Source organism: Rhipicephalus microplus, chromosome X, assembly GCF_043290135.1.
Source record: "Rhipicephalus microplus isolate Deutch F79 chromosome X, USDA_Rmic, whole genome shotgun sequence".
Taxonomy (NCBI): Eukaryota; Metazoa; Arthropoda; class Arachnida; order Ixodida; family Ixodidae; genus Rhipicephalus; species Rhipicephalus microplus.
Genome location: NC_134710.1, coordinates 109419831 through 109564009, shown reverse-complemented (window position 1 = coordinate 109564009; position 144179 = coordinate 109419831). Strand labels below are relative to the sequence as shown.

Sequence of the window (144179 nt, the reverse complement as noted above, 5' to 3'; positions counted from 1 at the left end):
AAATATTTTATTGGCAGGAAATTTTAACTCCCATCATGTCACTGAAGATGTAAAAACTGATGCGTGTGGGAACCATTTGTGGAACTGGTCCCAAGATAACAATCTCACATGTTTAGATTCAGGAATACCAACGTATTATTGAGAAGCAACACATCTTCTCCATTGGATCTGACTTTCGCAAGCGCCCGCCTTAATATTTTGGGTTGATTTGTGGTTAACTGCGCAACGAACAGCGATCACATGCCGATTACTTATGAAACAAGAAGTCCTGTATTCTCAGTCACTTCTAATGCACGCACGTTTATAAATTATACTAAATTTAAAAAATGTTTGCTTTGTTCACCAACCTTTTTATCAGATACAACCACGAACTCCAAAGTTATGAGCATTGGCACAAAGAGTTCCCGCAAAAAATCTGAAATTACGGTCACATCTGTGAAGCAGAACGGCGATTAACCGTGGTGGAATGATGATTGTTACAGAGACTGCAGGCGTAGAAAGGCAGCCTGAAAAAAAACTGTTATTCAATCAGTGCCCTCAAAACTGGAAGGACTACCAGTTTTATGGTGGAATTTTTAAAAAGAACAGTTTCGTAAGCAAAAGAAAATTACGTCATTCGGACGTTCGAGTATCTATCTAAATCAAACAATAATCGCGCACTCTTAAGATTTGTTCATTTAAAAAAATGATACCACGAGCTATCAGCACACCGTCTATTATATTGTCTCCGGAGGAAATTGAAGATTCGTTAGATATTATTGGTATAAAGGTCAGAGCAGCGCTTTCTTACCCGTTATTCTCATTCTCAAAGCATGTTCTATGTGACAATGACTTTGTTGAAATTTCCAGTTCTGAATTCACCGATAGCAGATAGCGTTCCATCAGTGGCTCCGGGCCCTTATGGAGTCACGTCACTTGAGCTAAAAAGGTTAAATAAGAAATCCCAAGAGTTTTTATTTGATGTTCTCAACTACTCAATAAAAATGGCATGACTATTTTCGTCTTGGAAACTAGCTAAGAGGATACCTTTGCTTAAAATCTAGATAAAAGGTATGAACTGGACAACATTAGGCCCTTTGCGCTAACCTAAATTTTTGTAAAATTGATTGAACGATTGTTGACCATTTGTATAATAAAGTTCATTAACGTAGAAATTATTCTAAAACCGTCTCAATGTGGCTTCAGATCAGGGTGCTCGATATGGCAGGCACGTATAGATATTGAGAGTCGCATTCAATTAGCTCGGCGTGAAAGAAAGCATATATGCTGCATTAGTTGCGTTGGACATCGCGAAAGCGTATGAGAGCGTTGAACATGTACTTTTAGGTAATCATTTGCACAACATGAAGCTCCCAAAATACATTATTCATGCATTGAGGAGTTCTTACGAAATCGGACATTCTATTCTTCCCAGAGCGGCATTTTTTCGTCTACGTACGCGCAAACAAGATGCCTTCCACAAAGGGCATTCCTTTCTTCCGTTTTATTTAATATACTAGTGAGTTCTATACCACAACATCCCGATGTACACACATATGTTTATGGGGATGTAATCGCATATTTTGCTGCAGCCGGCAATATTCACAATTTATACCAGGTACTACAGTCATACCTGTCTGCTTTAGAAGGGCGGCTTGATGAAATTCACCTGCATTTGAATGTACAAAAATGCTCCCTAGTGTCATTTCCTTTGAAAGACCCCATTCATATTTCGCTTAGTAACTTATCGTCTAGAGTATATTCCGCAAGTAGAGCAAATAAAATACCTTGGTGTGTTATACGATCGCTCTATGTATTGAAAAGCACACATCAATTACATAGCACCAAAGGGTGTTTGGCCGGTCGGTTTGTTAAGCAAGATTAGTCATACTCGATTTGGGATGCGAAGGCGAACACCTTTGTCAATATACAGCACGTACGTTCGGTCAATCTTTGAATTTGGATGCATAATATACGCTGGGGCTTCTGTTTATAAGCTTCGCCCTCTTGTGTACCTTGAGAGGCAAGCCTTGCAACTGTGTTTAGGCCTTCCTAAATTTGTAGAAAGTCGAGCTTTTCAAACTTTTTTTATTTACCAGACAAAATCTGGAAGGTCGCCAAGGCTAAAAGCCAAGATAACGGCTTGACAAAAACCCTGGTGACCTGTACACACACATGGCAGTAGTGTGTAAATGATTAGAGTTACATAACTTGCAAGCGATATTATAAAACATGAACAATAAGTACTAACTCAAAAATGATTTCGCAATTGGTTATTTTAAAAAACTTGTTATAAATGTGCAATAAATAAAGTTTTTTTCATTCCATAAATGTGCAATAAAAAAGAGTTTCCAAGAATTTGGGTACATCGTGCACAGACCATCGTATACATTGACACTTATGCACTTTAAAGCACACATATATACATTACGTGAAACACAAAGTGCATACATATGCAAGATAACAAGATGTAGCATAATACAATGTATTTGATACAGGATTGAAACTATGAAAAACACGAGACTATGAGAAAAGATTATTGCGCATGTTCCTATGGTACCAGCAAACGGAAATGAGAGTGTGATCGTACTTTCGTGCGTATTAAGTGTTTTGGGAACGTTAGGCCAAGGCTTGGTATTTATACGTGGTGCGGAGATGCGGTACAGACCAAGTGTCTATATTTCTTGTGGGAACTGAAATGACACGACGCTCGAGACATGAAAGCGATTTAATGAAGTTAGAGAGCTCCCTGTTCAAGAAGTAAAGTGTGTGCAATAAGCGAAATGTATAAAGGTTGTCAGCTCGTATAATATTGAATTCTTGGAAAGCTTCACGCGTCGTTCCGAACGGGTCAATATTTCAAATTTGGCGGACTATCTTTTTCTGCTGAGTAATGACTTGATTTATGTTTGCGTTGCTTGTCGTGGCCCATACAAGAGTTCAATACATTAGATGTGAATTAAACAGCACGTATTATATCTGAAGTTTGACCTTGAGAGGAAAATGTTACGACAACGAGACCTCACTCCTCTTGCCGAAGAGAGCCTCTTACAAACAAAATTTACATACGTATCCCAGCCACGGTTGGAAGGAAAATGAACTCCAAGTATTTTGTGGGTATCAGCAAGATCCATCAGCACTGATTCAAGAACTAAAGGTTGATGGGTACTTTATTTTTGCACGAAAAACAATGGATTTGGTTTTATTTGTATTAATTTTAAGCCAGTTTATTCTGGCCCACGATGAAATACTTGATAGTATATGATTTGCTTTACTTATCATGTAAATTAACGCCATCAAGGATTATTGTTGAATCATCCGCATATATCATGTATTTAACTGTGGTGTCGAGTTGAACAATATCATGAATGTAAACATTGAACATCAGTGCACCAAGTACATTGCCTTGTGGTACACCACAAGTGACGGGCAAAAATGGCGAGCTAGTAAAATCAGGTTCTCTTCTCGATGTAGAAGAAACCACTTCTCCCCACTCGGTGCCCGAGGCGCACCACCCGCGGTGGTATAGCAAAGTGGGAGAAGAAACGTACGCCGCTATCCCAATAGCTGCTATTGGCCTGCTGGTCGCTTGACGATAAAGCAGAAGCAACGCTGAAGAAGTTCTAGATGGCTGAGAAAAACTTGTATTTACAGATTTTACAAAACAATGGACATCAATGTTACAAAAAAAAGAAAAGAAAAACAACTTGGAAATGAACCGACTTCTGTAGGGCGACCCTACGGGGTTCGGCGGAGCCGATGGTGCCTAACACCGCAAGCTCGGTTCAGAACACTTGGCGGAGCCCCGGGGCCTCTTCTAATCTCTTCCTGGCGCTCCGCCGTTACAACACTCTCGGCAAATAATCACCGGCTTGTCCTCTGATTGGACAGTACATTAGGTAGATAAAAAAAAACCCACGAGGACGCCGCCTTCGTGCACGTGGGACTCATGCACTCTCCCCAAACAACACAACAACCAAAACGTAAATAAAACAAAACTAGAAAAAGCATACAGGCCAGGGCCAGCTTCGCGGCGCACAATTATCTAGACAGAGCTAGCCGTACTCGGTATTGCGGCCGTAGGGCGACTACCCTCTACCACGTCACTTTCTTGACGACGGGGCTATAATCATCTTGCCTCTGTGCGCCGTAAGAGGAAGCGCTCGCTGACCGCGCATGTTTTCACTTACGAGCTCATTTGCCCGGATAAAAGGGGACGCAGTCGAAGACATGCCCGATTCAACAATAGGCAACCTAGTCGTCGGACTGGCGGCCGTTACCATTTCCCCTGTCGCGAGCCCGCTTCTGAGAGCTACTGGACCAAAGCTGGACCGGCACAAAAAAGGTCGTCGGCGACTTCAGAGTTTTCGCAACGCGCGCCGCCGATTCTGCAGATGCGCAAACAGTACGTGGTCGGGCCATAAGCCGAACCGATACGAGGAGTCGCCGCGCTGCGCGGGGTCTCAGAAGAGGCCCGTTGATCCTGCCGACTGCGCCGTGTAGGACCGCGGTAAGAATTGGTAGCGCGGCAATTTTTGTGAGGTTTTATTTGCTCCAGTAAAATCAGGTTCTCTTCTCGATGTAGAAGAAACCACTTCTCCCCACTCGGTGCCCGAGGCGCACCACCCGCGGTGGTATAGCAAAGTGGGAGAAGAAACGTACGCCGCTATCCCAATAGCGGCTATTGGCCTGCTGGTCACTTGACGAGGAAGCAGAAGCAACGCTGGCTGCCCGCGGCTGACATGCCTTCCCAAGCTTACGCCGCAAAGCAAATAAAAGCAAACAAAAATTGCCGCGCTACCAATTCTTACCGCGGTCCTACACCCCCCATCCAAGACTTCGCAACAACTCGCCTACAGTGTTGCCGTAGTAAACCCACACAAAAAAACGGGCCGCGCTCAACCAGTGGGTGTACGGCTGGTTAACAGCTGCAGCCAACGGCTGGGGTGTCCCACCCCCTACGCAGTGGTCGCGCTGCACCTGGCCGGCAGCAGCGTGCGCAAATTCTCCCCTGCAAAGGAAGCGCGCAAAGAGCCCCATTTGGTCTCGGTGCTCAAAAAAAAAACAATGAAACAAACCAGTCTCCAGCGCCAGCTGACATAACAAAGCTACTTAGTGAGCTGCCCTGCTCTCTTGATATAGCGAGCCTATTCAAAACATCGTGCGTCTGAAACGCGGTATCTAGTAGACCGGACCGAACGTGCTAGAGCTGCTCGCTCCGCACGCCTTTCCACCAAACACTTATGATGCATGCAACATCTGACATTCCCTGCCGTGGGCAATTCCTTGAACACTCTGCAAGAGTTTTCATTAACATGACACACACTCCAACACATGTCCCAGAACAATCCGGCGCTGTTGCCCCACCCAACAAATTAAAAAAACACAAAAAAATATTGGCACGTAAAAGCAAACAGACACCACACGCAGTTCACACGACTACACTTGGTAATTGCCATACACTGTTGTATGATGTTCAAAAGTTCCATCACCATTCTGAAGTGTTATTGCCATGTTTGCACCATACATCCATCACTTAGTCCCGTGGCACATAACACTCGTTCCCCCTCCTTCACTGATCGCCGCTGCGGGGCTCTCAGGCTACTGCACCTCCTCCCAGCATTGGTTTGTCAGCCGGGAAAGCGCGTCGGCGTTAGCATGTGCCGTACCCTTTCTGTGTTGCAGTACCACGTCGTAGCGCTGCAAAGCCAATGCCCAACGTATCAATTTGGCCCCTTGTGGCGAAGCTTGAGTGAGATACGCGAGTGGATTGTGGTCAGAGACGACAAGGATTTTGGCCCCGAATACCCCGGTGTCGAACTTTTTGAGTCTCCAAATGACACCAAACGCCTCGCGCTCTATCGTAGACCATTTCATCTGAGCCGGCGTGAAGCGATGACTGGCAAAAGCAATAGGGCACTCGGTACCGTCATCGGCCATTTGGGCCAAACAAGCTCCCACAGCGATAGCGGAAGCGTCCGTAAAAAGCCAAAACGGCTTGTGAATGTCTGGAGTGGTTAATTCAACAGCGCTGCACAGGGCACCCTTGAGTTTCGCAAATGCCTCGTCGGCCTCGGGCGTCCAAGGGATGTGGTTAGGAACATGTTTAGCCGTCAATTGGGTAAGGGGCTTGGCAATGCCAGCAAAATTGGGTCCGTAACCCCGGCAATACCCGCACAGACCTATAGAACACTCCTTAACTCTTTTTTATTCTGGAGTACTTGCAGCCCCTCAATAGCCGCGAGCTTGCTGGGGTCTGGACCGTGCTTTCCCGATCCCACAATATGTCCGAGGTAGTGGATAGACGCGCACGCCACCTGACATTTTTCCATGTTAGCTACTAGACCTACGGACGTTAGGGCGGAGAACACAGCGTGGAGGTGCCGGACGTGCTCCTGTAGGGACCTGCTGAAAACCGCAATGTCATCCAAGTAGGCACAGGCACACGCCTCATGGGGTGCTAACAGCTGGTTCATACTCCGCTGAAAGCTGGCTGCCGCGTTCTTGAGCCCAAACGGCATTACCCTCCAAGCAAACTGACCTAGGTGCGACACGAACGCGGTCATGCGCTGTGACCCCTCCGCTAAGGGAACTTGCCAGTAGCCTCGACAGAGATCAATGAGAGTTATATAACTAGCCTGACCTACATTCATGATCAATTCTGGCGGGAATCCCATCGGGAATGCGTCTGGTTCGGTTATGGCATTTAAGCTTCCGTAATCTACACACAGGCGCACCATGCCATCTTTCTTTGGGACGCACACAAGGGGGTGAGCAAATGGACTTTCACACCGGTATATTAAACCAAGCTCGAGCAGTTCCGCTATCTGTTTTGAAACCTCGTCCTTCAAGGCCACTGGCATGCGGTAAGGGCGGCTACGTTTCGGTGTGGCCCCTTGCATAAGCCTTATCTTATGTTCGCCGACTTGCGCGATCCCCACTTCTCTGCTAAATAAGGCCGCATGGCGTTCAAACACCTCCCGTACTAACACTCTCTCAGGGGGCTGCAAATGAGCCAAGCTACCCGCCGGTAGGATAGATGCTCTGTCGTGCGAGGTGACAGGACGCGGAACGTATTCCACCTCCCCGAATCGTGGTCGTCATGGAATATGACACCAATGCCAGCGACACGGCACGTGTACGGGCGCAGGTGGTTGGCATGCACTAGCATACGCTTACCCGCCGGCGTCTCTAAGTAATAGGAGTGTTGGCGGTACTTTCCTGTGATCCTGCACGGACCTACCCATTTCGGTTGCATCTTACCGGAACGGTTGCTATCAAAAACAAGCACCTGCTCCCCAAGGTGAAACTCCTTTTCTTTCGCACGAAGGTTGTATTGCGTCGCGTACGCCCTCTGCTGTTTAGTTGCGGTCACGTTAGCGGCTTCCGCGGCTATCTCCAACTGTTGCTTCAGTTTTCGCATATACTCCGCTGGCTTGTCTGCCACTGTCGCGGGCATTTCCTGCTCTCCCGACTAAGCCCTCTGTAGGATCGCGAGCGGACCGACGGGTTTTCTGCCGTACATCATATGGAACGGGGACACGCCCGTAGTGTCGTGAGGAACTTCTCTATATGCCCGCAGTAGAAGTGGCACGAACTTGTCCCATTGTCGCCCCTGTTCAGATATCACATGAAATAGCATGTTTTTGAATACTCTGTTCCACCGTTCAACCGCTCCGTTGCTTTCCGGGTGGTCCGGTGTCGAAAACCAAGGGGAACAGCCCAGGCGCGTCAGGAATTCGCGGGTCAGCGCGGTGGTGAAATTGGTCTCGCAATCTGAACATACTACCTCTGGTATCCCGCTGCGGCTGAAAATTTCCAACATTGCGTCGCAGGTAGCTTTAGCTGTCAATCATTTGAGACAGATGACCTCGGGCCAGCGGGTGCAGAGATCTATCATGCACAACGCGTAGCGGTGGCCGCGAGTTGTCGGCGGCTCAATTGGTCCTATGACGTCGATATTGACTTTCTGAAAGGGGTATCGGGGCCTTACGAGGGGCGCTATGGGAACTCTGTCTGTCTGCCTCCTGTCAGCCCTGATCTGGCACGCGTGACAATTGCAGTAGTCTCGGACGTCCTTTTCTATACCTGGCCAAAAAAAAACTAAGTGTAATTCTCGCTTTCGTCTTACGAAACCTCAGGTGTCCGCCCCAATACGACTCATGCGCCAGGCTGAGCACATCAGCCCACCGGGTGGTCGGCAAAACTAACTGCTTGATCGGTTGACCCAATACCTGTTCTCGATGATACATCAACCCGTCAATCACCAGCATTCCACCTCGCCCTTCCGCGGCGTCTCTCCATGCCCGGCCGAACGTTTCGTCACTCTTTTGTTCCTCACGCAACGCCTCGAAATTGCCCCTCTCGCCACTTGCGCCACCTTGCGACACGCAACTTGCCTCGTTCTCGGTGGTGTGTGGTGTTTCCTTTCTAGCGTTACGCTCTCCATTCGGCCCTAATTCTCTCTCCTCTACCTCCACGGCTGTAACCACTTCTTCCTCCCGGGTGCGTTCGACTTCACTGGGCTGTAGTACGCTTCCCTCCGCTGACCGCGGATAATCCGGAGTCGGTCTACTCTGCTCTACTACTCTCCCATCTAGTTTTGCGGCCACCTCTCGTTCGTCGGAGAAGTTTCGGGGGGATAGTGTCGTGTCCTGTTTGTTGTATTCACACTGGCTCTGCTGCAACGCATTCCAATCGCTCGCCGAGAGCAGGTATTCACTCACGCTTAGTTTATCTGTGACCGCACACAAGACCGGTGTGGCCTGTGAAACTTCGGCGAACACCGGTTGCCCCTGTTTAAGCGTTAGCGGGAGCTCTGCTAGTTTGGCCTCAACTCGTTCACCAAATGCTGCCCGGAGGCCTACGCGGCCACGGGCCTGGATAAATTCTTCAGGAACCACGCTTTCCTGCACTACCGTAATCTCGGCGCCCGTGTCTACTATTGCATTCAAAGTTTTATCTTTGCAATTCAGAGTTACCTTCCACAAGCGGTCGGCAGGCGTTACCTTATCTAGGCAGACTCGAGCAGTGAGTTTATCATTTCCCTCCGAAGCGCTATGATTCGGCGCCACCCTTTCAAGATAGTGCGGGTAGTTGAGTCTAATATGAGTGTTCGATCCACACTCAAAACATCTCGTTTTCCTCGGTTGCCTACCTGAATTATACGAACCCTTCGGTCTCGTGATCGAACCCTGACTCGGACCCGATGGGCTGCTACTCTGGTGGTCATCGTCTTTTCTACCCCTTTACTGCTGGCGTTACGCGGCTGTCCTTTCTGCGCTTCCGCACTGCCGTTCGCGTCTTCAAAGGTGTGCAAGAGCCTTGCAATTTCTGTACTTTTGTACCACACTGCCCCCTCACGTAACCTCAAGTATTTTAATGCCTCTTCAGACAACCCGGTTTTCAGTTGGTCCACTACCAGTAGTTCCAAAAGCTCCGCGAAGGTGGACACGTCTCTTGACGCCACATAAAAATTTAGGTAGCTGCCCAACCTTGTTGTAAAACTTTTCCACGTCTCTGTTTTTTGTTTACATGCCCCTGTGAATTTCTTTCGGTATTCTAAGAGAGACAGCTTCAGTTCATCAAGCACTACTTCCCGCACGATCTCATAGTCCCGATGTTGGGCGAGTGTGAGCCGAGTTGATAAATACTCTATGCGCTCAGCCACGAGTGGAAAGACTATTTGTCCCCAATAACTTCGAGGTACCTCATATGCCTCCAGAGTGTGCTCCACTGACTCGAACCAAACTGGGACCTCCGCGTCTGCGGGAAATTTCGGGAAAGCGCCCACTAACAATTTGGCGTATTTGCGCCACTCAGTGTTGGAGCAGCGCTCAAATGTTCTGCCAGCATCACTCACGCTACCTGATGGGCTTGCCGGACGTAATTTAGCGAGCTCTAACTCTAACTCCATTTGCCGGCTTCGTTCCCGAGCCATCTTAAAATTATGATCTACTTGGTCTCGTGCCGTCCAAGGGACGTCACCGCTCCCATCCTCACTCACCCCATCGCCACCCTCCATCCTGCTGAATGTGGTGCTAGCCTGTTTGCCCCGCAACAACAATACAGCAATGAGAAAGGGAACTCACGTTAGCTCTGTCCCGTTGTCGTGGCGTCGCTCGGGCTTGCTGCTGCAGGCTTCTGGTTCATGCCCAACCTCGTCGTGGACGCGCCTTTTGGGTGTCAAGAACTCGTTTGAGGACCGCTTTGACCCAGTCACTCCCTCGGTGTCGACCGGGAACACCAGGCTATCGGCAGCTTCCAGCTGCCGCAGCTACTTGCTGCAGTGTCTGTCTGTTGGTCTGGTGCCGATTGGCGTCTTCATCTGTACTTCGTCTTTCCTCTCAGCCAGCTTCTTCCTTTTTCCAACTCCGTCCACAGCAAGCCAATCCTGTCGACTGCGCCAGTAAAATCAGGTTCTCTTCTCGATGTAGAAGAAACCACTTCTCCCCACCCGGTGCCCGAGGCGCACCACCCGCGGTGGTATAGCAAAGTGGGAGAAGAAACGTACGCCGCTATCCCAATAGCGGCTATTGGCCTGCTGGTCACTTGACGAGGAAGCAGAAGCAACGCTGGCTGCCCGCGGCTGACATGCCTTCCCAAGCTTACGCCGCAAAGCAAATAAAAGCAAACAAAAATTGCCGCGCTACCAATTCTTACCGCGGTCCTACAGAGCTATTTCCATTAATGTAAATAGTTTGGCACCTATTGCTAAGATATCATTGAATTAAATATTTGCCAATATCACGAATGCCATATGATTCTAATTTCTCTAACAATGTATTACGATGAAGCGAGTCAAATGACTTGCTGAAATCAAGAAAGATGCCGAGAGTGAAATTATTTTGTTCAAAGTTATGAAGTATAGCTGCCTTTAATGTCACCAACGCAGTTTCAGTGATCTTACCGCATCTAAAGCCAAACTGCGCATCTGTTATCAGATCATGTTTATTAAAGAATTTCGTTACGCGGACATGAATAATTTTTTCTAAACATTTAGAGAAGACGGGAAGAACCGATATAGGCCTGTGTTGCGGTCACCATCTTTAAAATTACTCATACTCGAGCTTTTTTCATGGCTTTTGAAAAAACACCATGTTCAAGAGCTAAGTTATATATGTATATATAGGTTAGTACATCACTAAGTAAATATAAAACGTATTTTATTGGTGTAATCTGCAAGCCATCGGCATCGAGCGATTTATTATTACTTAGAGGCTTGGAGATTTCGCGTACTACCCTTTCGTTTGTTGGGTCGAGAAAGGCACTTTGGCTCACGTGACTGAAGCCGGCGAAACAATTCCGCGTTATCATCACGCAACGCAACTGCATTCATGAAGTATTCATTAAAATGATTCGCGAGTGTTGCGCCATTCAAATCTTCACCTCGAAAGTTTATAAACTGAGGCAAAGCACTTTTATTATCCCGACGGAGAATGGTAATTATTAGCTTCCACGTTGCACTTGACCGTTGCCGATTGTGTGTTCAAAAATACGCTGATAATAGGCTTCCTTGGCACGCTGAAGTTCAGCGGCGTTTAATCTATTTCGAAGTTTTTTTTTTAATTTTTTCAAAATTTCAGCAGAGCGCGTACGTAAGAAAGTGTGATAACAGATGTGCTTACGCTTTATCATTGTCAAATATTCGCGAATGATCCTGGGTTTTCTTGCCTTTCTTGCAGATTTTAATGTTTTTAAAAGAAAATGTTTTGCGTAAATTCGTTTAAATATGTGGATGAACGCATCATATGCGCTATAGGTATTTATCTCTTGGAGTAAAGATGACTGGAATTGATTAGATATATCGAAAGTAAAAGCTTCAAGACTTCGAGATGTAATGTGCTGTATGGTATGCAGCACTTGCCACGTCCCTTTATCGAGCGGTTTGCCAAAACACGGGACAGTGGTCACTAATGTCTGATGTTATTGTTCTAACATCAGACATTAGTGCTATAAATATCTAATGACAAGATCTAGTGCTGATGCAGTTGAGCACGTTATTCGTGTTCGAGTTCGCGTATTACTTAGATTTTAATATCCACTAGAGAGTAAAAAGTTATTTAGATCGCGGATGACACAGTTTTCTTCCAGTCTGTGTGTGTGTGTGTGTGTGTGTGTGCGCGCGCGCGCGCGCGCGCGTGTGTGTGTGTGTGTGTGTGTGTGTGTGTGTGTGTGTGTGTGTGTGTGTGTGTGTGTGTGTGTGTGTGTGTGTGTGTGTGTGTGTGTGTGTGTGTGTGTGTGTGTGTGTGTGTGTGTGTGTGTGTGTGTGTGTGTGTGTGTGTGTGTGTGTGTGTGTGTGTGTGTGTGTGTGTGTGTGTGTGTGTGTGTGTGTGTGTGTGTGTGTGTGTGTGTGTGTGTGTGTGTGTGTGTGTGTGTGTGTGTGTGTGTGTGTGTTAAAACCAGCGGTTATGGCATAACCAGTTCACAGCGAACGAGCGGAGACCATTCTTCCTCTTCCTCGTCAGGCACACACGTGCGTCCCCCCAAGAATCTCAATATGCATACATCTAGCAATGTTGTTAACGTGAGTGGGCAACCACAAAGCTTTATGTCCCGACATGTTGCTAACGGAGAGTTCTCCGTTATAGAAAAAACAACAATAAACAACGAAATTCTTGCTTTATTCAAAACATAACACAAATTGTTAAAACCAACGACCCTTCGGTCGCGGTAAGCAATGCATGACAAAAATGAAAACGTTCAGGAAAAGTGGTGGCACTGAGCTCCGCACATTTCTCCTGCAAATGGATGTTCTTGACGCCACATCGAATAAACAGGCCAGTGGCGATACTGCTGCAGCCCAAGCTCCGAAATTCGAAGACGCCACCGACGCTTCCCACTGCGCTGCTGCGTGCGATTCTCTTCAGCTGAGCAGCCACCGCAGTACCGCCCAGAATGCAGCACGCAGAGAGGTGGGGCCACTGAAACAGCGTGAAGCACATGTGTGAACCACAGGGTTCATATGCATTCGCGAAAAAGGACTCGAAAGACGTCTTTTTCTTTCCCCGCCGCGGTGGTCTAGTGGCTAAGGTACTCGGCTACTGACCCGCAGGTCGCGGGTTCGAATCCCGGCTGCGGCGGCTGCATTTCCGATGGAGGCGGAAATGTTGTAGGCCCGTGTGCTCAGATTTGGGTGCGCATTAAAGAACCCCAGGTGGTCGAAATTTCTGGAACCCTCCACTACGGCGTCTCTCATAATCATATGGTGGTTTTGGGACGTTAAACCCCACATATCAATCAATCCTCAGAGCGATAATCTCGAGCTTTGCTCGCCCACCTTTAAAGGTTTCCTGTACGTAATATCTATTTGCATGGCCGCAAGGGTCGGAGGCATTGTGCCCTTCCTCTGTGTTCATCCCACCTTTGACCAGGCAATGGTGGTGTGTCGTCATCATGTAGAATCACATTCAGTGACGTTATGTCGACGATTAAGAAATTTCTGATCAGCAACGTCATAGTGGTGAAATCATGAGATCATTTTTACACAACTCTTGCTAACACTAATGCTGCAACGGGTCGCTGACAGTGACTGTTAATCTTTGCATTAATGGGGCATCGAAGATTTCGGCCTAATAAGTATCCCGGGTTTCACGTGTTGCAGCCACGATATGAATACGCTGGAGGCAGGCCGTAGATGGGGCCACCAGAAATTTCTACCGGTGTTCTTTAGTAGCAGGGACGTCGCTAAGTACACGGACCTTAATCATGTTGCCTCCACCGGTACTCGACCGCAATCTAAACTGCAACCTTCGGGTCAGCAGACGAGAAGACCAGCCACTGTAACAGCATGGCCCACGTGGCGCATCGTTCAACGATTTGTGTCTATCGAATCAATCTTACACGACTGCTGTCACCACGGCGTCACTTGTAAGGAAACAGCCAACCTACCTGTCAACCTCCCAAGCCTTTGCCGTGGCAGGTCCCGAAGAGCGGTGGAAGGCAGGACGGAACCGTGACCCACGTCCAAGACCGGCATTCTCCCTGCCTCCAGTACAGTGCCGATAAATGCCACGCAGGTCTCTGAAGAGCGGTGGAAGGCAGGACGGAACCGTGACCCACGTCCAAGACCGGCATTCTCCCTGCCTCCAGTACAGTGTTAATAAATGCCACGCAGGTGCCGAAGAGCGGGGGAAGGCAGGACGGAGCTGTGACCCACTTCCAAGACCGGCATTCTTTCTGGCTCCAGTACAGTGCCAATAAATGCCACACGCTTCCTCTGTTGCTGATCGAAGAAAGGGGTGGGAGACGCCACTGAGCCGACACTTGCCTCGGAAAAGATGGCGATGCCAGCACCAGCCCTTGCAATGTCGAGGCGGGTGAGAGAACCGGCTGGTAGGTGGCGGATTGCGGAAGCAGTCGTCTTCGAGGTGGATGGTGAAGTGGTCTCGACGATGGCAGGAGAACAGTCGCTGGTCACTCATTCGGTAACGCTGCCCACTTGCTCTTCCAGGTGCGAAAAAGTTAACCGTGGACACGAGAGATGACGTCCGATCGGCGGCCGCACCTTGTGCGCGATGGAACGTGAAGCAACGCCTCTTCTTCTTCTTCGCCTTTTATATAAGTTACACTCCACTCGTGCCGGTGCAAAGTATCGGTTTTTGTCATTATCAATAATCAAACAATAATAATTTATTTAACGTGCTCAGAAACATCCAAAAGCTATTTGTGCAGGTGCAAGTAAAAATAAAACAGAAAAACTAAACAATGTAATAAAGTCTTCAAACAAAATCAAATAACAAGAGCGAAAACACGCAAAAAAATTAACGAATGCAAAATTAAGGACGATAAAATGCAAGATGAAAATTATGGAATGGCAGGAAAAATGAAGGGAAATATATGAAACTATGTGAAGGCCTTCGTGAAAACGGAAAAGTAAAGAATCTGTACATATAGAAAGACTGTTCTAAAACAGTGCAAAGCTGAGATAAAACAACGAATGTGGACTGTGAAAAACATCAATATCATGACAGTTAACAGTACATAGGCTTTGTAGTCTGTCAGCGGTAGAGTGCGTCAGCGGTAAAGAATAGGCAGGTACATTAAATGGTCAATTTTCTATGGCTAATTTGCTAAGAATCCGAAAACTTACACAACTAAGAAGCAAAGGGTAAGATATCATGCCGTGAACTAGTTTGTAACAAAATAGGAGGCCAGCATGATTTCGGCGGCAATGAAGTCGTTTCACCAAATTCTATAGGTAAGTCCTAAATCTCTAGACCCTTGCTGGGAGAAATCATCAGACCATATGCATCGTCAGAACTATTTCTGCCCGAAAAAAGTGGGTTTGTGCGCCACACATTATATTACCTTTATTAGTCATTAGGAAAATCCAAGCTGGTGATGCCATCGACCTTTTTAAGTGAACAAGACGCGAGAGCTGCGCGAGTGAGTTTTCACTTCAGGTACCACTACCGCGCCGACGGGTACATATTCCGCTTCCCACGAAAATGCTTGAAATGGCAGAATGCGGAATGCGGCCATGCAAAACAAATAGATTGCACGTAGTTAAAGAAATGATATGAAGTGTGGAAACGCGCAACCATGAGATAGCCATTTACCATACGTGCATGTATGGGGGTCGTGTACTCCATACCCTTATCCTGCAGAAAGTGAACATTGGCCAAACCGAACGATTCAATAATGATCAGTTAAGGGAACATGCCCAAAAATTAACAAAACGAGATGACAAGTATGCGCACCTGGTCGCGCATGTCATCTCGTGTGGTTCTGACGCACGATTCCCTGAGACGAAGATTTTAGGCAGAAACGCAATTAAATATGCACGTGAGTGTTAGAGGCATTTTTCATTGAAAAAAAACAACAACAAAACAAAGATGACTGTGTAAGCACCTCTTCGCTATCATTGTTACCGAGTGAATTCCAGCTTATCGCTTTGAGGGTCTGACATTGATTAACTGTATGTACTGATAATGTATGCTGTTGGCCTTCTATAGTGTTAGTGCGCACATGTGCCATGCATATATTCAAGCCTTCGAGCTATCAATAAATCAGTTGGAAGTGAGCGCTGTGCGGGTTTGATGCCTGGGTGTGTGCGTGTTTGAGTGATTGTTCGGTACGTTCGCGCTCTAAATAACTTATTGACATGAACGTATGTCTGTGAAGAGCTTTAAGGCGAGCCAGATTGCTGGAAGACGAGGTGAAGAAAAAGCTCGTTATTCAGACAGACAAAAAAGGGGGGTGGGTAGGGGGCTTGCGTGGGCGAGACAGTTTGGAACGCGGTCAGAACGGGTCAGACTGCTACCAAACCTGTATCGTACCACATCATCCGCTCTCCTAGTTATTGCTGTCTTCGAACCGACCGACATCGGCTCAGTTCTACTGGTCCCGTAGCTATAAACGTTCCTTGCTTCCTTGCTAGTTTGTTTGGCTAAATACCGGGTATAGCCTTCTTGTCTTAGGGGATCTTTCATTTAAAAAGTGGGCCAAGTTTTTTCTTCGTTATTTGAAAGGGCACTGATGTCCAGGAATCATCCTGCACAGGATCGTTCCACGTGGACGGCCTCCTTGCGCCATGATGACCTTCCTCTTTACTTGTTTCTCCGTGGTGGTGTGAGCAGCATTCTTGTCGCGCTGATACCTTTGGGTGGTCACTTCATTAAGTTGCATAACCCGAACGCCATTCAAGAAAACCTTCATGCAGTGTCTATAAACTACCAGACCATAACTGACGTGCGGCAGTTTGGTCGTGATGGGATAGTATGCAGATCGCCAGTCTAAAAATCTGTGAGAGACCTTGTCAAACGTTCGTTATTCGCATCAATTCGGGTGAGTGCATTTGTTCCCTCGTCTGGCTTGCACAAAAGGCATTGTACGAGGTGTAGACGCGCAGCTGAGCCCTGTTGAAACTCTAGAGAAGCTCTCTGTTGCAGGTGTGGTGAAAGTTTATCGATACAATTGAGTTGTAGACAACAAGCGCGTCCCAACAGAGTCCGCGATTGCAACTTTTGCTGACACATCATGTCCTTCTGGGATTAAAGCGTGGCCTCTGGTGTTTCGAGTAGATCAATCAGTGTATCGCCTGTTGCAATGCCGAAACTGCCGGAGGTTCAGTCATAGGGCCGATGGCTGTAAGACAGTTGGGCGAAGCAGCAAAAGCGGTGTAGACCACGCAAATTGAGAATGTAGGGCACAAGAGGACAAGTGTTGTTTGTGTGGTACGTGGACAACGCGCTGCTGACTACTCAGATTGTCCAACTAGACAACAAGAAATGTAAGTTCTCGAGGTCATTAATAAAAGGAGATGCTCTAGGGAAAGGCAATGACTATTATCAAGGAACGAGATTATGGTTATGTTGGCGTTACAGCACGTCAAGCGTTCACGGAAACGAGCATTGCACAAGCAGTCGAGGTAGCTGTAGGAAAAGCGATGGCTTGGGTGTTGAATCAACTAGTTGACAGCATCTCCAAGTGTATTGCTACAGTCGTAACCAATCCAATTGCTAAGCTTACAACCCCGCAACCAACCGGTCTTCTCGAGTGGTGTAAACTCCCTACCACCAATGAGATAAATCCGATACACTCTTAGAAAAAAGGTGGTAGTACTTGCTAACTTTGGGGTAGTAATGATTTGTCACATATGTTACAACCCTAGCAGTAAGCGCAGTTAGTAACGGCGAGGGAGGTAACGCTTACCACCTTTGCTGTTACTACCAGCATTTAGTAACTGATGCTACCCTAGCCGTTACCAGCAATGGATAGTAACTTTTAAAGGTTTCAAGGAAATAAAGTAATATGGATACTTGTTCGTTCATTTTGACATTATTCCTTTACTGGTAATGTTGGTCAATTATTGTCTCATTACTAGACAACTTCGGGTAAGAAAGAGTGGTGTGCATTAAATTCGAAGAAGGAATAGACCAAACAAGTTCGTTACATTTTACGTGTTCTTTTTCTTTATTGCCTTCTTGACTACAGGTCAAGGTAATATTACAATCACTATCACACGTTTTTTATGCGTGATAACGCGTCAAATAAAGATAATACATCTTCAACACAGCCGGTAGTCTTATACACATCTCGCACTTTTATAACAGCTTCCACGAAACACTCATTAACGGATAGAACTCTCACATCACATTGTCTGTACGATAGCATACTACGCCAAACCGAATGAAGACCAAGTAAAAATATAACATCCAAATTTTGCACAGAACTATCACAAGGCAAAAAACGAAATCCATATGGAGTAAGAGGTAAATCTTTTTTTAAAGTCCTCTGTAAAATGTTCCAAAATAAAATAGCGTTCTTACAATCAATAAACACATGTTCAATGGTCTCTACTTTTTTACGTGTACACGTAGTAAGAAGTAAGCATGGGGTATATATAGCCTCTACTTTGTAGGGGCATGTTTGGCACAGGGGAGCACGTGTGTTTCAGAATGAAATATAACTAATTTAAATCTATAGCACTATAATATACTACATGGTTACGTTTAATTGGTGACGTAGCACAAGAATTTTAATCAACATTCCTTATAAAAAATTATATGTTATATTTATTTATCATAAAAAGGCATTAAGTACAGTTGCCACAAAAAGGCATTAAGTACAGTTGCCACAAAAAGGCATTAAGTACAGTTGGCGGAACAAGGTACCGAATTCTATCTCGGTGCATTTGAATGCTTCACACGGCTAATATATCAGCGTTTAAAAGGTAAAAATCGTTTTTGGGGCTCGACGCGCCAAAACAATGATAATGTTTGGAGACACGCCACAGTTGAATAACTATGACTGTCCTCGGGGCTATTTGTGACCATCTGGTTATTTTGATCTGCCGGTCTTGTTAATTTGTGCAGTAATTTACTAAGTTATTTGTAATTGTCTATTACAACGCGTGTACTACTTGCTTATGGTTCGTTAACTTGTACTTCTCCGTTTCTACAATATCAGAATGACGTTTACATATCTAGGTTGCGTAATCTAGAACAAAAATTATTTTCTTAATCTATGGATACCTTCAGCGTCATTTTTCCGTTTATTTATAATACGTCGAGACAATTCCTCTCATAAATCATCAGAATCGCATTCACACACTATTTTTGAATATATAGTCAAAAGCCGGGTAGCAAAAGTTAGTAACGGGGCAAGAAAGGTAGTAATGACTGCAGTTGCTACCTCTTTCATCCCAGTTACTAACTGTTTTCCAAGGTAGGTAGTAAACAGGTCGCAAAAAGCTAGTAACGGTTGAAGGTAGTAACTGTTTACTAACGTAGGTAGTAAACAGGTAGCAAAAGTTTAGTAACGGCCAAAGAAAGCTAGTAAGCGCTACAGTTACTACCTATTTGCTTGCAGTCGCTACCTTTTTACTAACTTTTTTTTTAAGAGTGTAGGTGACAAAGTGCATACTTCTGATAGCGGCAATAGCTCCGGCCGCTGCACGCCCATTGCCAGTGCTGAGCTTGAACGCATCTACTGATGTGGAAATTTATACCCATGCCCATAAACGTAGCCAATCCCCGCTAAACCATGCAAACTTTGTGTCCCCACAAGCAAAAAAAAAAAAGATTCCGGCCAGTAAACTTTTGAAGGAAAGTATTTTGGAGAAAGTTCTCCGACGATTACTTCAACAAATTGCATCATTGAGCGTTTTGCAGTGGCATTGTCATTCAATATTTCCTGGAATTACTGATTTACACTGTCTCTGTTTTCAGCTAATTCCTATTCAATTTTGTTGCAAGAAACTTGGCCCAATCAAGACAACAGCCGTTATGTCAAGAGTTACCGTTCAGTTGGGCTATAGACCACTCTTCTAGAGGTGGTGGAATAATGACATTGTTTCCAAACAGTCGTTGCCAAACAGTCGTTGCCGTTACTTTAAAAGCTAAAGTAACGCTAAAGCTACTGTACCCAGAATACGAAATTTTAGTTATAAAGATAAGTCTGCTTTCTCGTCACACAATTTCAATAGCTAATGTTTTGTTTTCTGTCAAGCGTACATTATACCAGGTCATTGCACGCTAAAGTAAACATGTATGGAAGAAAACTTTATTCGCGGGAGATTTTAACCCCCATCATGTAACAGAAGATGTAAAAACTCATGCGTGTGGGAACCGTTTGTAGAACTGGTCCCAAGATAGCAATCTCAGATATTTAGATTCATGAAGCCCAACGTATTATTGAGAAGCAACACATCTTCTCCATGAGATCTGACTTTCGCAAGCGCCAGCCTTAATATTTTGGGTTGATTTGTGGTTAACTGCGCAACGAAATGCGATGACAAGCCGATTACTTATGAAACAAGACATCCTGTATTCTCAGTCCCTTCTAATACACGTATGTTTATAAATTAAACTAAATTTAAAAATGTTTGCTTTCTTCACTAACCTTTCTATCAGATACAATCACGAAGTCCAAAGTTATGAGCATTTGTACAGAGAGTTCCCGCAAAAAATCTGAAATTACGGTCTCATCTGTGAAGCAGAACGGTAATTCACCGTGGTGGAATGATGATTGTTCCAGAGACTGCAGCCGTAGAAAGGCAGCCTGAAAAAAAAAACTGTTATTCAATCAGTGCCCTCAAACCGGAAGGACTACCAGTTTTACGCTGGAGTTTTTAAAAGAACAGTTTTGTAAGCAAAAGAAAATTACGCCATTCGGACGTTCGAGTATCTACCTAAATCAAACAATAAGCGTGCACTCTTAAGATTTCTTCATTTAAAAATTATACCACGAGCTATCAGCACACCGTCTATTATTTTGTCTCCGGAGTAAATTGAAGATTCATTAGATATCATTGGTATAAAGGTCAGAGCAGCGCTTTTCTTCCCCGTTATCCTCATTGCCAAAGCATGTTCTATGCGACAACGACTTCATTGAAATTTCTAGTTCTGAATTAACAGATAGTAGATAGCGTTCCATCAGTGGCTCTGGGCCTTTATGGAGTCATGTACGCTGAGAAAAAAATGTTAAATAAAAATGTCAAGAGTTTTTTATATTATCAACTACTTATTAGGAATGGCATGACTTCCTCCGGCTTCGAAAATGGCTAAGGGGATAACACTGCTTAAAAATCTAGATAAAGGGTATGACCTGGACAACATTAGATCCATTGCGCTAACCTAAAATTTTGTAAAATTGATTGAACGAGTGTTACCATTTGTATAATAAAGTTCAATAACGAGAAAATTATTCTAAAGCCGTCTCAAACTGCCTTCAGATCAGGGTGCTCGATATGGCAGGCACATATAGATATTGAGAGTCGCATTCAATTAGCTCGGATTGAAAGAAAGCATATATGCTGCATTAGTTATGTTGGACATAGCGAAAGCGTATGACAGCGTTGAACATGTACTTTTAGGTAATCATTTGCACAACATGAAGCTCCCAAAATACATTATTCATGCATTGAGGAATTCTTACGAAATCGGACATTCTATTCTTCCCAGAGCGGCATTTTTTCGTCTACGTACGCGCAAACAAGATACCTTCCACAAGGGGCATTCCTTTCTTCCGTTTTACTTAATATAGTAGTGAGTTCTATACCACAACATCACGATGTACACACATATGTTTATAGGGATGGAATCCCATATTTTGCTGCAGCCAGCAATATTCACAATCTATACCAGGTACTACAGTCATACCTGTCAGCTCTAGAAGGGCGGCTTGATGAAATTCACCTGCATTTGAATGTACAAAAATGCTCCCTAGTGTCATTTCCTTTGAAAGACCCCATTCGTATTTCGCTTAGTAACTTATCGTCTAGAGTAGATTCCGCAAGTAGAGCAAATAAAATACTTTGGTGTGTTATACGATCGCTCTATGTATTGAAAAGCACACATCGATTACATAGCATCAAAGGGTGTTTGGCTGGTCGGTTTGTTACGCAAGATTAGTCATACTCGATTTGGCATGTGAAGGCAAACACCTCCTTTGTCAATATACGGCACGTACGTTCGGTCAATCCTTGAATTTGGATGCATAATATACGCTGGCGCTCCTGTTTATAAGCTTCGCCTTCTTGTATACTTTGAGAGGCAAGCCTTGCAACTGTGTTTAGGCCTTCCTAAATTTGTAGAAAGTCAAGCTTTTCAAATTTTTTTTATTTACCAGAAAAAATCTGGAAGGTCGCCAAGGCTAAAAGCCAAAATAACTGCTTGACAAAGACCCTGGTGACCTGTACATACACATGGTAGTAGTGTGTAAATGATTAGAGGTGCATAACTTGCAAGCGATATTATAAAACATGAACAATACATACTAACTCAAAATGATTTCGCAATTTATTATTTTAAAAAACATGTTATAAATGTGCAATAAAAAAGAGTTTCCAAGAATTAAGGTACATCGTGCACAGACCATCGTATACATTGACACTTATGCCCTTTAAAGCACACATATATACATTACGTGGAACACAAAGTGCATACATATGCAAGATAACAAGATGTAGCATAATACAATGTATTTGACACAGGATTGAAACTATGAAAAACACGAGATTATGAGAAAAAATTGTTGCGCATGTTCCTATGATACCAGCAAACAGAAATGAGAGTGTAATTGTTTATTGTTAAGGGTGATCGTACTTTCGTGCGTATTAAGTGTTTTGGGAACGTTGTCGGCCAAGGCTTGGTATTTATACGTGGTGCGGATACGCGGTACAAACCAAATGTCTGTATTTCTTGTGGGAACTGAAATGACACGACGCTCGAGACATGAAACTGATTTAATGAAGTTAGAGAGCTCCCTGTTCAAGAAGTAAAGTATGTGCAATAAGCGAAATGTATAAAGGTTGTCAGCTCGTATAATATTGAATTCTTGGAAAGCTTCACCCGTCGTTCCGAACGGCTCAATATTTCAAATTTGGCGGACTGTCTTTTTCTGCTGAGTAATGACTTGATTTATGTTTGCGTTGCTTGTCGTGGCCCATACAAGAGTTCAATACATTAGATGTGAATTAAACAGCACGTATTATATCTGAAGTTTGACCTTGAGAGGAAAATGTTACGACAACGAGACCTCACTCCTGTTGCCGAAGAAAGCCTCTTACAAACAAAATTTACATACGTATCCCAGCCAAGGTTGGAAGAAAAATGAACTCCGAGTATTTTGTGGGTATCATCAAGATCCATCAGCACTGATTCAAGAACTAAAGGTTGATGGTTAGTGAGTACTTTATTTTTGGCACGAAGAACAATGGATTTGGTTTTATTTGTATTAATTTTAAGCCGGTTCATTCTGGATCACGATGAAATGCTTGATAATATATGATTTGCTTTACTTATCATTTAAATTAACGCCATCAAGGATTATTCTTGAATCATCCGTATATATCATGTATTTAACTGTGGTGTCGAGTTGAACAATATCATGAATGTAAACATTGAACATCAGTGCACCAAGTACACTGCCTTGCGGTACACCACAAGCGAGGGGCAAAAATGGTGAGCTATTTTCATTAATGTAAATAGTTTGACACCTATTGCTCAGATATCATTGAATTAAATATTTGCCAATACCACGAATGCCATATGATTCTAATTTCTCTAACAATATAATATGATGAAGCGAGTCAAATTCCTTGCTGAAATCCAGAAAGATGCCGAGAGTGAAATTATTTTGTTCAATGTTATGAAGTATAGCTTCCTTTAATGTCACCAACGCAGTTTAGGTGGACTCACTGCATCTAAAGCCAAACTGCGCATCTGTTAACAGATCATGTTTATTAAAGAATTTCGTTACGCGGGCATACATAACTTTTTCTAAACATTTAGAGAAGACGAGAAGAACCGATAACAGCCTGTGTTGTGGTCACCATCTTTAAAATTACTGATACCTGAGCTTTTTTCTTGGCTTCTGAAAAAACACCATGTTCAAGAGCTAAGTTATATATGTATATATAGGTTAGTACATCACTAAGTAAATATAAAACGTATTTTATTGGTGTAATCAGCAAGCCATCGGCATCGAGCGATTTATTATTACTTAGAGGCTTGAAGATTTCGCGTACTACCCTTTAGTTTGTTGGGTCGAGAAAGGCACTTTGGCTCACGTGACTGAAGCCGGCGACACAATTCCGCGTTATCATCAAGCAACGCAACTGCATTCATGAAGTATTCATTAAAATGATTCGCGAGTGTTGCGCCATTCAAATCTTTACCTCGAAAGTTTATAAACTGAGGCAAAGCACTTTTATTATCCCGACGGAGAATGGTAATTATTAGCTTCCACGTTGCACCTGACCGTTGCCGATTGTGTGTTCAAAAATACGCTGATAATAGGCTTCCTTGCACGCTGAAGTTCAGCGGCGTTTAATCTATTTCGAAGTTTTTTCAAAATTCTTTCAGAATTCTTTCAAAATTTCAGCAGAGCGCGTACGTAAGAAAGTGTGATAACAGATGTGCTTACGCTTTATCATTGTCAAATGTTTGCGAGTGACCCTGGGTTTTCTTGCCTTTCTTGCAGATTTCAATGTTTTTAAAAGAAAATGTTTTGAGTAAATTCGTTTAAAGATGTGGATGAACGCATCATATGCGCTATCGGTATTTTTTTATTTGAGTAAAGATGACTGGGATTGATTACATAAATCGAGAGTAAGAGCTTCAGGACTTCGAGATGTAATGTGGTGCTGTATGGTATGCAGCACTTGCCACGTCCCTTTATCGAGAGGTTTGCAAAACCACGGGACAGTGGTCACTAATGTCAGATGTCAATGTACCTGCGCTATAAATATCTGTGTCAATACTGGTATTGACAAGATCTAGTGCTGATGCAGTGGAGCACGTTATTCGTGTTGGTGTAATAAATAGATTTTAATATCCACTAGAGAGTAAAAAGTTATTTAGATCGGGGATGACACAGTTTTCTTCCTCTGTGTGTGTGTATGTGTGTGTGTGTGTGTGTGTGTGTATGCGTGTGCGTGTGTGCGTGCGTGTGTGCGTGCGTGCGTGCGTGTGTGTGTGTGTGCGTGTGTGTGAGTGTGTGTGTGTGTGTGTGTGTGTGTGTGTGTGCATGTGTGAGTGTGCGTGCGTGCGTGCGCGCGTGTGTGTGTGTGTGTGTGTGTGTGTGTGTGTGTTTGTGTGTGTGTGTGTGTGCGGTGAAGGCGTTAAAACCAGCGGTTATGGCGTAACCAGTTCACCAGCGATCGAGTGGAGACCATTCTTCGTCTTCCTCGTAAGGCACACACGTGCGTCTCCCTCAAGAATTTCAATATGCATCCATGTAGCGATGTTGTTAACGTGAGTGGGCAACCGCAAAGCTTTATGTCCCGACATGGTGCTAACGGAGAGTTCGCCGTTATAGAAAAAACAACAATCAACAACGAAATTCTTGCTTTATTCACAATATAACACAAATTGTTAAAAGCAACGACCCTTCGGTCGCGGTAAGCAATGCATGACAAAAATTAAAATGTTCAGGAAAAGTGGTGGCACTGGGCTCAGCACATTCCTCCCGCAAATGAATGTTCTTGACGCAACATCGGATAAACACGCCAGTGGCGAAGCTGCTGCAGCCTAAGCTCCAAAATTCGAAGACGCCACTGACGCTTCGCACTGGGCTGCTGCGTGCGATTCTCTCCAGCTGAGCAGCCACCGCAGTACCGCCCAGAATGCAGCACGCAGAGAGGTGGGGCCACTGAAACAGCGTGAAGCACATGTGTGAACCACAGGGTTCATATGCATTCGCGAAAAACGACTCGAAAGACGTCATTTTTTTTTCTCTCAGAGTGATATTCTCGGGCTTTGCTCGCCCACCTCTAAAAGTTTCCTCCACGTAAGGTGGATTTGCATATCCGCAAGGGTCTGAGGCATTGTGCGCTTCCTCTGTGGTCTTCCCACCTTTAACCAAGCAGTGGTGGTGTGACGTCATCATATAGCGTCACATTCAGTGACGTCATGTCAACGATACAGAAATTTCTGATCAGCAACGTCATAGTGTTGAAATCATGAGATCGTTTTTGCATAAGTCTTGCTGACACTAATGCTGCAACGGGTCGCTGACAGCGACTGTTAACCTTTGCATTTGATGCGGCACCAAAGATTTCGGCCTAATAAGTATCCCGGGTTTTACGTGTAGGAGCCACGATATGAATACGCTGGAGGCAGGCCGTAGATGGGAGCTTCAGAAATTTCTACCGGTGTTCTTTAGTAGCAGGGACGTCGCTAAGTACACAAACCTTAATCTTGTCGCCTCCACCGATACTCGACCGCAATCTGAACTGTGACCTTCGAGTCAGCAGACGGAAAAAGCAGCCGCTGTAACAGCGTGGTCCACGTGACGCATCGTTTACAGATTTGTGTCTATCGAATCATTCTTACACCACTGCTGTCACCACGGCGTCACTTGTAAGAAAACAGCCAACCTACCTGTCAACCTCCCAAGCCTCTGCCGTGGCTGGTACCGAAGAGCGGTGGAAGGCAGGATGGAGCTGTGACCCACGTCCAAGACCGGCATTCTCCCTGCCTCCAGTAAAGTGCCGATAGATGCCACGCAGGTCCCGAAGAGCGGGGGAAGGCAGGACGTAGCTGTGACCCACGTGCAAGACCGGTATTCTCCCTGCCTCCAGTACAGTGCCGATGAATGCCACACGCTTCCTCTGTTGCCGATCGAAGAGAGGGGTGGGAGACGCCGCCGAGCCGACACTTGCGTCGGAAAACATGGCGATGCCCGCAGCAGCCCTTGCTATGGTGGCTAGAAGCCACCATACCCTTGCAATGTCGAGGCGGGTGAAAGAACCGGCTGGTAGGTGGCGGATAGTGGAAGCAGTCGTCTTCTAGAAGGACGGTCAAGTGGTCTCGACGATGGCAGGAGAACAGTCGCCGGTCAATCATTCGGTAACGCTGCCCACTTGCTCTTCCAGGGGCGAAAAGGTTAACCGTGGACACGAGAGGCATGACGGCCGATCGGCGGCAGCACCTTGTGCGCGATGCAACGTGAAGCGACGCCTTTTCTTCTTCTTCGCCTTTTATATCAGCTACACTCCACTCGTGCCGGCGCAAAGTATCGGTGTTTGTCATTATCAATAATCAAACAATAATAATTTATTTAACGTGCCAAGGAACATTAATAAAGTATTTGTGCAGGCGCAAGTAAAAATAAAACAGTAAAACTGAACAATCTTATACAGTCTTCAAAAAAATCAAATAAGAAGAGTGAAAACACCGAAAAAATTAAAAATTAACCAGTGCAAAATTAGGGACGATAAAATACAAGATGACAATTATGGAATGGCAGGGAAAATGAAGGGATATATATGCAACTATGTAAAGGGCTTCGTCAAAACGGAAAATAAAGAATCCGTACATAATGAAAGACTGTTCTAAAACAATGCAAAGCTGAGATAAAACAACGAAGGTGGACTGTGAAAAACATCAACATCATGAAAGTTAACATTGCATAGGCTTTGTAGTCTGTCAGCGGTAGAGTGCGTCAGCGGTAAAGAATAGGCAGGTACATTAAATGGTCAATTTTCTATGGCTAATTTACGTGGAATCCGAAAACTTACACAACTAAGAAGCAAAGGGTAAGATATCATGCCGTGAACTAGTTTGTAACAAAATAGGAGGCCAGCATGATTTCGGCGGCAGTGAAGTCGTTTCTCCAAATTGTATAGGTAAGTCCTAAATCTCGAGTCCCTTGCTGGCAGAAATCATCAGACCCTATGCATCGTCAGAATGATTTCTTCCCGAAGAAAGTGTATTTGCGCGCCACACATTATATTACCTTTATTAGTCATTAGGAAAATCCAAGCTGGTGATGCCATCGACCTTTTTAAGTGAACAAGACGCGAGAGCTGCGCGAGTGAGTTTTCACTTCAGGTACCACTACCGCGCCGACGGGTACATATTCCGCTTCCCACGAAAATGCTTGAAATGGCAGAATGCGGAATGCGGCCATGCAAAACAAATAGAATGCGCGAAGTGAAAGAAATGATATAAGTGTGGCAACGCGCAACCATGAGATAGCCATTTAACATACGTGCATGTATGGGGGTCGTGTACTCCATACCCTTATCCTGCGGAAAGTGAACATTGGCCAAACCGAACGATGTATTAATGATCGGTTAAGGGAACACGCCCAAAAATTAACAAAACGAGATGACAAGTATGCGCACCTGGTCGCGCATGTCATCTCGTGTTTTTGTGACGCACGATTCCCTGAGACGAAGATTTTTTAGCCAGAAGCGCAAGTAAAACTGCACGTGAAGTGTTAGAGCCATTTTTCATTGAAAAAAACAACAACAACAAAACAAAGATCGCTGTGTAAGCTCCCCTTCGCTATCATCGTTACCGAGTGAATTCCAGTTTATCGCTTTGATGGTCCGACATTGATTAACTGTATGTGCTGATAATGTATGCTGTTGGCCTTTTATAGTGTTAGTGCGCACATGTGTCATGCATATATTCAAGCATTCGAGCTATGAATAAATCAGCTGGAAGTGAGCGCTGTGTGTGTTTGATGCCTGGGTGTGTGCGTGTGTGAGTGATTGTGTGGTGCGTTCGCGCTCTAAATAACTTTTTGACATGAACGTATGTGTGCGAAGAGCGTTAAGGCGAGCCAGATTGCTGGAAGACGAGGACGAAGAAGAAGCTCGTTATTCAGACAAACAAAAAAGGGGTGTGGGTAGGGGGGCTCGCGCGGGCGAGACAGTTTGGAACGTGCTCAGAACAGGCCGGATGGCTACTGAACTCACATCGTACCACATCATACGCTCTCCTTGTTATCTTTGCTATCTTCAGCTTATTATCTTCTACAGCACGTTTACAATCCTCATTCCATGTGAAATTAAATTAAGTACCTTTATTCACGACGGGAGCAGACAGAATGCGTTGATCAAACAAGTGTGTGTAGTGCGGATGGTTGGCGTGACAAAACAGCTGAAAGAAAATATCCACGCTCCAGAGCTATCAAACGTGTTATTAGTGTCGTGAATCACTACAGCATAATGTTGGGGTGGCACAATAATGAATACTGCCCATATTACTGCAACGTTGGCTAATAGCGTCCGAAATGTCGGGCGCGTAGCAGACGCCCACCCCTTCGGCGCTGCTTTCATCGCGGAGAAAGACCACAGGTCCGGCATGGCAGCGCCGGGGCGCGGTAGTTCACCGTAAAAGGCCCTCACTACTTTTATGTATTGGCACTGCGCTTTGGACACTCACCCTATTCTAGGTCGCTCTAACCATGGTCGAAACTATAGTGTACTAGAATATACTGTACACTGGGTCGGAACTATAGTCGAAACCACCACGGCGAACTGATGATGATGATGATGATGATGACTTCATATGAGTGGCGCTCAGCCACAAAGGAAGATGGGCCAAGAACCAATCTTAAAAATTAGTTTAGAGATAAAACTGAACTAAGCGTCCGTGTGGCTCGAAATCTATTTACACGTTTAAAGGAATTGTTTACTGCTCGGAAAAAAAAAATTCTGATTGTGGCACAAATTAAAAGATAGTGCATCACATCGGCAGCAACGAGCAGGCTTCCATGCCAGAAGAAAGGAAATATAATTTCAACTGGACGTTGAAACTCGATAAAAAGTGACCACTAGCGTCACCCAACAATGAATGGGGTCAATCTTGACAACCTATAGAATATTGGTAGGACAAGAAATTTTCCCAGGTAGGTTGATTTTGCTTAAAAACAAACATGTTTACTTTAGAATTGTAATTTATGCACTTGAGGCAGCTTTAGACTATGGCAGAAACCAATTTTTGCTGTTTTTTTTTTCACGCGTTAAAATGGGCGCCTGGTGGTGACGCTGCCGGTGGTGTGTTCGCTTTCCTGCATGCCTGCCTGCAAACACCAAACGGCAAATTAACGCGACCACAGCATCCACCGCTGCTCACGAGAACCCCAAAAAAGTGTGTGCGTGTCTAAAAAGACCACTAAGGTATTTGTGTTATTAATAACCAAACTTGAAGCCTGCAAAAACCGCACGCACTGTACCTCTACACGCGGTTTCAGTTTTCGACTTTCACTGGTACCACGGAGGAAGGAAAAAGGTATTTTTCCTTCCTCCGTGACTGGTACCGACCAGTGTTGTGTGCATTCATCCCTCAGATAGAAGGAGACATAACTGAGACAGAAAAGTTCTATTTTGAAAATTTTTACGCACTTTACAGGGAAACCGCTGCAAGATTTGACACTTCACATGGTAAAAACAAGAGAGAAATGAAGGACGGTAGACAGTCCCTTTAAAGAAAGGTTTGAATGCCGCGCGCTATTTGACGGGTTTGTAATAATGTATTATGACTGCCTCTGTTTTTAAGCAAATAACTTTTTCTGGTAAGCCTAATAATAAACAATGGAATATTAATATGTGCATACATTGCATTAGTTTGCGTTTTGGCAGTGAATGTCGAACTGTACCACTCTACGTCTTGTTTCTATGACGACGCTAGGAAAGATGGCGGCGACAATCAGCGTGTGTAGGTCGCGCATGATTGAGGGACTGGTATGATTCAACTGATGTAGCTTAGTTTATACGAAATACCAAACTTGCGGCTCTTGCGGTAAGCATTGCTATGTGTAGTTTAATGTTAGATGATGAAATGCAGGAGTGTTGCTGTATGTTAGGATTTATCTTCACGTTGTAATGCTTGTGTAATGAGAGCTGCTCGTAGTCACGTTGAGTGCTTATGTCGCCGTTAACTCCTAAACTGGCTTTTTAATGTTGCAGTCTTGATTGTGCCTTAAATATGATGAATTCGCCATTACTTTATGTACACAAGCGTAACATGATTCTGATAACTCGCTCATTGCAAAGTTCGTCGATGACCCTACTAAGCGACATGCTCCCACTTTCAGGTGTTTCTTGATATCTGAAATGACTGGAAAAACACTGAAATTGTGTGGAACACACCTTACATGGCTGAGAATGAAGAATATGCGCTGGCTCTGCACCCGTCCAACAAAAAAATTCAGCGCTCGCGAAGCTCGCCAGGTCTTCGTTGACTTCTTCGTCGACGGTCATGGGCACCAATTCATCCCATCCAGCTCTGTGATGCCCCCATTCGCAGACAAATCTCTCCTCTTTACTAATTCCGGAATGAACCAGGCAAGCTTTCTATTCCCAAATGGAAGCTCATTGGGCATCTGTGTAAAAAAACTACAGCAGCTCTTTTGTTTACCGTGTCGTTAACCCCCCCTTTCTGCCGTTCTTTCCCCCCTATTTTCCTTCCTTTGTCTACACAGTGTTTACGCAAAGTGCATGTGCCGGCGTTCTCTAACAGATGTTTGCATTCGACGGGCACCTGTTGGAAAACGTAGGTGGTGCGTTGATCATTGCACTCCAATGTTACCAAAGCAGATGTCCTGAAACTGCCTGGCCGTCATAGGAGACCATAATTTTTGTAAGATAACTGATTTGAGACATGCAGCTCCTATATATTAAAAAGAATAATAAGAAAGGTGTCATTGTTTATAAAGTATTGGTAATTAGCTGTTGCTCTCAGGCACCTGTTTTACAAATATAGTCTGCACCTGCACTTATAGCATAAATATACCGAAAAATAGACAGAAGTAAAGTTGTATATATTCATAAAAACTTCAAGGCTATGCAGCAGGCTTTTTCATGCAATAGCACACTTTGGCTCTGTTTTATGCACAGTTTCTTGAAGAACAGCGAAGTCCTCTTATTTTTTAAAATCTGATGCCTGGTAAAATCAGCTTATGATGCATAGAGAAATAAAATGAGCACTTATTATGCTCCATCAGTGCTTTGTCTGCACATTGATTTGCTTCAACTATTTACCAACTTGTTCAATGTTGTATGCTATAACAAAATAGACCAGCAAACTGAGTACCCTTTCCCATTTGCAAGATATTGTCTCTCACGATATCTAGACTAATGAAACACTTAAGGCGAACTTTTGCACTGTGTGAAATAAAGAAAAGAGTAAACATAACCGCGGAGTATTCTGATGAGCACTCTAATCTATTTTCATACAGTTGCATAATGTACACATATTTTTCTCGCATATGGGATGGACAATGTACCAGCTGCTGAATGTATGTTTTGATGCTATTGTTTATTCTTAGATGTGCCCTATTTTTCAATATGGTGCTGCTTTATGCTAGTTTAAACGTATTTTTCATTGCTTTTCTTTCGTAGGATCTGTGGGGGCAAATCTAAAGTGAAACATTTATTGGCAAAATGAGAAGTGTGATTGAGTGTCCATCTCCAATTTCTTCACATTTTGACAATTTGAGTACTTATTGAATGTGCATAATTTTCATTTTTCAGTTTAAGGGGGTCTTCCTTGGAACTGTAGAACCATCCAGCCCCTTATACGGCTTGCAACGGGCTGCGAACTACCAAAAGTGCATAAGAGTTGGTGGCAAACACAATGACTTGGACGAAGTTGGGAAAGACTTGTCACACCACACATTTTTTGAAATGCTGGGAAACTGGTCATTTGGAGATTATTTCAAGGTACTGAAAATTTTGGGCAGTCGTTTGTTTTGCCGACATGGTGCTAGATCAGCTTGCCTAACCTGTTGGGATAGGAATCTCGAGGGAATCCCGGCGGCGGCGGCTGCCTTTTCAGTGGAGGTGGAAATGCTGTAGTCCCTGTGTGCTCAGATTTGGGGGCACGTTAAAGAACCACAGGCAGTCGAAATTTCCGGAGCCATTCAATACGGTGTCTCTCATAATCATATGGTAGTTTTGGGATGTTAAACCCCACATATTACAATAATAAATAATCTTAAAGGAGTGCAGATTTACACTGCAGTGAGCTCAGTGTCATGAAGTGCAGCTCGGAAAGTTTAGAAGGTATGCTCATGCACACAGCATGATCCTGTGCATCACCTTCTTGGCTATGCAACTCAGCTCAGCATAGCCCATGCTGTTTATATACTTTTGATGCAATCAAAAATGAACTTGCATGCTCTTGAGCTGGTGCCCTGCAACTTTCATCCACTGCATTTGACTGTTACCATCCAGTGTTTCTTACATGCACTTGATAGTTACAGCAAACCTGTAGCCAGAATTTTTTTTTTGGGGGTGGGGAGGAGTAGGGGGCAGGCTTGAATTCGCTGATAGCTTTCACAATTTGAGGAAAGCACCTATTCATTAGTAAATTTTACATGCCCCCCCCCCCTCCCTCACTCAGGTTGTGGGTTTGGGTTATAAAGTGATGGCAACTGTAAATTATTTAAGTGTTCAGTTGTGTGAATTCAAATGTAAAGCTTGAAGGTATGTGAAAATGTATGTTGGTAAGCAAGTTGAAGCATGAATTTGGTCACAGATAATTAAGAACAGTGTCTCATCTTCAGTCATACAATGGCTTTTTTTTTCAGCTTTCCAAAATTTTGTTTTGTATAGCTAAACAACAAGCATGTATGAGTTGTTTATTTTATGTATTTGGCATTTATGCTTGACATATTATCTAAAATCAAACAGCATTAGATGTATGATTTTTTTTTTTATTCTCTGCTATTGGTCACTGATTAGTCTCAATTGTTTTCAGGTCAAAGTTTGCACCCATTGTAGCAGATTGGCACAAAATATTTTATCCCTGCATTATGTTCTTGTAAACGATATTGTTCTTACTCAGTGGGAAATTTAAATCTCTAACAATCAGGTGTGTCACTCATATTTATTTATTCCATAATTACTTCCGAAATATTTGTTTCAGAATTAGATTGCCCTACCAGTGTAATGCGAAAACATTTGAAATTCTTGCATAATGAAACATCTACTATCAAAAACAATATAAGATGTAATGCTAGATCAGTGGCCAGACTAACGTTGCGAAGAAAAAAAAATGATTATGATTCACCACTGTGCAAAGGCGCATGGCCACTGCTTTCCATTGTACGTTCTCCACACTGGCCTGTCGAGCAGCCATCATGTGGACAAAAAATAGGAACAGTTTATTAAGGTGCGATGGACAAAGAATATTGTGCTATGAAACATTACCGTTCTTGCTGCTTGGCAGACCAGTGTGTTATCACTCCAATAAGAAAGCGTATGAGTATCGTTATTGCTGGAATGATGAGTCCTCCAGTTTTTTTTTTTTTTTTTTTCCCCTGAAAGTCGCAGCTCATGCACTACGCTTCATGCTGAACATGGCTGTAGTGTTGGCAGCATTAGAAAATACTTTTTTGAAATTTGTTCCTGGCTGTGTGCATTCTGACAGACAGGTCGTGCAAACACAGAAACAAAACTGAAGTCAGGGCACCACAAACGGTGACTAACTGCAAAGAATGTTGAATGTGCTAATGTCTGAAAGTTGGCATTCGGGGTGTTTGGACTTCTTTCTTGTGTCTGTGTTTTCACGCCCTGACTTTTAGACGGAATACTTACCAGCTAGCTGAGCTGTCTTTTACTCCGCCTGTGTGGTTCTATCTTAATTTTTTTATGACGCATTAAAGGTGTTTTTACCATTTCAGCTTGCATGAATGCGTTTGCTGTGTTCTTTTTTTTGTAGGCTGCTACATTTCCCTACAATTTTGGCATTTTATATGGGCAACACTGTAAGCACAAAGCAGTAAACATTAGGGATACTGAATTGCCAAGTGCCAAGAAATGCTCTCGCTTTAGGTTTTTTAGAAATTCAGCTGCTATGTTTTTTTCCTCTTGAGAACGGCTTCTGCGAGAACTTGCCATGGGACTTAAGTTCATACCTTTAACTGCCTTAGATCTTGCCTGAGTGCATGCTTAAAAAGTTTATTTTCGTAATTTTAACTTTTCTTACTTGCTTTACAGAAGGAAGCATGCACAATGGCCTGGGAACTACTTACAAATGTTTATCAGCTGCCGAAGGAAAGGCTTTATGTGACTTACTTTGCCGGAGACCCTTCCTCAGGTTTGCAACCCGATGAAGAGTGCCGTCATGTGTGGTTGGAAATTGGGTAAGGCGCTTTTATTGCCGCATTCAAAGTTAGCCATTAAGGTGTATTTAGTTAATCAACAGCTGCCTAAAACTGCTGCTGTGTAATAGCTTATACTGTGGGCTTACTGGAATTCTGTGGGTGTTGCTGTGTGTTGTATGCCATGTGGATACAAGGAAGTCTTCTAGAAGCTGGCACCTGTGTTCCTCTGAGTAACCAAAGCAGTCAAATTTTTGCTTACCCATCCCATGTAGTTGCAATGAATGTAAAAAGAATGCTAAGAATTCCTGAATATTCTTGAAAAAAAGCACAAGAAATATTGTAAACAGTTTGTGTTGTCAAATGGAGGCTGAGCTATACTCTGTTTCAGAAGTTCCCTTTAGCACTGTGGGGGCTACAGGCCCCTCATTCTATAGGAAAGGCGCTTAGCCTGTCCACATGTATTCGTTCGCGCCGTCTCATTTGCTCACCGTATTCATGGCATACACTCAACGAATTGTAGTGATCATGGCTAGTTTATTAACTTAAAATACAGTAAAGCTATTAAACAAGCTACTACACTGGGAACTTGAAAAAGCATGAATTTGTTGCTCTGCTGAAGTTCGGTAGAATCGCATGCCACCGGATAACTTGAGTTTGTGGCTGTTTCTCTTCGACGCTGTTTGGGGCTCTCGTATGTCTTATTGTCCGTCGATGGGTTCCTTCGCATCTCCCACTGCAAGGCTCCTTTTCTCTTTTTTTCCTTTCCACCGAAAGAGGATTTGACGGGCACGGAATGCTTTGCGACGTTGCATGTCCGATATTTGGAGATGCAACGTTCTTGGTCTGACGGCACAGTCCAGACACTGCCTCGGGGCATTAGTCTTAGCAGATGTGGCTAAGCAACTAGCATATCTCACTAATATCGACCAGACATACTTGATGCTTTAGTCGCAGAGTGGCATGAAACAAATTGATGGCTGATTTTACCGTTTGTTTACTGCTGTCAGCGCTGCGGCTGTGTAGCAAGAGCAAGTCCAGATCGAAGCGGGCAGTCACTTCTGCATGGGTGCTGCCATGTTGATTTGTAAACACAGTTATCGGCGGTAACCGACACAAATAATCAGATGTGTAAGAAATCAATGCGAAGAAGAATAAACATATCATGTATCGGCGTGGCATAAAACACCAATGAAACCACAGTTATAGCCACCCTTGTAAATTTTAAAGCACTTGTAAGTGGGACTACATTTCACTGCGCAAGCGTGGGGCTTTCTTACACCCCTTAGCTTTTGTAGTGCTGAACCAAAGTGGTGAAAAAGAGCATAGCTACCGCCTTTTCAGCCAGCTTTGCCGTGCTCATGTTGCTTGTGGACAAACTTTTGTGGACACAGTTAATTTAGAGTTGGGAAGCCGTGCCGCATTGAATGTGGTAATGTCTATAAGCTGTGGTGAGCAGTTTATAGAATTTAGGAATTCTCTTTACAAATTTTCATGACTGGTGGCTTGTACTCCGATTGAACGTACTGTGAGCATTTATTATCATTTAAAAGTATCGCATTGTCCATCTTCATGTGACAGCTTAACCTTGGCATCCTGTTTACTGTTACTGTAACCAGGCCTGCGCAATTTCATTATTGTACGTAGTACCTACTACCGTAAAATACAGAGCAACCCCCCCCCCCCCCCCCCTGCAGGTCGCGGGATCAAATCCCAGTTGCGGCGGCTGCATTTCCGATGAAGGTGGAAATGTTGTAGGCCCGTGTGCTCAGATTTAGGTGTACGTTAAAGAACCCCAGGGGGTCGAAATTTCCGGAGCCCTCCACTGCGGCGTCTGTCATAATCATATGGTGGTTTTGGGATGTTAAACCCCACATATCAACCAAATTAATTATCGAACCCCCCACCCCCCACGGTTAAAGTTAATACAATCATATTTGGAAGTGGAGCGTTTGCTCGGTACCAGACTGAAATTCAAGATGGTGGAGTGAGAGCTGATAAATATTAAGAATTATCATTCATGTTTCTAAAAAAATGCTTAATTAGATGTGCATTCAACATTAGATGTGCATTCAATGTATGGTACTCACAAATCGATATAGAACACTTGGAATGCGTGGCCACCAGCACAAATTGCGCAGCTCATAGAACTAAGGTGTTGCATTGTGGTATAGGGCGAGGGGGAGAACATCAGAGAAGCTGGATTGCTGCTTCCGGTTGCCAATTAGTCGGCCTGTAGCTAACTATGTGCGAACTGCCATCATGGCGCTGCTAGGGTAGCACACTTTTTCATGCTGACCCAAATGGCTCGCCGGTGCACACCGCGAGTAGACGACAATCTTGTTCTGCGCCTTTCGGTGATGCAGCACGCATGCTCAGTAAATAAAAAACACGATTTGGCTAAAAAGTTGCGCCTCATATGCATTCTTTGACATGATAAAAATTAACATGGGCACAAAATTGTAGTGAGCTAATTTCGTGGGTTCTGTCGCCACGAAAAAAAAAAAAAAATAAGCTGTCAGAGGCCTGTCTCTGTGTAACATATGAAAAATGTATTAGAATTTTGTTGTTTCATCCCAAACAGCCAATATATTGTTTGGCGAACTTTCTTAGAGGCCCCCTGCAGGGGCGCCTGCGCAAGTAGGCGTTTGATGTGTAGCGACACTACGGACCCGAGCTATTGGGGAAGTTTTGGCTTCCTCCCACGCCTAGCCGTGCGTGGCTGAGCCGTGTCCGGGAAAAAGGGGATCCTGGGGGTTGAGCCGACGCTGGGTGATTGGACCTTTAAGGCCCCCCGGTGGAGGCAACACATCCCTTTGGCCCCGGCTTCACGTAGACGGCACCCCTGGGCTGACCCACCCAGGGGAAATCAGCAGTCGCCTTTTCTTATCTCTCTCTACTTACATCTTCGTCTTTATCTCTCACTTTTTATCTGTCCTGTCATCTTCTCTTTTCCGTTTACTTCCAAATTTTCTGGCGGCGAGGGTTAACCTTGTGTAGTTACCCAACCTTGGGTATTTATATTCGGTTATAGCAGCGATGCTTGGCTGGCATCTCCAAGTGTTCACTATTCAACCTTGTAGCGTCCCCTCGTTGCGCTCGGTGCTGGGTGGCCACCATCGCCGCCGAATTTAAATGCTTCTTATGGAAAACCCTTTTCCCGCACTCCCTGATCTCCGCCTGAAAAGGTGGCGTACCGATGACAGCTCCCGCAAGGGCGCCTGCGCAAGTAGGCGTTTGGTGTGTAGCGACACCACAGACCCGAGCTAACGGGGGAGTTTTGACTCCCTCCCATGCCTAGCCGTGCGTGGCTTTGCCGTGTCAGGGGAAAAGGGGATCCTGGGGGTTGAGCCGACGCTGGGTGATTGGACCTTTAAGGCAACACACCTCTTTGGCCCTGGCTTCACGTAGACCGCACCCCTGGGCTGACCCACCCAGGGGAAATCTGTAGTCGCCTTTTCCCATCTCTCTCTCCCTACATCTTCGTCTTTATCTCTCACTTTTTATCTATCCTGTCTTCTAGTCTCTTCCGTTTACTTCCAAACTTCCTGGCGGCTAGGGTTAACCTTGTCTAGTTACCCAACCTTGGGTAGTTATATCTGGTTATAGCGGCGATGTATGACTGGTGCCTTCAAGTGTTCTACCTTGTAGCGTCCCCCTGTTGGGCTCGGTGGTGGGTGGTTACCATCGCCGCCGAACATGAAATGCACCACATGGCAAAATCTTTCTCCCTTCTCAATGATCGGTCCCTGAAAAGGAACCGCACCGATGAAAGCTCCAAATGAACCGGAAGCGATTGTGACCACTTCCCACGCTTTCTAGTCATACACTCTCTGGCAGATAACGTCTCTGTTGCAGGACTGTCGGTTTTCCTGATAGCTAAAACCTTTGCTAACCTAATAGGCAAAAAGTACGACGCAAAGAAACTGTCATCCAGTGATCTTCTTGTCGAAGTAAGCCAGAAACAGCATACAAACACTCTCCTTAAGCAGAAGCAGTTCGCCCATCTGGACGTGTCTATCACCCCCCATCGCAGTCTTAACACTGTTCAAGGCGTCATTTCACAACGTGATCTGATGCAAGAAACTGAAGCTGACCTCCTTGAAGGCTTTCGAGAGCAAGGCATAGTCGCCATTCGTCGGATAACCATCAGGCGAAACAATGAAGAAGTGGTGACGGCTCATATAGTACTAACATTTAACCGCTCCATCCTTCCAGAATCTGTGAAAGCTGCGTTCCTTCACTGCAAAGTCCGCCCCTACATACCCATCCCTAGAAGGTGCTACAAATGCCAGAAATATGGACATGGGTCGAACACCTGTCGCAGAAAACAAACATGTGCAAAATGTGGTGATCATGAGCACCCAACCGAGAGCTGTACTTCCACGCAAACAGAGTGCCCCAACTGCCACGGGCCGCATGCAGCGTACTTGCGGACATGTGAAATTTTCAAAAAGGAAAAGGAAATCATCCAGATAAAAGTAATGGAAAACATCACATTCTCTGAAGCCCGGAAGAAGCTGTCGCTCTTCTCCGGAAGAACGTACGCTGACGCAGCGCGCCGGGGGGGCGGGCGGCGTCTAGTGACGGTGGGCACGCAATACAGCTTTGCTGATGCGTGCACATCTCTGCCCCCAACAAGCAGCCACAGGCTGCACCAACCTTTCACGTCCCAGAGGTCGCACTTCATCAGACCCCAGGGGCCACACAGACAACTGAGACACCTGTCTCTTCTGACAAACCTCCATTAGCTTCTGAGGGTCCACCGGAGGCAATGGAAGTGACACCAGGATCCTCAGCGTCTAAGATGCTGACGGAATCCCCCCAAGTGAGGCGGGGCTCCATAGATCGCCTCAGAGGGAAAAGACACCCGCCAGTGAAGCCTCCTAATAAAGGCAGCTAAGTGTGAATAAGTCACGCTCTTTTCCTCATTCATAAAATTGGCTGCCGAAAATATCATCCAAAGGAATTGCCGAGGCTTACTTAAGAACTTAGACGACATCTATGAAATATTTGCACAACACCAACCAAACATACTTTGCTTACAGGAAACACACCTAAAACCTACACACACTAGCCTTTTGAAGATATATGTGGTATACCGAAAGGACAGACAGGGCACTGCCCATTCATCTGGTGGTGTCGCTATCGTGGTGCAGAAAGCAGTTCCGTCTCAAAGCCTCACTCTGGTTACTGACTTAGAAGCAGTGGCAATACGAACCCTAATTTTTGGACGAGTAACAACCGTGTGTTCACTATACATCCCTCCAGACTACCAACTCTCTACTAAAGAATTTTAAACACTCATCGACCAGCTTCCGCATCCATTTTTGTTGGTCGGAGATTTTAACGCGCACCACCCTTTATGGGAATGTAGAAGAACGGATTCTCGAGGCTCCTTAATTGAAAACTTTCTGTTGTCCTCCGGCTCCTGTATATTTAATTAAAAAGAGCAAACATACTTTAACGCAGCGCACAACTCATACACAGCAATAGATCTTGCTATCGGATCTCCTTCACTCTTGGCAACCACTAAGTGGGCTGTAATTCATAACCTCTATGGAAGGGATCATTTTCCTGTTTGTCTAAAATACAAAGGAAACACGAGTACAATGACTGTGAATGTAACCAGGTTCCGAGAACAGGGTGCGAACTGGACGAAATTCCGAAAACTCAAAACTATCGCGCTCATCAATTGAAACCCTAGGCATCGATGAATCTGAAGCGTTGGTCACACTGCACATTATACAGGCCGCAGAGCAATCCATCCCACATACATCTAACAATACACGGAACAAAAGACGACCTTGGTAGAACTCTGAGTGCAAAAATGCTCGTGACAATCAAAACAAAGCATGGTCAAAATTCCGCAGGTATCCTACAGTCGAAAACTTGATGAATTTTAAGCGTGCAAAAGCAAACGGTAGACGTGTCCGACGAGAGTCTAAACGACAGATGTGGCAATCCTTCCTCTCATCGGTGAACTCTTACACTGACACACATAAGGTGTATAACAGAGTAAGAGCACTCCAAGGGCACAGCACCCATCCGGTGCCCCTTGTTAGTACTGCTGGTGATACACTGGAACCCCAGGCAGATGCCTTAGGCCAACACTTCGAGTATATTTTCAGCTCAGCACATTATACAGACTCCTTTAGGTGATACAAGCTTGCCGAGGAACGTAAACCTATTCGTTATGAGAGGCCATCGGCAGGAGGGTACAATGCCCCCTTTACTATAGGTGAACTAAAGGCAGCACTTGAAAAGTGCGGCGGCTCAGCAGCAGGCTCGAACAGGATTACTTGTGGCAGGCTGAAACACCTACACGAAGAAACGCTTGACGTCGTCCTCATTCTTTTCAACAATGTGTGGTCCTCTAGGCGTCTGCCCATGACCTGGAAAAAGGCAGTTATCATACCCATCCTTAAACAAGGAAAAGAAGCCACACTTGCTGCTAGTTACAGGCCTATAGCGCTGACCAGCTGTTTGGGCAAGGTGTTCGAAAAAATGGTGAATCGCCGCCTTATGTATTACCTTGAATACAATGGCCTCCTTGATCGTCATCAAGCTGGATTCAGGTCTGGTCGGTCGACAACTGACCAACTGGTAGCATTTGAATCCTATGTCAGGGATGCCTTCATTTATAAACAGCACTGCCCATCTGTATTTTTTTACTTGGAGAAAGCTTACGACACGACATGGCGTTATGGCATTCTCCGTGACCTGCGATCTTTTGGAGTGTCAGGAAATATGCTGAATACTATTGAAAGCTACCTTTCTGACCGTACATTTGTGGTTTGTGTTGGTAATGCCTTATCGAAGTGGGTTACGCAAGAAAATGGCGTCCCCCAGGGCGGTGTTCTTAGCTGCACACTATTCATCGTAAAAATGAACTCCATAAGCACCATGTTGTCTAAAACAATCTGCTACTCTGTATATGTGGATGACATTCAGATCAGCTTCAAATCATGCAACCTAGCCACATGTGAACGTCAGATTCAGTTGGCAGTAAACAAGCTGTCAAGCTGGGCAGACAAAAATGGGTTTAAGTTTAACTGTGACAAGACTGTTTGCGTACTCTTCTCAAAACTACGTGGCATAAGGCCACCCCCCAACATTTCAATTAACAGACAAACCATAACTACCAAAAAAGATCACAAATTTTTAGGTGTTGTGGTTGATGAAAAGCCCAGCTTTGTTACACATATCAAACAGCTACGACTTAAATGCTTGAAAGCCTTAAACCTGCTCAAGATTCTCTCGCATCAGTCATGGGGCACAGACCGTGACTGTCTACTGAACCTTCTCAACAGTGTAGTGCTATCACGTATCGATTACGGCTCGGTGGTTTACGAGTCAGCTTCAAGATCTGCAGTGAAGATGCTTGACCCAGTGCACCACCTTGGGCTTCGGCTGGCCAGCGGTGCTTTCCGAACCAGCCCGACAGCCAGCCTGTATGTTGAGACAGACCGGTGGTCACTAGAACGGCGACATCAGTTTACAAGTGTCACGTATGTCACCAAGGTGCTTTCCCATGTCGACCACCCAGCCCGTGCGCTATTGCAGGATACATCGAACGCCCTCCTGTTTTTGAGGCGACCATCAGCTACGCCACCGTATCCCCTCAGAGTGGCCTCACACCTTGGAAATATGCACATACCGGTCTCCAATCTTCAACTAACCTCTCACAAGGACACTGTTGTGCCATGAAAAATGCAGGCTATCGATTGTGACTTGTCATTCCTAGAGGTACGAAAAAATGGCCACCCAGTCACAATCGATCAACACTTCAAGTACCTGCAGGCCAAATACAGGTGTGCTGAATATTATACTGATGATGCCTCCAAGTCCTCCGCAGTCGCATGTGTGGCACACGGTCCCGCTTTCTCTGAATCTAGAACAATGAACGAACATACCAGTATATTTACTGCAGAATGCTATGGCATACTTTTAGCGGTAACGCACATTTTAAAGGAGAAAGAACCAGTCTCAATCATATACACAGATTCTCTCAGTGCTGTGACTGCGCTGTCCTTCATTAAGATACTCAAAAACCCAGTTACTAATACACTTCGAAAATGCATCATGTCAGCCCGCAAATCTAAGCTCAAAATCACGCTATGCTGGATTCCGGGACACTGCAACATTGCTAGCAATGAGATAGCGGACAAACTTGCGAAGTCAGCAGCACTCCGCCCATCAGTTGACGTAGACACCATCCCGTATGAGGACCTGAGGCCACTCATCACATCCCGAATGCGTAGACAATGGCAAGAAGAATGGAACGCAGCAAATGCAAACAAACTGCACTTAGTAAAGCCAATAATAGGAAGATATGTGACTGAAAAGCGTAACAGGCACCAAGAGGTTGCACTGTGCAGACTCAGGATCGGTCATACACATGCAACACACTCGCACCTTTTAAAGAACTCTAGCACTACATTGTGCAAAATGTGGTGATGAGCTGTCTGTCGTTCACGTTCTAATTACCTGTCCGTACCTCGAACCAGAAAGACTGTGTGAAATTCCAAAGCTGTACAAATGTCACATTCCGCCTCATCCACAATTTTTTCTTGGAGACGATCCCTTGTTTCCCCCAAAAGTAGTCTTAAAGTTTTTAGCTAGTGTAGGCTTTCTACATTCCATAACATATTCTCACTAATCTCAGCCTCCTCTCAATCCTGAGGGAACCGCTGAGACTTTTTTATCAAATGTCATGCTGCACGCACTCCTTGTCTTGACAAGGACTGTTGACGACACGGCATGACGTTGTAAAACCCATAAGCACAGCCCGTTTTAAACTCATCACACATAGTCACTACACCTAAGTTTAAGTCCTATACACTACTCTTTTATTCTTGCCACCCTGAGTAGACTTTTTATGATCAAATCGACCAAAAACCGTGTGTTTGGTGCTCTTTGGCCTGAGTTGCCCTTGCGCCACTAAAATCTACCATCATCATCATCATCCGATGACAGCTTCTTTACTGCACAGCCAAAACAGACCTTCCCTAAGTACCATGTAATCCACAGCCAAAATGAAAAGAAAACAGTTCGAACTATTTCACCATTTATTGTCTCGAAAACGCTCACAGACGCAATTGGCCCTGGCTATTAAGTAACTAAGATGGGGAATGGCGATCTCCTTCTAGAAGTTCGCGACAAGACTCAGTACGACAAGCTCACAAAACTTGTATCATTTGATAACATCCCAGTATCAGTGGGCCCACATAGGTTGATGAACACAGCGCGTGGTGTCGTCTCTGATGATGACCTCCTCGAGCTGTCTGAAAGTGAATTGCTCGAAGGCTGGCAGGAACAAAATGTGGTGAAAGTGCAAAGAGTAATAATCAGGCGAGATAATAAACAGACCCCAACAAAGCACATCATAGTTACCTTCGGTACAAGCAACCTTCCTGACTCCATTGAAACTGGTTACTGCAAGCTTCGTGTCAGACCTTATATACCGAATCCTCGCCGATGTTTCAAGTGTCAGTGCTTCGGACACGGATCCCAAACGTGCAAAGGGTGCGCTAGGTGCGCGAAGGGCGCATCTTGTGAACATGTATCCGAAAGTGCCCTTCAGCGCTAACTGTGAAGGAGATCATGCTGCCTACTCCCGATCATGCCCTGCATGGAAAAAAGGGAAACAAATATTAGAAGTTAAGGTCAAGTTCAACCTGTCATTTCAAGAGGCACGTCAACATTTTTCTACACACAATCATTCTGAACCTTCCTTCGCAGATGTGGCGCGTCGAGGCGCCGTGCCACGTCTTTCGGCACCCGCGAGATTCACACCAAGTGTGACTGCAATCGTGCCAGAAGTGCCTCCGGCTGGAGCAGCCTGTACTTCTCCGCCTCCTGTTCAAAAGGGCCAGCAGACTTCAGAGTCTGCTGGACCACGGACCACTGCAATTGCAGTCAGGTCCGAAACTGCCATAAACGTGCCTGCCAAGCATCCGCCACCTCAGAAGAGGTGATGGACACAAGCCATACTCCTCCGGCGCCCCAGACGTGGAAGGAAAAGCGCAGCTCTTTGGAGCGAAGCAAGAAAGAGAAACTCTGTATTACAGGGCCCCCAACAGGCCCTGTAACTTAAGGCAACGTTTCTGTACACACAGCACTTAACCACATTAAAAATGGAGACACAAATTTTACAGTGGAACGTCAGAGGACTCCTGAGAAACCTCGACGAACTGCAAGAACTTTTACATAAACAGTCACCAAAAGTGCTGTGTGTGCAAGAAACACACCTAAAACCCAAGATCACTAATTTTCTACGCCAGTATATCATTTTTCGAAAGGACAGGAATGAAGCCGTCACGTCATCTGGTGGTGTGGCCATTATAGTCAATCAAGGGATTGCATGTACTCATCTACCACTCGAAACATCTCTTGAAGCAGTGGCTATTCGTGTAGTTCTCCTGAACAAACTCGTCACCATCTGCTCTGTCTACATACCTCCACACTACCATCTTGAAAAACGTGAATTCCAGTCCCTAATAGATAAACTTCTGGAGCCTTATATCCTCCTTGGAGATTTCAATGCACATAGCAATCTATGGGGTGACTCTCGCTGCGATGCTCGAGGTCGCCTGATTGAACAGTTTCTTTTTACTTCTGATGCGTGCCTTTTAAATCGGAAAGAGCCCACATACTACTGCCTCGCCAGCAATACCTACTCGTCAATAGACCTCAGTATTGTCTCACCATCCCTCCTTCCTTTACTGACATGGAATGTCATCAATAATCCTTACGGAAGTGACCACTTTCCCGTAACACTAAGCACACCCATATCAAATGAATACCGCCCGCAGGTCCCCAGATAGATCACTGACAAAGCTGATTCGGAACAGTTCTCGCAGATTACTCACGTAAGTTGGACTGACCTATCTGGTTCAAACATAGATGCAGCTGTACAATACTTTTGTGCTTTTCTGACCGACGCTGCGATGAAATGCATCCCGCAAACTTCTGGACTGCCTGGCAAGCGACGTGTCCCATGGTGGAACACTGAATGTCGCAATTCACGCAAAAAACAAAACAAAGTGCGGCGATTGCTACGGAACTCGCCGACAGCAAAAAATCTTGAAAGCTTTAAGAAAATCAAGTCCCAAGGCAGGAGAACGCGCCGGCAGGCTAGGAGAGAAAGCTGGCATAAGTTTTTATCAGGCATCACTTCATATACACAAGAAACTAAAGTCTGGAACATGGTTCGCAAGGTAGAAGGACGACACACATCTTCACTACCTCTCGAGGACACTCAAGGGGACACCTTGGAAGACCAGGGGAACTTCCTCAGTGCCCACTTCGAAGAGGTGTCCAGTTCATCGCATTATACTGCAGCTTTTCAACGTCACAAAAGAAAAATCGAAAAAGAAATACTACAGCAAAAATCCTCTAAACATGAGTCGTACAACAACCCTTTCAGTTTGGCCCAGTTACAAGCTTCGCTACATGCTTGCAACAAATCAGCTCCAGGTTCGGACCGTATAGTATACGAAATATTAAAACAACTGCCCTCTGAAACACAAAAAACCCTGCTTTCCCTGTATAACTCTATCTGGTTTTCCGGTGAAATTCCCTCTGCCTGAAAAGAAGCCATTATTATTATTCCGATTTTAAAGCAAAGCAAGGATCCATCTTCCGTTAGTAGTTACAGGCCAATCGCACTAACAAGTTGCATGTGTAAACTTTTTGAAAAAATGATAAATCGCAGACTTGTACATTACCTTGAAACGAACAATCTGCTCGACCCATTCCAATGTTGGTTTCGAGAGGGTAGATCCACGACCGACCACCTCGTACGTATCGAGGCACAGATCCGAGACGCCTTCGTTCACAAACAATACTTTCTTTCTGTGTTCCTCGACATCGAAAAGCCTACGATACGACATGGAGATTTGGAATATCAAGAAACCTGTCCAATCTTGGTGTGCGTGGCAGGATATTTACTATTATCGAAAGCTACTTGTCCAATCGTACATTCCGTGTCAGAGTCGGCAGCATTCTTTCCCGAACATTTGTCCAAGAAACAGGAGTGCCGCAAAGTGGTGTACTTAGCTGTACTCTTTTTATTGTCAAAATGAATTCTTTGCGTGATTCCATCCCACAAAATATGTTTTACTGTACATATGTCGATGACGTCCAGCTTGGATATTTAAGTCTTGTAACCTAGCAGTTTGTGAGCGGCAGGTTCAGCTTGGCTTGAACAAGGTCTCCCGATGGGCGGAGGAAAACGGAATCCGATTAAACCCCCAAAAAAACACGTGTGTCTTGTTCTCTAGAAAGAGAGGCACTCACCCTGACCCTGACATTCCATTGCATAGTCAACGCCTGTGTGTTAATGCCGGATACAAATTCTTAGGCTTAGTTCTGGACACCAAGCTAACCTTCGTACCACACATTAAGTATCTAAAAAACAAGTGCATCAGAACCATGAATGTTCTAAAAGTGCTGTCACGCACTACGTGGGGGAGTGACAAGAAGTGTCTCATGAATTTGTACAGGAGCCTCGTACGCACTCGCTTGGATTATGGAGCAATAACCTATCAGTCTGCGACACCTACCGCCCTTAAAATGCTTGACCCTATTCACCACCCAGGCATCCGCTTCTCTACGGGTGCCTTTCGCACTAGCCCCGTTGAAAGCCTGTACGTGGAATCAAATTAATGGTCACTGCACCTACAGAGATGTTATATGTCTTTTCTATATTATCTCAAAGCAAAGGCAGACAAGGACCACCCTTCACACTTCACAATTGATGACATGTCTACTTCTGTTTTGTTTGAAAACCGGTCATCTTTGAGACAGCCCTATTCACTTCATGTGAGGGGCCTTTCTGAGGAAACCGGTGTGTCCCTCGAATATCGTTTGATGGCTCCCACAGCATGTCTGCCACCATGGCGGTGGCAATTGATAGATTGTGATGTGTCCTTTTTAGAGATTACAAAGCACGCACCCATTGTACATATCCGCACATACTTCCTAGAACTACAACAAAAGTACACATGCCCTGAGTTCTTTACAGATGCCTCAAAGTCCAACAGTTCTGTTTCATACGCAGCCATTGCCCCATCCTTCTCAGATACTGCCGTCCTGCATCCGGATGCAAGCATTTTCACAGGAAAAGCCTACGCAATACTTGCAGCTGTTAAACACATTGCACATATAAAACTACAAAAAGCGGTAATTTACACGGATTCTCTAAATGTGGTGAAAGCCTTGAAAACACTTACAAAACACAAAAACCCAGTTCTCGAGTCCCTTTATTCACTCTTATGCACAGTCTACTCATCCGAACAGCATGTTGTAGTCTGCTGGGTGCCGGGGCACCGTGAGATTCAGGGAAACGTTTTGGCAGATCAGCTGGCTGCATCCGCCAGCAGCGATGCCGCTAATGCATCAATACCAATCCCTGTACTTGACATGAAACCTTTCCTGAAACGAAAATTCAAAGGTTATTGGCAAAACTTGTGGGATAGACACACAAGTAATAAACTACATGTTATTAAGCCACAACTTGGTCATTGGCCGCCCCTATCAAAATCGCCACATACAGAAGTGACACCCACAAGGCTAAGAACAGGGCATACATACTCTATGCATTCATATATTCTGTCTGCCAGTGATCCACCATTGTGTGCGAGATGTGGAAAACCACTTACGGTTTTCCACATCCTCGTGAAGTGTAATGAGTTGGACGCACTAAGGAAAAAGCACTTTTTACTGCCCTACCGACAGCAGCTCCCACTACACCCTGGGATGCTTATCGGTAGGGATCAGATTTTTAAAATTCACTCATTGTTTACATTTTTAAATGATGTACTCAGTTTTCACTGCATATTTCAAGGTGATATGTAGCAGTACCTGTGGTGACTACATCTCCACGATAGTCTTATTATCATGACCTTTAGACATTCATTTTCACTGCACATATTTCACGCCACTGTCATAATTTTAATACTTAAGTTTTTACCCCCATTAGCGCGAGGAATTTTAAGGCCCCTTTTCAGCCACTCATCATTTACAATATCATTGTTCATATCTCTAGTTTATCGAAATGGCACTCTTTGGCCATCAATTGGCCCTTGCGCCATAAAGTGCCACACATCATCATCATCATCATTTCTTAGAGGCCATCGGCCACGAAAGAACGCGCCAACTTCTGCCATTCTTCCTCGACAGCAGCCCACAAGTTGTCGGAAGGACACTAATTCTAATACATTGTTTAAGAGAGAGAGAGAGAGAGAATGAGAAAGGAAAGGCCGGGAGGTTAACCAGATATTGGCATCTGGTTTGCTACCCAGCGCTGGGGGCGGGGAAATAGGGGCAAGAGAGAGGGGGTAGATAGAGAAAAAAAAACGCACGCACACTCATAAGAAAACAAAAATACACACAGGAAGGGCGTCCTAGCTACAACCGTTCAGTAAGGCCAGTCGATCGCAAAAAGTGTAGTAGCGCTTTCAGGGCCCTCTTCTGTGAAGTCGCATCCTGTCGATACTGCAGAATTCCCTGCTCCGACAGAGGTTGATCATCTAATTTGTTGAGTTCTTTGCGAAGGCATAGTCGTTGTTTACTATACGCTAGGCAGTCACAAAGAATATGTTGGATGGTTTCCTCTTTGCCACAGTGGCCACAGGCTGCGGTGTCGGCCATCCCAATAAGGAAAGCGTAGGCATTGGTAAACGCAACGCCCAACCACAGCCTACATAACAGGGTCTGGTCTGCTCGGCAAAGCCTCGACGGGACTTGAAGACAGCGTAGGGTCAAGCGAGTACAGTCGGGCATGCTTGAAGTGTGCCTGATTCCATTGCGATGTGGTTTGCTAGCGAGCAAGCCTGTGGAGTTTTCGTGCAGCATCTGTCCTAGAAAGTGGTAGTCATAGTTTACGATCTTCTGTGTATCCCGGCTGCGGCGGCTGCATTTCCGATGGAGGCGGAAATGTTGTAGGCCCGTGTGCTCAGATTTGGGCGCACGTTAAAGAACCCCAGGTGGTCGAAATTTCCGGAGCCCTCCACTACGGCGTCTTTCATAATCATATGGTGGTTTTGGGACGTTAAACCCCACATATCAATCAATACGATCTTCTGTGTGGGCTGAGCGGGCAGCTTGATCCGCCCGTTCATTGCCGATGATTCCGCAGTGACTGGGCAACCACTGAAATGTAATTTGGTGCCCTTTCTCAGTCAGGTGGTGTATAACCTCTGCTATCTCTAGTTTAAACATTGTTTAAATGTTACACGAAAACAGGCCCGTGGCAGCTTTTTTTTTCTGTGTGTGGGGACAAAAACCACACCCAGAACTGACAAAAGAGGAAAGAGTGATACTGAGACGCCTGCAAAGCAGCACATACACACATGGGGCACTCATGCACTGTCTCTACCCAACGAGATATAGCTCTATGTGCCCGCTCTGCAGCGTACCGGACATCCTGTCACTCTTGCTTCTTGCATGCCAGTGTATTGCCAGACGTAATCTGCAACAACACACAGCTGATAATGAAGCAGGACAGACGAACAAAGACCTAACCGAAACGTGGGAGGCGGAGCTCGCCCTCCAGGACCTGTAAGACCAACAACTCGTCGCCAGGGCCAAGAGGGCAGTAGAAGCCGGGGGGGTTCCTGGACTGAGGAGCCCTTCTACCTCAGGGTGACACCAGGCATTGCTCGGGGCACTGTTTCAAAAGTAAACGTTTACTTTTCTCTCTGACAAAAACCACGAAATAAGCTCACTACACTTTTGTGCACATGTTTATTTTTATCATGTCAGCAAACGCATGTAAGGCGCAATCTTTTAGCCGAATCGTGTTTCTTACTTACTGAGCATGTGTGCTGCATCACCGAAAAGCGCAAAACGAGAGTGTCATCTACTCGCAGTGTGTACCGGCAAGCCATTTCGGTCAGCATGTGAAACCGTGCTACCTTAGCAACACCATGATGGCAGTGTGCACATGGTTAACTACAGGCCGACTCATTGGCGACCGGAAGCAGCAATCCTGCTTCTCAGATGTTCTCCCCCTTGCTCTATACCACAATGCAACACCTTAGTTCTACGAGCTGCGCAATCTGTGCCGGTGGCCACGCATTCCGAGTGTCCAATTTCAATCCATGAGTACTGTACTCATTCTTGTGGTTCTTTTTACACAAGCAGTGCTCATCTTTAAAGAAATTGGCCGCAGGAGAGGAGGGGAAAGGGGGGCACTTGTTCGGAAGAAGTAGTATTTCGTTATTCGATTCTATCGCGAGGGCGGACATTAGGTAACAAATATCCGGCTGCAAAACAGCTCACGTTACATTTGAGTAAATACTGTAATGTGACGTGCTTGCTTGTAGGTTCAAACAAGTGAAAACTGCTATTGTCTGTTAAGCTGAAATTCAGACTGTCAGGGTGTGTTGACTGGGATTTCTGCCTGCGAATGATTTTTTCAGAAGATAACTTATGCAGAAGTATACATTAAGGGAGAAGTTTCTCAGAAGGTAGAGTTGGCACGCACCTAATGGGGCACCAGGCTACAATTATAACCTATTGAGGTTAGGTACTTAAAAAGAAAGCTTTGGACTAAAAAATGCTTTTTTATTTCTGAAAAAATAAACCTCATATCACTAGTTTTTTAGTGCATTTGCTTTGCTGACTAAGCCAACTGGCACACTTGTACTAGATAGCAGCATGAGAGTGAACTAATCACTAGCTTGCACCACACATGTGCAGGATAAGCAGATAGTTGCTGTCAAAATATATAAGGTTGAGAACTTTGGAAGTGTTGGTAAAATTGTCTCCAGGTGTGAAGCTTGCATTGTGGCAACGCCTCATAAAAAAACTAAGCCTGCAACACGAGCCGCAAATGTACTGCTTTACCCTCAGATTTTTCTCTCCCACTCTGGTACTTAAAAGTACTTTGAAATATACTTTACTTAACTTGTTCTAGTGTCCCTGAAACAAGTTTTTTAACATGGCAGATCTTTAGTGGTAAACAGAGGCTTGCAGTGATGAGAAATCATTGAACTGTGAACATCGCTGCAGCCAAATTTTTGACAGAAGATTTGTCTTGTAAGGGGTAAGCAAGTTGTCTTGTCAAAACGTTGGCTGCAATGACAACCTCTGTATGGCAATATTTTTAAATGTAGAACTTTATCGGCAGGAATGGTAGGTGGGCTGTTAGGGTTTTTATTCCAGGTTCACTGAAACTTCGTTCATCACCAATTTAAAAGGCAACAGAATAAGGTTGGCCTTGGTGTCAGGTGGCTGGTGTTTATCTTCATGAAAGCTGTTTTAGAAAGGGCGTGGAACTCAAGCACGGTTGAGCTTGAGCTAGTGCTGCCTGATTTTGCCTGAAAAGATGAACAGGAATAAGAATTCAAATGCCAGCTTCTGAGATTGTGTGCTGTTGTGTCAACATTATTTCTTTTTCCAATAATCAGTGTACCACAGGAACACATCCTTCCCTTTGGAATGAAAGAAAACTTTTGGGAGATGGGCAGCATTGGACCATGTGGGCCCTGTACAGAAATTCACATTGACCTTGCCGAGTCTAGCTGTCCCTTATCATCTCCTGTGCACCGAGTCAATGCTGGACACAGTGACTTGGTGGAACTCTGGAACCTTGTATTTATGGAATTCAATAGGTGAGTGTATTGCTACATTTTTTTTCCCTCCTGTGGTAGTCTAGTACATTAAATCTTTAATTAGACCCTTGTTAATTCAGGAAACCTAATTATTTGAAAACCTGAATAGCTTGCACATGTTCCCTGGTTTCGACCAGCATATGCATTCCTTAATGCAACCAACCTCACATTAATTTGGTCACATTTTAGTGCTACTTAATCTGCGTGACCTACTGTGTGCGCCAAATGCAAAGCACCGGAACTGTGCAACGCAAAGGAGCCAAAATGGCAGTGGCAAACAACCAAAGTTAGGTGGCTCTGTCCAAATTGCTATCTTCATCAGTTAGTGACCCTAATTTGGTCCACGTGCCGATATAGCACTTGATGCAGTAAGCACACTATGTTGCCAAAATCAAACACGGCGGAAGTTGCCAGCAGTTTTACATGCAAAAAAACTATATCCACCTTCGCATGGTAGCGGTGGCAGCACATTACAAGAAAGGGGTGGAGAGTATGTTTTGGGCTAATTAAACATAAATGCCTGGCACTGTGGTCGCATTGAGAATGAGGCCGTAGGTTAGAGGAAATCACAGCTTAAACAGAACTCTTACGCAAAATAAGTGCAGGATTTACGTATTTATAAGGAAAACGAAAGTGTATTGATATGACATAAATTTTTTTTATGTTTTCGACAATTCAGCACTCGGATAATATTGAATGTTTTTCCAGTCCCGGGGGTGAAATCTTAATTAATGAGCTTTTACTGTATTTGCATTACTTTCTGAGATATACATAGTAAGCTTTTCATGTGTAGCAGCTATGCTTTTTTTATGTAATGTTGGATGCTGATCTTGAGAATACAGATATAAATATAACAGTTTCGTTTCCCAGGGGCGCTGATGGCCAGTTGCACTCGTTACCAAAAAAACATGTGGACACAGGAATGGGACTTGAACGGCTTGCTGCAGTTCTTCAGAACGTCAAATCAAACTATGACACGGACCTGTTTTCACCTCTCATTACAGCATTGCAAAAGGTAGTGCTTTCATACTAAGTTTCCCAGCTTGGGCTTTCTGATTTAGAGACTTATGAATGCTATATCTTTTGTTCTCCATTTATAAATTGTGGCTTTAGCTATTCTATAAATTATATTATGAGACGGACAAACCTCATTACTTGCCAAGCTGTAATTGGCAAAATGTTTACGAAATCAACCGCAGGATTTTGTACAGCCTGTGTGCATGATTTTCTGAGCAATCTTGTGCTTTTTTTGACCTGATGCATGCCATCTTGTCATTGCTACCTTGTGGATTGCTTTGTTTACAGCTCTCGCACCTTCTTTTATATTCGTTCAATCATCTTTGCAAGTTTTATGAATTCAGAATGTTGCAAATGAGTTCTGTGGAAACCAGCTATGGGTGGGGGAGCAGTTATATGAAACGAAAAGCTGACTACTACCTGTTTGTAGTACTAGGCTGCAAGGAAATCTATATAGATTTATACCTGCCAAGTCTCCCGGATTTTGATCAGTTCTTAAGTTTGTACGATTGTCAGGAAAATCTCCCAGAAATTGAAATTTCTGTGCGTGATCTGGCCACATTCAGAAATATGCAGCCTAATCTGATCCAGGCTTTTTGCGAACCCATTGCATTTCATTGTAGACAAATTTAGGAGGTGTTCATCTAAATGTACAGCAAAATCTCAGCGATCTGAAACCAGCAGATAGGAATTCGTGAAATTGCACTGCTGAAATTCGACTGTATCCATAGGGCTGAAATTCAGATCTTCCGAACACTTTTCCTCATCGCGGCCGGTTGTATGAACTTTTGTGCTTTTTTTTGTGCTGAAACTGCTGAATGAAAGTTGAGAGGAGCGTGCTCAATGCTTCGGAAGTATGCGCACGGCGAGCACACACACTGTCTTGACAGTGCATGTGGTTATCATTTGTCACAACCACTGTGGACCAAACCACACTCGCTCTTGACATGATCACAAATGGCGACGACGTAACTCCGTAACTGACAGAATTTCGAAAGTGCACGCTGCAGTGTCGCGGCCTGGGGCCAAGGAGAAGGAAGCGGGCAAGCTTCTACAACACAACAAAACAAATGACATTTTATTTCAGAACACCCATATATATATATATATATATATATATATATGACAACAACAGCACATCTAATGTTGATAGACTACCGGAACTAGCGACAGAACATATTCCCCCTCTTAAAACCTTCAGTGTTAGTATTCTGTTAGTGTGTTAAAAGAAACAAATGCCAAAACTAAAATAATACTTCATATACAAAACTAATCTCTAATGAAAAAAAAGAAACAAAGTGCACTAGAGAAACTATCGCACATAGTCGTCGTAACGTTTTGGAGGGCATCTTGACCTTGGTGGTTTGACATGTACTGGAGCCACACACAGTTGTGGTTCAGGGAGGCCCGGGTCTGAAGTAGCTTGGTTGGTTGCCCCAGCAGGAATAGGCACACCTGCTTGTGGTTCAGGCGTGCCATTATCGTAAGCCACATGGATGGTCAAAGGAACAGGCATAGCTGCAGCCCCCACACGAAGTGCCTCACAAGTAGCTGGTAGGTCTAGTTTTCCCAGTGACAGTGATACAAATGTGCAAGCCCCTGGCACGTTCCAGGTCTCCTGTGAACGCAAGGTATCGAATATGAAGGAACTTTGGCCAGCTTAGATGCATTCCATGTCTGGCCATCATCGAGGCAGAAAGAAGAAGGTCCTCGTTGTTTGACCATTTGACAGGGACTTCCAAACGAAAGGTCTCCCTTGAAAGTGACAGAACGTTTCTTCACCCGATTTAAGTCTCCAACAGCGATGTTCGTCTTTGTGGCTTGACGAAGATCTGTTTGCTTAATGCTGCTGTCTTACGTTTGCTTCGCCCTGCGACGCAGCTAACTGAGCTCAGTGGCTGCCTCTTTAAAAAAAGAAGAGAACGGGTACGCGACCACGTCTAGATGTGTTCTCGGCAGCCTCCTATGCAGGAAAAAGAGCTGGGGTGACCCTCATTGTTGCTTGCGGTGTGTACCGGTAGATGGCAAGGTACTCGATGGCCACTGGGCGGAGTGACCAATGTTCCAGGAAAGACGTCTGTAGGAAGTTCTTGAACACAGGGTTGAAGCATTTTAAAAGTTCATTGACCTGAGAGTAGTACAACGAAGAGCGACAGAAGCGAATGGCATGATTCTTCAGGAACTGTTCTCAGGAAAAGAAATGGGGGTTGTTGTCACACACAACTTCATTGGGGTAGCCCTCTCGAGAAAATACTGACAGCAGAAAGCTTGTCACTGTCTGCGTCGACACCTTGCTGCAGAACTGTACTTCCGTACTTGGCTGCTGACCTGCAGGTCGTGGGATCGAATCCCGGCTGCGATGGCTGCATTTTCGATGGAGGCAAAAATGCTGTAGGCCTGTGTGCTCAGATTCGGCTGCACATTGAAACTCCAAGTGGTCGAAATTTCCGGAGCCCTCCACTACGGCGTCTCTCATAATCATATGGTGGTTTTGGGACTTTAAACCCCACATATTGAACTGTACTTCCGGCCACTTCGAGAAGTAGTCTACGAAAGTGATGGCGAACTGGCAACCGTGTAGCGTTCTTTCCATGGAACCGATGATATCGTTGTAGACCTTTTGCCATGGCCGCTCTGAAAGGTGAACAGTGTGCAGCGGAGTCTTGGCACTTTTGTCTGCATTGTGGCAAACTACACAATTATGGATTGCAAGCTCCACTTGTCTGTTCATTTTAGGCCACCAAAATTGCTCTCCCAGTCATGCCTTGGTGTGAACTATCCCAGGGGTGCAGTGGGAATAACCTGTGGCATAATGGATGGTGGTGCTACAAGGAATTTGCCACGCAAAAGCAAGTCGTCGACCAGAGAGTTCTGCACTCACAGCAAAAAATGGCTGTAGTTCACCTGAGACGAGCTTGTGGGTAGGCCAAGCTGATGAGACGTAAGCCTTTACTTGTTCCAAGGTAGCATCCTCATACAGGGACTGCTAGAACTGCTCTATAGTGAAGCAGAGTGGGGCAATGAGAGACATCACCTCTTCGTTGACCGAGGCATCTTCCTGCGAAACAGGCATTGGAAGGGGGGACAGCGCATCCACAACTTGATTTTTGGAGGCTTTGCGTTATTCCACCATCAAATTATAGCGCATCAAACATTCTGATCAGCGCCCAATGCGAAGAGGACATCTTCCCATACCTTGAAATGACAAAAGGGAAACCAAGGCTTGGTGGTCTGTATGAAGTGTGAAGCGCGGTCTCCAGAGTGTGTGTGCCAGCGCTCGTAGGCCCAGATAGGCAAGTGCTTCCCGTTCACCAACTGCATACTTCCTCTCTGCTGAGGATAAAGTAACTGTGTGTAGCTGGTGTCCATCCACTTGTTGAAGAACAGCCCCAAGGCCGCAGTCTGATGCATTCATGCAGACAACTACCGGAAGAGTGGAATCAAACATCTGCAGTACTCTGCTTGATGACAGCGAGAACTTGACCTTTCAGAAGCTAGAGTCCACGGCATCACTCCATGTGAAGACTTGATTCTTGCAGAGCAGAGCACACATTGGATCCACAATTTCAGCTAGTCAGCAAGGCAGAGAACAAACTTGGCGTAGTACTTGAATAAGCCAAGAAACGAATGTAGACTATCAGCTTCAGTAGGAGCAGGAGTGTGCAGTATTGATTACACTTTTTCAGGCAGTGGTGAAATGCCTCGGGCTGTGACTCTGTGTCCCAAGAAGGACAATTCTTTGACATAAACGGTGCACTTGTGGTTGAGCTTGAGCCCAGCGGCCTTGATGCAATGGAGAACTGCGGCTAAATTCATCAAGTGCTTTTCATTGGTGCAGCCGAACACAATAATATTGTCACTGTAAAATAAAAGGCCAGAACATCCCTTCAAAATCTGCGACATCAGCTGCTGAAAGGCTACAGGGGCAGACGTGAGCCCAAGGCATACATGCTTCAAACTGAACAGGCCGTCGTGAGTGATGAATGCAGTCAAGTCTCGGCTCTCGCGGTGCAGCAGGACTTAGTGGTAGGTGGGCGCATGATCCAACTTATAGAAGATTGTTGCACCGACGCGGCTGTTCAAAAGCTCTTCTATGTGAGGAAGTGGAAAGGACAACTTTCTTAGGTTCCCGAAGATCAACACAGAGTCTAATGCCACAGTCCTTTTTCCTTACTACAATGTCGGGGGACACCCACTCAGAGGCAATAATGTGCTCGATGACATCTAGTTTCTCCAATCTACGGAGCTCTTCCGAAACTTGAGGTCGGAGTGTCGGTGGAAGACACTGAAACTTCGATATCACAGGAAGCATCTCAAGTCGAGTCTTGATGCAATGAACGAAGCCCTTGACAAACCTAAGGCCTGGGCCGAAGACAAGCCGAACTCGCCGGACAGGATCTTCGGAAGGTGGTCGGCTGGCAAACCTTGACACAAGCCTGAGAGCTGAGCAGTGTCGAGTGTCGCTGGCATGGCCGACGTCTCGAAGCAATGCAAGGACGAACCTTCATTGTGCAGGTTCAAAACTATGATCCCATTCATTTCGAGGATGGATGTACCTTGCGCTACAACGTAGAACAGGAGATAGGCTGAGCGTCTTTTGAATATGACATCCGTGAAAAAACAACCACGTACAGGAATGTAGCGCTTAGAGTAATCGAGAAGCTTCACTCGTGGAGTGCAAAGACGCGGCTCATTATCAAAATTTTGCTTGAAAATGCTCTCTTTCAGGATGGAAACAGACGATCCCGAGTCAACAAGAAATTTCAAGAACTTGCTGGTGATGAAAATGTTGATGTATTAAATGTTGAGTATGAAAATGTTGAGTGTAATAATATAAGCTTTGGCAGTTTTATAAATAAGCATGCTGAGAAAGTAATGCGGAGTTTTCACTGCTGTGTTGTAGGTCCTTTTTAGAAATAAAAGCCTGCAAACTAGACAAAAACAGGTATATTAGGTCAAATTAAAGAATTTTTATATAAAAATGTACGTTACACAGAGAATCGAAATATATTTAATTGTACGTGCAAGTACACATCTATTTAGCTAAACAAATGTGAGCTACATAGCTGTAAGATATTTTGTGTAATTCATCTCCATAGTCGAAAAAAAAAAACGGAGCAGGTAAGCGTGGCACTCCACCTTTTCGTCATTATTGATTTACTGTGCTACGAAAAAATTTTTCCAGAAAAATCAATTGCGGATCTCTTCTTTCCACTGATCAGGCAAAAATATATAAAATTTTGAAAAAAAAAAATTCAAGAGGTCGATAAGCCATGCTTTATTCAACCTTACGTGGAATCACCCGCTACTACTAGCCGATAGATAGATAGATATGTGGGGTTTAACGTCCCAAAACCACTGATGATTATGAGAGACGCCGTAGTGGAGGGCTCCGGAAATTTCGACTACCTGGGGTTCTTTAACGAGCACCCAAATCTGAGTACACGGGCCTACAACATTTCCGCCTCCATCGGAAATGCAGCCGCCGCAACCGGGGTTCGAACCCGCGCCCTGCGGGTCAGCAGCCGAGTACCTTAGCCACTAGACCACCGTGGCGGGGCACTACTAGCCGAGGACACGCGGCTAACGCAGTGGCAAATTAAAGGCAATAAAGACGTAAAAAGAGCTAGAAGCGTTTTGGCATTTCTAGAGTCCAAAGAATCTGGTAATGTTCTTCCTGTCCATCTGCATACTTTGGCATTCAGTTATCAGTTGGCCTCAAGATCCGGCACGTGTAGCCCCACTTTCCTGGCAGCCAGCTGCGCCGTCCCGTACGTTCACATGTGTCCCAGGAAGACGTGCGCGAGTTACTTTGACGGAAATAGATTTTGCTAGTTGTTTTGATGATGTGAAATTTCGGGTGATACAAATATTTGCGCACCCTCTTAGAGACCCGCACCTTCTACTGTAGTTGGGAAACCCTACCCTCGTGAGTTCTGCCACTCCAGTCCTATATAAGACTGCAAGGCCGATGTTTATGACCCCCCCTCCCTCTTGTTTGTTTTCGCGATGTTCATTTTTGTTTCTTTTGTGCCAAAAAAAAAAGGGCATGGGGAATATAAATCGGCGCGATTTCTTCCCTCGTTGCGTAAATCGCCCGGATTCAGGATCCTTGAGCTTGGCAGGTATGCAGGTTTCTCAGGAAGAAAGCTTTATAGTTGCCAAAAAAAATTAGGCTTGTACGAATATTCGAATGCTTCAAATATTCGAACGAATAGTTTAGTAGTCGAATTCGCTTCGATTTGAATTTAAATTATCGAATATTTTCGAAGTATTTGCAATGAACGAATAGGTGTATATTAGCCGCATTTCATTGCCTGTAAAGATTATTTCACTACAATGCGAAAATGCTAAGCCGTGAAAGCACATATCTAGGGGAAATGCGCTTTGCCGCGAAGCCCTCTTTCAAATTTAAAGGGGCCCTGCAACATTTACTGAACATTGTCAGAAAACGCTGCCGATCAGTAGTTGAGGCTACCGAGATCACGCGAGGCTAATGTTACAGCGCAGCACGTGGCCTGTAATTCACAATAAATTTTGAAAGCTAAAAATTGCTTTCTTGCTTCGGCAAATGACACTACAAGCTCAAAAATCACTTGTCACAGCCAAGAAGGAATATACGGCTCTGGTCACAGCCATTGGCTGATTTGAGCATTGCGCGCTCATCGTTACCGGGGCCGCCGCTTGTCCACGAGAATGTGCGCAATTGCACTGAAAATCCGCGTATTCGAAGGAAAAAAAAAAGAGGTGCTCAATTCACAAGGTGCATGTGGCGTATTTTCTTTCGCCATGCCTTTCCTATCTGCTTAACTTCCAGTTATTTCGTCAAGACAAGAAGAGAGGACGCAATTGCAGCGTGCGTCAAATTTTTGGAACTCTGCTCGTACTGAACTGATTCTAGAAACTTAGCGGCGGTAAATTTGTGAAGCAAAAAGCGTGTTTACTGGCTCCATGGCTACTCGAAAAAGTGTTGCAAGGACCTTTTAAAGCAACATGTTGCCCTCAAATCAATTCTTCATTTTATTAAGTTATGACGGCTTATATGCTCCAACTATTATAAATTTTTAGACGTTAAGTATCCTAGAGATTATCACTAGCATTCTACTGAAACTACTACTCAAGGTTGTTTTGACTTCCTTTGAACGAAAAGAAAATGGCATTTGCATAGAGCCCCTATTTCAATTCAAAAGAATTATTGTGCAGGTTAGTTAGGTTATTAAATATTCCGTTTTTTATATGTCATACATACCATTCGTATTCGATTTGAAATTATTCGATCAAAATCACTATTTGCTTTGAATTCGCTTCGAACTGAAAATTCACTATTCGCACAAGCCTACAAAAAATTCATTTATGTTTGAGGATCAAGCCCAGAACTAACACCTTTCTGGGGCAGTCACTTTACTAGTTGAGCTAACCAGGAAGCTAGCTTTTGACAACATGAGGTTGAGTTAAGCAAGAACTCAAAGCGCATCAACAATACTGCAAAACAGTTCTGTGGAAACTTGCTAGGTGGTGGAATGGTTATAAAAGAGAAAACTGACAAACATGCTTTGAGTTTTCATATAATTCAGTCTTGGGTTGCCTGTTGTTAGCCTTCTGGTCAACTCAATTGGTAGATTGACCACCTCAAAAAGGCTTTGGTCCCGTATTCGATCTCCAGGACAGGATAAATTATTTGGCAACTAGGATGCTTTGTCTCTGAAAAATTTATATGGATTCTTTCGTAGCCTTGTGCTATGAATGAGTATTTGTTAGCTTTCCCTTTCATACTTCATGCATTTCATTTAACGCTGCTTGGTCTATTGTCAGGGACCTCCCGCCAATCCAACACGACTGCAGCGTCTTGTGGTCACGCACTGCTCAACAAGTTCTTTCAGGGTTGATTCACACGCATTTCCTCATTGCATTGTTTGTCATCTATCTCTAAAGAGTTAGTAAATTTTTTACTTGAGCTTTGATTTCTTGAGTTTTGCCCCAGACTGGACGGAAGGTGGATAAGGGTTTCAGACCGCAAGCGGATCGTGCCCCATGATCCTAAAAACCATCTTGCTTGCCTGGTGATGTTAACTGTGTGCCATCTGGTAGATTAAAGCAGTTAATATTAACACATTTTTCTGAGATTTTTCTTTTTTTTTTTTTTTTTTCAGAAAGCAAGAGTGAATCCTTACAGTGGACTGGTGGGCAGTGACTGTTTTGTAGACACTGCCTATCGCACTGCTGTGGATCATGCCAGAATGTTCACAGTGGCTATTTCAGATGGTGTACTTCCAGAACATGCAGATGCTGGGTGAGATGAATCGCTGAATTCTTCAATTTAGGAGGCCTACAGATTAGCATCAAGCTGTATATGCGAATTTATTAATTTGGGCTCTCGCTTGTCTTGTTCTTTTGTGTTTGATGAAAGCATTTGGCATTCAAATTTTTTCATGTGAATAGGGTTAAAATGTTCCCGTGCAGGGGCTTACATATTATATCTTACCAGTGCATCAAAATCACAAGTCGGCCGCGCCGCGGTGGTCTAGTGGCTAAGGTACTCGGCTGCTGACCCGCAGGTCACGGGATCGAATCCCGGCTGCAACGACTGCATTTCCGATAAAGGCGGAAATATTGTAGGCCCATGTGCTCAGATTTGGGTGCACGATAAAAAACCCCAGGTGGCCGAAATTTCCAGAGCCCTCCACTATGGCGTCTCTCATAATCATATGGTGGTTTTGGGACGTTAAACCCCACATATCAACAATCAATCAAAATCACAAATGGGTAGGGGTGTGGGAATATTTAAAATGTCGAATATTTTTTTAATAGTGTTTGCTATTCTATTCGACTCGTGCTGAAATTTTTGCAATTTGAACTTCCTAAAGACAAATGCAGTCAATGTCTGACTGAAAGTGACCACTTCAGATCTTTAATATGCTCCATCTCATCACATTCTCGTATTGCGGCAAAGCTGCCTTTCAGGCTTTGCTACGGTCGCAAATTTATTGACTCGATAAAACGCTGCTTCCTACGGGGAGATGATAGATGTGGCAGAGGTGGGGCTCAACCAATGCTGTTTTGGACTTGACATATGGGCAGGAAGTCTGAAAAATTAAACGCCGAGGACTTTTAGCATCCGAAATTTGAAATGTTCTTGTATCGCCGTCTACAAGGCAGATTTGAAAGTCTTAACTCGATACATTGTCTGCCACCTCAGTTAGGCTTTGACAGAAGTTGAAAGGGGAGGTGAGTTAGAAGAAATAGCAATTCTCGCCTTCCACGTTTAAAGCAATGTCGGCAACACTTACGTTATACCAGATCATGTACTAATAGCCCAATACCATTCGGCCTCTTCATGGCTCATTCTTGCTAACACAACTACGAAATACCTTCTCACCAGTGCTTCATTGGCCTAGCGAAAAGAAACAGTGTTATGTTGCTATATCTCGTAAGAATAGGCTTACGAATCCTCTCTTTTTTTTTTTTTTTTTGAAATTTCGCTTCAAAGTATTAAAAAAATTTTAGAAATATTAGAAAAATATTTGATTCGGTTCACACTCGCACTTCAGTATTCGAATTCACTTTGCACCTAAAATATTGCTATTTACACAGCTCTACAAGTGAGTCATCTAGCAGTGTATGAAGTACGCTTTGTTTGAACTTGTTTAGGTTACACTAGAAGCTCCCTTGAACATATGTACTTCTGAACTACGCTTAGTATTTAAGTTTTACATTGTGGGTAAAGTTTAACTGCCAGGTTACCGTAAAATGCTGAGCAAGTGCCCCTCTCTCTTTGTCGGGAGGTCTGAATGAAATAAGCACCAATAACAAAGTGAGCCCCCCCCCCCCCCCTCCTCCTCTCTGAAACCTCCGAAAACCGTCCTGGCAAGATATCCTGTGCTTCGTATCCTAGGCTTCGGAAGCCATTTAGACAGAAATGGTTACTCAATCGATCACCGGATCATTATCATCATCATCAGCCTGACTACGTCCACTGCAGGACAAAGGCCTCTCCCATGTTCTGCCAGTTAACCCGGTCCTGTGCTTGCTGCTGCCAATTTATACCCGCAAACTTCTTAATCTCGTCTGCCCACCTAACCTTCTGTCTCCCCCTAACCCGCTTGCCTTCTCTTGGAATCCAGTTAGTTACCCCTAACGACCAGCATTTATCCTGTCTACGCGCTACATGCCCGGCCCATGTCCATTTCTTCTTCTTGATTTCAGCTATGATATCCTTAACCCCCATTTGTTCCCTAATCCACTCTGCTCTCTTCTTGTCTCTTAAGGTTACGCCTACCATTTTTCTTTCCATTGCTCGCTGCGTCGTCCTCAATTTAAGCTGAACCCTCTTTGTAAGCCTCCAGGTTTCTGCTCCGTAGCTAAGTTTCTGCTCCGCCATCAGCAGCGATGGCGTAGTAGTTAGAGCATCCGCCTCGCATGCAAAAGGTCCGTGGTTCAAATCCCGGTTCCGCGCAGCTCCCAACCGGATTAAAAAAAAAAAAATCCGCGTGGTGATGGAACTGCATTACGAGGCCTGGGGTGCGGCCTCACCGGTAACCACCGCCGGGAACGCACTCCCTCACCAGAGAAGGATTGGCCACCCTGGTGCAGTATCTGGCCACTACCTCCCACATGCATACGATCACCGGATATGGCATATTTAATACTCTAGATGGTTTGAAGGATGGTGCGCTGCACGCCACTCTCTCCAATGCCAGCTATGTACCACCAGAAGACTTTTGTGTCCGACTCTAAGAAGTCATTTGAACTTTGACAGGGATGAAGGTTATAAAAACAATAAATAAATGAAGCATTTAATTAGAAACATAGATGGGCATTTTTTATTTTTAGTGGCTTTCCCGCTGCCATCTTGAACTTCAGCCTGAGACCGAGCAAGTGCCCCCCCCACACACACACAATCTGGTCAGCTTATCCTTCACCGTAGGGAAGTGCGCTTGCTTGTCATTTCACGGTACCTAGTTTGTTTGCTTTGTGCAACTTCGTTTACAAAAAGCAGACTTTTCTGTAGTCCATATTAAAGGGAGAGAAAGTGAAAAGTAGAGGAAGGAGATTCATTAGCAAAACAATCCAGTTCACTAACCTGCCCCCTGGGAGAAATTTAACAGGAGGTTTAAGAGAGAGAAAATGGCAAAAAGATGTAGGAAGAAAATCACATGCATAATTGAGGTACAACATACATTGCTGTCCTAGTCTGTCCGAAAGTGTGCAAACTCTTATGGTGCGCTATTCTCTTTATAGGGCCAGTGAACAGGCTCCAGATTTTTTACACCCCCAAACAAGCTTGCTGATGTGTGCAATAGACTGCGGCGATCACATTATGCATACAATACAGCTCTGCGCAAACCCTCCCATTTAGAAAAACAATTCCCATGCCTCTTTACTATGTTTCTCCAATTCTTCTTATACGCACAGTGACGAAATCTTGCCTATGGGAAACAGTTCGTGCCAGTGAGCCTGTCAATTGGTCATTTGCTCTACAAAATGGTGCCTTGTCCTTGCGGTGATTCAATTATGGCCACGAAGTCTGGATTTTCATTTTCCTGTGGAGCCCTCTGCCATCTTGCAGAGCCCGAGACTACCAAGTCAAGTGGTATTGCCAGAACAGAAGCTTTCGAGGAAGAGGTGTCTCACTACTTTACCGCTAGGTGAAGGGTGCATACTTTACCAGTGCCTAATGCTCATCGCATCACACTCTCCACGCTGCTATGACATGTGTGCATGTGGGGGAAGCCTTTGTGCCGATGACATAATTACTGAAGTCGCGTTAGATTGGCGAAGTGGGCGTAGTCGGGACACAGGACTACACCTCCTCCTCACTGCTGCAAGACAATAGTGGGAAGGACGAGCAAGAAATCGAAACCAGCCAACGCACGTCAGGTCGTTCAATACCCTGTAACATCTTTAATACATCACTTATTTGTTAAGTTCTGGCGACAGCACGTTCAGCTTGCACAGGTGCGCAGTTATTTCTTCATCAGAATATTTGAACCGCGAGGTTGTTTCCTGGCCCTTTAACAACTTTTTTGCGTGAAATGTATGCACTTAAAGCAAAAGCACGTTTGCCTTGTGTGCTTTTCGAGAGAAACATGTTTTCATAATTTTTTCTGTCTCCCTTTACTCCCAGAAACAAGTTAAGAAGAATAATACGCAAGGCTTCTCACGCAGTAATCTGGCATTTGAAGTGTGACCGAGGCACTCTGGCACTTCTGGCCGAAGATGTCCAGCATCTTCTAGGTGATGTTTATCCTGGAATTAATATAGAGCTGGTAACTACAATAAATTACTCTTGTTGTATTTAATGTAGCTGTACTGTGGGCATTTTTCCAGCTATCTTTATTACCTTGGAATATAACACTGTAATAACTGGACTTGGCCGGCTCAGGCCGCATACAGTACATACGGCCTGCACTGAACATGGGCTTGCCATTGCAGCTCTTTTAGGCCGTATGAAAATTTGAGTTCAATGATACCTGTTGGTTTCCGGGGGTGCCAGGGCTGACAGGAGACGAGCCTCTACACAACAATGATGCGCTGCGCAGATCAGTGTGTACATATGCATCACTCTCGTATCACTAGGACAGCGTACTAGTGGTCACTCACTCCCAGTATACATTCCTCATTTCTTATCTTCATGAGCCTTGAATGATTCTGATCAGAGTTCTCATGTTGATCAAAATACCTCAGGTTTCGGTATTACTGTATTTGTAGAACTGAATGTTGGTCAGTCATTATTCTTGGTGAAATTTTCATGGCCACAAATGACACGGACAAAGTGAAGTAGGCACATGAGCGTTTAACTTAAATCCTTGTTTGTCTAAGTCATTGGGTCTGTGTCTTCGGCATACTGAAATTCACTGTGAAAGGTTATTGTGCCTTAGGTGAGCGATGGACAAACTAACATTTAAATAGAGGTGGCATGGTGACTATAAAAGGTAGCCCCACTTATAAACAGGGCAAAGGGCATTAGCCTCATGGAAACAGCTGCAAAAGACGTATTGGGAGAATAACAGGATGTGAAGAGTTTCAATAAGGCTACCTTGAGTTAGTATTTGTAGTGCCGTGGTGTTGAAAAGATATGATTCTATTTCAATGGTTGAAGAAATGCTGCTAAGCAATTTTCTTGACCAGTGGTTCTCAGCCACGGATGTGTCGGGAACCCCTTGTGGACTGGTGGAAGGGATGGGGGACTCCTTGCAGCGGAGCGGAGGAAGGGGGTGTACGTAGGTAAATTAACACAACTGGAGCGTGAAACAGGTGCTTTTTATTGCTACCAAAACGTCAAACAAATGTGCCATATCACTTTATTTTGGGCAGTTCATCAATACGTGGCACAGTCCCGCTTAAAGAAAAATGCGGGTGAGGATTTCGGGGATCATAGAAATGGCTCTGCAGACTCTTATTTGAGAACCATTGCCCTCGACAGTCATCTGTCACTCCAAGTATCTTTTGTATAATAGCCACAAGAAGAATCGATGAACAAATCTGTAAACTGGTTACATTTTTCAAGAGCAGAAGGCCCATCTAATGACAGAGTCGTGGCAATATTTTGTTGCTACATAAAAAAAAAAGATTTTTGGCAGCAGCCACATTTGTTTGGTTGTAATTATTTCAATGCAAAAATAAAATGATGGAAATTTTAATTGTAATATTTCACAAAGTAAATGAAAAGTAAGATACGATGGTGGAAGATTCAACTTCTCATTGCATCATTCCTCTGCACGTTAAGTAGCTCGACCCTTCTGCTCATTTCTTTGTTTGGTTTTCTGGCATTATGTGGAACTCTATAAAAAAAATTAAGCCTGCTATGCTGGCCTTGCATTTGCTTTTTTAATGGAGTTAGAAGAAGCATGTGGCTAGGCAGCCACATAACAAGTCAGATGCAATTATCTTCTTTAACCCAAAATGTTTAATTAGGTGACTGGGATTACTGGAATATAAAACAATGGGATAAACAAGCTGAAAGCACACTGGACACTGTAAAAAATCCGTGTGAAATTTTTGGGCAGATTAAGGCGAGCTGCAACATGAAGTCTGTTCATCATAGAAGTGTTTGAACTTTCTTGTAGAAAGAGGAGAAGCGATTGATGGCTACGCATGCGGCGTCACCTCACGTATGATGATTGGTTGCCTGAGAGTTTTCGGAACCATTAGCAACATTGAAGGCACCCTGCTATTTGGGAACGACGTCATGCACAACAGTAAACGCGCATTGACATGCGCGCGCATACACGAAACCCCATTACTTTACGTTAGAAAATGGCTGGTGTATCAATTAACTGTGTGCTCTGCATGCTGAAGATCTGCATTTTCTAAAGAAGTTAGAAAATATGTAATGCTGTCTTTGCATTGTGTTAAGCACTCTATACATTGAAACATAAACACAAAGCCCAGTAGGGTACACAGCTCTTAACAAACTCAAACGTATGGGGCAAGAACAAGGATGGGTGCTGAGTGCCAACAGGTGGTTTATTGTGCATTGACATATATATATATAAGGAGGGTAAGAAAAGGAAGGGAAGGGAAACGGGGAAGGAAGACGGCTTATGCACAAGGGTGTGAAGATGACATTATACCAGGCTTACGACGTTATGCCTATTGTCTGAGATATCAGAATTCCTGGTCAATTAGGGGGAATAAAGGGTCACTCATACATTCTGCGCCTTTGTACATAATCCTGTACGTTTCAAATATCTCTCGTACCGTATTGTCCTTGTATCTGCATGACACTGTGATAAGTTCAGCTTTACTCACCTAAGCAAGTGTGTGCCTTAATAGGTTGACTGGAAAATTGACACCAATGAAGCAAAGCCAAGTAAGGCAATCAAAACTGTATGTCTTGTGTGGCAATTCTGTACGACTACATGAATGCTACCCTTGTGTGTCATCAGTTTCTGTTTCAACTTTTAGTAAAAGTTTGTGAGCAGTTGTTCTGAGTACCAGATCACCAGCATAATTAAATTAATGTCACTGCCAACCTTATTGGCCAAAATAACATCATGTTATGTTGAAATGGTTATTTGCAATTCAGATGTGAGATAAAATGGCTAACAATGTAAATGTGAGTGTATGCCTGTGGCCTTGTTGCATATTGCCGCACAACGCACTTAAAAGCGTGTGGTTTGGGCATGTATATCACACCCTAATGCAGAAAAATCAGCCTTTTGCAAATAATACGCATCTGGCTATTGTCCTCACAACAGCCAAGAACTTGCTAATGCCTCTTTTTGTCTCGATAATTAATCGGTCAAACTGAACTAGAATGGGTCTGGTCTTAATATTTCACATTCTTGTTGGGTTTGGGTGGGCCAGCATATGACACTCTCAGGCTTGAGCTAGGGCTGGGCCTGACAGCCCATACAGTGCTTTATCCTGGAATAAACTGCAAGGTTGCCAGGAATATTGCAACATTTTTGTTTTAGTTGTTAGTGCTCGTGTATTTCAAGTGATTATTCATGTTTGTAACTTGTGATGTGATTGTTATTTCACATTATCTGGGCATGGTGAAACCGAGGAAAATGTAGATAAGGACATAAAAAAACACACAAATGGTACTGGCATTTAACAATGTTTATTGGTGATTAAAAAGCAACGTGAATGCTTCGGAAGGAAAAAAAACAAGGAAAAGGAAAAAGAAGTTAATGCATTTGAGGAGTCAAAGGTGTAAAAGTTGTTATATGGCAGTCAAAGGGGTCACGTGGCACATTTGATATGTTTTCTTTCTGCAGTGTGTGTATGTGTGAGACGGTGTGTTTTCTGTTTTTCAGTCTTCTGCATTATGCTTAGTTTTGTCTTGATTTGAGTTACTAACTGGCCCGAGTTTCCATCCATCCTGTTTAAGTGAATACCGTATGCTTAATGATGGTTCCAAACTGGTAGTTACTTTCACATTGTCAAGAAGCAGTGTTTTGTATCACTATCCCGTTGTGCTGTCGAGTCAAGTTTCTCATTCCTCTTGAATGTCATGCAACACGATGTGTTAATCTTATGCTGTTGCAGGTAAAAAATATTGTGAATGCTGAAGAAGACAAATACCTTCATCAGATGAGCAAGGCAGAGGCTACATTGAAGAAAGTGAAGACACCTAATGTTTTGCCTGGTATTTTCATGATTTGTTGCTCACATTGTAACAGTGGTAATAGGTATATAGCTTTATTACATGGGCACTTTTGTAACGTGTGTCCAAGTTGAAGCTTGTGTTGCACATGGCTTTTCTGCCGTTTCCCTCCTTGTTTGCTCAGGCCGTACTGCATGGGAGCTTTACGTTCAACATGGCCTTCAGAAGGACCTGATAACTGATCTGGCTGCAAAAAGAGGCCTGTCTATCGACTGGGAACAGTTTGAACAGCTATTCAGGGAATTCCAGGTATGCACGAGTGTAGTATTTTATATTGCCCATTTCACTTATGAGATGACTTTTTGTTTCTCCCTTGCGAATTTCCTTTTCTGCCTCTGTGCTGCTCTTTGCAAGTAAAAATGGGTCTTTTCAGTGTATGATGAGCCCGTAAGATTATAGTTGAAGGTTAGATGCACTGGACATTCATCTAATGCTGCTGCACTTACTGTCATGTCTGGAAACATTGTGTGCTCTGTATAGGTACACGTTAATGATCTAAGGTGGTCATAATAAATTCAGAGTCCATTACTGTGTATGTGATAATTATATTGTGGTTTTTATGCATAAAATTCAATAAACTTATTTTAAGCACCTTATGCTGTTTGACTTATTTGTGCATGCACATCAGCTCTAGCCAGCTTTTTTTTCATGTTTGCTTGTGTTTCTTTCTAAATCAAAGTATTACAAGGCTTGGTTTACATAAGTATTTGTATAGCCATTGACTATTTGCACTAAAACTAATAAGAGAAATTAAGTGCTGAGTTTCACAATGACTAACATGATTGGTTAAATGTGTATTTTCTTTTCACTGTGTTGAAAATTGGGGTCTCTTTTGTTTTTGGCATGAAATAGCTGGTTCTTAATGTGACCTAATGGGCTTAATGTGGCTGCTGGTGTAAAGACACTTATTTTAAGCACAGGCAACTTTGTTACAGGCATGATAAAGAAAAAAAAATATTTTACTTTTATGAACAAATTACCCTTTGATGTTGAAAACGCTGCTTTTGCTGTGCTAAGATGATTTGTCAGCCAGAATAGGTGCAAGAATGAAAGACCAATAGTGACAGTGCTTTGAAGTTTTCACACTAGTTTGTTATGACGTCATAGGTTTTGACAGTCTGCTATGGCCTACATGCGTAAGTCTTTGTTGGAGAAAATAAATTACAATGTGTTCTAGGGTACCCAGGGACATATAGGGAAATTTTGGGAGCTTTCATTGTGCTTACATGGCTGAAATGTGAAAATATACTTCAAAATTCAGACGTCATGCCAGTGTACTAGTGTTGGGGTTTTGGCATGTAAGTCAAGATTTAATTTACATTTAGTGATCTAACAATGAACCTATGATTGCAAAATTAATGGTACTAGAGTTCGTGAGGAACAATATATGGATCTAAATTAGTCATGAAGAGTACTGACACAAAAGTTTTACATCTTGTTTTCTTTCGGTTGCAATAGATAGCTAATGACCGGCTTATTACCACTGAAAACCTGTCTGCTTGGGAGCTGCTGTGATCCCCTCTGGGATGTTGCAAATATGCATGAGTCTCCAAAAATGCACTGTTTGACAAGAATGTCAGCCTTTGTATCCCTGTGCAAATCTGCGCCCTCTTTCCCTGGGGTCTTCTAAGAGAGAGTGCTCATGGCAGCCAACACAAACTTGTGATGCAGATGGTGGTTGATTGTTCACATGAAGACCAAAGGCGCGTTTCATGTGCAGCGGTGTGACATGCACTTTAATATGGATTTTAAGTTTCTTCTCTAGGCTTTATCATTTATTGATGTTTCGTAGATGATGCCTGTGTGTCCACACAAATCTATCTCACAGGTTATCTTGTCTTCAAAATTTTGTGTCAGTACTTCTTTAATATCTCGCTTTAGTGTCCTGTAATGGTTAAATTTTTCCATTTCTTGGGGTGCAGCCAAATGTTTATCAGTGCTCCTGCAATCTTTATCATTTGAAAATTTTTGTCAGTTTATTGAATTCATCTTCTTTTGTGTCTCAAGGTCTCTGGCACCATATTAGTCTTTGGGTTATCAGTCAGTTTTTACTGTCTAATAAGGGAGATTATACTGGAAAAAATAGGTGCGCTACAAAAGAAACTTTCAGTTTATTGTGAAGAAGTAAACTTGGTGTGAAATAGAGGAAGATTAAGGCAAAATTAGCTTGCCTCTGTTGGTGTAATTAAGATGAAAGTATTCAGTTCTTTCTTAATACAGACATAATAGCTGAGGAAATGAACTTTATTGGCCTTTACATTTTTAAGTTTCTGATAGGTTACCTAATTCAGTTCCTTCCTAATGTTGCATACATGGGCGTATATTTTTATGGTATATAGCTAGTGACCAAATTTTGTGGTTGTTGGTGTGTTCTAGGAAAAGTCTTCATCGGGCCACATAAATGAAGAAGTTAATTTATTCCATAATCTCCCTGATCATGTTGAGCACCTTCGAAATATGGGTGTTGCTCTTACCAGCACTGAAAGGATTTACTTTTACACATCAAGACATGGCGTCTATGGTAAGCGTCAACATGTTTATGTTGGTCTTGATAGTATGTCATCATCATCATCATCAGCCTGACTATGTCTACTGCAGGACAACAAAGGCCTCTGCCATGTTCCACCAGTCAACTCTATCCTGTGCTTGCTGCTGCCAATTTATACCCGCAAACTTCTTAATCTCATCTGCCCACCTAACCTTCTGTCTCCCCCTAACCTGCTTGCCTTCTCTAGGAATCCAGTTAGTTACCTTTAATGACCAGCGGTTATCCTGTCTACGTGCTACATGCCCGGCCCATGTCCATTTCCTCTTCTTGATTTCAACTATGATATCATTAACCCCCGTTCGTTCCCTAATCCACTCTGCTCTCTTCTTGTCTCTTAAGGTTACACCTACCATTTTTCTTTCCATCGCTCGCTGCGTCGTCCTCAATTTAAGCTGAACCCTCTTTGTAAGTCTCCAGGTTTCTGCTCCGTAGCTAAGTACCGGCAAGATACAGCTGTTATATGCCTTCCTCTTGAGGGATAGTGGCAATCTACTGGTCATCATTCGAGAGTGCTTGCCAAATGTGCTCCACCCCGTTCTTATTCTTCTAGTTACTTCAATCTCGTGGTTCAGCTCCGCGGTTATTACCTGCCCTAAGTAGGAATACTCTTTTACAACTTCAAGTGCACTATTACTTATCTCGAAGCGCTGCTCTTTCCGAGGTTGTTGTACATTACTTTCATTTTCTGCTGATTAATTTTAAGACCCACCTTTCTGCTCTTCTTGTCTAACTCCATAATCATGAGTTGCAATTGATCGCCTAAGTTACTCAGCAACGCTATGTCATCAGCGAAGCGAAGGTTACTAAGGTACTCTCCATTAACTCTTATCCCTAACTGTTCCCATTCTAGGCTTCTGAAAACCTCCTGTAAGCACGCGGTAAATAGCATTGGGGAGATTGCGTCCCCCTTCCTTACACCCTTCTTGATTGGTATTCTGTTGCTTTCTTTATGAAGCACTATGGTAGCAGTTGATCCCCTGTAGATTTCTTCCAGGACGTTTATATATACTTCATCGACGCCTTGATTCCCAAGTGTCTGCATGACGGCTGATATTTTTACAGATTCAAACGCCTTCTGGTAATCTATGAAGGTTATGTATAGTGGTTGGTTATATTCTGAGCATTTCTCTATTACCTTATTGATAGTATGAATGTGGTCGATTGTTGAGTAGCCTGTTCAAAATCTGCTTGTTCCTTTGGTTGATTGAATTCTAATGTTGTCTTAATTCTGTTAGCAGTTAGCTTTATAAATAGCTTGTATACTATGGAGAGCAAGCTGATCGGCCTGTAATTATTCTAGTCCTTCTCATCTCATTTCTTATGTGTTAGGATGATGCTAGCATTCTTCCAAAATTCTGGTACTCTTCCTGTCAGGAAACACCTCGTAAACAGGGTCGCTAGTTTTTCTAATGAAAGTAGCGATAACGTAGTGATGATAGTATGCACTAAAGCTTTAAAAAAATCACAGCATATCCACGAAGTGAATGATGGCAAGTGGGCGAAGCTCCAGGGAATCATTAGCCCCCGTACATCTTTTCTTTCTTTCATAACGAAGTGCACTTTGTGACCATGAGAGAGAGAGCCAAGAGCAAGCGCGTTTTATAGCTCTTGGGGTGCCGCAGCGAAAGAAACAGTGTGCCACGAGTGCACCCGCGACCATTGTTCTCCTCTTCTACCTTTGATCGGCACGATCGTGGTCAGTGCTCCCAGCGCGTGCAAGCCAGGACAATGCACATATTATATCACGCCAACGAAGAGACAAGGCTCGATCCTAAGGAGCTCTGCCTTAAAAAAAAAAAAAACATTTTAAACGCTTTGCCATTCATTGTTGGGCTGCTACCAACAACGTAACACAACAGTGGCTCTTGATCGGGCACTGATTGACAAGTTGTTTTGTGGTTGAATTTAATTTTTCATTGCATTATGTATCATCTCTAAATAAGAAAGTACTAAATTTCTTTTATTGAATTTTTGTTTTAAGTTTCACACTGCAAGGAACAGAAGGTGGGTAAAGGTTTCGGACCGTAAAGGATGAAAACTTAACTTAAGATTAAATAATAGTTCTATAAAGTTTCTCGTTTTTGTGGCATTTGAACCTGAATTTTGTAAGTTATGTTTGTATCATGAAATAGTAGAAACTTCAGCCCAAGTCTGTTCAGTTATTAGAACAAATATGACTTGGGTTGTTAAGCTTGGACAACGTGAATGAAATTTGCGCAGGCAGACTTAGTGTGTAGACCACTGTTGCATTATTCAACAGTACTATTTGCATGAGGCCTTAGTTGTTTGTTGCATTTTCACGAGCCTAACTCACTGAGGTTGCGAGCAGCACCACAAGTCTATATGTGGTTATTGGGGCATCAACTACTATATTTACGCGCATAATTTGCGCCTTCACATAATTTGTGCACCCCTATTTTGCCAGCTTTTGGAAAAAAACATTATTTACTAGCATATTTCGCGCTCCTCGACCCACCCAAGCCAGCTTGCCGGTGCGCACATTTTTGGACTTTTCGATGCTTCAGTCAGGTGCGCGTCTCGCCAAGCAGACGAGCACAGTCAAACAGACTGCCAGTGCAAAATTCCTGCTTCTGAGAACTTCCCTGAACTAGGGTCCCTAGAATACTGCACCTGAACACAAACCTATTGACGGGCCGCCGGAACTGCTCGAGCGTTTGCCTTCTCCTATCTCCCAATCTCTACCACCGCGATAATGGCAAGAATGCACGCTCACGTCACGGCACTGACGACTTTCTGCATCGGAAGCGTGCGAGGCCCTGTCGCGCCAACTGTTCCCCTTGTTCTCTGCAACCGCGCTGCAATGCACGCTTCGTAAATTTTGGAAGTTTAAGTTTTGCCATCTGGCCTACGTGTTTTGATGGTTCCCTTGCAATGTGCTGCAGTAATTATATATACAGCAAAATTAAAGCTCGCTGTTGGGAATTTCACCAAAGAAAACGTGAAGCGTGCCACCACAAAATAATTCAAGGAGATGTACTTCAACATGACGATCGGTGCGATCGGTACGCTAGAAAGTACGGTGCTTGCTATTGCAAGTTTCCTGCCATTGAATGAGGCCCTTTCAGTTATATGCGGATGCTTCATTTTTCCGGCAATTCCGTGTCGTAAGGCCTAGTTTCTCCCAGCATTGTTAAAAGAGCTTCAAGAAAATAAAATGATTCTTAAATGTGTGGGTTTTAACGTCACAAAACCACCATAACATTATAAGAGACGCTGTAGTGGAGGGTTCTGTAAATTTCGACCACCTGGGGTTCTTTAACGTGCACCCAAATCTGAGCATATGGGTGGGTCTCAGCATTTTTGCCTCCATTGAAAATGCAGCCGCCGCAGCCAGGATTCGATCCCGCGACCTGCGGGTCAGCAGCCGAGCACCTTAGCCACTAGACCACAACGGCGGGCTACAATGATTCCCAATCAGACTTCACGATTATTGATTCCTGCTAGACCGTGCGTGACAGGATCTGACTGGGTAAAGTATGTGCTAATTCTTTCAAAATTAACAAGTACACTTCGTTTGTGCTTTGATTTATTTCTTCTTTTTTTATAAATGTATATGCTACGCACGTTAAGACTGTGGCACATTATTTCGTATGCTCTGGCAAAACCCCCACGTAATTTGCGCACCCCCTTCTCGGGGCCCCAAAATCGGGAAAAAAAAAGGGCGCAATTTATGCGAGTAAATACAGTATCTCTTCATTACTCAGAGACAGGCATTTGAAGGGCTGTATATGTTTTCGGCTTACTATTGTATGCTCTTTTTTGCCAATTAATTGCACTGCCAGCTCTGTCTTGGCTTGGTTTCTGCCCGCACTTTCATGCAAAATTTGTAGCACCAATTGCAGGGTGCCATTTTGCTCACTATCAACAGTTAGAGGCAGTGATGGAATATGTTGCACATTGCTTTGACCATGGCAGGTGATTCGAATTATGCTAGAGAATTTAGGGCCATGACCTAATAGTTTTCTTCTTGCAGAACAAGCACAGCAACATTTTTTAAAATGGTATTTTAATAGTGCATGTTGACTTAGTCAATTCTTTTGGAATCCCTTAACAGACGTTAGCTCTTTCCTAAACTACCTGTTCATAGTATTTGCTTTGCTGGTATTGCTTAAGTGATAATATGTCAGTTAAATGGCAAATTTTTTCTCCGAGCAGACACGTTTTGTAAGTCTGTGCGATGTTAATGGGCAGCGTTCAAACCTGCATTTGCACATTGTGCACTTAGTGTCTGGCTGATTTTTGTTCGAGTTGCTAAATGTAGGGCATTGTTAATGTTTATGTTAGAAAATCCCTCATGGTACTTTGAAGCATCTCCAATAGAAAATTATTCTACAATTCAAAGACATTTTTGAATTCATTGGATATTGTAGGGTGTGGGTGTTACTGTACCATAATGGAAGGCTGGCAGTCAAGAAAGGTCATTGACTTAAAGTAAATGTGCAACAACAGCAGCTGTTATTTGCTCAGCCTCTTGAATGATCTTTTTTTTTCTATCGTAGTTGAAGATCTTGAATCTTGTGAGCGATTAAAGCTGAGACATAAACATGCTGAACAGTAACATCAAAATGAAGTGTAGTACTTCTTTCACAGTGACAAGAAGGAGCAGGTACAGATAGTCTATGCCAGTTTTTTACAGTACATTGTTCTATGAAATTGGCCGCTTAAATTTTGTCTTAGTGAAACTTTCTCTAACTGGGTTGGTTTTATATTTTGCTGCGCTTGTTTGCATTTTTCTCAGTAAACAAAACTCCAGCTCAAAGTTTGCACAGATCCTACTGTTGTTTGTGGGGAATAACACTTACAAAATACAGTGTAAAAAGTAGTTGTGAAAAGATCAAAAAGCACGCACATAGTGCTCAATTATACCTAGAGGGAGCCTGCAAAACTTTTTTCAGCAATCATAGAATGGCATCACTATTGGAACATGTTACCTCATGAATCTCCTATGGCAATATCTTTTAAACCCTTTAAGTATAAATGGGCTTGGACATGGCTATCGCATCTCAGCGTGGTTTCTCTCTCATTGAATGTCCACTAGCACGATGGAAGCTTCACAGGGGGGATGGCAAAGTGGCAAAAGCCCCGCCCAAAAATTGGATTGGCATGCATAACAAGCTTGTGCATTTTATTCTAGTTACTTTTAAATCGTTTTCGAACATGTAGGCTGGCACTCCTGCTTCAGGCATGCAATGTGCTGTCTTGACACAAGGTCTGTACTGAGGCTGCCTTTCATCCCTACACACTTGGAAGTTCATTTCCATAGAGACCAATTGAGCATGTTGTTATCAAAGCTTCTCACTGGTGAGGGAGTTTTTTGCAGCAATTCTTGGTAGCCACAGCGTCTATAATGCATAGCACGAGCACTTGCACTCAGCTGTTCAATTCAAGATAGCGCTTAGTGCAAACTCACACTTGTTAGCTTTTGTCTAACCGAGCTAAGTGATTACCTGGTGCTGACAGCCCCGCCACGGTGGTCTAGTGGCTAAGGTACTCGGCTGCTGACCCGCAAGTCACGGGATCAAATCCCGGCTGTGGCGGCTGCATTTCTAATGGAGGGGGAAATGTTGTAGGCCCGTGTGCTCAGATTTGGGTGCACTTTAAAAAACCCCAGGTGGTCGACATTTCCGGAGCCCTCCACTACGGCGTCTCTCATACTCATATGGTGGTTTTAGGACGTTGAACCCGACAAATCAATCAATCATTACCTGGTGCTGACAAGCTCTGTCTTGTGCCAGCTTGACTCATGCACAGTAGCCAAATGCTTATTGCATATATTGAAGCCACATTTGTTTTCTCATGCCAAGTGATGCATGCCAAGGTGTCTAGCTCACAACTTGCAGCAGGTGCAAGGCATTGTTAAGGTCGCAGGAGAAAGTTCGCTGATGGCATCCCACCGCTGCCATCAGTTGTTGCGAATGGGGGTCTACCCGGTCTCTTGAGGTAGCGTGGTGTAACCAGGTGGAGGATACGAAAACAAACAGGTTTATGGCATTATTTACACGTATTTACTGCAAAGAAGGGTTAGTGGTTTCATAAACCACGAGCGTGGTGGTTGAACCGTTACATGGTTCAGAGCGACGTCCAGCACTCTGTGGCGTCGTTTTAAGCCCTGTCGGGCTCCTCCTCTCCGAGTGAAGCACCAATTACACACACACAACAGGTGAGGGCAACGAGCATGCACGGCCCACGTGCACGTCCAATATTGAGTCGTGATCACTGCACTGCAAGGTGGCGCAAGCAGGGCTCTTCCTCGTCGTGTGTGTGCCGCTAGTCGAGAAGTCCCAAGATCCTGACAGTATACATCAAAGGGTCCGCCGATCGGTTCGCTCAATTTGCGGGGTGATTTGCGGCGGCCGCCACGGTCTCTTCCAAGGAAGATGCTGTCTTTGTTGTTCTCTCTCGAACGGTTTACGGCGTCGTGGCGACACGACGTCTCATCCTTCGGCTAGCGTGGACAATGCCTGACGAGCATAGGCAGCCGGCCGGTCGGCTACTTGATTGAGGATTAAAAGAGCGCCACTCCCCCGTCAGCTCTGGCACCGGTCACAACAGCTTCCCCGTCGCCAGATGAGTCGTCGAGGTCATCAGGCACCGCTGCTGCTTGAAGGGACGACGAAAGGGTCCGCATTTGAAAGTCAAGAACTCGCCTTTGCTTGCCACATTGTCTGGGTAATTGCTCAAATCTTCGACAGCGTCTGGCAGACTGGGCGCCGAAGAGATTGAGAGCCTCCCCAGTAGACGAATTTCCAGGCCAAACTTAACAGCTCCTCCGCCGCCTGGAAAATCTCGGCTGGCCAGCGCTCCCAACTGCTGGGCACGAAGAGAATGGTTGGTGACGAGGACGATAGCCTGGCTTTGACCCTCCAGCTGCGAACTCGTAAGCAACTTCCAAACCAGCTCACAATGATCGACAACAGCAAGGCGAAACCCACAACACAATACCATGCTGCAGTCAAGCACATTGGACCCACTTAAAACCCTCCAGGCTTCTCAACACAAAAAGGAAAACCTGTACGCTAAAAGTTACAACAATCGTGGACGTGGAGATGCTTACCAAAGATGGAACAAATTGCCGTGTGAGAAAAACACACAAAGGCAAATACAATTTGGCCCCATATAACCGTAATCCCATTCAAAACTAGCTTTCTCCTACCATCCACCCAACTAAGTTGTAACTTACATCTAACTTCATGACTAATTTCATGAAAGACAACTACCTAAATTCCACACAAATGCAGCCTGAACCTACAAAAGGTATCTGGGTGCATTTTATATTCTCTCATTACAAACTTAAAACGTAGTCGTGAGTGCCTACTTGGAGGACACCATGACGCCAACGAAAACTCACTCACAACAGATCAAACTGCGTTTTTATAAACTCTAGAAATGTATCTCTAGCCTCAAAGTTTGGTGAAATCTACTCTCATCAGCTCAACAAATCACTTGAACTGTGAGCGCTCACTAAATTAACAAAAGCAAATTAACCTCACATACTAGCACCCTCGTTAACTGAATGTAGCCTCATGTCAGCCCCTGTCTTTAAAGAACGCACAGGACTTTGCTGTGCGCCCTAGCACGACATCATACTCTCATTCAAAGAGCACTAGCATACACACACACACCTAACCAAAGATCATATCCCTATAACCTAGGCACTACTAAGCACGCGTCTAAACTCTAATGTTCACGAAGAACAACACGCAATGAAAAATAACGCTAAATGCCGCACAAGTCATGAGCACCTAACAAAACATGCGTATGTTTTGTGCTAAAAACCCTGTATTGAATGATTCTCAAACATCAGCATTTCGAAAATCGCTTTTGGTTTTATTCTCAAACCTTTAGGAATGCTCATTTACTTTTTTTTTAAGACGGTTGACAGCTTCGCGCTACACAACAAAAGGTACGTAGCATACAATCTACGGCTTCGCTCGACAATGCTACCACGCTTTAAAAACCTGCGGGGCGTACAAGTCTTCATTCGCGACTAACGTGCTCTTATATCAAAGAAAACTAATTTGATACAGTCGGCAGACTGATACGGGCCACTGCTTACGCATAACAACTCAACTAAATACACTTACAATGCTTTAAAAAAAAGATCTAGAAGGGAAGAACTGCTGTCACACGAACTAGCTGGAGAGCTGACAAAGGAATATTACTTCAAAACCAAAATTAAGCAAGCCAGCATGCTTCTAAGAACACTCCTTTGTCCAACTCACCAGCTTACAGTTGTCCCTCACTTCAATCGCACTCGTGGCGGTCGTGGTCTTGGCAGATTTCGAGAACGCCCGAGTCCACAACGTGCACGTGCTACTAGCTGAACGGCAGCGTTACGCCTCATTCCCGATTTCAGCACACTTCTGTCAATCTGTCGGAGGGGACCCCAGCAATGCGTGGGAAAGAGTGGCCATGCCCTCTTTGGGCTGGCTCCTGTGGGGTGCTTAACTATTGTGGCCCTTCTTCTAGCACATGTTCGACACTCTTGCCCATACAAAGCCCGAAATCTCCACCGCACATTCCGTCGCGAGGATGCACGCTGTAGACTATCATTTCGCCGCTTGTGCCTTACTGCACGACACAAAGACCTTCTTGTTGAACTGGCTGATGACCTACCTTTGTCCCGTTCGCAAGACCGATTGCCACCTTTTATATTCCTTAGTCGTTCCGCTTTCTTGCGGCAACGTTTGCGACCAGTCTTTCCCCCACTACTAGGAAGTTCGCCTCAGGTTGCGTCATCGGCTGTTCTACAGCTCAAGGGTGCTTCTGCACCACCTGGCACACTACTTTGGCAGTTCCATTTCCTAGCACTGTTGCCATGTCGGGCCGATTCACCTGTGTTAACTTTGTACTCACGCACCCAACTAACCTGGCACCTCCCATTTGATTTCATTTGCGAAGGACTTGCTGTTCCCTTTTTTTTTCGTCCGGCAGGTCAGACGCATACAAATGAACTTTGACGCCGATGCAAAATTCCTAGTTCTGCTTGCTGCGCTAATAGGCTTCGAACCTTTCTCAACACGCGTAAAGCTGCTTGTCTCACTCGCGGCTCTCCGACGTCTCTTGCGTCTGCGCCTCTTTTTGCGACTCGTTTCGGAGCTTCCCGCTCGCATCTCAAACTCGCTCACCCTCTCACAGCATTTGTCAGCTGTCTGGCCCGCGCAGTCTAAATGATTTTCTAAAGAAACATCTGTTTCACATTTTGGACTGGCGGGCAGCGTAACACACTGAAGAACAATGCCGCTGTTTCTCAAAAAAAAATTTCTCTCGCATTCATGGGAGCTGTCTACAACCGCACGGTTCTTATCATCTACTTTCGCTGCTTCTCCTGAGCTTTTTCCGGTGTTCTTGACTTCTTCAACCTCATTTGCAAGATCCACCGTCGCGACAAACACAGTTGAAGTCTGTCCCAGCCTTTCTACAGCTATCCTAGTTGTTTCGCTAGCATTAAACTGGCACAGCACCTCGTCGCATTCGCTCTGGCCTTCGTCGGCCTCTCTATGCAGCGCAGCATCTTTAGCAGCACTCAAATTTGGTTCTTCATCGAACCTGCTGATGTCCTTAAACGTGCTAGCCTTGTCTACGGCTATCAACTGCACCTCACTTATGTTTTTCTCGCACTTCTCTTGAGTTACACTTACGAATGGCTGAATTTTCCGTCTTATTGCCTCGATTTTCTGTTCCAATTGTTCAATCACCAAGTTGCGTGCTCGATCACGCTCTTTTCTATCCCTTTCATCTTTGTCTCTTTTCTGTTTTTCTAAAATCTCTACCGCGTGTTTAATCTCCTCCTCACTAGCTTTTTGCGCGATCAGCCTCACAATCGCTGTCCTGCTCATTCCTTCCTCCACTTCAATGCCTAGATGCTTACTCACAGCCAAAAGTTCATCTCTTAGCTTAGCATTGCCTTCCACGCCATGAATGCCGTTGTACTTTGGTCCTGCATTTCACACATAAATAGGGGATCCCTACAACTCAAAACTCAGAAACGGTAATCTCCCTAATTCACACACAATCCAGCTTCTAATCAATTCACACTCACAACATGAAGCCTGGAAAGTTATAGCAAAAACCAAGCACTCACCACAGCACAGCACCATGTCGTGAAGTTCATCTCACACCTGCCAACCAGTTGTTAAGGTCGCAGGAGGAAGTTCGCTGATGGCATACCACCGCTGCCATCAGTTGTTGCGAATGGGGGTCTACCCGGTCTCTTGTGGTAGCGTTGTGTAACCGGGTGGAGGAAACGAACGCTGGCAAGAAGAGACAAACAGGTTTATGGCATTATTTACACTTATTTACAGCAAAGAAGGGTTAGTGGTTTCACAAACCACGAGCGTGGTGGTTGAACCGTTACATGGTTCAGAGCGACGTCCAGCACTCTGCGGCGTCGTTTTAAGCCCTGTTGGGCTCCTCCTCTCCGAGTGGAACACCAATTACACACACACAACAGGTGAGGGGAACGAGCATGCATGGCCCACGTGCACGTTCAATATTGAGTCGTGATCACTGCACTGCAAGGTGGGGCTAGCAGGGCTCTTCCTCGTCGTGTGTGTGCCGCTAGTCGAGAGGTCCCAAGATCCTGACAGTATACATCAAAGGGTCCGCCGATCGGTTCGCTCAATCAGCGGGGTGATTTGCGGCGGCCGCCACGGTCTCTTCCAAGGAAGATGCTGTCTTTGTTGTTCTCTCTCAAACGGTTTACGGCGTCGTGGCGACACGACGTCTCATCCTCCAGCTAGCGTGGACAATGCCTGACGAGCATAGGCAGCCGGCTGGTCGGCTACTTGATTGAGGATTAAAAGAGCGCCGCTCCCCCGTCAGCTGTGGCGCCGGTCACAACAGCTTCCCCGTCGGCAGATGAGTCGCCGAGGTCATCAGGTACCGCTGCTGCTTGAAGGGACGACGAAAGGGTCCGCATTTGAAAGTCAGGAACTCGCCTTTGCTTGCCACATTGTCTGGGTAATTGCTCAAATCTTCGACAGCGTCTGGCAGACTGGGCGCCGAAGAGATTTAGAGCCTCCCCAGTAGACCGGCTTACGCACAATGGCATCTGCCCAGACGAATTTCCAGGCCAAACTTAACAGCATATACAAGATGACTAGCTTGTGTGGCTAATCATACTTGTGGACTGGGAGGGGACAATTTGCATAAGTGAGTACTTTTCTAGTGTACTCAATATGAGGCAAGTCACCTATCTAAACATGTGATGTTTCGAGGCGCATGCTCATACAGTACACCAGTTTGTCTCAAATACATGTAAAAGGAAATGAAACATTATGTAGATGATTGTCAGTTGAGATCAAAAGAAGGAAGATAAATATTTTGTCTGTCTTTTTGAAATTGTGGGCATATACGATTTTAGTTTATTTAACTCAATATTAGCATGTACTTCTCAGACTACCGATACCTGTAAGGTTACTTGCTACGTAACTGCCGTTGGCATTGTGAAGGTACGAGTGCTAGTGATTTTTGAGAGGTTCTGACAAAGGTTTATACATTTTCTGCGCATACTATGTAATAATATTTGGCTCATGCGGTCACATGACCTTGTTTACAGATTGGTAATGTTTTGCTCAAACATGTACATTTGATATGTGTTTTTGTACTCCTTGATTAGTCTGCTTTTATTTTTCCTGTTCAGTGTTTGAAGAGTATCTCTCGATTTTTCGTTTAGTTGCTGGCAAATGTGTTGTCAGCTGTTGAAGTTTTTATTTTAAGCTTTTATGGGGTGCAATATAGATGGCTAACTGACACATTGTTATCTGACTGTCATTAGCAAAAATTCAAATGTGAATGTTTCTGGTTTCAAGTGAACATTTGTTTCTGAAAAAATAATTTTGTGATTTGCATGAGAGCTATGAGTTTAAGTGCTACAACAAAGGAAAGCAAGTTCATTATATTGTTTCTTCTTTTTTTTTAAAGTGCTTTGCAGCACTATGCTTTGTTATATCTTGCTCTTGCTAGCCTTGTGCAAATTGTGAACTTTAGTTTGAAGCGAATTTGAAACTTTCGACGAATAATTTCGAATCAAATTCAGATAGTATATATCACATATTATAAAAAAAAGGGGGCATATTTTTTATGACCTGGCTAACCTGCACAATCATTTTTTTTAAATTTAAGCAACGCCTGTGCAAATGCCATTTCTTTGGTTCGAAGAAAGAGGAAAAAAGGTTGGAAATAGCAGGATATGACTTCCGGTAGAATGCAAATGATAACCTGATATATATTTTACATCTTAAAATTTGCTATACTTAGAAAATATAAGGTATAACAATGTTTTAATCTAGAAAAAAACAATGAATCAATGTGAAGTTAATACGTTCATTTAGCTTTAAAATGAGGCTTTGCGGTGGTACGGATATTTTGGATAAGTGTTTTCACAGTTGGCACTTTACTGCAGTGAAACCACCTTTACAGGTGAAGTGAAGCATTGGGCTAATTTGTTTTGCATTATGAAGTAGGAAGAGCGCGATATTTTAGACAGAGACACACAAAAGACGGTGCTTTCTGTTTCACTTCTTTAGTGTGTCCCAGTGTAGAATATTGTGCTGTTTCTATTTCATAACAGCTTTACAAAGGCTTACATGCGAACTGATATACGCTTGAGTAGATGCTTTCACAGCTTAGCAACCCAGTCACTGCTGTGAAGCCACCTTTACAGGAAGTTACTTGCGGATTAATATACACTTCAAATATTTCCTAATTTTCGATAATTTAAATTCAAATCGAAGTGAATTGGAATTCTATAATATTTGTTTGAGTACTTGAAGCACCCAAATATTTGCATAAGCCTAACCTATGCCTACTCCCTTCCTTTGCTATATATGCACTAGTTCATGTCTATAAGCCTGCAATGCCAAGAGCCTGTGATACCCTGAGAGCTTAGACAAAAAGCCGCTTCTCTAGCTAGCACTTTGAACAATGCTGTCTTCAGCAATGCTGTATTTCAATGATAAGTCACAGAGTGGAGTATATGCTAGCGTTTCCTTTGCTTTATTCTCTATTGTCCTTGTTAGGTTGTGTCTGACAAAAAAAAAAATGTGCCTTCAGTTCATTCCCCTTCCTTCCTACTTTCATAGAAAGGGTCACATTATGGCAGACGTCTTGCCTTTAGGTAGCATGCAAGGTTTTATTTGTCAGCTGCCAGCATGGGATAAGATCGCTTACTACGTGACTCATGCTAGGCAAAAGAAGAATGTTCCACATTCGCCAATGTGGCTATAAATGGTGCCATCTTAACGCTGCCAGGATTACACTCACAAAAATACCCAATGAAATGGATTACCATTGCTCAATTAGTAGAGTATTGCATGGGTAATTTGTATGGATAATTTGAAAGGTGCTGGTTCGGTCCCATCCTGCACTGATGTTTTTTGGTCCACTTCAATTTCTTTCCATTTGTGTCACAACTATTACAGCACAGTGATAAAAAAAACTATGAATAATGTATTTGATTCTTTCCTTTGCTTTATTGTCTATTGTTTTCGTAGTGTGATACAACCTATTGTTTAGGTTGTATCAAAGATACGAGCCCTCAGTCTATATTTTCTTTCCTTCATAAGCAAATAGGTATCACAGAAATGTTTTCTGTTCGCCATACGACATTCTTAAAAGCTGTTTACTTTTATTATAGATTTCCCATCATTGAAGACAACTGTTGAAGCTGTCTTTAGCAATGGCCAGAGTGTTACCAGTGCCAGACAAGGAGAACACTGTCTTGTTGTAACCAATGCTACAAACTTCTACTTTGAAAATGGAGGCCAAGTCTCTGACACTGGATACATCAAAACAAAGGTGGTTGTCTTGTTACTGTAGCTAAAAAGTATTTGCCACCAATTTCTTTGTCATTCATCAGGTTTTTAAAAAATATTTATTTGGAAAATAAAACAAAAATACCGGTAATACCAATGCTTCAGCTTTCTGTAATACAACACATGGATGGGCATATATTAGAAGCAGTAAAAATTTCAGTTGGTTTATTACCTAAAGTGGGCAATTGAACTCTTTAATGATTCATTTTTAGTTGCATGTTGCATACCTGCCAAGTCTCCCGGATTGGCCGGGAGACTCCCGGATGTGGACAGTTTCTTACATTTTTTTATGAAATTCTCCCGGAAATAGAAATTTCTGTGCGTGATCTGGCCGCATTGACAAAAAAACAGCTCGGTAAGCTCCAGGCTTTTTTAACCTACCCCATTTTATTACGAATGAGTTTAAGAGGTGTTCATTTAAATGTACAGTACAATCTCAGTGATGGGAAACCGCGGCAGGTACGAATTTGTGAAATTGCCCAGCCAAATTCCTCTATGTCTGTTGGGCCTAAATTCGAATGTTCCGAACACATTTCCTAATCGTGGCGGGTGATATGGACTTTAGTACGGAAATCGTCGAACGAAGGCCGAGAGCAGCGTACCCGAAGCTTCGGAAGTACGCCTGCGACCTGCACTCGCACTGTCTTCTACAGTGCGCGTGATTGTCGTTGCCACAACCGCTGTGAACGAAACCGTGGTCGCTCTTCGCGCAATCATGTATGGCGGCGACGTAACTGACAGAGCCCCGAAAGTGTGCGCTCGATCAGTCAAAGCAACTCTGCTTTCCGCAAACTCTGCGGACAAAACTGTGGCAGATGCGAACGCAGATGGCATAAAACGACTTAGTTTTGTAGGCGCGGGCGCAGGCAAGCAGACTGGAATTATAAAAGAAACTACCGTTTTCCGCAACCGCCGCGCACAAAACCGTGGTCGCGGTGACGCGATAGCGATCTACAAGCTCTGAGGACACGCAGCGGTAGATTAAAGGCCGTATATACGTAAAAAAAGTCACAGTTTTGCTGTAAGGGCGAAGCAATAAATGCGACAGCAACAACCTAGAAGGTCTCGCTGAGAACGGCAAGCAGATTGAAATATGCAGTGCGCTGCTCACTCACAAATGACGCACGAGAACGATGCACACAGGACGAGAGCGAACTAACGTTTACCGCTCGACACGTAATGAGCTGTTTAAAGAAAAACGATGCGATGCGTAATCACAAGTACAGATGAGTAGTACAAACTAACAAGTGTCCCAGTTATACCTCGCTGTGTATGAAAAGTGCGCTCTTTTCACAAAGGGGACCTGTGCAAAGACGGAAGTGACCTTTGTGGGCCGGGCAACTAACACAATCGTTCCGGTGAATGCCGAAGGCACACGATTCTCCCCACGAAAAGATAAGCGCGGGCGCACAAGCATCTACCCCTCCCCCCATCAGCGGGGCATAGTACGCGTGAAAGATAAACGCGCATGGGCGCATCGCGACTAGCTGGGCGGGCGCCGAGTGCGGGCGGCTTTTTTTTTTTTTTTTTCCTTGGGTGCTCATATATATAGGTATATAGATACGTATACATATACGGTGAATGACGGCGGTGACGGCAAAACACCAGCCGGGACTGTCCATATAATTGCTATCACAATAAAAAGGGGCCAGACGCGTTTTGGCGTTCCTGTGAAAAGAATCTAGTAGTGAGCAAAGCTTTGACCCGCGCTTTTGCGGCAGCCAGCTGCGCGTCCCATCCGTTCACGTGTGTCCCAGGAAGGCATAAGCGAGTTGTTTTGAAGGAAATAGATTCTGCTAGCTGTGTTGATCCTTTGAGACTCTCACCTTACTGGGAAACCCTACTCTCGTGTGTTCGGCCACTCCAAGCCACTTCAAGACCGCATCACTGATGTTGGCGCTTGCGAATGAGACCCCCCACCCTCTCTTATTTTTTGCGATGTTTTTTTGCTTGTTTGTCCATGGGTTTCTTTGTGGTGCCAAAAAAAATAGGGACAAATAATTCATTGCACCCTGCCCCCTCCGTTGTGGAAATCTCCTGTATTCAGAATCCTTGAACTTGGCAGGTATGTTGGCATTTTGAAATTAAAGCAGTACAGTAGCACATATTAAAGTAAGGTTGCTTTGCAAGACATCTTAACATTAGCATCACTATGAGGTATCTTTCCCCAAAATTTGATTAAAAAATGCATTGAAATTCCAAGCAAAACCATCCCAAATTCTGTGATGATAAATTGATAAACTTAAGTAAATAATTGGTGTATGTGGTAGCACATTTCAGGATAATTCCCTTGAAAATAAAGCCATTCTACAATTCACATTTTTGTTTAGTACATATGGCATCACTGCTGCTCACTTTAATTCATCTTTTATTAATAGTGAATTATTTTTATGCAATTAAACAGGGGAGGGGGCAGAGAAGGGTATTGTGGCTTTTCTGCTAGAAAACTTGTAGGGATTCTTGCCCCCACTGCACCCTTGGTTTCACTTGCTTGTATCGTAGCTGTATAGCAGCTGTATCATAGTAGTGAGAATGCTCGGTTTCAGTCATATGATTCTTGGCTCAGCCTTGTGTGTAGCTACTTGGATGTATGCCAGTAGACAAGCGCGTGCCAGCCACACCAGTGCTCCTTAGTACTGGTGTGGCTGGAGCAAGGCAAGTGTTGGTGTAACTAAGGGGGGCGGGGGGACGTGTTTTTTTTTTTTGTATCCCCCTGTCAATGGCCACATGCATGTGTGTGTTGTACTATGTCATGTTGTAAAGAAAGAGGCCAGTAAGTCATGGACAAACAAACACAAGTGCTCTATTTCCTTCTTGTTTATTGTCAATAAACTAGGTCGGTCATTCCTTCACTTCTTTATTTCTTGTGACCAGTTGAACAAAACTAAATGTTTTGAATTTGAACAGGGAAGTCATATGAACTAAGCGATGGGAGTTATTTATATAACAAATAGGGTATTATGCCTAATTGTAGTAGATAAGCTTGCTATGTGGATTTCAAAGCATAAAATTCAAAGGTTTGTTTTTGAACTTGCTTTAGTTAGAACCCGTGTTGACCCTTTTGTGAACTTCACAGTGTGACAATATTAAAGCAAGGGGAGTTCATAAAGCACGTCACTTTGCTTTGCTTGGTAGCATACTTTTCTTCTTCTCAAATTTCTTTTGTGTTATACAGTAGAGAAGAAATATCAAACTTGAAAGGAATCATGAAGCAGTTCAATATATAAACCATTTGAAATAAAAAGTTTGCCTATCCAAAGCTTATCTGAAAACTGTGCATGTATTCAGCAGTCTCTTAAATCATGAAAATCAAGAATGGACTGATTTTTTCTCCAAGCCTGAGAGAAGCATACACGTTTACTGATTATTGAATTTTACCCAAGTTTTTGGAATGCATGTATCGGAATGGAAGGTGTTTCTTTGATGGTCCTCAATATTTCTGCTAATAAATGGCCACACATTGTATGCTTTACTGCTTTTGGTATTTTTCACTGCATTACATAGCTGTGTTGTGGTGAAGCTTGCTTAGTATAGAGCACAAACGTAATATTTTCACTGTACGAGCTATCCTTATTTTGAGATGCACGAAACCTGCTCTTTTGCTCCATTCCTCAAACTGCCTTCTAGATTCTATACTATGTTTTGCAGAATTTGCCATTACAGTGCCATTATGTTGACATGGAATATTTTTGATGGCACAAGTGATCATGGACTAGTTGGGAGGATGTTGTGGATCTCAGCGATGTTCACCCAGTTGCGGTGGCTCTCGGTGCTGTTCACCAGTAGTAGCTTCGAATCCCACCGCTGCCACCAGTTGTTGGGGATCCCTGCGCTGTAATCCAGTTGTTGTGGATCCCGGCGCTGTTCTCCTGTAGTCGCTTCAGATCCCAGCGCTGATCACCAGTTGTTGCTGACCGGGGTCTGCCCGGTCTTTTGTGGTAGCATGGTGTAGCTTCGGGTTGAGGAAACGAATGCTGACAAATTGGGGATACGAAAAACAAACAGGTTTATGGCACTATTTACACTTATTTACAGCATGAGCTTAGGAGTTCACAAACCACGAGCGTGGTGGTTGAACCGTTACATGGTTCAGAGCGACGTCCAGCACTCTGCGGCGTCGTTATAAGCCCTGTCAGGCTCCTCCTTCTTGAGTGGAACACCAATCACATACGCACACAACAGCCGAGGGGTACGAGCATGCACGGCCCACGTGAACATTCAATATTGAGTCGTGATCACTGCACTGCAAGGTGGCGCCAGAGGGGCTCTTCCTCATCGTGTGTGTGCCGCTGGTCGAGGGGTACCAAGCTCCTAACGGCATACATCAAACGGTCCGGCAATCTGTTCGCTCAATTAGCAGGGCAATTTGTGGCGGCAGCCGCAGTTTCTTCCAAGGAAGATGCTGTCTTTGTTGTCCTCTCTGGAACGGCTTACGGCGTCGTGGCGACACGACGTCTCATCCTCCGGCTAGCAGGGACAATACTTGGCGGGCATAGGCAGCCGGCCAGTCGGCTACTTGTTTGAGGATTAAAAGAGCGCCGCTCCCCCGTCAGCTCTGGAGGCTGGTTCCGAAAAAACTGTGGTTCCAGGCATGGAAGCGCTGCCCGGCTACGCTTCCCAGCGACAGCACGGCGCCTACTGACGACGGTCGTAACAGCTTCCCCCTTGCCAGATGAGTCACGGAGGGCAGCAGTCACCGCTGTTGCTCGCAGGGACGACGAAAGGGTCCATAGTTGAATGCCAGGAACTGGCCTTCGCTTGTGGCATGGTCTGGGTAATTGCCGAATCTTCGACACCGTTTCTGAAGCTCTACCACATGCACAAGCAAGCACTCGGCCCCCTTCGAACAAACCAAGCCAAAAGAGGGATGGCAAACCAATATTCTTCACTAGCTTTAACAAAAAGCTCACACTCAAAACTATCAGGACTCACTTGTGCTGAGAAACCAAACGTGCTATCTTAAACATTCTCATAATAAGATGCACGAAAAAAAACTAAAATATCAATTTTGATACATCAAGAGCACCCCAGAATGGCTTAGAAAAAGCGGCTGAGCACGTCAATGTTTCCATTCAATTTTCCCTTTACCTAATGCCAAAATTATATTTTCGAAGAATCAAGCTCTGCCTCACAAGGCGACTGTTCTTTGATGTCACGGTTTGCAGCCAAGTAAGGGGAAAAATGTCTGTCCCTAGTTTAAATTTAGCACCTCTGAGATAACACTGCAACTGATGAATGGCCTACACTAGGCAAGCGCATTCATTTCCTGAAGCGCCGTACGTTATCTCTCAAGAACCCAATTTCTGGCTTAAGTAGATTGCATCATACCCGTTGCCACTGTCATCCTGACATAGAACGGCACCTAGGCCTCGATCTCCCACATGTCAGTAACTCGGTCGTAATCAGGAGTTTTCAAAATTGAGTGGCTGATCCGTCGCAGTTTTTCTAACATTCTTACGGTACGTTGTGTACAACACAAAAATAATTCTAGGTAAGAAGACCTAAAAAGCAATTGCATAGGTTTTATGCTAAAACCGTGCACCAATGACTCTCAATTCTCAATGCACGCAACGACAACTCCACTGTGTCGCGCCAAACCTAACATTTTACGAAATCATTCAGTTTATGTTAATATCTTCTTCCTTAAATGCCAATTCACGCCACATTCACGTGACAGTGAAGGCATACGAAACTACACTAAACCTTTGAAACACTAAAAAAAATTAACACATATTTTTTTTGTTTTACCTTCTCGGTATATTCGTACAAATGATTAACGGACTTCAATTTTCAGCCTTCAGTTCAGCGGTTTTACTATTGAAAATTTTTCACCGCGCCACGTAACTTACAAAATTAAACTGGCTGAAATCTGCATCTCCAATGCAATACTGAGCAGCCATATTTAACACGCACGTACAAAAAATACTCAAACTGACCGCCCCCTTTTCTCAACTAGATTCGCTTGAATCGCACACGATGGGGTCGCGGTCCCGGCAATTTTCCAGCATGCCTGAGGCTACTAAACACATGAACGTTAGGCTGTGTCCTGCCGTCACACCTCATTCTGCACTTCGGCCGGCTTTCTTCGGTAATGTGAAAGGGGTGCTAGAAGCAGGGGGGAAGCCTGTGCCATTTTTCTTTTGTGTTCTCCCCTACGCGGTATTTAGCCACTCTGCCCTTTCGACTCTGACCCTTCGGCAAAGGACGCTTTCCAGAAGTTGTCGAACTGAACCGCACGCTGCGTTGGGGTGGCGTACCTCCTTTTCCCCCTCTACACCTGGCTCGCCGCTTGTGCCTCTATGAACACCACCATTGACGTTTCTTGAAACGGATTAACGGCCTAGCCTTTCGTCTTTCTCGAGATGGAGTGGGATCTGCCTTAGGCTTACACAGTGCGGTGCGCTTCCGCTTCTTTCATTTTCGGCGATGTTTGCTTGCCCCTTTTCTCTCGATGCCATCATCATGTCGCGTCGGGAAATGAGGGGTTGGGAAGCTCGTTGGAGCTTGTGCAACATTTTTCCCCACGCTCACACATTTTGAACTCGGTGTCACGACGGACTGCCGGGCCAAATTATCTTTGTTAACGCTGATGAAACGATTAACTGGGCCCTCTCCAATGGCATCGCTGCACTCCTGAAGCGTCGCGTTCTCGCTGTGTTTAGCCACTGTGCTAACCCTATCTGCATGTGACGATCTCAAGACGTCCTCTCGAGGCATGAGGATGGTTTCCAGCTTCTTACTGAGCCCATTAGGGCTGCTGGCACACACCTCATCCTCGCAAGGACCGTCTTTTGATACTATCTCTACCTCGAGACCGGCCAAGGCCTCGTTCTCTACATCATTTACATTGATGCATTCGAGAATATGTGGGCCCTTTTCTAGCGCGATTTCTGGTTCTAGCGTTTCACGACGCGCTTCGACGTCCAGCGCTTTCCAACACGCCTCGCTTTCAGACTCTTGTCTGAGCTGCTCTTCCTTTCTCCAGACAGAAGTTCTGAATATCCGGAACATCTCCGCCTTAACTACCTCGTAGCTGTTCGCATCCTGCTCACTGAGTCGCGCAACAGCTTCATCTGCCTCGCAAGGCAGAACCGTGAGTAGCCTTTGACACCATGTGTCTCGCTCAAATGACAGTTACTCGCACTTCCGCTCAAATATCATCAAATACAAGCCAATATCTATCCCCTGAATCTGTATATGGCTGCATGTACCTAGACATCCAGAACTCGGCCTTCAAGTTGCGATAAGGTACCACTTGCTGGGGACTACTGCCCGACCTATTCCTCAACTTGAGTTCTCGTTTGCGGATCGCAATGTCGTGCACCAGTATTTCTATTTCACGCTCGCTTTCTAAGCGACGTTCCTCTCTTTCACGCTCACGCCTCTCCTCCTCTTCCTTCTGCTGTCTCTTTCTTTGACTGATGAGGTCCCATGCTTCACTGAGCTCCTCAGCCCCCAAATAATTAATCACTTGAATGATTATGCGTTTTCGTGCCAAACCCTTTGCATCGATTCCCAATTCCTCACACAACAGCAATAAGTCCGGCTTCTGCAGCTCTCGTAAGTCCATGATCGTACTGAGTGCTCGCTACTTCCAAAAATAACTTCCCGAAATGGGGAAACTGAATCTTTCGAAAAAGTTACCTACCAGTTCTAAAATTCAACCCTCTTCTAGAACCTGGTTCACTCAAAGCAAAAGCCAAGCACTCACCCATACGTGGTCCAAGTCTCGAGCCAGCTGCTTTCCTTGGGCCGACTGTTGTTGTCACTTGTAGCTTCGTATCCAACCGCTGCCAACCAGTTGTTGTGGATCTCAGCGATGCGGTAGCTCTCGGCGCTGTTCACCAGTAGTAGCTTCGGATCCCACCGCTGCCACCAGTTGTTGCGGATCTCAGCGCTGTACTCCAGTGTTTGTGGATCCCGGCGCTGTTCTCCTGTAGTCGCTGACCGGGGTCTGCCCGGTCTTTTGTGGTAGCATGGTGTAGCTTCGGGTTGAGGAAACGAATGCTGACAAATTGGGGATACGAAAAACAAACAGGTTTATGGCACTATTTACACTTATTTACAGCATGAGCTTAGGAGTTCACAAACCACGAGCGTGGTGGTTGAACCGTTACATGGGTCAGAGCGACGTCCAGCACTCTGCGGCGGCGTTATAAGCCCTGTCGGGCTCCTCCTTCTTGAGTGGAACACCAATCACACACGCACACAACAGGCGAGGGGTATGAGCATGCACGGCCCACGTGAACATCCAATATTGAGTCGTGATCACTGCACTGCAAGGTGGCGCCAGAGGGGCTCTTCCTCATCGTGTGTGTGCCGCTAGTCGAGGGGTCCCAAGCTCCTGACAGCATACATCAAACGGTCTGCCAATCTGTTCGCTCAATTAGCAGGGCAATTTGTGGCGGCGGCCGCGTTTTCTTCCAAGGAAGATGCTGTCTTTGTTGTCCTCTCTGGAACGGCTTACGGCATCGTGGCGACACGGCGTCTCATCCTCCGGCTAGCAGGGACAATACCTGGCGGGCATAGGCAGCCGGCCAGTCGGCTACTTGTTTGAGGATTAAAAGAGCGCAGCTCCCCTGTCAGCTCTTTACGCTGGTTCCGAGAGAACTGTGGTTCCAGGCGTGGGAACGCTGCCCGGCTACGCTTCTCAGCGACAGCACAGCGCCTACTGACGACGGTTATAACAAGGAGCAAACTTGCAGTGGTGCAGTATGGTGCAGCATTCAATATATTGAATGCGGAAGTGAAAAGAACCTGGACTTATACATTATACACTTAAATTTTTAGTATGTAACTCGGTATATCTGAGTTTGGCTATGTCTATATAATCTGGTCTAAAATATTTGCATCTCATTATATTTGTTTTCAGAGTGGTGAAGTCATTATTCATGATGTGAGAAACTGCAGTGGCTTTGTTTTTCACAAAGGTATGGTGACAACTGGAGTAATTCACCCGAAGGACGAAGCAGAAATGGGGATTGATAAAGTGAGATTACCGTCTATATCTTGTAATACCCTACCTTACATATTGCGTGACAGTTTGTGTATGTTAGTATATCTTTGTTTATGTGTGCATAGGGATAAGTTTCTTCAATCACATAGGAACTTGCAAGATCTCTGAGATTGAGACGTCTCTGCATAAATTTACTGTAAAAAATAGCATCACTTCACCTACATTTTTTGCAGAATATCTTTCGTTCGCTTTTGATCAGCTTACGGTGCAAGAAAGAACGAGGACGCAGACCAAGGATGTGACTGCACAAGTGCTGACTCTCAGGTAAAGTTTATATGAAGGAATGGCACCAATAAATAGAAATGCGAACTGGCACGCCCGCAGCTGCTATGTTGATAGCCAATTGGCCTTCGTATTTATTCGTGCCTTTCCTTCTAATAAACTTCAGTTAAGAGTTGGCGCTCGTGTCATTGCATCCTTGGTCTGCGTCCTCATCCTTTCTCTCACTGTAAGCTGTTCATAAATGAACTATCACCAACTAGCCCAGGTTTTTCTTCTTTTTGTTCTGTTCAGACTGTAGACAAGACTGTATGAACACCGTTCTATATTTCATGGCAAGTTCTGTAAACGAATACTTTGTAAAGAGCAGTAGGGTAATATTATCACTTAGATTGCAGCTCTTTGAGCATTGGCTGTCTTCAGGTCAGTTGCTATGGTGTAAATGTCTTTCATAAAGTTATTATTAAAACAGAGTCATCTAACGAAGGAACTCATCCATGCATATCAGACAAATTGTATTACCTGTTGGGGTAAACAATGCATTGTAAAATAAATAAATAAATAAGCTGATCGTTTTTTCTGTACTCTTTGTAAACATTAGGATGTCTTCAGTGAAATAGCTGGTAAAAACATTGACAGCACAAGAAATGTTTAGGGTGCTAGAGCCCATCATTTATTATTAATATTATTAAGCACAGGACATGATTTATTATGATGCTCTGGCAGGTGTCATTGTTTTGTGGAAGACTTACTTATTCTGAATTATGATGCTTTTTATTCATGTTGATACTTCAGCAGCTTTTGAATATCATATGTGCAATGAAAAAAGTTGCAATCTGAAAAAGTTAACAGTTTCATGGCTGCAGTAAGTTTGTTCTTGACTCCTTATTGGACTTCTGTTATTGCAGTCTCATCATGTGTTTGACTTATGTTTCACACCTTGCTGCTTATCTTGCCTCATTCAGTTACTGCGTGTTATTATTTGACTGCAAACTTGGCACTACTATGTTCCCTTGAGGCACAGTGTTCACATATGTGTACAGCACGTTAAAGAACCCCAGGTGGTCGAAATTTCCAGAGCCCTCCACTACGGCATCTCTCATAATCATATGGTGGTTTTGGGACGTTAAACACCACATATCAATCAATCAATCAATCACATATGTGTACGACTTGTTTTTTGCATGTTTTCGGGACTAGTAGTGGCCAAGAATGTATAGACGATTTTTCGCAGCTTGTTTGCTCCATCAAATCTAGATGGGGCCACAACACCGTGGACATCTCCTTACCATGTCTGTCTTTCTGCTGTGGCCTTCTACAGCACTGCTCAACAACCGCTTCACGTGTTCTGCTTGGCGTCCTCGTAGCGTCTGCACGCCCGCAAGTAAAAGCAAAGCAGACGCTATGGGGACGCCGAGCAGACGATGCGATGTGGCTGTTCAGCAGTGCTGCAGAAGGCGATGGCAGAAAGATGGCCACGGCAGGGAAAGTAAATATGGCAGCATCTATAGGTGCAGTTTCCTTCTACCTCTATCTTATTATGTCGTCGACCTGTGCTGTGTGCACCTGTGCTACGTGGCCCATAAGTTTGCAACACACACGTTTATTTGCTTTCTATTTACCTGAAGCTTCGAGAGCAATGCATCCGTTGGTATTTTGCAGGATGTTCGAGATTTATTCTCAAATTCTCGGAGACAAGGCTTAGCAGGCATGGCTAAATAAACACAGCTAATCTCCTAAATGAAAACAGTATATGCCTAATGTCTTGTTCCCAGTGTGAGGTGACACGAAGCAGTAGCTGATTTCACTATTTATTGCTGTGATGACAGTGGGCGAGTGGCAAGCATGAGTTTGGATTGAAGTGGGCAGCCGCGTCTGCATGGTTGCTGCCATGTTGGCTTCTAAACCCAGCTACTGGTGCTTGCGGCCACCACCGCTTCGCTGGCCCAATGCTTGAGCAACTGGCTGGGAGAAGGCTAGTTTATGGTCATGTGATCAGACATAACAGCGCATGGGCGCTGCTGCGGAAAATCGTCTATATGCTCTTGAACACACAAGTTGAATGTCGTGCTTAGTCAGTGTATATATACTTGACCTTAATGTGCTGCGAATAATTGCAGCTGGTTACTTTTGCAAATGCACTGCAATGATTGATGGGCCTTTTATTGTGACGCGTTCCAGAACAAATGTGAAACGTATAGCTTTTTTGCTTGAAATGTGTACAAGAACAAAAAAAAAAAAACTAGCGGCACATGCATTTTGAGCCTACGATATGATTATTTTTATGTAAAATTGTAACATGACTGACTGCAGAATAATTAAATGTTTACTTAGGAAAACTTCCACAATAAATTTATTTTATTTTCCTTCTTCCGAAAGTCATATCGAGTGCTTTAGAATCATGCTGTGCAAATTTGACCCACTTTCAAGTAGTCCCTTCATTTGAACCTCAAAGAAATATGGTGGTCTTACCTAGCCAGCTTCAGGATGCCGACTTGCAAATAGAATGTGTGTGATATTGGTTAGGCAGTTTTTATGTGCCCTTTAATGTGTCATGAGAGCTGAGCACTTTTTTTTAATAGTTCAAATACCTGTGCCTTATGATTAATAATTTGAATTGTTTTCTGTTTTTGTTGTTAACAGCAACGCCGTTTGCAGTGCATGATGCACCACACTGCTACGCACTGTCTGAATGCCGCACTGAGAACAGTGCTTGAATCTACTGAGCAGAGGTCATCGTTGGTAGACAGTGAGCACTTACGGTTCGATTTCATCTGTAAGGTGAGCAACTTTTATTCCAGAGAGAAGACACAAAGTACAGACATGAAAACAAGAGAAAGGAACCAGGCAGTGTGAACCAACTAACTCAACTTTCTGTGATTGCAATCTATTGTCATCCTGGTCTATAGAAGTTTACTTCGCCCTTTTCATACACATACAATTGTTCTAAAGTATTAAAATGCTCCAAGTTTCTCAAAAGTTTCCTAATTTTAAATGCACTCGAGAGTGCACATTTAGGTGTTGCAGCAAACTAATATCAGTGAGTTTATATTGATTTTATTTTTAAAGGGGCTTAATGCAACAAGCACACTCACTGATACTAAAGAGATAATAGGAAAACATTAAAGAAAGTAATTCGGGCCCCCTTTTAACACAGCTAGCCAAGCAAGTCAGTCTTCACAGGCAGACTCATCAATGCGTGTGTTTGTAGCCAACATTTTGTGTTATCTTGGACGCTCTTGTTTTATAAGATTTGCATATGCAAAAAGGAGAAAGCTTTTTTGCTTTGAAATTGTGAAGTTGTTGCATTAAGGGGGGGGGGGGGGGGGGAGTTCTAAAAGAAAAGCTTCAGTAAAGAATTGTGTTAAAAAAAATAGGAGTGCATCACTTCTGAATATTACTGTTTTCCAGAAAAATCTGACCAATGAACAGATAGAAAAAATTCAGGACATCTGTCGTGATGCCATTCAAGCTGGGTGCACTGTTGAAAGAAGAAATATGCCTCTGGAAAATGCATTAAACCTACCAGATCTTGTGAAAGTTCCAAATGAGGTATGGTTACATAATTCTTTGTGTCTTTTATAATAATGCAAACTTCTATTGTGAAACTGTGCATACACAGTAACACGTCGGCTTAATTAAGTTACTCATTTATTTATTTCATCCACTTTGCATAGCGTTCCACTTCAACACATTTTCTCCCATATTAAGAGCAACGGAACATGAAATGAAAAGTTGAAAAGAACAGCTGCAGTGACTTTATCTGTTGTATTGATTTGTCTCGTCACATGAGCTGTTGCTTGTTTTGTTTAGATCATGTCACCATAGATTACCTCTCTTTGGCTCTGTTACATTGTTATGTTTTCACAACGTGCAGGTTCTTTGTAGATAGGTGTATGAGACATCGCTACAGACATGCACGAAAAGACGAGGTCATTTGCACATTAAATTATATGCGTGCACTGAAAACGAGTACTCATAACACTAACAGAATATGAAAACTGACCCTACTTTTTTCAACTGTGCTGCCTAAGTCCTAACATAACAGTCTGTCAGTTTAGCATAGACTCGAGGCATCATGCTGGTCTCACCAAAGTTTGTTGGCAAGCCTTGGAATAGAGCACACTAATTGGAGGGGGTGGACCAGGCTACTGCTTAAAGAGTAGACACCATCACCGTAGCGCACGCTAGAGCTCACGCTTGAAGCTCGACCGCTCAGCGTTTTTATAGGGACAGGACATTTTGGAGCAGCAGTACATCAGATGTGCATGGCCATGGCCTGTAGTAAGATGTGGGTCACTCTGGGCTCAGCTGTTCACCAGGATCGGGTTCAGAACCCAATGGTCGAGTAACGTGATAGGTCACTCCAGGCTCAGCTGTTTACCAAGCTCGGATCTCGAACCCGACGGCTGAGTAATGTGGCTCATCTTCTTAGCTCATTCTTTTGTCTCTTCACCACCACGCTTCACCCTTTTTTTTCTTGTGCCTCCTGTGGCCTTTTACGGTTGGTCTTTTCTCTTCTTTGTCCTTTTGTTTTCCAGCGCTCATGCCAGTGTCGTAGTTGTCGATTTCTAACTCTTGTAATCGTGCACACTTTTGTACTTCACTTACTACAGTCTCTCATAACTTCCTGATATCTGGGAATGTTAATTAGATTTTTTAAACCGCTGAATGGCACAAAGACAACAAGATTTCTTGAGGACAATAGCGGGTGCCTTGCCCAGTGTGAAGCAGCATTCAGCTAAAATGTTTGTGAATATGTGTCCTTTAAAGGGACACTAAAGGCAACTATTAAGTCGACGTGGGTTGTTGAAATGGCGGTCCAAGGAAGGGCTTATTTTGAACTGAAATGGTGTTTTAGTGGTCCTCATCGGGTTAGTGCACTTTAAATTACCTGTCTCAATGGAACATCTGACGTCACTCTTGCGGTACATGTTGTTGCCCGGCTTTAATGCGCAGTCACTGACACTATAGTAGTAGCAGAGGGAAAGTAGCGGGAGCCACAGCAGTAACTACGGTCATTGAACAATTTTTAGCCATAACCTTCAAAATTGCAGGCGTGATTAGCTCAACAGCGCCCCTCCAGATCGCACGACTTGTCCAGTTTAACCACGGGAAAATTGAATTTTTCAACCACTCGTGCCATTCCCCATAGCTACGTTCAGCGGTTCTTTTTTCCATGAATCAGACATAAATGAACAAGTAGCATTGTATTGCCTGTCTTGATGCACACAAGGTTCTTTATTTAGTGCGGCTAGATCCATTGCTAGTGATTAATTGTAGGCGATTTGTTTGACGTCATCGGGATCATTTTGAGAATGTACTACTGTGGCACATGTATTGTTGTACCATAATTTATCGGTAAGTAGTTCACTGCTATTGATAATGTTTTGTCATTTTAGATATTGTAATATATAGAACCTTCACTCATAATAAATTGTCATTTGACTTTAGTGTCCCTTTAAGTATAACATTGCATCTGTTGTGTTTGGACATTTTATAAGGAATTTGTGCCTTATTACAATTTAAGTATAAATTTAATAAATATAGTATAATGTAACGTCATTTGTGCTTTCAATGTTCTTTAAGCATTTAACATTTTCAATGAGTCTTCCTGCTCTTTTTTAACCTCCTTTGATACAGGTCTATCCCCAAAGTGTTTCTGTGATCAGGATTAGAAATGAAGATGACATTTTTTCTCAAGAGCTTTGTTGTGGAACGTAAGTTTCTTCTTGTGCTTTCTGTAACCTCTGTTATTTGTTGAATGGACAGACTATCAGTTTTAAGACTATTTTATTTTTATTTTATTTTTTCAGTTTGTATAAAGTATTTAACTGAAACTACTTAGGTCCACTGTAATGGTCTGAGCCAGGCAACATGTTAGCACTATTTAGAAAAGTGTTGCTCTATGTAAATTTTCGAATTTTATGCATCATGCTTGTTGTGCTGATAACTGAAAAAGATAGCTATGCATCTGATGTAGGACTCAAAGCTGGTACAGCTGTACCATATACATCTACATTTGCAATTTGAGCATGTAGGTCATGTTCATTTACAGGAACTTGCAAAAGAAAACTGTTTGCAAGCATGACAATTTTTTTGTGTGCGAGAGAAATCAGTGCAGACTTGCACATGAGCTGCTGTTAATGGCTCATCCATAGGGTACTCCTTTTTATTCATGCATTTAAATATGAGTGCATTATTTGCATACGTTGTTTAAAGATTTTAGAGTGAATTTGCAATTATAGCATTGTACCTAACCAGAAGTTAGAAAGTGCTGCATCATTCAGTGAACGTTTATTCTCACTTACCTAATCTTCAATTGATGCAATTGCTCGCCTGCCCTACGTTAATGTGATGGCATCTAAGTGTGACTTACGAACTACACCAAAATAAAATTTCTGCGAACATGTGTCTATGCTTTGCACTGCAAGTGTCTGGCTTTTTTTCTTAATTCGACTGACCTTTTTCTCTGCGTGGCTGCATTTGTCTTTCCCAAATTATAGTCAACTGCAAGCATTTTTTTTTTCTAGCTTGCTCTCACCTGTAAATCATGAATTCTTACCAGCATGCTCGACTTAGGTTGGTCTAAGCATTCTGTTGCTTTCAAGCAAAGCGTGTTAAAGGGGCCCTGCAATACGTTTCTCAGTTATAATGAAATAGTGTGACTATTGGCACACGGCACTTCACAAATCACTGGCTGCAAAAATTTAATAATCCATAAAGTACGAACAGAGTTGCAGATATTTGTCGCACACTGTAAGTCCTTTCTCTCGCCTTTCAGGCCAGCAAGCGCTCTAAAAGCTACACAGGGATGGGAATGACAAAGGGGCAAGAAGATGCATTTCTTTGTCACCACGCCTCAGGACCTCTAGCACCTTGTTTTGTGTTTTTGTTTTTTTGTTAGAACACGCGGTTTACTTTTAGCCGGTCCTCACGTGGGAGTAGCCATTTCGTGGGGCAACTTGAGCATTTACGCTAGACTTTTAATAAAGTTGTGCTCTCTCTCTCACTCAGTGTGATAGCAAGCGCATGAGCGGGCACGTGGTGGCGACGGTAACTGCACATCCTAGGATGTACAAATCTGCCAACCGCTCTGGATGTAGGTATACAGCACAGAAGTTTCAGTATATGGCATATGCAGAGAAAAGAGACAGTAATGTCTTGCTAACTTTGAGAATTAATTATGAATTCTAGACCACGTGCCACGCTATAATGTTTGGCTCTTGTGTTTTGGGGGGTCTCGACTGCTGAGTGGCAGCATTTTCTGACCATGTTCAGAAAGTGTTGCACGACCCTTTAAGAGGTATTTATTGGCAGTAGCTATGTTGTATGTAAAGAAAGGAGAGTTTACAGAAATGAAACTGTCAGAGGTGCGTAGAAGGATAAAATGTGAGCAGACATTGTTGCTGTGGCACATAGCAATGCAAAACTCAACGATGCACTGTGTGTGGCCACTTGATTGGCTCTGACGTGCTGCCAAAACTGATCATGGAGGCCATTTAGAGAAAGCCCAACTTAACCTACCAAGTGCACTGCCATCACCAGCACCGCAGGTTGCTGGCTCGAATCCCGGCTGCGGCGGCTGCATCTTTGATGGAGGCGAAAATGCTGTAGGCCCGTTTGCTCAGATTTGGGTGCACGTTAAAGAACCCTAGGTGGTCAAATTTTCGGAGCTCTTCACTACGATGTCTCTCATAAGCATATGGTGGTTTTGAGACATTGAAGACCCCTTATATCAATCAATCATTACCAGCGACAACTGCACGTTCGATTAGTTAGAGAAGAAAAACAGTGCTGAGGGTAACATGCCATTGCCTCCTGCTGCCTTGACACAAGGTATAGTGCTTAATTTATGGTGCAAATTATTTCATAATGCATTCACCCCTATACTTGAACTCTATTTCAAAAAATAATGTCAGAGACCTCTTAACTACCCTCCATCTCAGCCCTCCATCTACCCTCCATCTCAGATGACAGCCTCTTATCTTTGGTGCATACACATTTATAGGACACATGGGAATTGAATCAGTACCAAATCTGATGTTGGTATTGCTTGATTATTTGAAAATGCCAATAATTTCAGCTTATTTATTATTACTTGTTACTTTTCATTCTCGAACTGCTGCTGTTGCACATGCAGTGCAAAACACACCACGTGAGGTGTAATCATTGGATTGTGCATGATGGGCAAGCAAGACAGTGAGGAAGAGCCAGCATTTGATTGTATGGTGAAAGCAAAACCTAAGACATACCAGCATTGATGTCTTTTGTTACAGCTTTTGCCTTGCATGCATGATATTACCCTTTCAGCATTGTAACACTTGAAGGGATTATGCAGGCCTGAAATGGAGCATGGAATTAAAAAAAATTACCTGGAGGGATCTAGCAACTCTTTAAATGTTGTTGAATTTTCACGAGCGGGTTTCACATCACAAGAGAGCTGTTGTGTTCATTGATGATATATTTTGCGTGTTAAGTGTGGTTTTTATATATCATCTAAAGGCATGTCTCATCTTTGTCGGACCTGGGTGAAATTGTGGTGACCTCACACCAATCTGTTGGCACCATGGTAAGATCTATCCATGCTGTAGCTGGGCCATTGGCTGCTGTTGTGCGCTCCCGAGATGAGCAGGTCCAGAGGCAAATGTGTGAGCTGGTTGAAGAAGTTGAAGCTTTGAACCGTACATCCCTGGTAGGTACCTTTCTATTAGTCTAGGTATTAATTTTTGTAACTGCTCTGCAGCAGTTACGCATTTACATAGTGAAACAGCCTCAATTCAGTCAGCATAGAGCCTTTCACAATCTTTTTTTTTTTTTTTTCCATAGGATGACTATGTAATGATGGCAGCTTGCAAAAGAAAACTTGGAGAAGTAAGAAAGGTATGCAGTACCTTTTTTTTTAATTATTTTATAGTCGGTAAAAATTGTATTCATTTTTAATAGAAAAGCCATCAGAAAATATACAAATGCTATTTCCCATGCAAATTTTCTTTTTAATATCTTATTTGACTGAACTTGTGTCATGACGTGTCTTATGAGTTAAACATGTTCTTTCTCTTTCGAATGAAATCAGCTTGCAGCTGCACGTGGAGTTTCTCTGCTGCTTCAAAGGAAAGCAGAGACAGAACTTCTCAAGTTGGAGCGTCAAATAGACAGTATCATACGAAAATACAACCAGAATTTCGGAGCGACAAAGGTAACTTTATTACTATGTTACACTTTTTCAAAGTGACTAATGTATGCATAATGTGTGACTAATGTAATTAGTCAAAATTGCTAATGTAAGTTGCATAATATAAATATTTTTCAGGTGCTGAGTATGTTGGACAGGGCCTTAGAAAACTGGAAGCACAACGATTTTGTTGTGGCTTGCTTTTGGGACTCTTGCATGGATGGAAACCTTGTGTCGAAGCTGGCATTCAAGAAGTGCAGTTATAAGCCATACTTTGTTGCTGTGTGCACTAATCCTGACCAACTTCGCATAGACTGTGCTGTCCCTAAGGTGTGTCTCTTATTGAAGCTTAATTAATGAAGACATCAAATTTCGTCCTTGAGGCTTTTTGAAGAACTAGTGCTTGAACATTCTCAATAATTTGAAGGCAGGCATCTTTGCTGTCCTGCAGTAGTTGCTTTTTTGTTCTTTTATTGTGCTTCTTTTTTGTGTGTGTTGGAAACACCTCAAACGCTTGAGTCAAGACTTGTGTACAATGCGGACCAATACAGAATGACAGAAAGAACAACTAGGAACAGCTCTTGTCCTTTCTGTTCTTTTTGTGTTTTCGTGATTCTTGGCAACGTACGAAAGATTGCAGCGGAATAGTACCAACCAGCTCGTACCTTGAGTGAAGTTTACTTCTATATTTATTTATTTTTCGATACTGTTGCAACCGAGGTTTGTGGTACAGGAGATCCGGGATCAAGATGTTGAGGCAGGAGGAGGTTGAACTTCGTAGAGAGGGTTTATTTACGTTATTTACATGGCACGGGCTCTCTGGCCTGAAGCTCAACATTGGAAAAGGCTGTCTATTGAACAAGCTTCGTGAACCACCCTAAGCAGCCCGCGAAGGCTGATTAAATACAGTCTCATCTCCTCAGATCCCTAGATCAGGGAACAGGTTCATACGGCACTGTCCGATAACATGTCGGGCAGCACACACGAGTGTCATTATGCCGGCACCGCCCCCAACAAACCCACATACACAAACCAAACACAGCCCCGCCCTGGCGGTCTAGTGGCTAAGAAACTCGGCTGCTGACACGCAGGTCGCGGGCTCAAATCCCGGCTGCATTTCCGATGGAGGCGGAAATGTCGTAGGCCCGTGTGCTCAGATTTGGGTGCACGTTAAAGAGCCCCAGGTGGTCAAAAATTTCCGGAGCCCTCCACTTCGGCGTCTCTCATAATCATATGGTGATTTTGGGACTTTGAACTCCACAAATCAATCAAACCAAACACGTGTATGGTCTCGGCGATGCTGCCTCCTCCAACGAATCTTGCTTACAGCGAGCAGGGTGAAACGTGTTTGTCATCTCGCTGCTCGCCCCCAACCACCCAAGCTTTGTCGAACGGCGATCGCGGTCTAGTCGCCTCCGAGGGGCCATACCTGGACATCTGGTACTGATTTGAGCGTCGGTGGCTCATCAGTCAGAGATGCACCGCATGGTAGTCCAACGTCTGTAATCCGCAGAAGCTCAGCATTGTGGCTTTTACCGGGGCACGAAGACGCCACGTGTTGCATCTCTGCGTGCACCCGAAGGACAGTGGTGCTCCGTAGAGTAATTTCAGCCACGCAGCGCCCAGTACATGGAAACAGCAGGGCGTCTTCGCGCTGCTTTTTATCTCTACAAAATGAGGTGGCAGCCATTCTTCCGTTCTGGCGGCCGCGGCAAAAGGGTGGCTCGCTTAACGCAACACCTCGTCCACCGGCGGGAGACTCGCGACCTGAAGGTGACCAGCCGTACAGATTGCCCGAAGCGCTGTGTTTGGTGGCGTCATCCAGGCGCCTGCCGATGACACAATACAACAATCTTCAAGCATTCATGGGTCTTTATTCCCTGGGATCACACAGAAATACACACAACCATAGGCACAGTAGAGCGCTCTTCTGTCCGCGCTGAGACACAGAGTCCGAAAAATGGTGTTAAAACAACCTTCCTTAAGTATTTTAATCTAACACAAAGCAGCAATCGAAGCGTTTCTCTGGGCTTTCGTCAAAGCTCCCGATCTCTATCCGAAAATAATTGCCCTATTAAACTGCTCTCAAGAAAATGAACTCCCAATTGATGTGCTCTCCGTGGCATACTTGTGTGCCAGCGTTAGTAGTCCGCTGTAACCTACCAGGCCTCATACATCTAAAATAAAGCCTTTTGCTTCACGCTGTCTTATAGACCCCAAAATTTTGTGCCGCCAAAGCTAGGCGTCAATTTACTTCGAGCAGACGAAAAAATAACTGTCGTGCTGCACCTACATCAGGATCATCCGCATTCCACGTCCGCAAACGCACGTCATAGTGCTCCTACGTGTATCAACTACTAATTCTGTCAAGCGGTTGCCGTCTTCATAACAGTTACGCATTAGCTCCTGAACCAACGAACTCACTTTCTTTATGTCCATACCAGACACATGCGAACAAAACAAAAAATGACAAGAATGAATCCTGAAAAACTCAAAGAATATTCTTCCGTTTCCGCACTCACTCAAAATTCGTTTCTAATGTCGCTCTTACTCGACAAACGCTCCTAGGTGTGTTGTTACGTAACCGCACAGCACTTACCTTTAAAACCAAGACATACAAAGCTTAAGAAGTAAACAAAACCTAGCACTTGTTACCTGAACGCTAGCTCCCGTAGCCGAAATACTTCATACACTTTTCAAAAGCAAAACCAACTTAAACAGTCAAACAAAACTTCAAAACAAAATAAACAAGTCCGCTGGTTACCATATTCAAATGCTTTTGGCTTTTACTCAATCTTTTAGACCAGTGGTTCTCAAATGGGGGTCTTGGACCCTAGGGGGTCTGCGAAGCCATTTCTATGATCTGCGAAACCCTCACCAGCATTTTTTTTTAAGCGTGACTATGCCACGTATTGATGAGCTGTCTAAAATGAAGTGATGTGGCAAGTTTATTTGATGTTTTTTTTTTTTTTTTTGGTAGCAATACAAGCTAGTTATGTGCGAATATTCGAATTATAATATTCAAATTGATAGTAGAGGATTTGCTTCAATTCAAATTGAAGTTATTAAAAATTTCGATCACTCGTAACAATATTGTTACGAGTGACTGTGTTTATTTACAGATGAAGTGAAATGACGTTGTGAAATAGCAGCGTACTTCTGAGACAGGCCTAGAACGCTTCCACCCAACCACACAGTCCAGGCGCCGCTCCACTACCCTTCTTCTTCCCCGCCCCGTAGGCTCGCGCATCTTTGTTTCATTTCCCCCGGCGGCAGCCGAAGCTCACCGAGCGAGTTAAATAGGCCTATTATGGTACTGTTTGAGGCGGGCTACGTGAACAATTTGCGTAGTGCGCGAACGCCGGTTATCGGCTGTGACTCGGGCGACAACGTAATTCACGTCACTGAGACGAGTGACTATCACGAATGGGCCAGAATAGTTTGCTAGAAACTTCCGGTACAATCCTTTTTTACGAACAGGAGTCCACAGCTACACGTAGTCACAAGGAGAAAACTGAACGGGGATATGCTTGGCATCGTAGCGGCTCTTGCTGTGTTCTTGCGAAGACAATGTTCGAAGGCGCGCTAGTTGACGTGCTTCTTCAGCGCGACACAACGTCTGAGCGATGGACAGATCTTCCTGATGCGAGAAAGGTAATGGAGTGTCCAGAAAAGTCTGTGGATTTCGTGCGTAAAGCAGAAAGAATGGCGAATGTCCAGTAACTTCATGCTTGGCAGTATTATACGCGTAAGTAACAAATGGTAAGACGGCGTCCCAGTTCCTGTGGTCAGCATCAACGTACATGGATAGCATATTCGTGAGAGTTCGATTTGTTCTCTCAGTGAGACCGTTAGTTTGCGGATGGTAAGGGGTGGAGTGGCGATAAGAGGAGCCACAGAGGCGCAAAATTTCTTCAACCACATCGGCCATAAATTGTCGTCCACGGTCACTGATGACAACCCGTGGAGCACCGTGACGCAGTATGACCCGTTGTAACAGAAAAGAAGAAGCAGCGGCTGCTGTGGCCGATGTCAGTGCGTCCGTTTCCGTATAACGCGTTAAATAATCCATGCACACTATAACATATCGGTGGCCCGATGGGGTCTTAGGAAGGGGTCCGAGCAAGTCGATGCCGACTTTTTCAAAAGGGGATGTCGGTGGAGGTATGGGCTGCAAATAACCTGCCGGGGCAGTGGTGGATCGCTTGTGGCGCTGACATATAGCGCAGCTGGTGACGTACTGTTTTGTGGTCTTCCACATTTTCGGCCAGTAGAACCTCTCATGTAGTCGATGTAGCGTCCGTGTGAAACCGAGATGGCCGGATGTTATGTCATCGTGCGCAGAACGAAGGACGACCTGGCGCAGGCTTTCCGGCACCACTAAAAGCAACGGGAGGCCATCGGCTGAAGAGTTTCTTTTATACAGCAAGCCATTTGAAATTTTAAAGTGCTTGTCGACGGAGTTATGTGCAGCTTCGAGCAAGGGTTTCAGAGTAGGGTCGCGCTGCTGCTCACGTTTGAAGCTGCTGGTATCTGGGAAGTCGGATGAGACAGAAACTAAATAGTCATCAATGTCATTGTCGTCAGCATTGGTGTGTACTGAAGGAAGGCGGGATAAGCAGTCGGCATCTGTGTGACATCGTCCGCTCTTATAGGTAACAGAAAAGCTGTACTCTTGGAGGCGCAACGGCCAACTAGCCAGCCGGCCAGACGGGTCACGAAGTCCCACAAGCCAGCATAGTGAGTGGTGATCGGTCACTATTGTGAACTCGTGGCCATGTACATACGGTCGGAACTTCTGAATGGCGAAGACGACTGCTAAGCACTCGAGCTCGGTGACGGTGTAGTTCGTCTCTGCTCGGGTCAGTGTCCGACTGGCATATGCTACGACGTGCTGGCGGCTGTTGCAGAGTTGGACCAGCACAGCACCAACACCTAGCCCACTAGCATCAGTATGAAGTTCAGTCAAAGCATCAGGATCAAAATGCTTTAGGATGGGTCCTGAAGTCAATGAAAACTTCAGCTGTTGAAATGCAGCCTCATCTTCGTTGCATCTTCGTTTCAATATTAATCCACATGTAATGGTTTGTAAAGGTGGTTTTGCAGCAGTGTCAGAGTGCTAAGCCGGGAAAGCACCCATCCAAGGGAAATCCACTTCGCTGCAAAACCCCCCTGCAAATTTAAAGAAGCTCTGCAACACTTTTTGAGCATAATCAGGAAACGCTCCCAATCGGTAGTTGAGGCTTCAGAATTCGATTCAAAATTATTAGACCAAAATCACTATTCACTTCGAATTCGTTTTGAACCTAAAATTCACTATTCGCACAAGCCTAATAAAAGGCACCTCTTTCACGCTCGAGTTGTGTTAATTTACCTACGTACCCCCCCCCCCCCCCTCCCTCCTCCGTACGCTCCGCTGCAAGGGGTCCTCCATCACTTCCACCAGTCCCCAAGAGGTCCCCAACACATCCATGGCTTAGAACCACTGTTTTAGACGAACACGTGGCCATCGAGCCCTGTGAGCCTTTCTTGGTGAACGGAGAACGTAACAACGGCCAAACCCATTCGCTTTGCCTCCAAGCCCCGCTAAGCTCCTCACTGGGGACCTGCTTTGTTCCCCTCGCTTGGTTACTCCTTGCGAGCCAGCGACCTTGCGCTTCAGTGTGCTATCAAACGTGCTGTGGATAGGATGACGGTAGGCCGACCGTCCCGTTCCTTTTGTCTGCATCTTCGCCCAATGCGCTCTTCTTTTTCTCCTCGTCCGGCAGCTCGGACGCATGCAAAACAACTTCGGTGCAGATGACAAAGACCTCATTCTGCTTAGTACGCTCCTTTCTTCTGTTTGCATTTTAAGCAAACGCACTTTTCCTTTCCTTTTTGTCCAGCGGCTTGGACACAGGTGAAGTAACTCTGGCGACAACAACAAACACCTATTTCGGCTCACTACTTTCGAACGCTTATTCCCTTCCTTCAAGCGGGTTGTGCTCTTTGTCGCACTCCTGCCTTTACAACGCGCTACCGCCTATGCCTCTTCTTGGGGCCAATTTCTTACCCTTCCACTCGTCTCTCTTGCTCGCCAGTACTCGGGCTGGTTTCGTTAGCTGTCTTGCCTGCACAGTCTGAATGATTTGCGCACAAATCATCATCTTCCTCACTCTTTCGACTGACAGACAGCTTAACGCATCTTGTAACACTGCAGCTGTTTTCTTCCAACGAAGCTAGCTCACATTCCAGGGAGCTGCCCACAACTGCATTGCACTTCCAAATCTCTGCCTTCGCTCCCTCTCCTGAAGTCACTCCGGTGTTTCTGCTTAGCGGGTCGAAATCCTCTTGGACACTGTATGCAAAATCCACCGTAGCGATGCTCTCATGTGGACCAAGCTCACATGCTTAGGAGCTGTCCACAACTACTCCACCCTGCGCTACCTTCTCACACTCTGCTGGCCTAATGCTGGTGTTTTTGTCTAGCGGGTCAAAATCTCCTTGGACTCTCCAGGCAAGATTCAACATCGGGACACGCTCACTTTGTGTTTGTACCAGGTAGTCTATAACTATCTTAGCTGTTTCGCTAGAATTCCCCTGACATAGCACCTCGCCGCATTTACTTTCGCCTTCGGCGATCTCTCCTCTAAGTGCAGCTTCTTCTGCAGCTGTCAACCTCGGTTCATTCGTGAACCTACCGCTACCCTCGTAGGTGCTAGCTTTTTCTGCGGCTCTGATTTGCACCGCACTCAAGTGTTCCTCGCACTTCTCGTGTGCTACCTGTACTGATTGACCACTCCTCTATTTCGTATCTAACCTGCGTTCTAATCTTTCATACTCACGTATGAACCTTTCCTCCTCTTCGGAAATTTTTTGCATCGCCTTCCTGTATTCTTCCCTTATTCTCTGTTTCTCTATCCATTCCTGTTCCGATAAATAAGTATTCCTGAAGTGCTCAATATCGGCCTTGCTACTTTTGCTTTCGAGAATTACTTCACAGACTTTATATGCAGGCATATCATCCTCGAATTCTAGGTTGAGATCCCAGCACAGGTTTAGCAGGTTATCTCTCGTCAATCTCATCAGGTCCATGGTGTCTACTTTGCTTTGGCTCAGCTGTGAAAAAACACAAACCCACCACCGTTTCAATTTTGGGTCTGGAGAAATTGAAGCCTGGTTAATCACACAGCGGAGACCGAAAGCATAAACACGCTAGTAACACTACGTGGCCAACCTCCCTCTCTACACTTTTCCTATTTCTTTTGCACTCCTCTGCTCTCTTCAACTTCCCAAAATTTTCCCACAACGTACGCTTACAACTCCCGCAAACTCACTTACGTACCTACTGAATTACCTAAGCTTTCGTACTCAACGTACTTGCTCAGATAATCATCAAGTGCTGCTCTGTGCTCAAATAACAACCACAGGGACTAGAAAGTTGTTCGTTATATCTATTTTTTAACGTGTATAGGCTAAAAGACTCTATACATCTCAAGCACAAAGCAAGGCACTCACTCGAATACATGCGGTCGTGGTACGCTGCGCCGATCTCCCTGAATTCCAAGGCTAGGTCTTTCAGCTGACTTCCGCTCCATCCGCTCTCCGTCGCCGAGTCTCATCTCACCGCTGCCACCAGTTGTTGCGACCGGGGTTTGCGGCACCGGAGATCCAGGATCAAGATATCGAGGCAGGAGGAGGTTTAATTTCGTAAAGAGGGTTTATTTAAATTATTTACATGGCATGGGCTCTATGGCCTGAAGCTCTACATTGGCAAAGGCTGTCTATTGAACAAGCTTCGTGAACCACCCTAAGCAGCCCGCGAAGGCTGATTAAATACAGTCTCATCTCCCCAGATCAGGGAATAGGTCCATAGGGCACTGTCCAATAACATGTCCCACAGCATACACCAGTGTCATTATGCCGGCACCGCCCCCATCAAACACACATACACAAACCAAACATGTGTATGGTCCCGGCGATGCTGCCTCCTCCGATGAATCTTGTTTACAGCGAGTGGGGTGAAACGTGTTTGTCATCTCGCCGCTCGCGCCGACCACCCAAACTTTGTCGAATGGCGATCGCGGTCTAGGCACCTCAGAGGGGCCATACCCCCACAGGGGCGCCTGCGCAAGTAGGCGTTTGGTGTGTAGCGACACCACGAACCCGAGCTAACGAGGCAGTTTTGACTCTCTCCCACGCCTAGCCGTGCGTGGCTTTGCCGTGTCCGGGGAAAAGGGGAACCTGGGGGTTGAGCCAACGCTGGGTGATTGGACCTTTAAGGCCCCCCGGCAGAGGTAACACACCCCTTTGGCCCGGCTTCACGTAGACGGCACCCCTGGGCTGACCCACCCAGGGGAAATCAGCAGTCGCCTTTTCCTATCTCTCTCTTCTTACATCTTCGTCTTTATCTCTCACTTTTTATCTGTCCTGTCATCTCCTCTTTTCCGTTTACTTCAGAATTTCTTGGCGGCGAGGGTTAACCCTGTGTAGTTACCCAACCTTGGGTAATTATATTCGGTTATAGCGGCGATGCATGGCTGGCGTCTCCAAGTGTTCACTAGTCAACCTTGTAGCGTCCCCTTGTTGGGCTCGGTGGTGGGTGGCGACCATCGCCACCGAACTTTATTGTATTTTATGGCAAAATCTTTTCCCCCCTTCCTGATCGCTCCCTAAAAAGGTGGCGCACCGAAGATACTTTCCTGCCTAACACACCAAAGCCGACATTCCCAAAGTACCATGTAATCCATAGTCAAAACGAAAAGAAGACAGTCCGAGCTATTTCACTTTTCCTCGTTTCCAAAACTCTCACAGAAGCAATAGGCCCAGGTTACAAAGTAACAAAGATGGGAAGTGGCGATCTTCTTCTGGAGGTTCGTGACGAAGCTCAGTATGAAAAGCTGTCTAAGCTTGTAGCCTTTGGTGAAACCCCTGTTTCAGTGGGCCCACACAGGTCCATGAACACTGTCCGTGGCGTAATTTCTGATGATGATCTTACTGAGCTTTCTGAAAGTGAGCTGCTCGAAGGCTGGCAGGACCAGAACGTGGTCAAAGTCCAACGAATAACAATAAGACGCAACAACAAACTGACCCCTACAAAACACGTAATAATTACCTTCGGAACAAGTGAACTACCAGAATCAATCGAAACCGGCTATTGTAAGCTTCGTGTAAGACCATACATTCCCAACCCTCGTCGATGTTTCAAGTGCCAACGTTTCGGTCATGGATCGCAGAGTTGCAGAGGGCGTGCCACTTGCGCAAAGTGCGCATCCATTCAACACATATCAGACAACTGCACCTCAGAAACAACTCATTGTTCGAACTGTGAAGGAGACCACGCTGCCTACTCACGATCATGCCCCGCATGGAAAAAAGAGAAACAAATAGTAGAACTTAAGGTTAAATTCAATCTCACATTCCAAGAAGCGCGCCAACGCTTCCCAATACACAACCCATTTTATCCCTCCTTTGCAGATGTGACGCGCCGGGGCGCCGCGCCACATGCCCCAGCACCCGCGAATGTCACACAGTGTGTGGCCGCGGTCGTGCCGCCAGCGCCCCCGGCTGGAGCAGCCTGTACTGCTCCGCCACCTGACAAACAGGGCCGGCAGACCATAGTGTCTGCTGAACCTCGGACCACTGCAGGCGCAGTCAGGTCCGAAAGTTCAGTGAATGTGCCTGCCCAGCAGGCACCATCCACCACCTCACAAGAGGTGATGGATACAAGTCCCACTAATCCGGCGCCTCAGACGCCGAAGGATAGGCGCAACTCCTTGGAGCGCGCCAAAAAAGAAAAAACCTCGAATCACAGGGCCCTCAAAAGGCCCTGTAAACTAACGCAACACCTCTGTATGCACAGCACCACACTAAATTAAAATGACACAAATACAACAGTGGAACGTCAGAGGACTGTTGAGAAACCTCGACGATATCCAGGAACTTTTACACAAACATACACCTAAGGTGCTGTGCTTACAAGAGACACACCTGAAACCGAAACACACCAACTTTTTACCTCACTACGTTATTTTTCGGAAAGACCGGATTGATGCCATTATGCCATCCGGTGGTGTTGCCATTATAGTCAATCAAGGGATTGCATGCACACACCTAACACTACAAACATCCCTTGAGGCGGTGGCTGTTCGAGCAGTTCTATTGAATAAGCTCGTCACCATCTGCTCTCTCTACATACCTCCACAACACCGTCTTGAAAAGCATGAATTCGAGTCCCTCATAGACGAACTTCCAGAACCTTATATTCTCCTGGGAGATTTCAATGCGCATAGCAATCTGTGGGGTGACTCTCGCTGCGATGCTCGAGGTCGCCTGATTGAACAGCTTCTTTTTTCTTGCGGTGCATGCCTGCTGAATCGGAAAGCGCCAACATACTACAACATTGCTAACAATACGTACTCAGCAATAGACCTCAGCATAATATCCCCATCACTCCTGCCTCTACTTAAATGGCAAGTTATTAATGATCCATATGGTAGTGACCATTTTCCTATCGTTATCAGGTCATCAATAACAAATACATGTCCTGCACAAGTTCCCAAATGGCTCACTGACAAAGCCGATTGGGAAAAGTTTCAAAAAATGACTTTATTATCTTGGACTGACATGGCGGCATTGAGCATAGAGGATGCTGTATGCTACTTTACAGCTTTCTTGGTTGATGCAGCAACAAAATGTATTCCCCAAACATGTGGACCGTCAAGCAAACGACGAGTCCCATGGTGGAATAATGAGTGCCGTGATGCTCGAAAAAAACAAAATAAGGCATGGAGGTTGCTTAGAGACTCGCCCACAGCCGAGAATCTTGTAAACTTTAAGAATGTCAAGTCGCAAGCAAGGAGGACGCGCCGACAGGCGAGAAGAGAAAGTTGGCACAAATTTGTATCGGGCATTAACTCATACACAGATGAGTCGAGAGTCTGGAGCATGGTTGGTAAGGTGGCAGGACGAGAAGCACATTCGCTTCCTCTAGTGAACACACAAGGGGAGAGTTTGGAAGACCAGGCAAACACCCTCGGAGCGCACTTTGAACAGGTCTCCAGCTCAACACACTATAGTGAAGCGTTCCGACGATACAAAACCGCAATAGAAAAACAGAGATTAGAGCGCAAGCCCAGAACACATGAGGCATACAACGAACCTTTCTGTTTGGCTGAACTGCAGGCCTCACTTGCCTGCTGCAATAAATCTGCCCCAGGCCCGGACCGTGTGACATATGAAATGTTAAAACATCTGCCCACTGAAATCCACAAAGCTATCCTCTCTCTTTATAATGCGATATGGTCTTCTGGCGAGCTACCCTCAGCCTGGAAGGAAGCTATCATTATCCCAATTCTAAAACAAGGCAAGGACCCGGCCTCAGTTTCCAGCTACAGGCCAATAGCATTAACCAGCTGTATTTGCAAAGTCTTTGAAAAAATGATTAACAGGCGCCTGATGCACTTCCTTGAAATTAGTGGCCTACTTGACCCATACCAGTGTGGGTTTCGAGAGGCTCGGTCTACCACTGACCACCTTGTTCGTATCGAAGCACAAATTCGCGATGCTTTTGTTCATAAGCAATTTTTTCTGTCTGTGTTCCTCGATATGGAAAAGGCATATGACACTGCATGGCGCTTCGGCATATTGCGAGACCTATCACATTTAGGTGTGCGGGGTAGAATGCTGACAGTTATCGAAAGCTACCTGTCCAACCGTACATTCTGTGTCCAAGTTGGCACTGTCTTATCTCGAGTATTTGTCCAAGAAACAGGAGTGCCACAAGGAGGTGTATTGAGCTGCACACTTTTCATAGTTAAAATGAATTCCTTGCACCTGTCTCTCCCACGAAATATTTTTTACTGCATATATGTCGATGATGTGCAGATTGGTTACAAATCGTGCAACATCTCAATGTGCCAACGTCAAGTTCAACTAGGGTTGAACAAGGTATCTCAATGGGCAAACGAGAATGGTTTTATACTCAACGCGCAAAAAAGCACTTGTGTCTTGTTCAGCCGAAAGAGGGGCCTCCATCCTGACCCCGACATTGACCTGCATGGTCAACCTCTGTCAGTGAAGACCGAGCACAAGTTTCTTGGTCTCATATTAGACACTAAGCTAACCTTCATCCCACACATCAAGTATTTAAGGGACAGGTGCTTAAAAACAATGAACATTTTGAAAGTGTTGTCACGCACTACATGGGGTAGTGACAAGAAATGTTTAATTAACTTATATAAAAGCCTCGTACGCACACGCCTAGATTACGGTGCTATAATTTATCAGTCGGCAACACCATCAGCCTTGAAAATTCTCGACCCTGTCCACCATCTAGGCATTCGCCTCTCTACGGGTGCTTCCCGCACCAGCCCTGTGGAGAGCCTGTACGTGGATTCGAATGAATGGTCGCTCCACCTACAAAGATGTTCCCTGTCCTTTTTGTACTTTTTGAAGGTGAAGGCAGACAAGAAACACCCTTCCCATTTGACAATTAATGATTTGTCTTGTTCTGGCTTGTTCGAGAACCGTCCTTCGTTTAGGCAGCCCTATGCGCTGCGTGTAAGGAGCCTGGCCGAAGAAACAGGTGTGCCTCTTGAACACAGTTTGATGGCTCCTGCAACATATCTGCCACCGTGGCAGTGGCAGCTTATAGACTGTGATGTCTCTTTTGTTGATGTCACAAAGCACGCACCACTTGCACACATACGTACATACTTCCTAGAACTACAACATAAATACACATGAACTGAGTTCTTTACTGATGCGTCAAAGTCAAACACTTCTGTGTCATATGCAGCAATAGGCCAATCCTTTTCCGAGGCCGGCGTTCTTCATCCTAATGCAAGCATTTTCACAGGAGAAGCTTACGCAATACTGGCGGTCGTAAAACACATTAAACAGATAAAATTACAAAAGGCGGTAATATACACAGATTCCCTAAGCGTGGTCAAAGCCCTGAAAACTCCTAAAAAACACAAGAACCCCGTGCTGGTGTCACTCTACTCACTTCTGTGCACACTCTACACATCAAAACAGCATGTCGTTGTTTGCTGGGTTCCAGGGCACCGTGAAATACAAGGGAACGTTTTGGCCGACAATCTGCCTGCTTGCGCCAATGTCACTACTGCCAATGCATCAACACCAGTCCCTGTACTTGACTTAAAACCTTTTATAAAACGAAACCTCAGGGGGTATTGGCAGAGCATGTGGGATAAACACACAGATAATAAACTCCATGCTATTAAGCCGCAACTAGGTTATTGGCCGCCACTATCAAAATCACGACACACGGAAGTAATACTAACAAGGCTTAGAACAGGACACACACATTCTACACATTCATTTCTTCTGTCTACCGGTGATCCACCATATTGTGAGAGATGTGGAGAGCCCCTTACAGTTCTCCACATTCTCGTCCAGTGCAATGAGCTAGATGCTGTAAGAAAAAAGCACTTTTACTGCCCTACCGACAGCAGCTCCCTCTACACCCTGGGATGCTCATCGGTAGGGATCCGCTTTTTAAACTGCAAACACTTTTTACGTTTTTAAAAGATGTGCAAAGCTTTCACCCGATATTTCGAGGTCATCCGTAGCACGACCTCTATAGAGTGGTCGTGGCTGCGGTGACTATATCTTCATCATGGTTTTATTATCATGACATTTTGCCATCAGCTATCACCACACATATGTCACGCCACTGTCATGATTTTATTACTTTCATGTTTTAACCCGCGTTAGAGCGAGGAATTTTAAGGCCCCTTTACAGCCACGCACCATATCATTGTTCATATCTGTAGTCAATTGAAATGGCGCTCTTTGGCCATCAATTGGCCCTTGCGCCACTAAAAACTACTCATCATCATCATCAGAGGGGCCATACCTGGACATCTGGTACTGATTTGAGCGTCGGCAGCTCATCAGTCAGAGACACACCGCGTGGTGGTCCGACGTCCGTAACCGGCGAAAGCTCAGAATTGTGGTTTTTACCGGGGTTACAAAGACGCCACGTGTCGCATCTCTGCGTGGACCCGAAGGACAGCGGTGCTCCGTTGAGTAATTTCTGCCACGCAGCGCCGAGTACATGAAAACAGCAGGCGTCTTCGCGCTGCTCCTTATCTCCACAAAATGAGGCGACAGCCTTTCTTCCGTTCTGGCGGCCGCGGCAAAAGGATGGCTCGCTGAACGCACGCAACAATACCCTAAGAGCCCGGAGGGCATTACATAGGGGGGAATTTATTAGGAATGAAATACAATTTCATTTCAAGAACACAGCTATTGGAAAGGAAAACTAGAAATATATTACATGAACAATAACATTTCACAAATAACTAGTAACATTTCACAAATAAACAACATGTCACAAATGAACGCAATCAAAGATCAGTATTAAATACGATTAAGTAATCCAATAAAAAGTGTTATCTCGCTCGAGAAACGAGTGGAGGGCTAATTGAAAAGACTGATGATCGTTGATAGTGGCAATGCTGCATGGCAGTGAATTCAATTGATCTATTGCTATATTTCAGTACATAATGTCTAGGGACCCTAAAAAAGCTGCTTTTAGTAACGTTCTATTAATGTATGGCTTACATATCAGTTTTTGGTTTTGACACTGAATTGCTCTTTGTTCGCTCGTTTAAGTGTGCATTAAAGAGTGTAGGTCAACACCACAGCAGAGACCACAGAGCTGTGATGAGACTTCACAGAATCTGTAAGGTAGTCTTACCAAAATGATGATTTGCTTGGAGTAGATAACTTACAACATTACAAAAATCATCACAGGTAACGAGAAAGCTGACAATGACAGCAGTGATGCTGAAGAAAAGTCTGGTAATATGCTACTTTATGATGATTGCCTCGCCCCGGTAGTCTAGTGGCTAAGGTACTCGACTGCTGACCCGCAGGTCACCAGAACAAATCCCGGCTGCGGCGGCTGCATTTCCGATGGAGGCGGAAATGTTGTAGGCCCTTGTTCTCAGATTTGGGTGCTTGTTAAAGAACCCCAGATGGTCGAAATTTCCAAAGCCCTCCACTACAGTGTCTCTCATAATCATATGGTGGTTTTGTGATGTAAACCACACATATCAATCATCAATCTTGTTTATGATCTTATTTAAAAGGCTCAAAAAAGGAACTGGTTCTGTCGTTCTGTTCATCCTTTGCTTCTGTTCTGTGGAAACCTCAGAATGTTGCTGGGTCTGCGGAAAAACCAACATTGTTAGTGATTAGGGAGGCCAAATGGGCATTGAGTGCTCTAAAGGTGTACCTATGTCATGCATTTTAATGAAATGGGAAACTTTTTTTTTACTAAATACCTTTTCACTTTATGTTACATGCCAAACCACTGAACGTGCTAAGCATACTCATTGTATACAGTACAGTGCACAATCTTTGCCAACAACAAACCTACTGTGTTTACTCGTGTATTGAACCCACTTGCATAATAGACACTTTTAGTTGGGCGTACTAATGAGCCTACGTACGCGGCACGATTCGTTGCGTACGCTGCATGCGAAGTACTCGACACTTTCAGTTCACTGTATTGACTGTACTGAGATACGTTTGGTTCAACTAGACGTATGTTATAAGAAATAAACCAGCTATCGGGTTCTTTTTAGCACACTCTTGCGGTAGCGGCCATCGTTATGGCCACTAGCATCCAAGCCAAGCCGAATCATTTCGGATCTATGGTATACGTCGGTTTGTTCGAGATTCCTAAACGGACCGCTAGTTTGTACTTCCGCTACCAGCGCAACATCGTCCCTCAAAGTAAAATATACTCGATTTGCACTGGCTTTGTTGCTCTTTGCATTCAACACCATCGCTGCCATTTTGCTATCTGGTTCCTATTTCAATCAAGATATCGCGAGAGCGTTGTGCCGTATACGCTCCGCCTCGTCACGTTTACGCACGCCGCATTTTTTTTTTTTTTTTTTCGGGTGTACACACGCATCCATGGAATAGATACGTTACGTATTGCGCATGCGCACTTCTCTCCCTTCGCGCTATGCTGTGTACATAGGCTCCTTACGTAAGTATGCCCAACTAAAAGTGTCTAATGAACCTTGGTCCTTGAAAAAAAAAGACTTTTTTTCAATGTATCTGTTCTTTTTATTTCAGTATGATAGACAGTGTCGTTGAAAATCGAAACAACATTAAATCAAGCCAATATATCGCAAAATAACAATGAAATAAATGTCATAGCGTAGTTTAGCAACCATGCTAAACAGTTGCGAACAGTGCGAGTGTGGACGACGTCAATCAATATTAGAAAGTCGCGATTTTTAAGGTCCCTGATAAAACAAGTTTCCAAGATAGCGACCCCCTCCCCTTTCTTCTTCGCGTATGTCCCTGGAGCGCCCCCTAGAAAGTTCAAAACTTTCATAAAAAGGCGAATGTTTTGGTTCTGTTGCCACGTTTAATAGACGTAAATAAAACAAAATGGAAGGAAATGAGTAGTAGAATGAACGGTTACCTATTAGAATACAAACGGTGCAACACAAGAGCAAGCGGAATGTGTGTTACTAAACTGACAACATGATGCAGTTGTATATTTCACACCACTAGCCATGGCGTCTCGCGTCGTACATCACAGTTCGTCCGTTTCTCCAATTGTGCTTGCTCATGCTTATGCTGTGACAAAGTGAACACGCTTCTTGCTGGATCCTGTCAGTGATCACACGGCGTGACGTGACGAGTGATTACAGCCAGCTTGTGCACACACAAGGAAAAACCACGGCCTGACTGATACGAATTCTTGACTAAACAGCACTGCGATGGCAGTTTTTGTTTTGTTTTTTGAAAAATGCACAGATTGTGGCAATTGTAATGCCAGGTAATTCAGATGCAGTGCAGGAAATTTCACAAAAACTCGGAGTTCTACCTGTGACGTGTCCCGCCATTGTGTTTTGGCTCCTTTATGCCGCCTTCTAGAGAAAGTGGCTGAAATGTTCCTGAAAGTGCGTTTATTAAACCCTTCAATTGTTCCACAAACATTTGTAACAATAGACATGCACTAGATGTGTGATAGACGCGTTCCTGGCGTTTCAACAAAAACCTACAAATAAACTGGCTTCGCAGAGTCGTGTCGACGTACATCGACAGTGCTGCGTGAAAGCGTTCGCATGATACGTTCCATAGTTGCACTTCACACGATGTGCACCATTTCTGATAGCACAAGGTACGTTAAAGAGAGTGAAGCTGTTTTCTGTTATTTTACTGCAACCCAGCATTGCTAGAAAACTCGGATGTTGCCTTGAACATGCACCCTGAAGGAATCTGCAAGTTTATGTCATGGCTGCGATTTCGTCTTTCGTCAAAGCGAGAATCCGGCTGGAGCCATATGCACATACATACTCGTTTTGAACCTTCTGTATAATAATAAATAACACCACCAACCATTTGCAAGATCACGTGTAAGGAATGCACCGATTGCAGGCGCAGATGGCGGAGAAGAGGAAGGGTAAGCGAGAGAGTGAGGGGAATGGCGTCGAGAGCAATGAGTGACGCTACCTTGGAAACTTGTTTTATCTAGGGACCTTAGCGCCTTTTCTGGCAAAACGCTATCTGTCCAATGCAGGAGAAACTTTTTTGCTGATAGTGCCACGCAAGCACAGTGGCACAAAAACAAACCAAATACAAAGCACGTAGCCTTCGAAATGGCGAGCACGCAGCATAAAAACATGGCGCGCGCCCGCCATCTCGGAGGCCATGCAAAGCACAACCACACCCACCACTTCAACAGCACGTCGTGCACCCACGTCTACCGCAACTTTTGTGTGCTGCCATTCGATGCTGTGTTTTTGTTCTCGGGTTTGTCGTTGTGAGCTTTTTGGGGGCACATGGTGTGTAGGGCGTGTTCGACCAGTACGCTAGCTACATGGCGGGTTACCAACAGCATGCACTGTAGCATGGGAACCGAGCAGCTGGATGACACTTCGGCGTCGATTCGTGCGCTTTCATTTTAGGAGGAAACAAAAAGAACTTCAGACTACAAAAAAGATTTGTGGCGCATTTCTTGGGCCAAAACAAGCAAAGAAATCACGCAGAATTCTTGTTATTATAACTCCCGTGACTTTTTTTTTCTTCCACGTAATAAACCCTCCCCCCAAATTGGCATCAACTTTTCTAAAGAAAAAGTTGGTTCATTAGGTGCATAAATACGGCACATAATGAAAGATTTGGATGTCTGAAGTGCTTTACAATAAACGCATTTAATTGTACTTGTGATAAACTAGGAGAGCATATTGGTCTCAGCAGAGTGGATGTCGTAAAATGATGTTAACATTTCTTCGTTGCTGTAAGTCAAAATATCTGTTTGGCTTCTTTTTATTTTTTTAAGCTATCAAGTACAAATTCTGGCAGTACCAGCTTGTATAAACACTGTGTTTACTAGGAAACTTCTTTTTGTAGTGTGTCTGCACTTTGCTTCAAAGTAAAGGCCCTGAGAAAATGTATAAAAAGCAAGTTATTTGATGCAGATACCTCATTCATTCATATTTCATGACAATTCATACCAAATAGCACACTCAAGCCAAGATTTGACATATTTAAAAGCTTGTTGATAGACACATTAATTGGGTCCACACAACCATGGCAGAGTCCTGGCCTTTACTGGTAATCTCATATTTGGGCAGGCTTTTCTTATGCCTTCTTGTTCTGCTCTAGCTCAGAGGCACGGATAACATTGATAAAGTCTTTACGATGTTACTTACGGTGTTACTGTGGACTTTTGTTGTCACTGGTGTTTGGTGTGATGATGCTCAGCATTTCTCTGCAAACAAACCCATGCATATATATATTTTAGTGACCGTATAACACAGATCATGATACTATGAGGGTGGGGTGTGGAGGACTAAGACACCGGAAAGGGGAAGGCGAATACTACCAGGTGCCTTTTATTTAGCAGTTTTGCTCATGCTTCCTTAACCTCTCCTACCCCTGCCCCTCCCTTTCACTTGCAGGAATTCTTGACCAGTACATTTCAAGCGGAGGCCTGGGTGAAAGCTGTTGGACCTTATGTCACCTTGTATAAGCTTATGTCTTCTAGAGTGAATACAACAGAGACTTATTGTTATGCAAGGGCATCGTTTGGGCCAGATATGGATTTCAAGTCACTCGAACAAGCAGCTGTCAATTTTGCCAAATGTCATTGTGCGGGGAAATCGAGCGAGAAGACATCAGATGTCCTATTATGATAAACCACACAGTTTGTAGTGCAGGTGTCTTGCTTATATGTACATTGTCAGTTTTTTCTGTTTAAATTGTGAATAAATATTTTCTCAAGTGAGTTGTGGTTGACTCGCAGAGAATAAAAATTTTTGTCATACTCCACTATGGTTAAAACTCAATTTAACAAAGTTATGCCCACACTTGAATCAATAATTTTTGGCTTTTGCACTCTAAAATTGTAACAAAGCGACACCCAAACATTACCACAGCATTGTATGTGCTACCAACCCATGTTTAAAAAAAATTCACGAGGGTAGCCTGGACATAAAGCATCCTCCATTCCCCAGACATAGAAGGCTCTATCTGTGGGCAATGCAAGCCACTTAGGCAGATACACAAGGCTGTCACAGGTGCAAAGGCGAGGAGAACAAATACAATGATTGTGCAAGCAGGTCAAGCAAGACTGTTATGAGGAGACAATCGGTGCCATCTGTTGTATAAGCTATGAAATAACCTAAGCAACCACAGTAGTGCTCCTGTGTGAGCATTTACAGGCAACATATGGGGACACTAAACCACTGCCACCCGAAGCATGATCTCATGAGTTATAGCACTGCTAACTGCTGTATCCATTATTCAGTGCACTGGGGGCAGCTTGTAGTCTTGTCAAAATAAAGCTATGGTTATTATCAGAAGGGCTAGATATTATACAATAGCGTTAGAGTGCACATTCAAAGAGCCATCTGTAACAAAATTAGAAAAATATCATTGCTTTTGTTATTTATTTCAGGAAAAGCTTTGTTACATAGGGTTTGACACCAATTTAGTTTTGTTAATTAGGGTTTATGACAACATTGAGCCATATAGGCAGCTGCCAGGAAGCTGTAATTTCTTCGTTAGGTTGGGAACATTGTGAATTTCTTTAATTTAGGTTTTGATAAATCCCGAGTTTTAACTGTACATGACTACTGGACTATGATGGCTTGGCAGCTATATCTGGGGTACTTTTTCTGTTTGATTTCTTCATTATTCAAAGTGTTTACACATTCAGTCAGTTATGTTATCTCTTTGGCAATCTTGTTAGATGTACAGTTCAGGAGTCCCGTAAAAAGTGCAAGTCCACAAAAAGGACACCAGGGTTGGGCAAATGACCGGAATCCTTCACTACGGCGGCTCTCAAAATCATGTGGTGGTTTTGGGATGTTAAACCCTACATAAGAATAAATGAAAATGAAGGGTTGGATAAATGAAGTTTATTCAGCACAACTCAACCAGGGAAGTTTGATTTTTTTTTACATATTGCCACACGAAGCCAACAGACAACCGAGTCAAAGGAAGCATAGGAGAAATTAACTGTGGATTTATTTTATATATGAAACTATGAAACTAAAATGAACATGAAAGAAACTTTGTCGGGAGCCAATGCAGTGCTTTTTAGTATATAATAGACTCGCGATAATTCGAACTATGATATTTCATACTTTTGGTTAATACAAATAAAATTGAATTTTTTTTGGTTGGCCCTCTATTCTTTCAGTGTATTTAAAAGGCTCCTAATTCAAACTCCATCGATCTGTTCATTCATATTTTTTTGTAGGTTTATACCCGAAAATATCAGTTGCTTTCCCACTACTATTCAAAAATATGTGTTCTTATATAATCCTAACAGTCTAAAAATGAAAAATAAGCACCTGAGGCCTTCAAGGAAAGAGGCTTTGCTAGTAAAGAAATGTTTGAAATGAAGTACACGCATAGTAAACCGTGATGCTTCTCGACTGGTACAGAGAGCTTTGTGCTGAAGGCACCTATAGCAATGAAGCAGTTAGAAATTCATGATTTTTTAAAAGGTCTAATCAGCAGTATATGGCCAATAAACTTATGGACCTAACACTTCTGCTTTCTGTTCACTGTGTGCAGTTAGGGCTTAAAGACACTTAAAATATTTTAAATGTGATAAAATCAATGGCTCATCATAATTTGTGGTGTCACCTCACCCAGAGTCATCTGAGAAATTCTGATAATTCAAACAAAATTCAGAGGTCCCTTCGAGTTCGAATTAACGAGAGTCGACTGCTGTACCCATTGAAGTTGTGTAGTAACTGTTCTCTCATTTTCTTTTTTGGGTTTTTTTTTGTATTTAGACTAGGCATAGACAAGGGAAAGGGAGTTAGTACTGCTGATGACCACGGTAGCAGATGTAGAACGTTTTTTTAAGCAAAGGTGTCGCAAAGTGTTCAGGCAATATAAACCTCAATATGTTATCCAAAGACATCAAAGCTGCTGAGTTAGCACGTTAGTTGAAGGGGCCCTGGGACACTTTTCTATGTAGCTATTGAATGGCTTCATTAACAACGTTTATTGCCTTGCAAATGAAATTTTAAAAAAGTTTATAATCTATGAAATACGGTTACAGTTGCAGAGATTTGTCGTGCCCTGCATTTATTTTCTCGTCTCTTATCCCAATGAGCACGTGGAAGCTAAGCAGAGAGGAATGGCATGGGGGAAAGAAGTTACTTCACACGCGTGTCTCAACCTTGGACACTTTTTTTTTCTTGGAATGTGCAGCTTACTTTCAGCGTGATTGTGAGCACGCACAGACATGTGGCCGCCTCCGGCAGCCGCCACAGTAAAAATGCAGCTCACGATGCTTAATGACCATGAATTTGGGTATATGTCATCATTTGTGAAAAACAGAACTATTTCTAGCTAACTTTAAGAAATAATCATTAATTGCAGGCTGCATGCTGCTCTATAATGCTTGCCTCGTGTGTTTCCGGGAGCCTCGACTACCGATCAGCAACATTTTCTGACCATGCTGAAAAAGTGTTGCAGGACCCTCTTGAGTAGGGCGCCTCAGCAGCTCAGTTTAGTTACACAAAATCACTTGAAGCCAAAGAAAGTATAGGAGAGATTGCCTGTAGTTTCAATTGAAATATAGAAATGATAAGATAAATGCAAGCGAAAGTGGGCAAAAAACTTGCTAATGGTGGTAGCTGAACCTAACTGTCAATACTATACAAATGATGCCAAACTTTTAGTAGAGCACTGCTCTGTCTAATTCATTAGAAAAAATACCAGGTACAATTCAAGAAAAAGAGTGGCAAATGTTTGAACACATATTTAAAGCAAAAAAAGATCACCGGATATTGCGTTCTACAGGACCTGAATAAAGTTGTTCCAACCAATCAACTAACTAACCGAAAATTGCACCAGTTCATTGCTCACTACCCCTCATGGAAGCTCTTGGGAAATTTTGCAGGAAACACAAGTTTTGCCGTTAACTGACATCTGCAGTGATCTGTCCCCGAAGTCACACAGATCATCAACATTCAGCTAATAATCAACTTGCTGATCTCCACTTGCACAACTACTAGATCTCCCTCCTGGAGCTGTGGATGCACTGTGATCTTCTGGTATACTGCCTTGACGCAGCTGCTTAATATTTTGTTAGTTAGATGTATGTAAGCAAGATTTTCCTACGTCGCACTTTTTCCACTTAATCACTCAACCACAATTATTAAAAATTAAGAATTAAATCAGCAGCTGTGCTGCTGATTTAATTCTTGACAAGTCATTTCACTTAATGCCGTGGACGGGATGTGAACTATTTCAATGTGGAATTTGTTTCTAGGAGAGGCCCTGCTCCTTGAAAACTTTTGAGCACAGACCGCTTATCTGGAGGCTGAACGTGTTTGCGTGTGAACAAGGCTCCCCCGGGAACAAGGCTCCCGTGTGGGGAGCCAAAACGTCTTTTTAACTTTTGTGTATTTCACCTTGGTCGGCATTTTTGTTATTTTTCACCATCACTGAATATGTACACCACAGGCGATAAGCTAGTTATTGTTACCTTGATTTTGCGCTTTTTGCATCTTGGGCATCTGCGCACAGGCCGCTTAGGTGGGTGTTGAACAAGCATGTAGTGTATGCTGGCTGATGTTTCTCCTGCTGTCACTATGCGTAGAGGACTGATGCTAGCATTACTGAATTTGCACACTACATGTGCTGAGGTGGTTTTTTTTAACTTTATTTTGCTTCCCTGGCGTGTTGGGTTTTCCTGTATTTTTTGTTGAGGTGGAGCTCTTTCCTCGTTCACCGCACCTGCAAAAGTTGTCAGAAATTGGTATGACTATTGTGTTCCCCCACTATTTAAGAATGTGGCCAAAAAATTTTATTTGTCCATAAAAGTTTTGAATTGTGAGTCACAGTCACGATGCACACTGTCTGGTGTTTTCACATGGCCGACTTAATTGCCATATTTTTGCGAAGTCACTAGCGAGCTCTTATCGACCATTCAAGCATCTGCATTCTTTCGTAAATTTGCTAGATATAAATTCCATGAGCAAAACGTATTTGAAGGCCTGCAGTGGGCACTGTGAGCATGCAAGCAGCAGCCGACCAACTGATCACTCAGAAAAGTATGAATTCATATTGAAATCCTGAAAAATTAATGAAGTTTACAACACATTTAGTTTTTATGTTATATATTACTTCAGTAGCTTTGACTATTAAGTAACACATATTTTCTGTCAGTTTATGAAACAACTTAAGACTAGGAAAAGTATTGCAGTAAATTGATGCTGCCTTTCAAAATGCGTAATGTACCCTGCATATAAAGCAATTCACAGTTTCTTTCCTACTCCAATTTAGCTTCTAATCAGTATTTTGCAAAGAGGAGACATGACATTTTTTTGGTGTACTTTACGAAACACATGCAGCATTACTTTGGTCTTTGGCTGAATAGAATTCATAAAAGCATGCATTTAAACACAGCCCAATGCGGGTACCACAATAGCAGTATAATCATATTTTCTTCAATTATTCAGGAGACAGTACACTATGCAAGTTTCTTGCAATGCTGTACTCCATTTTTAGAAAATCCAGCGGGTATCTTTTACATTTTTATTTTTTATGTAAGTTGGCAGTTAATGTAAAGCATTCTTTACCTCTTACTAGCTAGGCAGGTTCCCGGCTAATACCATAAAACAAACAGTACAATATTTATCACTGCTAAGCAACTACTGATGCACTCGCGTACCAAATGCTCCATTCCTTAAGATGTGAGTCGGACAATGGAACATTTTTTCAAAAAAGAATTTCTTTTTCTTGATATTTATTTCACTACTTTAGTTTCTCTACCTTCACAAACAAAAAAAAACAACTGAAGATTGTAATTAAACTCGAAGTAGGTTGAAATTGCTTTTTGAGAGCACAAGGTGGGTACTAAAAACTAAAAAGAGCTTATTGTCCAGAGTCCCCTAGAAATTGTCACCCAGGTGCTTGCCATTGCATTTTGCCTGAGGGGTTCACTGAAGCCACCATGCTTAAAACTACCAGGATTGCCAAGCTCTTGTGAGGGAAGAAATCATACTAAAAAACATAACTTTTCCACATAGATAAGCTCTAACTTATACCTTTAAAATGTCTTGTTCTAAATGTCTTGTTTTTTGAAAACTTTTTGAGTTTGGATATCATGTTTTTGGTACTTCTGATAGCCCAATTGGAATGAAGTACGTGTTTTAAAACTTGATATTGCTAGTTTAATTATTCTGAATCTAAAGCAAACAATTCATATGGGCTGAAGATTCTAAGAATTCTCATGGTATAATTTTTATTGTCCATCAAGATGTCGTATATACACTTTCTTGATACTTATTTGTATTCTGCAGTTAATGTGGAGCAATATGGGCTAACAATGACTCAGAACAATAAAAGTTTAGTGGCCTAAAAACTTTGTTCAAAGAGAACTATACTTTACACATTGTCTTAGCACAAAAAGAAAACTGTACAACTCACTATAGAACTAATTACATATTTGAAATCAGCACAAAAGCCTATATATACAGTTAAAATATCATTGCCCTAGGCTACAAAATAATGCAACTTTTTTTTTTTTTTTTCAAATCACATGTCTCCTTAACTATGCAATTTCATTTAGTGCCGGTTTTTTTTTTTTTGCATATAGCGTATACAAATATTTACAACTTTAATGGAATAAAAGTATGAATTTATACAAATTAGGCTGAAATCGTGAATTTTTTTTTTTCGTGCCAGCGAGAAATATCAGCTTCCTCAGTACCTCAGTAATAGGTGTCATGCACCATATTACACCGGTGCCTAAACACAAGTGCGGTTGCTTGTGTCCTGTAGAAACATGTAAGCAGAATTGATAATGATATAATAGTACTTAGTGTGTGTCAAATGTAATAACATGTTGCTTATAAATCGTTTGAGTGTTGCTTTTTTTACCTCTCTTTCTGTTTTATTATTATTATTATTTGCTATTATGACGGCATTTTATATGGCAGTGAGGAAAGGGTGGGGGGGGGGGGGGCTTCATATTTTATTGCAGCTGACTGGCCAACGCGTCGCAGCAGTCGTCAAATGGTAGACCGTCGACCTCCCATGCAAATGTACTCGGTTCGATTCCCAGCGCCGCCGGGCACCCTTCGGTTTTTCTAATGGGTAGAGAAGTGCCACGACCTGGTGCTCGGCAGTATGCATACTCTTATCTTGAGAAGGTGGCCGCACTTTTTCACATTTCACCTCCCCCGCCAATGACGCTTTGCCGTGTTCCCGTCTGATTTGCAGAAAGAATTGTAATACCTAATCTTAAGCCACTGTCACCGTAATTCGCCTATATGAATAAAATTATATAACGTGCATGACAACGCTGAACGAAAACGAAGGCATGTTAGGTACAGCAATTAATTTTCTCTCTTTTTTCAAAGTTCGGTGCTTTTGTGGCGCGCCTTTCGCTTTATATGTTGCTCGCTTGGTGGATACCTTGCTGAACGGCTGTATTGCCCGCGATCTCTGACGCCAGCGAAGCTCTCGCCGATCAGCCCGCCGTCCGCGATCTCCTGACGCCGTGTAGCTGTCGCCGATATCTTTCAGCTATTCTTTTTATCGCCTTACCCGTACAAGGAGCTTAGCCGCGTCGCCTACAAGGCAGACAGAAATTAGCTCCTTTTTTCGTTTCCTTCAGGAACCACTTACTACAACGTTATACGTTAAAACCTTCCCGCGTTTTCATAATATCAGCCACATCACAAGGCGCGTCAGCGAATGAACATGGCGTCCCGCCAGCGGCGCTCACAGCCTTACCAGACTTACCTAGACATTTAATGATCGCGCCCGTCGTGCCTGACATTACGGACTATTCAGTAGTACGGTGTCTGTACCAAAGTGGAGTTCGGCCTCAAATGGTGGTAGTGGTTAGAAGAGGAAGAAAGTTCCTAACTTCTGCAGCCCGGCACGTACGTCAATATTGTGGCGCGAAACACGACCAGCGAATCAGAGTGTGTAAATGTGAAGTGAACCGCGCGCGACAACAGCGCTCTCTAAAGGGGCTTTGGTGTACTTGTCGCTTCATGCCAGAACGGGGAGCGTGTTCGGCGTTTTTCAGGTAGCACATACAGTAACTCTAGTTTCAGGTATCGCGTCCGCGTTGGCACCGGTTTACGAGGTTGTGGTAGTTCTGTTGTGGCTCGAGAACACTGAACACTCTGGCTGCTTTTGCTTTGGTACGCAGCGTCACGTGGCTGCTCGCTGGTAGTACCAACCTCGTCGCTTTGCCTGGGTCAGTTATATAGTCGGTAAGTAATCTACTGAGCAGTTACGTCTATAAAACCCTCTAGTGAACTTTTATGTCGCGCCCCAGTTAGCAACATTGTGCGCGTTTTGTAGCAAAAGCTGGCAATGCTCTGTAGCATGGAGAAAAGTAACTTGGAAATGTTTATGATGGGATAGAAATTCTACATCATGTTTATGGATGTGATGCACAACTGGACATGTATTGGAATTTAAGCGAGTGATGTTCGTAGTGTGAGTAATAAAATTTATTTGATGAATTCATTCAATGCTAACAGAAATAAACAAAAAATAACAAAACAAGCAGTTCGAGCGAGGTGGCGTCTAAACGCTGCTGCAGCAGTCGCATCTCGATCGCTGGCCCTCTTTTTTAATAACTTTCAGTTAGCTTGAACACATCATATAGCAACTCCTGGTTGTATATACATGTGCGCGTGTTGGTCCATTTAGAAGAGATGTCTCAACTTGTGAGTGAATTAAGGAAGACCAGATTAATATATGGCGGTGTGGTTGCGGGCTTGAAGGCGTAGGCGTGCGAACAGGGGGTTGAGGGTAGAGAGGTGGGGGGGGGGGGGGGGGTGGACTGTCCTATAATTGTTTAAAGGGTATATGGCCGTGCGCAGGGCTTCAGGGGAGGTCGAGGGTTCGTCGCAGTGCCCCACCCTTCCTATTATGTCAATTTATGGGGCTCACTGTGGGCTCCCGTCCGAGCTCACGCCTATGGTTATGGCCTCGCATAGTTTTGGTGATAATCGTGGCCCACGACCCCAGATGTTGCATTCTAACGAATTACTTCTCTCCTTTACCTTCGCAAAGCTGGGGACCAAAAGCAGGCCATTGTGAGCAACGCGTCATTGCTTATAGTTTTCAGTTTGACATCTATGATTTGCAAAGGTTATTTTCTTTCGAACTCGTATGGTGGGGAAGGGTGATGCGTTGCGCCGAGACTTAGGCTTAATTTAGAATTGTGTGCGCGCCTATCTTCTAGGACATGGAGGATCTTCCATGACAAACGTAGTACGTCAATTTAGCTGAATTAATTGTTTGTACACTCAACCTGCCCCCCCCCCCCCTCCTCCCGGCTCCCATCTCCCTGCGCCTTTCGCGCAGCTAAGAACGAACGGGGTGTTTCCTCTCTGATTGAGCAGCGATCGGCGGCAGCCCGAGCACTATTAACTCGCAGATGGAACATACAACACGTGGGGCGAGGTAGTCGATTTTGACTATCATAGCGACGCCGACGACAGAAACCTGCGGAGAGTGTCCATATACTTGATATTGCATTAAAACCAAAGAGTATTTGCGTTCCCTTATTTACTGAGCCCGACGTGGGCGGCGTTCGTGCTTCACGCTGTGATGGCCGTAGCGGCTGAGCGTAGAAGCAGCCCATGCGTCCTCTATCACAGAACTTGCGATTGGTGGCCCGCCAACAAGCAAGACAAGATTTATATCTGAGGTTTAACGTCCCAAAACCACCATACGATTGTGAGAGACGCCTTGGTGGATGGCTCCGGCAATTTAGACCACCTGATGTTCATTAACGTACACTCAAAAGTGCGCCCGGGCCTACAGCATTTTCTCCTCCATCGAAAATGCAGCCGCCACAGCCGGGATTCGATGCCGTGACCTGTGGGTCAACTACCGAGCACCATGACCACTAGACGACCACGGCAGGGAAGCAAGAAAAGAGGGAAACAAGTTTTGTCCCTGAAGGCGAAGCATTGGCAGTGATAGCATGACAGCTGCGCCAATGCCGAGGAGGCTTACCCGTGCTTACGCCACACGCCTGTGACGTATCGTCATGGACACAATAGTTAGATCAGGTCTCTTTATCATCCATTCGTGACTCTTTTCCGGGGCACCAGCCAACACAACAGCATCATTTTCTCTGGAGCGGCTCGTATCTTGCGGAGCACTGGAGAATGGGGATAATCGCCCTACCATCTTACGTCTGGGCTTGAAGACATTGCGTAGTGCGCGAGTGCTGCCACAACGGTGTGTCGGGTGCCGACGGGAACGCCAGTGCCCGACATCAAGCTCCTACACCTTCGCGCAGCTCGACGCCTGGCGCAGCGCATAGCGGAACGTTCGGGCAAGGCAGAGGACTGGACTGTTTACAACCGCCTCGACGCGGTTTGTCGACGCCACGCCCACCAACAACGGGATCGCGGCTGGTCCAGCCTCTGCCGCACCTTCGATGACCCTCGCTACCAGCGGCGTACCTGGGGCGTGTTTCGACACCTCCTCCAACCCGTGTGCCCCGGCATCCGAAGCTCTCCATCGCGGTCACGCTCGGCATCAGAACCGCGCAACTCGCTGAATTGCTGGCAGACACCTTCGCGAGTGCACCCACTATCAGTGCAGCGGTTCCTGGGCCCGCGCTGCCGCCACATGCACGGCCCGAAATCTTCACGCCCTTTCGCTCCTTTCCCACACCAGACATCGTGGAGGCAATCGGCGAGCTGTGCACGGTCGACTTCAGCATCCATGAGCTTCGCGATGTGCTTGACTCACGGGGGCGTCGCTCAGCTCCGGGGGGTGATGGCATCACGTACCAGATGCTCCGAAACTTGAATGCCAGACAGCTTCGGAAACTGCTCGATGCCTTCAACGCCATCTGGCTCATGTACAGGGGTGCTACCATCCTCGTGGGGGGAAGCGTTGGTGATTCCCGTCCACAAGAAGAAGAAACCAGAGTCCGAGCCTTCATCGTACCGGCCCGTTTCGCTCACTTCGGCCGCGGGGAAAACGTTCGAGGCTATGGCGCTTCGGTGCCTCCAGTGGATCGCTGCTGCACTTGATTTTCTCGCGGCTGAACAGTCCGGCTTCAGAGCTCAGCGAACGACAGCGGACTCGATTTCGGACGTCGGGAGCCTTTTTCAGGAGGCCAAGCACCACGGGGAGGCGGGATACCTCGTCCTTTTCGACGTCCGGAATGCATTTGGCTTGCTCCCACACAACACCATCCTGGACGCCCTTCGCGTGATGCGTGTGTACAGGAACATGCTCCGTTACGTCGAGGCTTTCCTCAGTGGCCGGTGTTTTCGTGTGCGCGTCGCCGGTGAACTCAGCGGGCCTCGTGTGGTGTCAGGGGTGTGCCGCAGGGCAGTGTGCTGAGCCCGTTTCAGTTCAACGTAGCCCTCGCACGCCTCATCGACCACATCCCACGCGACACTACCTACGAGGTGCGTGCTGCTGTCTACGCCGACGACGTTGCGCTTTTCTCAAGTGGTCCCACCTTTCGTGGTCGCCAAGTCCGCGAGGGACTCCAGGCTGTCATCGATGCAGTGGATGGCTTCATTCCGGGCATCGGGCTAGAGCTCTCCGCCACCAAGGCAGAGGCCATGCTCGTCCACCCGAAGAACTCGGGGCGATTTGATGTCCCGAAGCTCGTTCTTCGCGGCCACCAGCTGTCGTGGAAGCGTAGAGTGCGCTATCTTGGTCTCACCATCGACCACCGGCTCAGCTGGAGGCCCGCGATGGCGTCCATTCGCAGTGACTCACGTAAGATTGGCGGCATGGCCTCTTACATCCTCGCCAGTGGCAGGGGCTGCTCCCCGGACATCGCGCTCCGGTTCTTTAACGCGGTAACCTCTACCAGGGTCCTCTACGCGGTCCCGCTCGTCGCGCTACGACCACGCAATTGGACGCGCTGTACCAGCTCGTCGATTGGCAGCCATTGGCGTGACCCCAGTCGATCAAAGCGGTTACAAGCAAAAACTTTGTGTGAGTGCAGTGTTGCATAACACTGATACAAGACTGATGCCATACCGCGAGCCGCAGCGTCCTACTGCTGCAGAATACTTATGTCTGGCCGCTTTGTGATAGAAACGCACGTGTGTATTTGAGGGAAACGTGGTCACAAATTATATATATATATATATATATATATATATATATATATATATATATATATATATATATATATATATATATATATATATATATATATATATATATATAGCAATTGAAATCAGTGCGCGCGAAAAATAACCTTTGGTGCTGTCTAGTTGTACACACCAGAAATGCCGCCTAGTGTGCCAGTCAGGTCATCGTTAATTCTGACGAGATACATGCTAGAGGGAACACAAGCTCGAGGGCGTTGGGTCCGAAGTTTCCTTGGATTGCTCATCGATAAATGTCGCGATTGATTGATATGATGCATTGATATGTGTGGTGTAACGTCCCAAAACCACCATATGATTATGAGAGACGCCGTAGCGGAGGGCTGCGGAAATGTCGACCACCTGAGGTTCCTTAACGTGCTCCCAAATCAGAGCACACGGGACTACAGCATTTTCGCCTCCATCAAAAATGCAGCCGCCGCAGCTGGAATTCGATCCCGCGACCTGCGGGTGAGCAGCCGAGTACCTTAGCCAGTAGAACACCAAGGCGGGGTGATAAGTAATGCTATATACACACTACGAGGGTGGACTGAAACCTATAATAAAAGTCAAATAAGTTATGCATGAGATACACTGCATTATTTCGAAATTTATTAACTTTATAGGATCAAAGTCTTTCCACTAATTTTGTACATGCTGAAAAAGTTTAGCGGAGATAATAAGAACTTTTGAACACAGGATCGACATCTGCGTGGTTTTCCGAATTACGACATTAGCGATTGTGGTTGATTAACTTGATACCCTCCTCGTGTCCCACAAGAATTCGCAGAGGGCCACGTATTCTACGTTCCTTACCTATAAGGCCCGGTGAGGAAGCCCCAAAGAAAATATTTTTGGTATCGGGTGCGATTCTCTATTTTCTCAATATAACTTGGAAATATATCCGCCACAGTCGTATATCGCCTACGGTGCGCGGCTGCTGATGGCCGCGTTTCGAGAGGTACTAGACGCCCTTGTGTACTGTCTGATTGTGGTTAGAGATTGTGGTTATAAAAGGGAAAAGAAGATAAAAGTGAGCCCCGTAACTGTCTGCATCTGGCGCGACACCTCAACAATAGCTCACAAGGGATGGGGGTAAGGAGGAATTAAAAGGATAGGAATAAAGGTATATATATAGAAAGAAATGCGCAGGGACAGCGAGCGACGACGGAAGAGAAGATAGGAAAGATGAAACACGGTCACAGGAGGACGACGCCACTGGTGTACTGTGTGATATCGGTGCGCGTTAGAACACCAGATGGTCTAAACTCCCGGAGATTTATACTACAGCGTGGCTCATACCTATGTTGTCTTTTTTTTTCTCGTAAAACCCCAGATATTATTCACTTCAAGATCTCTCTCGCTGCATAAGAGCATCGACAGGATATTAATAGAAAACGGCCCGTATCTCCAGGTTCGTCACAGTTATGGCATAAATGAGATGGCACTAGACCAGGCCTGTATAGGTAAACATTGAACGGTGAAATGCGGCAGTGTAATTCCGTGAGGGCTATTTGCAATATACTTGCGGGGCGCTATTAATTATACCAAGCGAATCGCAATTGACTAAATCGTGGATGTGGTATTCGGTAGAAGAGCGGCGAGATTCGAGCACGCGCTTTCGAATGAATACTTTGTCGTCGTTGCCGCTGCTCTGCCAGGGAGGGTGAAAAAGTGTTGAGCCGCGGCACGTCCGCGCCATGCTGTCGCTGCGACTATCGGTCCTCCTGCCGCTGTTGGTGGCGCCGTCGGGCGGAGCCCGCTGGGCCTGGGGACCCAAGGCGGAGCTCTCGCAGTACCTGCAGAACATATCGTGGCATCACGACTCGCATCTCTCGGAAGAGTTGCGCAAATCGGTGCGGGACATCCTCGAGCGACAGCCATCACCAGGCCTGCTGCACCAGCGTCGAGTGCCATTTCGGCCAATCGGTGATCTGCAGGCATTCGGCAGGGTGGCAACGAAGGAGTCCCGGCAGCCGAGGATCCGACCGGAACACCGTTCGGGAACGCCTGTTGGCGGTTCCATTCTTGCTGCCAACAACAGCCCGCCAAACATGAAATTCGAGAAAGGTGCGATCACAACCGTCCACGGACGTGGGCATACATGCTTTTGGCTCGCTTCTGCACAATGTCGCTTACCGAGTTGCTGCACTCATATAGTTGTGGCATTAAATACACTTTACACGTGGTAGCACGATTGATTGTAATACGGCAACTTTGTCCTTGTGTTACTACTTTTTTGTAGATTTTGGCCAACATCGATTAAAGTAAGAGCTTTAAACTCTCAATGGAATGTGATAGGGGATCCGAGGAATGCAGTCACAGCTATTTCTAGAAACTCTACACGTGTTGAAAAAGACATTATTCACTTAATTATTTATGGCTGGGTGGTTAAGTGAACCCTACCGAATGCAAGTGTCCTTTTTTGATATCTAGATTTGTTCAAAATTTGCTTTACATTCAGATAGAATAAAAACAAAAAAGACTTACTGGTTGCACGTCCATGCACAGGAATGAAGTGAAAAAAAAATCCTTGTAACGTTGCTCTGTGGCCAAAAACCTCGAGTGGATGTGGAGTGCGCTACGCAATGATATTAGCCCCATGAAGAGTTGCGTTACAGTGCTTAGCCTGAATTCTTATTTACTTCACAGGCAAGCCGCACATCTACGATGTACACCTCGGCAAGGGCCTACAACTGTACTGTAGCGTCGCATACCAGTCACAAGTGTCCATATTCTGGACGCTAAATGGCAAACCACTGGAAGACTACGACTCCCTGTCTGAGGAGACTGTGTCGGAGGGGCGTGTTTCCAGCGTTTTCATCAAGAGTTTGACGCGTTTGCCAACGATGACTGGGGTGTACACGTTCAACTGCACCACTCTAACTGACTACGACCTGGCCACTGTGCACGTCGACGTGACCGTGCCGCTGAGCGACGCATGCAAGGAAAAGGGCTCAGAGTGCACCGAGCGGATGGCCGTCTGCAAAGGCGCGTCGTGTGTCTGCGATGGCTACTACAAGGTGCGACTCCTCTCAAAGCACGTGACCTGCCGCAGTGAAGCATACCTGGAGACGCCTTGCATGTACGATGAACAGTGCTTAAACACTACCGAACACAGCGAGTGCACCAGCCGAGGATGGTGCGCCTGCTTGAAGGGCTACGGTCGCACTGAGGACCACAAGTGCGTGCCTAAGGTCGGTGCGCGTTCGCGTTGCAACTCGGAAGAGGAGTGTGCTGATTATGACGCTACGTGCATACTAAATCACTGCACCTGCTTTAGCCACAAGAAGGAACTTAACGACCGCTGCGTGAACCTAGCCGAACACTTAGAAGGAAACAAGCTGCCGTATGGTAATGGAGTCCGCCCGTCCCCGGTGGCGGGGGTCGTGGTTCTAGCCGCAATACTTAAGTTAGCGTAGCGCCGCTGTTATGTGCGCTGTGCATTGGCCCGCCAGTGGCTGGCTGGCGGGTCGCAGCGTCGCTAGAAAGAAATGCGGCGAGTGAGGCCCATGTGGCTGGACCTGGATTCGTCGAGGTGGTGCAGATGGCGCTGGACTTGAGGCAGGGCTGTTGTCTCTCAAAATGTATAAACCTGTGTAGAAGACATAGCCAAAGGTTCGTTTTGTAGCTTTGCTGCAGCAAAGTCATCATGCTGTTCTTCTGAAAGTGTAGTATTCTGTTGTTGAAGAAAGTAAGATACATTGCCACAATATTTGTTGTTCTTGGGCCCCTTACATCGTATTCAGACTGACAGGCAACGTATACAGTTACCCAAAACTTGCCTAGAAAAGCAGCAGGAAGATCAATTTTGTGGGAGAATTTCACGGATTCGAGATTATAATCGCGAATCTGCATATGTCCGAAGCCTATCGGCGAAACGAAGATTCGTTCGTCTGATGTGCGCGAAAAATCCTAGCGCTCGAGTGCACAGGTATTGGGCAAGCTCCCCTACTCGCCACTGGGCCACTAAAAAAGAAGAAGGGAACACACGGGTGGCAAATGGTAATTAAGATCTCTGGATGGACCTAACCGAAAAAAAAGAAAAAAGGGGGGTCTTCAACTTCGCCTTTAAGAGTTGAACGCGAAAGCGAAATCGTGTCCCTAGTGCGTACTTGAACCACTTAGTGCATTTTCATGTATGACGCTACTGAAGAAGTTTTAGTTTGAGCGTCTGTCATTCACATTCTGAGTACAATTTATACCCATGTCACACGGCGAATCTAATGTCAATTGCAACGAATGGCATTAAGCGGGCATATAATGTCTTTTTACCTGCTAGCTGTCACATGAAGAAAAAAAATGTCATTTTGAAATGGTGACCATAACCTTATTGCTGCTGAACCGTCGATTTTGGGGGGAAATAAAACTAACCAAAGCATGCATGCAACATGCGTGTATCCACAAAAATAACTTGTATTGGTAGTAAGGTGCTCCTAGAATATAAATGTGGCTGTTTTACACAACTTGCCACAGCTGTGCACGACACGCTCGAAAACCAACATAGCCGACGATATGCGTGACCGGATGTCAGTGCAGTCTGCTGAAACGGGATGCTCTACTGACTTCCCGACTGCAGAAATGAGACGGCGGCAGCGATTTTGTGTACTCACCACCTTCGTTATCACAACACGTGCAATCAAACGATCAACATCTGCGATACAGGCAACGACATAGCAAAAGTCAAACATGGCCGGCATTAAGCCACTGTAGTTGAGAGCAGCTTTTTTTTTAAGAAGCTTTCTCGCGTGCTATTGTGTCATCAAACCAGTAATAAGTTTGTGTAGTAATGAACAAAATGTTTACAAATGATTAAAGTTTCGTTTACATTAGGTAACAGTCATCTCCCTAAAAGGCCCTGGCGTCGAAACTACTGATCTGGTTCAAAATCAAATGCGAATGTGTTTCAGGAACTCATTCGACAGAAAATGTCATTTTCATCAAATGGCATTAGTTTCTCCGTGTGACAGCAAACAAATGACTTTACGAACGAATGGCATTTGCTGTAAATGCATTATATTTTCCGTGGGACAGGGGTATTACTGCCCACGAAATAAGGGGCTATCATGGCGCCTATATATATATATATTGTTGCGAATGTATTTACTACTTTAGAGTAGAAAAGTACTCCAGCAGTCAAGATGGCAGCCGTTGTGTATTTCGAACAGCCCAAAAACGTCGTCGTCTTCTTCTTCGCACCGCCCGCATAGCTGCATAGCCGCGAACCCGCAACATCGACCTCCGGCGGCGAAAAGCGCCGACCCGGCGCTTGTTAGCAGGTGTTGGACGAGATGTACGGCTTGAGGCGAGCGACGTGGACGATGTCGGAAGATGTGGAAGGTATCGAAGGGTTTAGAGGTGCTATTTCATAGGTAACATCAGTTACCTGCCGTAGCACACGATAAGGTCCGGAATACTTGGGTAGAAGCTTTTCAGCCAGACCAACATGTCGCGACGGAGTCCACAGAAGAACGAGGTCACCTGGACTAAAGTGGACGTCCCGATGGTGGGTGTCATAGCTACGTTTCTGACGGAGCTGCGAGTCCGAAAGGCGCTGGTGGGCAATCTGACGGGCTTTCTCCGCGGTGCTAATAGCGCGGCGAGCATATGCTGTGGACAGGTCGGTAGGGTTGGGTACAAGCGTGTCGAACGGCAATGTCGGGTCTCTTCCATACAAAAGGTAAAAGGGAGAATATCCAGCAGTGTCGTGGCGTGAGCTATTGTAAGCGAAAGTGACAAAGGGTAGCGCAATGTCCCAGTCACGATGATCCGTCGACACGTACATGGCGAGCATGTCAGTGAGTGTGCGATTCAGACGTTCTGTGAGGCCGTTTGTTTGAGGATGGTAGGCCGTCGTAAGCTTGTGCTTGGTTGCACAAGAACGAAGTAGATCGTCAATTACCTTAGATAAAAAGTAGCGACCGCGATCGGTGACCAGTTGACGAGGAGCACCATGATGTAAGATGACGTCTTGAATCAAAAAGTCGGCGACATCTGTAGCGCAGCTGCTTGGAAGAGGTCTCGTAATTGCGAAACGGGTCGAGTAATCTATGGCGACGGCGACCCACCTGTTACCGTCGGTAGAAAGAGGGAAAGGGCCCAGCAGGTCGAGGCCGACACGATAGAAAGGCTCGGCAGGTATGTCGATCGGTTGAAGGAGCCCGGCGGGGTGTACCGCTGGCCTTTTGCGGCGTTGGCACGACTCACAAGACCTAACATAACGTTGTACAGAACGGTAGAGGCCGGGCCAGAAAAAGCGTCGGCGGACACGGTCGTACGTTCTGGCAACACCAAGGTGGCCAGCCGTTGGTACATCATGTAGTTGCTGAAGTACGGTCGAGTGCAAATGAGTGGGTATTACGAGTAGTAGTTCGTTTCCCACATGGTGCATGTTGCGGCGGTATAAAATGCCGTCTATGACAACGAACATGCGAAGCGAACTGTCTGTACAGCCTGTGTTCAGGCGGTCGATTAGCTCGCGTAGGGACGCGTCACGCCGTTGCTCACATCCCATGTTGCCGAAAGCAGAGAGCGAGGAAATACAGATGGACGCGTCGTCGGTTACTAGATCTGGAGCGTCAACGGGGTACCGAGAGAGGCAGTCGGCGTCTTGGTGTAAACGGCCAGACTTGTAAACCACTGTGTATGTGAATTCCTGGAGGCGCAGAGCCCAACGAGCAAGGCGCCCCGTTGGATCTTTGAGGGCTGAAAGCCAGCATAGAGCGTGATGGTCAGTGGTAACTGTGAAAGGCCGGCCATATAAATAGGGGCGGAATTTACCAACTGCCCATACAAGCGCCAGGCACTCGCGTTCCGTAATAGAGTAATTGCGTTCGGCAGGAGAAAGGAGCCGGCTGGCATACGCAAGAACTCGATCGTGACCGGATTGACGCTGGGCTAAAACCGCGCCAATACCGTAGCCACTAGCATCAGTGCGGACCTCGGTTGGAGCAGACGGGTCGAAGTGGGCGAGAATCGGTGGCGTGGTCAGAAGTGTTATGAGCTGGGAAAAGGCCGTGCCTTGATCAGGACCCCACTCAAATGGTACATCTTTCTTCAAAAGATCAGTGAGGGGGCGTGCGACCTCTGCGAAGTTTCTGACAAATCGTCGGAAATATGAGCATAGGCCCACAAAACTTCGAACGTCCTTGACACAAGTCGGTACAGGAAAATCCAGGACAGCTCGGACTTTGTCGGGATCGGGGCGGATGCCGGAGGAGTCAACGAGATGCCCTAGAATAGTAACTTGGCGATGCCCAAAATGGCATTTCGAGGAATTAAGTTGGAGCCCAGCCTCTCGAAATACTGAAAGAATTGAGGAAAGGCGCTCGAGGTGAGACTTAAAGGTTGGGGCAAACACAATCACGTCGTCCAGATAACACAGGCAGATAGACCATTTAAAGCTGCGCAAAAGCGTGTCCATCATCCGCTCGAACGTTGCCGGCGCATTGCACAAGCCAAACGGCATTACCTTGAATTGGTAGAGACCGTCAGGCGTTACAAAGGCGGTCTTCTCCCGGTCGAGGTCGTCCACGGCGATCTGCCAGTAACCGGAGCGTAAGTCTATCGAAGAAAAATAGGTTGCGCCATGAAGGCAGTCCAGGGCATCATCAATACGAGGAAGCGGGTAGACATCCCTTTTGGTGACCTTGTTTAAATGCCGATAGTCCACGCAGAAACGCCAGGTATTGTCCTTCTTTTTAACTAAGACTACAGGGGACGCCCACGGACTCGATGAGGGCTCTATGATGCCTTTTGTGAGCATCTTATTCACCTCCTGTTGGATAACTTGGCGTTCTGATGGTGACACTCGATAGGGACGCCTGTGAATTGGAGCTGCATCACCGGTATTAATGCGATGTTTGACTTGCGATGTTTGACTTATGGGCCTACCGTCAAAGTCAAATATGTCCGAATAGCTCGTGAGAAGATCAGTGAGGTCTTTGACCTGAGACGGCAAGAGGTCTGAGGCAATCATCTTAGTTACATTGTTGAGCCGTGTAGATTTGGCTGCGTCGGTGCTATGCGGGTTCGGCGAGGCGACTGTGGCCAGTTCACGTGACACTGATGAGATCTGGCACTCGTGTGACGGTGAAAGAGTGGCGAGAACAATGCCTTGTGGTAGGATTTGAGGGCTGAGTCCGAAGTTCAGAAGAGGAAGGCACGTCTTGTTCGCTGTGACAGTTAATATGGTGTACGGGGAGGAAACGTTGCGGGCCAATAAAACACCGGGAGAGGGAAAGACCACGTAATCCCCATCCGGAACACTGGGATACGGTTCAACTGTGACACAAGTTAGGGCTTGGGGTGGGAGGCGAACAAACTCAGCGCACGAAAGCTTGTTCTGTACCATCTTCGACTCTTCGGTGGCCGCAGGCAAGTCAAGTTGCACGACGCCGGCTGAGCAGTCAATTACAGCGGAGTGGTCGGACAAAAAATCGAGTCCAAGGATGACGTCATGTGGACAGTGAGCGAGAACATGGAATAGAACGGACGTCTGGCGGTCGGCGAATCTCACACGCGCGGTGCACATTCCGAGCACAGCCGGGGTCGCTCCACTAGCGACACGTACAAATAGGGACTCTGGCGGCGTAAGGACCTTGTTTAATCGTGCACGGAGGTCAGAGCTCAGAATTGAAATATGTGCGCCGGTGTCAATAAGGGCAGTAACAAGAAGGCCATCCACTTCTACATCAAGCAGGTTCTTGTCCGTAGTCAAGGTCAGCAGAGGGTTTTCAGGTCGGGAGTCCAATGCAGCGTCACCTCCGGGAGCTGCATTGCTCAGTTTTCCGAAGAAGGGCGTCCACTAGGGTGGGGCGACGAATAGCGGCGGTGCTGAGGTGACCTGGAGCGACGGTCATGCGGGGACGGCGAACGGCTGGACCGGCGGACTGGTGTCGCAGGAGTGCCATTGTACGGTCCATCGTCACGAGCGCTGTACTGCAGGGGCCGGTGGTTGTCGTCACGTCGATAGCCAGGAAACGACCGAGGTGGATACGTGCGGAAACGACAGTAGCGGGAGATGTGTCCTACACCATGACAATGAAAACATATAGGCTTGTCGTCCTGTGTCCTCCACTGAGCAGGATCACGATAGCGGCGGAATCTTTCTGGTGCAGGAGAAGGCGCTATGGTACTGACCCGAGGTTCCGTCAACGAACACACAGGCTGCAGCCCAACGTTTGCCAGCTCCTCTCTCACGACCTGTTGGATCAACGAGATCGTTGGTCGA

The 144179-nt window shown here is 44.8% G+C and overlaps 3 protein-coding genes and 1 long non-coding RNA gene across 6 annotated transcripts; 2 read left to right on the top strand and 2 right to left on the bottom strand.

Annotated features, from left to right (window-relative positions):
- Positions 1 to 25259: 25259 nt before the first annotated feature.
- On the bottom strand, positions 25260 to 26862 carry LOC142776946 (uncharacterized). Its single transcript, XM_075881262.1, has 2 exons — positions 26310 to 26862; positions 25260 to 25578 (listed from the first exon to the last, which is right to left on the bottom strand). The coding sequence occupies exons 1-2, from the start codon at positions 26600 to 26602 to the stop codon at positions 25458 to 25460; spliced, it is 414 nt and encodes a 137-aa protein (XP_075737377.1). The 5' UTR covers positions 26603 to 26862; the 3' UTR covers positions 25260 to 25457.
- A 3487-nt stretch (positions 26863 to 30349) lies between these two features.
- LOC119176251 (alanine--tRNA ligase, cytoplasmic) lies at positions 30350 to 123591 on the top strand. 3 transcript variants are annotated; one of them, XM_037427446.2, is made up of 21 exons: positions 30350 to 30464; positions 30760 to 31009; positions 32198 to 32386; positions 34667 to 34812; positions 52191 to 52394; positions 53265 to 53409; positions 61562 to 61701; positions 65536 to 65677; positions 69408 to 69507; positions 69650 to 69774; positions 71902 to 72046; positions 85734 to 85894; positions 94784 to 94900; positions 97790 to 97927; positions 98558 to 98698; positions 100790 to 100866; positions 103652 to 103841; positions 103976 to 104029; positions 104223 to 104345; positions 104460 to 104651; positions 123266 to 123591. In XM_037427446.2, the coding sequence occupies exons 2-21, from the start codon at positions 30779 to 30781 to the stop codon at positions 123497 to 123499; spliced, it is 2994 nt and encodes a 997-aa protein (XP_037283343.2). In that variant the 5' UTR covers positions 30350 to 30464; positions 30760 to 30778; the 3' UTR covers positions 123500 to 123591. The 3 variants fall into 3 exon arrangements, with proteins under 3 accessions (XP_037283343.2, XP_037283344.2, XP_075733516.1); XM_037427447.2 differs by lacking the exon at positions 94784 to 94900; XM_075877401.1 differs by lacking the exon at positions 104460 to 104651.
- LOC119176252 (uncharacterized) lies at positions 118619 to 130907 on the bottom strand. The gene is made up of 4 exons (XR_005110456.2): positions 130587 to 130907; positions 127321 to 127571; positions 123017 to 123075; positions 118619 to 119500 (listed from the first exon to the last, which is right to left on the bottom strand). It is a non-coding gene; the product is annotated as an uncharacterized LOC119176252 (long non-coding RNA).
- Positions 130908 to 136613: 5706 nt separating this feature from the next.
- Positions 136614 to 138559, top strand: LOC119176759 (uncharacterized). Its single transcript, XM_037428116.2, has 2 exons — positions 136614 to 137017; positions 137600 to 138559. Exons 1-2 carry the CDS (start codon positions 136648 to 136650, stop codon positions 138367 to 138369), a joined length of 1140 nt encoding a protein of 379 aa, XP_037284013.2. The 5' UTR covers positions 136614 to 136647; the 3' UTR covers positions 138370 to 138559.
- Positions 138560 to 144179: the final 5620 nt, after the last annotated feature.

Coding starts and splice junctions, on each gene's coding strand:
- LOC142776946 (XM_075881262.1), bottom strand. CDS start 26,602: ATGTTTTCCGACGCAAGTGTCGGCTCGGCGGCGTCTCCCACCCCTCTC. Junction 25,579..26,309: donor GAGGCTTGGGAGGTTGACAG/GTAGGTTGGCTG, acceptor ACGCTGTTTCAG/TGGCCCCACCTCTCTGCGTG.
- LOC119176759 (XM_037428116.2), top strand. CDS start 136,648: ATGCTGTCGCTGCGACTATCGGTCCTCCTGCCGCTGTTGGTGGCGCCG. Junction 137,018..137,599: donor AAACATGAAATTCGAGAAAG/GTGCGATCACAA, acceptor TTTACTTCACAG/GCAAGCCGCACATCTACGAT.
- LOC119176251 (XM_037427446.2), top strand. CDS start 30,779: ATGACTGGAAAAACACTGAAATTGTGTGGAACACACCTTACATGGCTG. Junction 53,410..61,561: donor TCATTACAGCATTGCAAAAG/GTAGTGCTTTCA, acceptor TTTTTTTTTCAG/AAAGCAAGAGTGAATCCTTA. Junction 69,508..69,649: donor GACACCTAATGTTTTGCCTG/GTATTTTCATGA, acceptor TTGTTTGCTCAG/GCCGTACTGCATGGGAGCTT.